Below are 144,179 nucleotides of genomic sequence, written 5' to 3'. Positions count from 1 at the left end.
GTAATGTGTTATTTAGACAGTGACACAATGCTTAGAGCCCTGCATGTATTAATGATAATTGCAACAGCCAGTGTCTGAAATGTTCGAATGACCAAGACGAATAATAAAAACAAAAATGAATTCATGTTAAAAAAAAAGATACAATAGCATAAAAATAATGAAATAAAATGAAAGGATGCATGAATATAAACCCCTCCCCTTCCCCTTCATCCTCCCCTCAATCATTTATGTAACAAGCTGAATGAACACAAGGAATGTAGTCCATTCTCTTCTGCCCTATTTCTCTTTCGCTCTCTCTCTCTCTTTCCTCATCAATAATGCAGAAGGTGCCAAGGCTGCCTAGAGCAGGAAAAAAAACGGAGATGTTATAAGCTTGCCACGATCCTCTTGCTGCACTTTTATATAAGTGACTCAGGCTACTTCCACCATTAGCCACTGTCATCATGCGTCAGGTTAAAAGGATCTGTACTGATGGATAACACAGGACAAGGTTTTTAGTATCACTTCATGGATTTTTTGACAGAAGTTTAGACAATCCCCACCATTAAGACTGTGGGGAGTTTTGGTTTGAAGTTAAATAAATGTGTCACTGACAGGATAACCTGAAAGCAGATAACAGCATGTTTTGGGTTTTGGTGAGTAATGTACTGTATTTTGGGTTTTTTTTTTTGGGGGGGGGGGGGGGTTAATTAAACCAAAAATATGATTTAGTGTAATAAAATGTGAGATTTGACAGAGACGTTAGGGGAGAGAGTGAGAGAGATGATGAGAAAGGTAGGCTTTGCTTTCCCTCCAGCTGAGTGGCTCTGTGATGTATGAATTATTAGAACCTCTTGCTTCTCCTGTGGATTTTCCATTATTATGGGACATGAAATCATTGCCTTTGTTTTATAAATTGGCACTCCGAGTGAATAATGAGAACATTCATTCATTCATTCATTCATTCATTCTCTGTAACCGCTTATCCAGGTCAGGGTCGCGGTGGGTCCAGAGCCTACCTGGAATCATTGGGCGCAAGGCAGGAATACACCCTGGAGGGGGCGCCAGTCCTTCACAGGGCAACACAGACACACACATATTCACTCACATACACACTCACACCTACGGACACTTTTGAGTTGCCAATCCACCAATGTGTGTTTTTGGACTGTGGGAGGAAACCGAAGCACCCGGAGGAATAATGAGAACAAAAATGCTAAAACAGTATACACTTAAACCCCTCGTTCATTTGGTCCTGAATAATCATGCAGTATTATATTGTAGTAAACTCAATAAACATGTATCCCAAATTACAAAAAAATAAAGACTACTATTAGCAAATCCAGCATCTTGCAGTATCATTCAGCATAAACTAGTAAAAATGAAAAATGTAAGAATGCCACATGTCTAAACAAGTTTCTTTAGTGTAGTGCTAAATCTAGATGGTTAACATTACTAACATGTGAATGAAAAATGTGGACCACTGGAAATATATTCTCTGGAGGCAAGGACCTCTATCCAATATATTTGCCATAGCAATGTTCCTTCTCAGAAACTGTTGCTCAAGAAGGAAGGAAAGGTGGAAAAGCAGTCTACAAATAGCTATATATTGCACACATTAAAAATATCTTTGATATACCAGAACAAAGGGACTTGTAACCAAATGTTAGTAGACTGGCAAAGTGCAGTACACTCACTCACTTTCCTACAAAAACATTTATTCATTCATTGTCTGTAACCGCTTATCCAATTCAGGGGGCATGTTTAAACAGCACTGCATTAAAAACCGACATTATTCTGTAATGGGCATTACCATATGGGCTCAGGAACTCTTCAGAAAACCATTGTTAGTGAACACAGTTTTCAGTTCGTTGCTCCATCTAGTTCAAGTTAAAACTATATCATGCAAAGTGAAAGCCATAAATCAACAACAGCCAGAAACGCCGCCAGCTTCTCTGGGTCTGAGCTCATCCGAGATGGATTAACGCAAAGTGGAAAAGTGTCCTGTGGGCTGAGGAAAAGGACTATACAGATTGTTATCAGCGCAATGTTCAAAAGCCAGCATCTTTGATGGTATGCGGGTGTATTAGTGCCCATGGCATGTGTAACTTGCACATCTGTGAAAGCACCATTAATGCTGAAAGGTAGATACAGGTTTTGGTGCAACATTTGCTGCCATCCAAGCAACGTCTTTTTCATGGACGTCCCCGCTTATTTCAGGAAGACAATGCCAAGCCACGTGTTACAACAGTGTGGCTTCGTAGTAAAAGATTGTATGTAATAGACTGTCCTGCCTTCAGTCCAGACCTGTCTCCCACTGAAAATGTGTGGCGCATTATGAAGCATAAAATACAACAACGGAGACCCCGGACTGTTGAGCAACTAAAGTTGTACATTAAGCAAGGAAAGAATTCCACCTACAAAGCTTCTACAATTAGTGTCCTCAGTTCCCAAACGCTTATTGAGTGTTGTTAAAAGGAAAGGTGATGTAACACAGTGGTAAACATGCCCATATCCCAACTTTTTTGGAATGTGTGCAGGCCTCAAATTCAAAATGAGTGAATGTTTTCAAAAAAAAAATAAAGTTTATCCGTTTGAACATTAAATATCTTGTCTTTGTAGTGTATTCAGTTGAATATAGGTTGAAAAGTATTTGCAAATCATCATATTCTCTTTTTATTAATGTTTTACACAAAATCCCAACTTCACTGGAATTTTTGGGTTGTAGGATAAATACACAAGATATATAGTCAAGTCAAATGTATTTGTATAGCATTGTTTACAACCCGATAAAGTCCCCAACAGCTTTTTTAAAGCAGTTAGAATTAAAGCATAAACTAAATGAATAACTCCATGTTAGGAAGCCAGCAGTAGTGGCAAGGAAAGGCTCCCTCAAAGCTGGAGGAAGAAAACCTTGGGAGGAACCAATAGACAAAAGGGGTATCTTGCCACTCTTGGTCAAAGCAGTTAGAAAATTCTAATAAAAAGAACTTTAATTTATAACTTCATAGGTAGAAGCAGTTTGTACAAGCAGTGGAGGCCTTCTGTATCATGTAGGGATATGTAACGAAACCAGAACATGGCAGACGTTTGCAAATGAAAACAGGATTTTATTTGACAAGGGGAAGACTACTCACAAGGCAGAACACAATACACAGGAGAGCTGAGGACAAGAACAAACAGTCACAATAACATAACCCAGAAGACAACGGAAAACACAGTAAGTACAAACACAATAGAAACACTGTGATAGGAGCTCAGTATTTCCGAACGCGACCGAAGGCAATACTTCGCAAAGAGCAAGTAACACTCTGTCCTAATATACACACACTAACTGAGTTAACCAGGTGGAACGGATTAGAACTCAGGGGATGATGAACAGGGAAGCCACTCCTGACTGGCTGAAGTGACAGGAACTTGGGACAGAGTGGAATCATGGGAAGTGAAGTTCACTCTGTCTTGAGGGTTCATAGAGAGGTGGGGAGACTCGATAAGTATGACAGGATAAGACATTTCTTATCTTGGAATATTTAGAAGATGAAGAAAAGCTGTCCTACAAAGGTTATCTATGTTTTTGTCTAATGATCTGAATTTATGGTGATGGAAATAGAAATCTGTATTTATGATATATATTAATAGTTTGCTTCTTACAGCCTTTACACTCAGAAAGAAAATATCTCTTTTGTCAGAGTTGAGAACAAAGAAGTTATGCAAGAGCATTTTACATTTTTTACACAGTCATTTAATTTATTTTCTAGATATGTACATGTTCATATAACTAGTATAACAATATATATAATGCGATGTATTTAATGTGAATAATAATGGTCCTAAATCAGAACCTTGTGGAACTTCATATTATTGAATGTTAGCTTATATTGTTTACAATTACATACTGTTAAGGGCCACAGCAGCCCTGTTGGTTTGGGTTAGGATTTAAATGGCCAGAGACTGCAGGAATGTGGTGTTTGTAGATAGGAAGAGAGTGGGGTGGCCCCTATGTGAAGCTCTAATGGATTGGCATAGGGTATTTTACATCTTATTATTATTACTGGTTAGGTAGGATTTAAGCCAACAATGTTTTCTAATCATTCTGTGAGGATAGACTGGTCTGAAAAACCAAATGCCGCACTTAGGTTAACACTAGAAAAGATACACAGCCTTAACTTAAATTATAACATAAAATTATAAAATAAATTATAAAATAAATGATAAATATCTGTGTTATAATAGGGCCTAAATCCAGATTAGAATTTTTCATTAGTGTGATTTCTGTGTACTTATGAACAGAGGTGTTGGACAATGGCTTTATCTAAGGTCTTAGATATAAACGGCTGGTTAGAATGAGGTCTATAATTTGACTTTAAGTAGGCTTATTTGAGTTTGCAGGTTACAGAATTTGACAAAGAGATCATTTTTCCTGTTCTAATTACAGAACTAGAGAGAATGCTTTTAGCCTGTTTTGAGATATAAAATAATCTCTGCTGTAGACAGCCAATATCTGGGGCTCACTACACACTTGATCCTTTATAAGTTTTGAGATCAAGTTTTTGCTGTTCTCAGATACATTGAGTGCTTTAGTAAGTGCCTTTCTGTTTTCACAAGCACAGCGAAAGGTTTCCAGCTTGCTCAGCTTCATTTCCTTTCAAATTTTTGTACTATTCGTTTTAAGCTACGTGTTTGATCAGACAAACTTTTTTGATTTCATCTATTTACACTTTAGGGGTACTATGTTATCTAATGTGATTGGGAAACCCTTTAAATTACAGCCCGCTAATTACTGGGTAAGTACAGAGTAAGTAACTGTTAAGTAAGCTGGAAGATAAAATAAGTACTGAGTAAGTAATAAAGTGTTTGATAATAGATGTAAGTGGTTCTTAAAACATTTTACATAGACATGTATGTACCTCTTAGCAGTGAAGGGTATGAGAGTAGATATATACTTTTTATCAGATATATAACAAATATTTTTACAAATAAGGCATGTAACTACAATTCTGAATCTATTGACATTCTAAGCATACATATAGTTTAGTACCCTGTACTTTCCTGTTTTTCTGTTCCCTGTAATAGGTTGTAATTTCAAGTGTAGCTTTGTACTCTCTACTTTCTTGTAAGTAGCTGCTAATTATGGTTTAAATAGATTACTACTGTATACTTTCCTGTAACTAACTGCTAAGTAAGGTATAAGTATAGCTTAGTACGCTGTATATTGTATTAGTCTGTGTGGGCTGTAAATTGTGTAGCTTTATGAGGGATACTAAGCATGAGAACTGAGTATATTTACTCAAACTATTTATTAACCTACTACATAGGTAGTAAAAAATAATTTCGTTTTTTCAACTGACATTTTCAGGTATTCACATTTTTGGTTTTTAGACTCAATAAACAACAAAATACATGCAAAATTACCCTTTTTAATTAAAAAATTACACACTTGTAAAGGTAATAGTAATGAAGCCCTAAAACAACGTCTGCCACTCAGTAAGTTAATGTTCTTGCCACTCAGTATAAATCAACTAGGAGACTCAGAATGGAATAGCAGTATATGATTCCTCAATGAATCCGTTTTTCCTAGACTGAGGATCTGCAGTGGTCATGTGACCGAAGACGCGTTCACGAGAGAATCTGATCCTCGGGCAGCCATGATTCAGACAAACAAAGCGAGTAGAGTGCATGTGCAGCACAAGCACAAATGAATGAGTCACTCTGAGCTCAGTATTCTCTGTCTGGTGCCATTTCTGCCACTGGTGAGATATATTTCTTTAAAATATGCAGCTTTAACCTACTGCAGTTCGTTATTATAGTTTGTTATTATCCCTACACCATATAAACTACACATACTAAATCTACATGCAGTGACAAACATTAGACTAAAGAAATGTTTTTGACTGACTAAACATGCTAGTTAACATGCAACATATGTGATATATTTGACAATTTTCATGTTTAGCTGTAGGTTGCAGGTAATGCTAGGCCTGTGTTGCAATTGCCTCCAGGTTTTGAATTTTTGCTTGTGATTTGAGCTCTTTTAATAATATTATAGTAATGTCTAATTGTAGTGGGAGATGACTATGTTTCATTAATTTCTAAAAAGAAATTTGACTTTTTGGGATTTTACTTTAATACTCAGACTTTCAACTGGTCTCTTAGAGACATCTGAGACACCACCCAGAGAGTGCTGAAAACCCCAGTAAAGGCTAATACAGGCCCTGTTTATGACCCATGGTCTCAAAAGGTCAAGACAGGAATTTTTGGTGAAGGCAGAGAAACTCCAAAGTTCAACTTATGCTCTTTGTAAAACTGCTTAATCAAGATGTTTTCAAACCATGGAAATAAACCTTAATTCTCATTGGTTTAAACAGTTTGAAGTTGCATATGGGATACAACTGTGTAAAATTAATTTCAGTTAGGCAAGCAAAACTGGAATTAATGTACGTGTTTAAATTTACCTTTTTTTACAAGGTCATCTTGTTATTTGGTTAAGAATTATGTAAAACATGGTTTTGTCTGAATGACGCGTTTTGTTACATATTTTTGAGGTCACACTTTTATGTTTGAGACTGAAACATGCAGCTCTCTCAGACGGAGCGAGAGGCAGATTCTCCATTTCTCCTAAACAGAGGACACACTTTTCATTGGTTGTCACCTTTATTTAGCCAATCAGCAGCCAGAGTTATCTGTCAATTATTCAGTGCTTCAGCCAATGGAGTCACAGTCCCTCCTACAGCAGTTTGAGGCAGTACGGCAGTGCTGAGGGGAGCAAGTCTGAGCTGAAACACTGGGAAGGACAGCTCTGCTTTAGATAGAATTAATGTTATATTAGCTTCCTGTGGCTTTGCTTAATCTGTATTTTGTCAAAGACATTGAGGCTTTGTCAAAGCCTATGAGGTTTAATCCACCTTTTTATTGAATACCATTTCTGCCACAGATTTTCGTTTCTTTAGTTGGTTATCAGTGCATACCGTCGTCTTTTTCTCTGCCATTTTCCAGCACTCAGTGGCACTAGTATGTATGTATGCGCATGTATGTGAAGTTGATTGTCAGTTAAGCCATTCAATCATTTTCTTCGGTCTGAAAGAAATGATTGGATTAAATATTACAGTTTTTGCTATTTTTTGGCTTATATACACAACAAATCTCTTTCTTTATGGCATCAGATCTTAAAACCTATTGGCTATGAGGATGTTAAGAGTATATTGAGAAATATAACTACAAATTAAAAACCTACCAAATCACCCACTCTAGCTTTCACCTACTCTAGCTTTAAGGGTAAGTTACAGGAAAGTACCAGGTTACATTATAATTTATAGCCCACACTTCCTGTATTACAGGGTAGTTAAGGTTAAGTTATAGGAAAGTACTGGGTATTAAGCTACACATTAATTTACAGCACTTCCTATATTGCAGGGTACTTAGGGGTAAGTTACAGGAGAGTATCAGGTACTAAGCTGTACTAACATAACAACTAAGGGTAAGTCTACAGAGTGCACATTTAATTTATTGTCTGGGTTGTTCAAAAAATGTTGAATATATAAAAGGAATGATATATGCCAAGGGCCTCTTATGTAAAGACAATGACCAAAAGGTATGTGGAAGACAACACTAATGCATATTCCCTGCCATACCCACCTGAGCAGAAGAGAAACACCAGTTTCATCATTAGTCAACTATTAATGCCTCAGAAAAAGGGCTTAGAAATAGCATGGACGTGTACCCACCAATATCCAGCGAAATATTATTTGTCCCCCCAATAATTTGAAACACAATCTGTAAATGTCTCATTAACCTACTGGTGCTGAAAGGGTTAAATCATGTTCTATACTCGAGTCCTACATCCCTGTAACACATATAGCGAGTGTGATTGGCTGTGCCTTTCCCTGCTGTCACGTGAGACTCTGTAGCTACGTTTGGTTGTTAACAGCACCAAAACCGGAAGGAAAACATTCTAGTCATATGCAAGGCTTACTGTGCAAGACTGGGTGACACGTAGTGTCAAAAGCGAGTGAGGATGACAGCAAAAAGTAGAAGGTGCAGGGCTAGGCTTTGGCACACAGCATACAGCATGCTAAAATCGTCTGTAGCTAACATGGTTTGGAAAATTTTGTCAGTCATTAGTTTAACATTAATTTAACACTATATAATACATTAATTAAATTATGAATTCAGAATAGTTTAAAAGCACATCGAATTGCATATTTAGTTTATCAGTCCTTTATCATTTTATCACACAGCAAAGAGAAAACAAAAAAACAAAAATAAATGTGGGGGTTGTAGATTCAAAGGTCCCCACCAATGTCAAGAAGAAATCTGCTCTTACCTCAACACAAGGGCTAAACAGTGTAAAATATCTCAGAAGTATGTGACAATGATTATTGTGGTAAATCATATGTCCTGAACCTAATTAGTACAAAGTACCATTAAACTCTGCTAGTGCCTGTTATGAAAGTAGCTTCCAATGTCCTTCCCTGTATGTGCACTGTAAAAAATTTTAAAGGATCTATAATTACATTCAGAAATACAGTGAATTCAAAATAGTAGCTGCATTGCTTATTTATAAAAATTACAGTAATAGTTATTTGCATAAACTGTCATAATTTTAATACAATTTTGTAATCTATAATTATGCTTAGAAGTACAATGTATTTGGAACATAGTTACGTGCTTTATTTGTGAAGTGTTTGTAAGATACCCAGTAATTACCACATATTTCTACTATCATACCCTTTACTTACTCTGTATTAATATTTTCTTACAGCTTACATAACAGGTACTTACTCTGAACCTACCCAGAATTTAGCAGGCTGTAATTTAAAGTGTTAACTAAACACTCTATCCAGTTCTACTGTGTCTGATGGGGTACAAAATATAGTTTATATATCTGGAAGATTTCAATACAATTTAACACTGTATATGGCATTATGGAACATTTCATGCAGTAGTAAGAGCATGTATTTTTTACAAAGGTAAAAGGTAGGTGTGCACATATATATATATATATATATATATATATATATATATATATTAGGGGTGTGTATCTCTCCAATAAATGATGACCTGATGAGTATCTTGATACATGTGGTACGATACGATTCAGAAAAGATATATTTTAAATTAGATAGATACGGTTGGATTTGATTGAGTAGGATTTTAATATATTTTTAATTTCAGTTCACTATAATAGGGTGTGAAAAAATATGATAGTTTCTTGTTTAAAGGAGATGATCATTTTATATTATGTTTCATAAGTTATTCACATACATTAATGCAAAAAATGTGTTTTTGCTTGCAATCAAATAGATTAATGAAATACTAAAGAGCAAGTACAGTTGTTGTATTTGACATGTGAATTCAGAAATAGCCTAAAGAGCCTAAAACTTTCAGAGGTCTGTGTAGCATCAGATCAAAGAACAATGAGCTACTGAGGTAGAACATAAAATCTCACAAGACATTTTTAGGAAAATTGAAAACGGAACATAAAGAGGCAAATTGTAAATATTCATATGCAACGCTCACCAAGGGAGTGTTGAGGCTGTTGGTACTACCAGTGTATTTAAATGTGACTTTGCATTCTTTGCATTCTTCATGTGAAAACCGCACTTCTTCCTAACTTTAGATTTGAAACTCAGCAGAGCATTGTGGATAGCATCTGACAATCTTGTTTTTCAGACATGACTGATGAGTACTGTGAGAGTTAATCAGAGAGAGAGAGGGAGACTGACAAGGAGCAGCCAGAGAAGCACATCAACAACACCAAACCGATTGACAACTTTTTAATAGGGCCATCGGCTGGTTCATGCTACAAATAGACCGATTCAGGGGTCCGTGTGCCGATGTATTCGCATCGTTTAAGTCAAAACCGGATTGTCACGCCTACATCCCAGGACTCCAATTCCCAGAATGCACCCGTCAGTCACATGACTACCCACCGGTCTCCCTCGCCTGAATTCTAATCACACACACCTCTTTGTTTCCCTATTTATACCCCTATCATGGAATTGTTCTCTGCCGAGTATTGCAGTGGTTTATCCCAGCTTACAACGCATTCTCTTGTTATCAGTCTGACGATTTCTTGTTGCATACATCTTGCCTGTTATTCCGTTTTACGTCTCCTGCCTTGTCCCTTTTGGTACTTTCTGTATTCTTCAGTTTTTGAACTCTGCCTGATTTTCAATTACGATTTTGCTTATCATCTGAGGTACTGTTTGCTCCCTGTTTTTGAACCTTGCTTGCCTTTTGATTACTCTTTTGGATAACGTCATTAAAAACTGTTTACTGTGTTCCGCGATTGTCAGCTCTCTGTCCTGTCCTGACACGGATATCCGATTCAGATCAGTTATTTTGTACACCACTAATATATATATATATATATATATATATATATATATATATATATATATATATATATGCTAACATTCCGTATAAACGTGCAAACTAAATCAATACAAAGATTTTAAAAGCCCAAATATACAGTGCATTTTTATATTCCACGCAGAGTTCCCTTCTAGCCATGTAGTGGAGCAGCCTGTATCATCAAAATTCTATTGGTAGACGACATCCAAGCATTATTTGAATCACATTGACATGTTAGTTTGGTTAAGGACATGATATTATTTACTGTGAACTAAATAAAAATAAAGTAAATAAAAATTCACCATGGGCTGAAATATATATTCACCCATTTAAAAAGTCAGTGCCACAGAGGAATAGTGTTCCCTGGCATCTATGTTTAAATGGCTGTATGTCACCTTAGCTCTTTTATACTACATTAAACCCTTAGGGAGACTTTTACTTTGCAAGGTTATGAGGTCATCAGCGGTCATACATGGGACAATGAGGGAAATTAAGTTATAATAGGGATGCAATTTCCCCTAATCTATGCTAACCTAATTAAGTTAATTAATTGAGCAATTCTAATGTAATATATTTTGAGTGTATAATTAGGCCTGGGAACATGAGAACATAGGAAAATACAATTTCAGTGGGTTTTGTTGTGCTGTTTGTACAACCTTAAAAAAGGATATAGATAGAGTTTGAGGGCCATACATTTAAAAACATCACATATGATATTATGTTTTTGGCCATGGTGGATTTGCCTGGGAGCTGAGTGCAACACCCAGTATTCCTTGCAGCTCCCATGGATGATGTAGGGGTTATAAACTGTTGTGTGTTATTTAGTTGGGCATTTCCTTGTATTTGTGTGTTTGTTTATTGGTTTAGGCTTGGTGTATGTTGAGATATGTTTTTTGAGGCGTTCAGCAAGAAATGTGTCTGCTAGCATGTGGTGCCCCTGGGTTTTGTTGCTTTTGTTCCTTTTGCTGCCTAGGCACTTTTAAGGACATAGGACACTTGATTGCTGAACTGAAAATTACCCATCTTTGGTCAAAATACTAATCTTCATTTATTAATTCATTGAGGGGCAGCACAGTGGTGCAGCAGGTAGTGTCGCAGTCACATAGCTCCATCGTCCTGGGTCCTGGGGTTGTGGGTTCAAGCCCCGCTCCGGGTGACTGTCTGTGGGGAGTTCTGTCTGTGACATGTTCTCCCAGTGTCCGCATGGGTTTCCTTCAGGTGGTCCGGTTTCCTCCCACAGTCTGAAAAAACATGTTGGTAGGTGGGTTGGCGATTCAAATATGTCCATAGGTGTGAATGTGTGAGTGTGTGTCACCCTGTGAAGGACTGGCACCCACTCCAGTGTGTGTTCCTGCCTTGCGCCCAGTGATTCCAGGTAGGCTCTGGACCCATCACAACCCTGAACTGGATAAGCGGTTACAGACAATGTATGAATGAATAAATGAATAATTCAGTGACTGATTGTAACTGCTTATCCAGTTCAGGGTTGTGGTGGGTCTGGAGCCTACCTGGAATCACTGGGCGCAGAGCAGGAACACACCCTGTAGGGGGCACTAGTCCTTAACCAGGCAACACAAACTCAAAATTAATTTCCCTCAAAGCCTGTGTGTTCTCTGGTGGCCTCACAACTTGCACCATACCCATGGAAACCCTTTTTTTAAAGTCTACTCAAAGATTGATGTTGTATATTTGGAGTTAAATAGATCCTGGGAACAGACCTGGGTTTCCAAAAAAGAACCAGAGAAAAATTGCTGCACATTTTGTTCCACCCTTTATCTTTGACTTTTAGACACTCTTTCATATGTCACTGCATTACATATAATTTTCATGTAGAAATCTAATGCTTTAACACAAAAATAACTCAAAGAACAACTTACAGTGAGTGAAATGCACTATTACAAAAATTACTACATTTTTCAGTTTACCATTTATTTATTTAGTTAGATAGTTAGCTAGATCGTGCATGAAGCACCCAAACAAACTGTCTCTATATTAGTCCACAACAGAAAATTTTAAGTTAACATTTCACTGACTGTTAATTTGGAATGGGCTTTGTCATTTCATGTTTGTGTTGTGTGGTACAATTCACTCCATCCTGGTCTATTATGACATAGCTGGACGTTTTTTTATGTATCCTGTGTATTATATGGACAATAAATGTAGACACTCACTTACAGAGTTATTTCAAATTATTATTAGGGTCCTAGCACGTAGTGTGGGGACCCTATAGCGATTGTCGGGTTTTTGTTCTGATTTTAATTTGTTATTAGGGGTCCAAGCACTGCAAGTGCTGGAGCCCTATTGTTTTTGTTCCGTTTTTTCCGCTTTTTAGGGGTCCAAGCACTGCAAGTGCTGGAGCCCTATTGTTTTTGTTCTGATTTTTAGGGGTCCAAGCACTGCAAGTGCTGGAGCCCTATTGTTTTTGCTCTGTTTCCTCTTCTTCTTCTTCTTCTTCTTCTTTTTCTCCGATGAAACGCGATGGGCAGCCCAAACCGTAGGTCCTACAGACTTGTCGTTTGGTCAACTGGTAGTAAACCCTCCCGCTACTCAGGCGCAAAGAATCAGCCCGATCAGCCTGATGGTGGCGCTATAGCGACACGGAACGCGTCGCTGCCTATATCTCCTGCCCCGTGTAGCGTAGAGACGAAATTCTTTTTTTCCCTGATTCCTCAGGTCAGACCCTACAAAAAAGCCTCAAGAACCCATAAGCTCCGCCTACTTAGATTTTGAGCTAATTTGCATAATATGCAAAATTGCACACATTTTTGAGCGCAAACTAGTCTCTGGAAATGTACCCAATATGGACATATGTGGTATCAGCAGAATCCTAAGAACCTGAACTTTAATAATTATTCAAAAAAAGTTGGAATTTCATCACTGGTCGGCTTCCAGACTCCGCCCAAATACAGGGGTGGAGCTCGAGTTCCAAAAATCACACAAATACAGCTATAACTCACAAACGCTTTCTCCGAATGTTACGATACTTCACATGCTTGATCCCTATAAGGGATGGAAGCCATAAGTACTTGGCTGTGCAACTGCAAGCCTAGGGGGCGCTGTAAAAGCAAAAAAATTGTTACGCTTCACAGGATTGTCCGATTGACATGCCGATTGGTATGCGTGTAGTGGGTGATGAGCTGACTATGATTCTATGACGATGATGTCATATTCGAAAAAACATGGCCGCCATCGACCAATCAAATTTCAGCAGCTGTTTCATGACCTTAACAAGGTCCTATCATCATGACACTTGCATGGTATGTCCATGGCAGCACTTCCTAAGCACATAACAATTTTCATTACGATAGCCACTAGGGGGCGCATTTCAAATTTTCTACATGAAAATATGGAATATCTCAGCGAAATATAAACATATTGACAAGCAGTTTGCTTTATTGCATACTCTGCATAGTGTCTTACAACTTTGCAATTCTAACTATTGTCAAAAAATGCATAGTTTATCCACAATAGTCAGGTATGTGAAAATGGAGCTTTTCGTACTCCTCCCTGGAAATTTGTCTTATCAATAAACAACTGGTATTTTTGCAGTCTGTATAGACTGTAGGTCAATAATTATTCACAAAAGTTTGAACTTTTGACATTCTGTTGCGGCAGTAATTTAACAAATGTGCATGGGCGGGGCTCCATGCACTCTTTGAGCTATAACTACAACAAACTTCACCCAAATCAAACACAACTTGGTGCACATATGTACGTCATTACTCTGAAGCAGTCTGCTAAATATGCCCGCATTGCACAGAAAGGGGGCGCTACAATTAGACAACAACTGGTTGCATAGGTTCATAATTGATTACACTGCCACCTAGAGATGCAGTACCAGCAAGATGAGACAGTTATATTCTGATGACCATGAGAAAGGAGCTTGTGCGTTTTCATATCATTTGGCTAAAGCATTTTTCAGTTTCAGCTGTTAGTTATGTGAAGTGTGTTGATAATTATTAAAGTTCAGGTTCTTATGAATCTCATGATAACACATATGTCCATATTGGCTTTTGATCCAAGCACTAGTTCATGCTCAAATACATGTCTGTTCCCACTCACCTGCCTGGAGTCTTCTCTTTTTTGCTGAATACCCCCTCAGCCCCTCCTTCTCCTTCTCACACACAGACTGTCACCTCTCCCCCTCCCCTCCCCCCTGCCAGTCAGAGAGGGCCAGAGGACACAGACAATTGAAAGCAGTTTTAAACAAATCAACAGTAACATAATGACCACCTCCTTATTTTAGTTTCAGTATCCATGTTTTCAGCTCCACTGTCCAAAGTAGCACTTTGTAGATCTAACATTACAGGGAGGGGTGCACCTCTTGCTCTGCATACTTTCATTGCTCCCTTTCACATGTTCTTCAATGGTCAGGACACATACAGAGCAGATATGCTGAAAATGTATGACCTACTGTCTCTGCCTTTTTTATCTATAATGTGGACCAACAGAGTATGTGTGTGTAACAGTGTAGACAGTGAGTGGACACAGGTTTTAAAATTATCCAGCAGCACTGTTCTGTCTGATCCGCTCATAAGAGCACAATTCACACTGACATAGCACCACAATGTCAGTGTCACTGCAGTGCTGAGAATTATCCACCACCCATATTAAATATACTTTGTGGATGTCCTGAACATTGGGTCAGAATCCAGGGTGAAATTCCAGAGTCAGTTCTGTGCTCTGTGCTGTCTCTGTAACCCAAGCCCCATGTTCACCTGCCTGCAGAACAGAAATTCACCCACTCATCTACTACCCCTTCTTCTTACAATCCAGAGCACCAAGGATCACATTTTAAAGCACTACAAATTCTATCTTAGTGTGGCTCCTGTATCAGGAACTGTCATATGCTACGCTCCTGCTCTGCAAAGACTGCTCGCTTTCAACCTGCTCTTCAATGGTCTGGACACCCATACCTCCATACAGCAGGCATGACTCAGGTGTTGGCATTTTAAATCCCTCAGCAACACTGCTGGACAGAGAATAGTCCACAACCAAACACTGCCAGCAGAGAGTGTCTTCTGTCAACTGATGACTGACTCGAGTACAAGCTACTCCACATCATATCTGCTGTTTGGGGGTCCTGAACATTAGGGTGAGAAACCAGAGTGCAACTCCAGAGTGACTTCTGTGCTCTATGCTGTCTCTGTCATCCACTACTCCTCCATCTCATGCTACACCTCCAAAGAGATGCCAGAACAGCATGGAACACTTTATAAACACTACACAAACTTCCCCAAAAGCCCCTATTATCCCAGGACAGCTAATATGCATAGAACACCTTACAAACACTACACAAACTTCCCCAAAAGCCCCTATTGTCTCAGGACAGCTCATATGCATAGAACACCTTACAAACACTACACAAACCTCCCCAAAAGCCCCTACTATCTCAGGACAGCTCATATGCATAGAACACCTTACAAACACTACACAAACTTCCACAAAAGCCCCTACTATCTCAGGACAGCTCATATGCATAGAACACCTTACAAACACTACACAAACTTCCCCAAAAGCCCCTATTATCTCAGGACAGCTCATATGCATAGAACACCTTACAAACACTACACAAACCTCCCCAAAAGCCCCTACTATCTCAGGACAGCTCATATGCATAGAACACTTTACAAACACTACACAAACTTCCCCAAAAGCCCCTACTATCTCAGGACAGCTCATATGCATAGAACACCTTACAAACACTACACAAACTTCCCCAAAAGCCCCTACTATCTCAGGACAGCTCATATGCGTAGAACACCTTACAAACACTACACAAACTTCTCCAAAAGCCCCTACTATCTCAGGACAGCTCATATGCATAGAACACCTTACAAACACTACACAAACTTCCCCAAAAGCCCCTACTATCTCAGGACAGCTCATATGAATAAAACACCTTACAAACACTACACAAACTTCCCCAAAAGCCCCTACTATATCAGGACAGCTCATATGAATAAAACACCTTACAAACACTACACAAACTTCCCCAAAAGCCCCTACTATCTCAGGACAGCTCATATGAATAAAACACCTTACAAACACTACACAAACTTCCCCAAAAGCCCCTACTGTCTCAGGACAGCTCATATGAATAAAACACCTTACAAATACTACACAAACTTCCCCAAAAGCCCCTACTATCTCAGGACAGCTCATATGAATAGAACACCTTACAAACACTACACAAACTTCCCCAAAAGCCCCTACTATCTCAGGACAGCTCATATGAATAAAACACCTTACAAACACTACACAAACTTCCCCAAAAGCCCCTACTGTCTCAGGACAGCTCATATGAATAAAACACCTTACAAATACTACACAAACTTCCCCAAAAGCCCCTACTATCTCAGGACAGCTCATATGCTAGCACATTGTTCTCCTACCAGCGAATACCAGCTTGGACCCCGGGAATTGTCGCTTGTGGCTATATTTATTATTCTTCCTAATAAAATTCTGCCTTAAAACGGATCGCACAGCCCAAACCGTAAGGCCTACAGACTTCATATTTGGTCAAAAATTAGTAAACCCTCCCGCTACTCAGGCGCAAAATATCAGCTTGATTGGCCTCAAGGGGGCGCCTCAGCGAAAGAAAACGCTTTCATTAAAGGATTTTCCACGCCGTGTGGCGTAGAGACGAAATTTTTGTTTCTTCATGATCCTTGGGTCCCGATGAATCAAAAAGGTCGATACAACCACTAAGCTCCGCCTACTTAGATTTTTTGCTAATTAGCATAATTCGCAAAATCTATTTTCGTGAACTAGTCCCTGGATTTTTGTCTGATCCCCATGACCTTGGTGTCAAAACGTTCACAGCAGTGAGCTGGTCAATAATTATCAAAAACATCCAGACATTTCGAAACAAGATGGCCGACATATGCGAATGAATGTGTACCGTGAATTGCAAATTTTACTCAAACATCTGTAACTCCTTCATGCTTAACTCAAATCTGATGACCTTTCACACGTTGCTTGTAGACATGTTTCTGAGGTAGCATGCATTTGCTGTTGCATGAAATATTATAGGGGGCGCTGTTATAGCTAACAATGTCTTTTGGCTAATATCTCAGGATCTACAAGGCCAATTAAGTTGACATTTGGCATGCTGGTTCTGTCAGCAAGCCTACATATGGGAAATTAAGGACGACTCAATACAGGCACGTTTAACGATGTCAACAGCCAATCAAATTTCAGTTTTATTTCATCATTTTTTGACAGGCTTAACAATGCCCCATCATCATGGCATTTGCATGGTATGTTCATGGACACACTTTGTATTTGCAGAAAAAATTTCGTGTTGATAGCCACAAAGGGGCGCAACTTATTTTTTAACATGAAATATGGAATATCTCAGTGAAAATTTAACCTATCAACATGTTAATAGTTTCATAATATACTGTACATAGTGTCTAACAATATTGCAATTGCAACTATTTAAAAAAAATTTATAGATTTTCTTCAATTGTCAGGTATGTGATTATGGAATTTATTGTACTAGTCCGTGAGTTTTGATCCTATCAACACACAATTGGTCTCATTGCAAAGTGTATTGCCTGTAGGTAAATAATTATTAAAAAAATGTTTAGATTTGGACACGCTGTTGCTGCAATACGTCAACAAACACAAGTGGGCGGAGCCCGATGCACTCTTTTAGCTATAACTCATTCAAACTTCACCCAAATCAAACCAAAATCAGTACACATGTGCAAAATATTATTCTGAAGAAGTGTATCAATTATGATCAAAATGCACATACAGGGGGCACTACAATTGGAAAAAATGCTTAAAAACAAGTTTTTAATTTGTTATAGCGCCACCTATGGATGCAGTACCAACAAAATATATTGATCTGTTCTGAAGCACATATGAAAGAAGCTTGTGTTTTTTCATAACATTTGGCAAAAGCATTTTTGACTTACAGCTGTTTATGTGTCATGTTTAGAATGCAAGTTACACACCAGTGCTAAGAAGAGCCTGGATGCCACACAGTAATGAAATTTCAACTTTTTTTTAATAATTATTAAAGTTCAGGTTCTTGTGATTCTGCTGATACCACATATGTCCATATTAAGTCATTAAGCACAGACTAGTACGCGGTCAAACATATGTGAGTTATTCTCAGCAATGTATTCAAAGGCATTATTGAAGAGTCCCCCTTCCCCCCTTCTCCTTCTGACATGCTCTCTGCCTCTTATCTCTCTCTCTCTCTCTCTCTCTCTCTCTCTCTCTCTCTCTCTCTCAGATTCAAATAGCTTTACTAAGAGACAACAGTAGTAAATAATAAAAATAATAATTAAATAATATATTTTTCCAACATTTACAAATTGATGTAACATATGAATATATATATATACATACACACAAGCTGTATATGTGTACCTGTATAGCATATACATACATACTTATTGGGCATATGTTGTAAGTAGTGATGCATGGGTTATACTGAAGTCGGTGCTACCCACTGTCTCTCAGGCAGTGACAGACTGATACACACTGTGCCGTGAAGAGGGCTGAGAGCCCATCATCCAAGGATTATCTTGTCTTATCTTATTATTAACAAAATGTAATGATTTATTTTGGAGCACATATGAAAGAAGCCTGTGACGTTTCATAACATTTGACAAACTCATTTTTGAGTTACAGCTGTTCATGTATGATATTTTTAAGGCAAGTCACAGAACTCTTTTAGTAGCATCTGGATGCCATGCAGTAATGGAATTCCACATTTTTGTTAATAATCCTTAAGGTTCAGGTTCGTGTGATTCTGCTGATACCAAATATGTGCATATCAGGTCATAATTCAGATTGTAGTTCATGTTCAAATATATGTGGGTAAAGCTCCAACAGCACTGCTTGGTTTGATCCACAAGGTCTAGTACAACACACCACCACTAGATGGCAGTGTTGCACTGTGAATAATCCACCACCCATCTCATAATGCTTAGCAATGGTGCTTGAGGCTCACAGACAGATCAAAATCAGAAATTTTGGATCTCTTAAGCCAGCAGAGAGTATGCAATGTTGTGTATGATCTCAAAGTGGCAAAAGTAAGCAAATGTATTGCCTACAAAGCGAGGAAGCCGTAAATCGCCGCTTGCGGCTATATTTATTCTTTTTCTTTTTCTGCCATAAAACGAATCGCACAGCCCAAACCGTAAGGCCTAGAGACTTGAGACTTGGTCAATAGGTAGTAGTCGGTCTCGCTACTCAGGCGCAAAATATCAGCCCAATTGGCCTCAAAGGGGCGCTACAGCGAAGGAAAACGCTTTCATTAAAAGATCTTCCACCCCGTGTGGCGTAGAGACAAAATCTTTTTTTTCCTTGATTCCTTGGGTCCTGCCAAATCAAAAAGGTACATACAACCACTAAGCTCCGCCTACTTAGATTTTTTGCTATTTTGCATAATTTGCAAAACCTACTTTTGTGTACTCCTCCGTGGATTTTTGTCCAATTTTTTTGAGCTTGGTGTCAAAATGTTCGCCGGAGCCTGTAGCTTAATAATTATCAAAAAAACTTTGAAATTTCGATTCAAGATGGCCGCCATATGCAAATGAACCTTTTCGGCTTATTTTATGATTTACTTAAAAATCTATAACAAATTCATGCTTTACTCAAGTGTGTTTACATTTCATATTCAACTTCCAGAAATGATTCTGAGGTAGCACGTCAAAGGAGAAGCCAATATTCATATAGGGGGCGCTGTAAATGCTTCAAGTTTATATCTCAGCATCCGTAAGGTGGATCGGACCGCCGCTTGGCATGCTGCTTCTATGGGCAAGGCTGTAGAGGGAAAATTAAGGACAACTCGATTCGAGCAAAATTGTGATTGTCATCGACTAATCAGCTGTCATCAGCTGTTTGACAACCTTAACAAGGTTCAATCATCATGGGATTTGACTGGTATGTCCCTGGTAGGCCTTCCTAAGAGCAGAAAAATTGTCATAACGATAGTCACTAGGGGGCGCTATATCAAGAAAATATTATATATCTCTGTGAAAATTAAGCATATTGACACGCAGTTTGCTTCTTTTTATACTCTGCAGAGGGCCTAACAACTTTGTAATTGCAAGTGTTGTCAAAAAATGCTTTGCTTTTTCTCAGTTTCCAAATGTTCAAAATTGAACCTTTTCGAACTAGTCCGAGGAATTTTGCGATATTCCCAAATAGTTGACCTTGTTGGAATCTGCAGAGTCTGAAGGTAAATAATTATCAAAAAAAGTTCAACATTTGGACAAACTTTTGTTGTAATAAAACAATTAATTGAATTGTGTGGAGCTTTAAACATTCTTTTAGCTATAACTCAAACAAATTAAGTCCAATCAAGACCAAACGTGACAGACCTATGTTTGGTCTTGTCCTGAAGACGTATGTAAAATATGATCAAAATTTACCAAAAGGGTGCGCTACAATTGGACAAAAACTGATTAAATTGGCTTTTTATGTTATAGCGCCATCTAGGATTGCAGTGGAACACCATTTTAATTATGACATCTGCTCTTCAGTCTGATCAAGTATGTGATGTTTTAACATTTTTGGGGAAAGCATTTTTGAGTTATAGGTATATATTAGTGTACACATATAGCTTATATTTGACTTGAGGAATACATGCTAGATCTCTGTTATTGGGAGTGGCCTGTAAGCTATATAGTAATAAAAGTGCAACACTTTTTGATAAGTATTAAAGTTCAGACACTTAGGATTCAGCTTATACCATACATGTCCATGTTAGGTAAATATCCACATAGGAGTACATGCTTAAATCTTTCTGTATGTGCTTTCATGGCTGATCTAAAAATATGGGAAAGTAGTCATTTGTCACCAGCAGATGGCAGTCTAAGACTATACATTGTGCTGTTGAACTACAGTGGCTCTGAGACATTATGCAAAATGCAATGTGGAGCAAAGACCATAAGGCCCAGAAACACCTCCCTTGGCAGCAAGGTCCCGCAGGTGTAAAATGACTCAGCCAAGGAAAATGACATTCTTTGGTGGCGCTATAGCAAAGGGAAAAGCATTGAGGTCTATATCTCCTACACCGTAAGGCCTAGAGATGAAATCTTTTTGTCCCTTATTCCTTGGCTTAAGACAAACTAATTTGCTGTTGGATCATAAGGCCCACTTAGATTTCGAGCTAATTTGCATAATTTGCAAAACATATTTTTGTCAATAAGTCTGTGAATTTTTGACCAACTCCCTTGAGCTTGGTGCCAATACGTTCACATGAGTCTGACCCTAGGTAATTATAGAATGAATTGACATTTTGATTCATGATGGCCGCCACATGCAAATGAACCTCTTCAGCTTATCACAGGTTTTACTTGAACATCTCTAACTCCTTCATACTTTGCTCAAATGGGTTCAAATTTCAGATTCTACTTATAGAAATGCTTTTAAAGGTAGCATGTCAGCGATGTAGGCGTATTGCTTCCAAACAGGCCTGTTAAGCGAGAACCCCGTTAATTGCCGCTTGCGGCTATATTTATTATTATTATTATTATTATTATTATTTTGGAAACTGGACAATCTGTGTGTGCAAAGTTGTCTTTGTGTCCAATAGGTAAATCTTTAATCAGTATTCAGTAATTCAGTAATCAGTAATCTTTAATTCATAAAGGAGTTTTTAAAAATGTTTTGACATACAGTGTATATTTTGAAATAGTTCACATTTTACAAAACAAATAAAAAAATGGAAAATGTATTATTTTTAACATAGTTAGAGCATATAACCTGCATGACTATAAGTGCTATCCAAATGAATCTATAAAAAGCTGATGTAAAAATGATTTCAGTAACTATTTGTTTGTTAACTATACAAATCTCTAACTATGAACAAATCATCTTCGCTAATAGACTACTTCTGGGGTAACAGAATCTTTGTTATGGCTAAAACATTATTAAATGTGTCATCCTACACCTAAATATCTTCCAACATGCATAAACACCTGTCAGATCAATCATTATACTCTTCTGCTTCATCTCCATTTTGGAGTCTGAAGGGCATTTATTCTAATATATTAGAACTTTCTCTGTGCCATTCATCATTTATGCCCCTGATTGCCGTAGAGGCAAAATTTAGGAGCATTATTGATAGTCCTTGCTTAGCCAAATGAATGTTAAAGGGCTTGTGTGCATGGGTTTGAATATGAGTATGTTAGATGCACATTAAATAACATGATGGTTCCAGTACAGTGCTTTATGTATTGTAACACAGATCATTACATAAACTGAGATACTAGATTACTGTCACACACAGAGACACACATACATGCTAAGACATATAATATGTTATTTGATATCTCTGATGGATTGCAACGAAAAAAATAAGGATATAAACCAGCACAGACAAATAGATCTAATTTCCATAGATCTGAATACATGCATTGGTAATGACTCAGATCAGTAAATCATTGTGTTCTAAAGCATGGCTCTATATGCACAAAGGTATTGCTGTTATGAATACTCTCCTATGTATAATCTATCAGTGCTGTGCTTAAACTGCAACACGTCTCTGAGGGGGCCAGCAGTGTGTCAGGATGACAAATGCAGACTTTTACTACTCATCAAGTAATGCTAATGCTCTCCAAAAAGAGCTTGGAGACTGCTTCCCATTCTCTGTCTCCCTCTCTCCCTCACTATCCCTCTGCCCCTCATGCTTCTTATTTTATACTTCTCTTGCTCTTTTGTTAATTCTCCAGCACTTAAATCCTACATTCATTATCCTCGCTGTTATATGAAATATAATCAACTATTTTTCAAATCAAACTGAACATCCCAAAGTTTGTGGACACTCCTGCAAATTAGTGAATTCAGCTAATTTGGGATGCACCCATTGCTGAAACCACCATAGAAAAATACTGGCATCAAAATGGCACTCTGGAGTTACTGCAAATTAGTCTAAGGTCATGCCAAATGCCAAGTGTCAGGTAGAGAGGTATTAAGCCCTCCAGCACTGGATTCTGGAGCAGAGGATGTGCGTTGCCTGGAGTGATGGAACAACATACAATACATATGGGATGTATTGGAGTGGCTTTTGTGATCAAGAGCTAAAAATCCAACATAAGTAATTCATCTCACTATGCTCTTGCTGAATCCACACAGAAATAATTTAGTATAAAAAGCCATCACAGATGAACAGAGACTGTGAAAAATCTCTGTATTAATACATTTGATTTAATGTATACATTTTGACCAAATTACACTCATCTTTAAAAAAATAGTTCTGCCAACAAAAAGGAATTAACCGACAAGAATAAAACTTAGTGGTTATGTTTATCAAAATAACACATGCAAATGATTCAAGTTTCACACTCATCTGGGCATTTGATGAAAGAATATATGGACCTTATCACTGTATTTCACTGACTATATATGGTTGTCCTGTTGTGCGTGCTTTAAATTCTTACTTGTGTTGTCGTATTGGGAGCATTCTTTGTAAGCAAGTTATGGCTCGAAAAAGAGTTCAAAAGCAATTTGAGCAGTTGGAAGTGTTCAAGACAATCCAATGGTTCTTTCCTCTCCATGGTTCATATAGATCTCCACCATTGGCAGACAGCTGCACAGTGCAGGACTATATACATGCAGACAGTTGCCATGCATGTTGCCAAAGATTTGCAGTGATGTGGGACTGTCATGAAGCCACTCATAATCACTAGGAGTCATCTTATCTGATTTGTCCTGCTTTTATCTTGATGGAGACAACCAGCGAAACTGTGTGTACTGGAACCATCATGTTATTTAATGTGCATCTAACATACTCATATTCAAACCCATGCACACAAGCCCTTTAACATTCATTTGGCTAAGCAAGGACTATCAATAATGCTCCTAAATTTTGCCTCTACTGCAATCGGGCATAAATGAGCTTCATTTTATACCCCTCCTGTTTGTCTTGCAGAATTGCAAGATGGTCAAGAAAACTTCAGAAAACTTCAAACCCCAATTCCAGTAAAATTGGGACATTGTGTAAAACATAAATAAAAACAGAATATGATGATTCTATATTCAATTGAATACACTAAAAAGACTAGATATTTAATGCTCAAATGGATAAACTTAGTTTTTTTGCAAATATTCACTCATTTTGAAATTGAGTCCTGCAACATGTTCCAAAAAATATGGGACAGTGGCACGTTTACCATTGTGTTACATCACCTTTAATTTTAACAACACTCAATAAACGTTTGGGAACTGAGGACACTAATTGCTGAAGCTTTGTAGGTGGAATTCTTTCCCATTCTTGCTTGCTGTACAACTTCAGTTGCTCAACAGTCATAGGTCTCCATTGTGGTATTTTGCACTTCATAATGTGCCACACATTTTCAATGGGAGACAGGTCTGGACTGCAGGCAGGACATTCTATTACCTGCACTCTTTTACTACGAAGCCAAAACCTGTATGTACATTTCAGCATTAATGGTGCTTTCACAGTTGTGCAAGTTACTCATGCCATTTGCACTGTAGAGTTTTAGGTGGCAATGGCGGATGGTACGGTGGATTGTGTTCACTGACAATGCTTTTTGGAAGTATTCCTGAGCCCATTCTGTTATTTCCTTGACAGTGGCATTCCTGTTTGAGGTGCAGTGACGTTTAAGGGCCCGGAGATCACGAGCATCCAGTAGAGTTTTACGGCCTTGACCCTTACGCACAGCAATTGTTCCAGATTATCTGAATCTTTTGATGATGTTATGCACGGTTGATGATGATAACTTAAAAGTCTTTGCTATTTTACGCTGGGTAACACCGTTCTGGTATTGCTGCACTATCTTTCTGTGCAACAATGGTGGAATTGGTGATCCTCTTACCATCTTGGCTTCAGAGAGACACTGACACTCTGAGAAGCTCTTTTTATACCCAATCATGTTGTCAATTGACCTAATTAGTGTTAATTGGTCTTCCAGCTGTTCATTATATGCTCAATTTGCTTTTTCCAGCCACTTATTGCTACTTGTCCCAACTTTTTTGGGATTTGTTGACAATGTGAAATTTTGAATCAGCATATGTTTCCTTTAAAATGTTACATTTACTTAGATTAAACTTTTGATCTGTCATCTGTGTTCTATTACGAATAAAATATTGACATTTGCCATCTCCACATCATTGCTTTCAGTTTTTATTCACAATTTGTTAAGTGTCCCAACTTTTTTGGAATCCGGTTTGTACATTCAACAACAGTAGGGGTAGTAAAATTGCTGTGCCCCACTAAAATCACAGCCATAAAAAGAACATTTTATTCTGGATGAGCAGAACTAGAAGAAACACCACACCGTTTCACCACAGACACTACATTTCCCACAATGCCAAGTGTCTGTCCTAAAGCTTAATTATGCAATTCAGTCAGTGAAAGTTTACTAAGTCAGAGAAAGTTTACTTAGTTACTAAATCATTCCCGGCCCAAAAAATGATAGTCAAAGAATTTAACCCCACACAAAATATCATCTCATGAAAATGGTAATTTTCAAGGTTGTCATTTATAAATGCTATATTAAATTAGGAACTGCAGAAGGTAAATAACTACACACTTCTCTCACATTTTCTCTTAACACAGTGTGTATATGTCAGGTGAATGTGGATGCAGTTTTGGCAATTTATGCAAAATTGAGAAGATTTATACAGTTAATACAGTATTTGTTCAAGAAATTGCACATAATCAAAATGACATTAATAGAAAATTCTTTAGTGTTAATTGATTATTTGTTTCCTATCCATGGCAGAGAAACACCCATTTTTGTGTAAAATCTCTTAAACTCTCTGTGCCTTTCTAAACTATATGTGTGCACATTACAACTATTAGTATAGAAACGCCCCTGAACAGCAGTCTACATACTGCATTTTTGACATTTTCATTTAAATAACTGGAGTTAATGAAGCATTTACAAATGCTATCTAAGCTACAAGCTCATGTTCTTGTAGTGCATTATGAAGGCTAATAAGGCAAAGTTACTTGTGATGCATAATGTTTGTGTATATCTGTGTTCATATAGTGGCGGCACAATGGCGCAGCTGGTTGTGTCGCAGTCAAACAGCTTCAGGATCCTCCCGGTGACTATCTGTGAGGAGTTTGGTGTGTCTGCGTGGGTTTTCTGGATTGGCTACTCAAGAGTGTCTGTAGGTGTAAGTGTGTGAGTGAACGTGTGAGTGTGTGTGTTGCCCTATGAAGGACTGGTGCCCCCTCCAGGGTGTGTTCCTGCCTTGTACCCAGTGATTCCAGGTAGGCTATGGACCCACTGGGATCCCTAAACTGGACAAACATTTACAGACAGTGAATGAATGAATGTATTCATATAGACATGGCAGATATCATGTTTGTTTGCAATAATATTACTATATTTACAAATGCAGATGCACACAGAGTGCTATGTTGAAATGGTTGCATCTTTTCCACTACTATGGACTATTACGTATCCAGTCTAAAGCCTACTAGTGAGGAGAATAATAGATGGGGGATTTATTTCTGAATCAGGAAAGAGTGATGCAGTATTGACTGTGTATAGTCACCCGCCCCCACTCTCTTACACACACTCTCTGATGTTAGTGTTTAGTGTGGTGCGTGTGTATGTGTGTATTTCTAGTAGAGCAGCACAGAGGAAAACTGGGTCACATCCCGCTTCTGTGCCTTGAGACTAAGACCAGAGCGCTTACGTGCGCATGCATACGCACACCAACACACCCGTGCATACACACACGCAAGTACCTCCTTTATCACACTGATGAGAAAGAAACGCACACAGCACTGATATCTGACATTATCCTCAAAAGAGAGCAGCCATTTCATGGTTTCAAAACAGAGAAAATGAACCATTCCCACTGCAGATTAATGCTGCATAGCGAGGAGAAGGAGCAGTTTTCTCTGCCGTAACTCCCTCCTCCATCTTATCTTTTGCTGCGAGCAAGCTCTTCTTTCTGCTCATAGAGTTAGAGGACCTCCTCAGATTCAGGGGGCTTCACCATTCAATGCCAAGTTGTTTGAAGCATTGTCTCTTTTCGGAGGAGGGAACAAGGCCACATTGTATATATGCTATTTGTAAGTAGGGCACTAGGCAACACCAGTGTACTTTGGATATAATTGCTGTGTCTGACATGAGCGGAATGCTGTCTACTAAGGTAATATTTTGAGAGAGGAAGAAATGACTATTTGAATAAAGGCTGCCTCCTTACTTAGCCAATATCTTTAACATATAATATTAATTATTTTGGCAAGCCTTGTAGATGTACTTGTGTCCTGGTAATGTGTTGAAACATGTCTACGTACCAATATTTCTAGCCTGTCTCTAATACAACTTAGTTACAAACACCTTAGGCTACATTCACACAGCAGGTAAAAGCTGCTGTAACTTAAGAGATTTTACAAGCAGTGAGTTTGTGCTGGATTTGAATGAGCTCTACATTTCCTGGTAATTGTTTCTCTGGCCAATTAGTGCTCTGTAGGGTTTACACATCATTATTTAGTACTTACTCAGCATGGTTGGAACCCAGCGCAAGCAGGGACTGAAAAAGTACCTGGTTCCAGAGAACAAGTACCAGATTTGGCCAGTGGAAAAGTAAAAGAGCTGAGCCATGTCATGTAGATTCCATGCAGTGGAAAAGCGCAATAAGATTTGCTATATTTGCTCAAGGGCTTCCCCTGCAGCTGTAATTCACTTTTACAGCACTGAGTGCATTTACATGCTCTTAATAATCCATTCTTAACTGAATCTCTGCAGTTATCTGATTATTGAAGTGGTCGTGTAAAGTTGGAGAGAGCACCAAAATGATATTCCACAAATCATGAAAGAATTTTCTCACTGCAGATTAGTCAGACCTGACTGGATGTGTCAGAGCCTATATCTTACATTTTTCACACCTGCCCAAACAAACCGCACCAAGGGTGAAAACCAAAACGAGTTTGGTTCAACAGGACCTAAAAGTGCAAGTGTGAAAACACCCTTAGTAATCAGATTTCTCAGCTCCTGCGTTTTCTTTTGGATTTCTCAGTCTGTGCATGACTGGAAACATAACCAGACAAACTGTAGAACTGTCTCTGAAATATATCTTAAGGTTCTCTCGTTGCTCTTTTCACACTTGTCATATTTGATTTGATTAAAACAAACCCTGGTGCAATTGTTAGTGAGGTTTGTTAGTGTGTTCAGATTTGCAGTTCCGTTCCCTTGGTCCAGACCAAACAAGAAAACAATACATTGATACATTTTAGCCTTAGTTTGGTTAGATTTCACACGGACACAGTTACAATTTAAATAAAGTTAGTTTAAAATCAAATAGTGACCTATGAAGCAGGCATGACTTTTATTTGCAAGCCAGTCATCAGTCGCCAGCTGGACAAAGGAACATCTACAATTGTGGGGAAATGCAGTTCTCTCTGGTTGTTTACATTAAGAAGTTCTGCATCTTTCAAGGTGGAATAGTGTGTTTGAGGCTAAAAATTACTGTTGTTTGTACAAGGCTGAAGATTAACTTGCAAGTTTTTATTCATTTCTAACTCAAGTTTAGTTTTGTAGCACTTTCAGTAATGCAGTTAGTCACTTAGTCACTTTATGTGATTCGTAAATTACACAGCAAAAATAAGTCAATATTAACCACCTATGGAACAGGAATCAAAAAATCGAAAGCAAAAGAAAAAAAAGAATTTCAACATTTGGAGTTCTCTCCGGTTGTCTAAAAAAATTCCAGTTGCCATAAGCAGAGAGAGAAAGCCTAGCATACCAGACCAAGACAGTTTTTTAATCATTTACAGACACTGGGGTTTTGTAAACACATTAGACTTATTTTGAGCACGCAAACAGACTGGATAACTATGGGACAAGAGCAAGAAAGTACATACAGGAAGAAGCTCCTGTTGTTGTGGAGTCGTGCATAATGCAAGTGTGAAAATGCCCTTAGTAACACTTGTTCCACCAGTCCATAAATACACATCCAGCAACTCTGCCTGTAATGTAGGGATACACACTGCTTTTAAAAGAACAGATGCTCATTTTAAGAAGTCTCCATCTCAGCAGCAGTAGAGAAAATTGTAAGGAGAGCAGCACTGCCTAATATTATAAATCATAAGGAAATAAGATCCATATCTGCAGGTAAAGTGGGTCCATGTTTGCAAAAAGTAGCAGCCGGAAGTTTGTCACGTCTTTGTGTGATATTATTGGCTGTTGCAAAGCAGAAATCATATTTTTGCCAGACTCATGTAAATTGTTTTCATACCCTCTTCCAAAAATAACAATGCCGTTTCTGCAGTTCTGTGCGTGAAATAACAATGACAGAGGACCTGTTCTCCTTATTACAGGTCAGTGAAGCATTACAAGGATTTTGAACCATTAAGTTTAAGGGATAAATACTACTTAGCATCCCTTTAAGTCAAATGAAAAGGGAGGTCTTGGTGTTAGAATGATACAGATAATGACAAAATCTTAATATCAGTAAAATCCATTTGAAATATATTTCATAAAACGATTGTGCCTTGGTTCTTTGGCATTTTTTGTATCAAAGCTGCTACACTGGTGCACTATGTGGATATACAATACAATACAAATCTGCCAACAGAAGTCTATAATTTTGAGTGAGTAATTCTAGATCACAAATGCCACTCCAGGTCTTCCTCAGTGTATGGTGCTCCATTAGTCCTTAGAACACAGCCCACCTGCTCCACGGTCCAGTGCCAGTTCCTACCCTTGTAGTTATTATAAATATTATATAATAATATTTGTTATTGAGCTTGGTGACCTTAAGCTGTGGCTGCTGCAAAGTGTCCTATTCCATTTAAAGATTTTCTCAAGAGATTATACAAGCATTGTTTACAAATGCATTAAACATGCTATTATAATGGGTATCATAAGGGTTGTTTAGAAACTTGTAGATAAGCCATTTGATTTCATTAGAGTCTGAAATAATATTCTTCAAAAAAATTACCCATAATTATTCATTCATTCATTCATTCATTATCTGTAACCGCTTACCCAATTCAGGGTCGCGGTGGGTCCAGAGCCTACCTGGAATCATTGGGCGCAAGGCGGGAATACACCCTGGAGGGAGCGCCAGTCCTTCACAGGGCAACACAGACACACACACACATTCACTCACACACACAGACACTTTTGGGTCACCAATCCACCTACTAACGTGTGTTTTTGGACTGTGGGAGGAAACCGAAGCACCCGGAGGAAACCCACGCGGACACGGAGAGAACACACCAACTCCTCACAGACAGTCACCCGGAGCGGGAATCGAACCCACAACCTCCAGGTCCCTCCCATAATTATTAATATAAAATTATATGAAAATATATATTCATTCATTATCTGTAACCGCTTATCCAATTCAGGGTCGTGGTGGGTCCAGAGCTTACCTGGAATCATTGGGCGCAAGGCAGGAATACACCCTGGAGGGGGCGCCAGTCCTTCACAGGGCAACTGAAACTATATATTGTCATGTTAATTATGCCCAAGGGGCGGCAGGTTGGTGCAGCAGGTAGTGTTGCAGACACACAGCTCCAGGGACCTGGACTTTGTGGGTTTGATTCCCGCACCGGGTGACTGTCTATGAGGATTTGGTGTGTTCTCCCCGTGTCTGCGTGGGTTTCCTCCGGGTGCTCCGGTTTCCTTCCACAGTCCGAAAACACATGTTGGTAGATGGATTGGCGACTCAAAAGTGTCCGTAGGTGTGAGCGTGTCAGTGTGTGTGTGTTGCCCTGTGAATGACTGGTGCCCTCTCCAGGGTGTATTCCCACCTTGTGCCCAATGATTCCAGGTAGGCTCTGGACCCACCGCAAACCTGAACTGGATAAGTAGTTACAGATAATGAATGAATGAATAATTATGCCCATATTGTTTATCTATATGTGGGTCTGTACTACCACAATGCTATCTGTTCAACCTGCCTGGTATTTTAAACTGAGATATAAAAACACTAGCTTCACCCTTGACTGCTAACACGACAGCATCTTCTATTGCATAACCAAGAACTCCAGCACAGATGGACTCCCCCCCCACCCCCTCCCCCCGTTCGGAGTGACTGAAGCCCACTGAAATGTGCATTTCTTGCATGCCTGCAGTTAGCTGCAGTGCCTTGTGGCTGACACAGAACTGTGCACTTAACCTCAGCTTGTAGCATGCTAATGGCTGCAGGGTGTGGTCACAGGGCGTGGCACAAACATGCATAATTCAGTTTGATAGCTGAGCACATTAAACACTAAATGAAGATTAATGTTCTCTGGAGAGGGGGCGGATCGGAGAGCATTTGTGTGGGGGTATGTAAGCATATGTGTGTGTGTCTCTTTCAGCACCACGGAGCACACCAGTTTCTGCTAATGAACTGTTCCATGTATGGCAACAGGGCAGAAATGCCACACTCTGTAAATAAGCTGTTTATTGATTGTAACATATAATGCAGTATTGATGTAAGGAGACTTCACTCAGAGGCCTGTAATGCAGCAGAAAGGATTGCAGTGGAAAGGCACTAGGAGAATGTACTGCATCTAGGGAAAGTAGGACTCTGCATATTTTATTGAACAACGATGGAGATGCTCGCAAGAGTCTCTGTGGGCCAGAATGAGGAAATAGAGAGAGGAAAGTAACGGAGAGGAGAAAGACAGAAAAAAACGGAAATAAATAAATACAATCTGTCATGACATTATTTCTCTGGCCTATTTGTCTAAATTGGAAGAGAAAAAGTACAAAAATAAACGATGAAAACAGGGGTAAGAAAAACAATTGTCAGTTTTTTATTTCACTCTCAACATTTTGACAGCCGTAATTATTCAGTCCTTTTTTGTTGTCCATATGGTAGAGACTTCTGTCCTCATAACTCAAAACAGAATGACCACTGGCTGGAGTCAGCATATGTATAACTGTGGGCAGGTCATTAACATAATAAACATATGGGGCACAGTGTAATAAGGCCTTATTCAGTGAAGAACTGTACAAAATATCTGCATGTCATTTAAGAGATCCATCACCTAGCATACAAGACATAGATTTGAGGATCATGTGAGATATAGAGAATTCTTGTAAATGATGTATGGGAATAAAGCCTGTTGGCTTCACAGGATCTGTAAAAGGTATGATGTATAAATTATTTATTGAAGAGGGTCAGAAATGTTCTTGGTGTGCGATCCCTAGCTCTGTACTGCCAAATACCGATATGGGGTCACATGCACATAATGGAAATAATTAAATTGAGATGTGTTCATAAAATCACAGCACTCAACCATAACATTATGACCAGCTCCTTGTTTATACTGTCCATTTTCTGAGATCCACTAACCATACAGGAGCACTTTGTAGTTCTACAATTACAGACTATAGTCCATTTGTTACTCTATATACATTATTTTCGGTAACACTTTACAATACGGGTGCACAAATAAGCATATATTAATACATCATGAATCTCCTCATAGTATATTAATACATACCTTAATGTTTAATATATCAGGAACTAACAAAGGATATACATTAATGACCATATTACTCATACATAAATCGCCATTAGCAAGGGTAAATATTAAGTATCAACATCTTGTTAATTCAATCTCTTAATTATCACTATGACTTGCCTTATTAATTACCACCCTTTACATATTGGATCTATTTGGATACTGTGTGTTACATATCTTTGTGCATTGATGTAGGCAAAATTATAGGCAGGAAAGTTGATTTTTTAATTTTATATGAACAGTAGCACTTCTAAAGTCAAGAACCACATGAAAAAGACCTGAAACTGAACTCTTGTCATTGACATGGAACACAACACCAGAATGAACTATACATCAGAATGGTACCAACAAGGTAGGTGTGTAAAATGGTTACCAGATTAAAAATAAGAACCATGAGGGCAAAAGTTTGAGATATTTTTGTTAAACAGAAACAAAAACCTGTGACTAATTTTCCTTATGGTTATTTTTTCTGCCATGTTACTCTGTGTAAGTGGGTTAAGCTAATTATTTATTTAATTAATGTGGCCAATAACAACCCTAATGTCACATCCTGGCACTTTCTTGTTTATTTTCTCCTTCTATGTGGCTCTTTCTGTCTATCATTGTTCCTATCTCCGTCCCCGTCTCTGTTCCGCCTTCTTTACCTTCGTTATCTGTGTCAGGTGTTTCGTGTTAAGTTCGTTTATTTAAGCCCTCTTCCCTCACTTCCTGTTATCGGTCATTTCGTTTTGTTGTTGTTAGGTTTTGTTGTTATTGTCATTGGTATTGTTTGTTTCCTATCCCAGTCGTGCCGTTATTATAGTGTTTGTTTCTTGTTTCTCGTTCCTCGTTCGCTCTCTTACTCCTTTCATGACCCTCTAGTTCGTTTGTGTTTTGTAGTGTTTGTTTCTCTAGCTTGCCCTGTTTCCTGCTCTTTCCTATGTTTATTAGTCATGCTATTTCGTGTTTAACTTCAAGTTCGTTTGTTGTGTTTTCGCTTTATTAAATGCTCTGTGTTGTAGCGAGTGTGTCCGCCTCCCGTAATTCCACTCTTCACACCCCCGTGACACCTAAAGTCAAGTGACTTTATATAAGTAATTACAAAACTCGTAATAAACTCATAATAATCACTTAATCACTGCTTATGTCCCTGCCTATAAATTTGCCTACATCAATGCACAAAGATATGTAACACACAGTATCCAAATAGATCCAATATGTAAAGGGTGTTAATTAATAAGGCAAGTCATAGTGTTAATTAAGAGATTGAATTAACAAGGTGTTGATACTTAATATTTACTCTTGCTAATGGCGATTTATGTATGAGTAATATGGTCATTAATGTATATCCTTTGTTAGTTCCTGATATATTAAGCATTAATGTATGTATTAATATACTATGAGGAGATTCATGACGTATTAATATATGCTTATTTGTGCACCCGTATTGTAAAGTATTACCATTTTCGTCTTTCAACCTGTTCTTCAATGGTCAGGACACCCAGGTGGTGGATCATTCTTAGCATTGCAGTGACAATGATGTGGTAGTGATGTGTTAATGTGTGTTATACTGGTATGAGTGTACCAGACACAGCAATACTGCTGGAGTTTTTAAACACTGCGTCCACTCACTGTCCACTCTATTAGACACACATACCTCATTGGCCCACCCTGTAGATGTAAAGTCAGAAACAGTAGCTGATCTGTTGCTGCAGTTAATGTTGATCGTCTGGTAGATCTTCATCAGTGGACTAAGGATGCTGCTAACTAGATATTTTGGGTAGGCAGTATATTCTCTGTCTGTATACAGAGCAACAAAGCACCAAAAGTAATTGTAGAACTATAAAGTGCCCCTGTGGACAGTGGAGCTGAGAAAATGGACAGTAAGCGTAGAAGCAAGGAGGTGGGCAACTATACTCATATGCACACACATTTAGATGTAAAAGCAATTAATGGACTATATATTCACGTCTCAATAGGCTCTGTTTCACATTGGGAAACACGAGGTTGGTTGTTTCACTTTGATTCTAGCTTGCTCACAAAACAAAACATAATACCAGCCTTATCTGGATGGAGGGAAGGCTTAATGTGTCCTGCAGAAAACGAATGCTTACACTGCATCATGTAGTTATTTCATTCACATGATGAGGTATTTTCAATAGATGTGCTTTTCTCAAACAGCATCACTTTCTTGTTTTTTTTATAATACATTTTTGCATTTATAATCACAGCAGATTTTATTTATATTCCAAGAGCATTATAGAACCTTATATACAAAAGGAATGTTGTATTTTTATCCATCGCAGACTATAAGGACAACAATAATTGTTAACTGAATCAAATTCACAACAAAGCATCTCATTTTCCACTTACAATAACAAATTCTAAATCAGTTTTGAATTCAGAATATGCAAATTTGCAGAGTTTATCCTTTTTTCTCAATGAACTACATATGAGAAATAATTAACATTTAAAATCACACAATGCTTTAACTATAGTTTCACATAATTAATTTGATCATTTATATTGACATAACAGGGCAATAACTGTAGGAACATTTGGCCTCATTCATGAAACCTTCATAAAAAACTGGAAAACTTACTGCCAGATTCATGAACACTATGTAAACACCAGATTTTTTTAGTAGAACGTGTGTATGTTAGGGAATACCAGATGTTTGCAAATTGGGATGACATGCACATTTCTTTTGATTAACATATTATTACCATAATCTCTGCCCATAAATTTAAAATTTAAACTTACAAGGAAGCGCTCGGACTGAGGAGCCGCAGCAAAAAGCCTTAAAAATCTACACATAAAAGCAAAAGAAAACAAAAGTACAATTAAAAGTATAGCGAGGCATTAGACGGATAGTGCTGTCAGAACCACAACCACAACCCTGAACTGAATAAGCACTTACAATGAATGTATGATGATGTTTATTACCACTGATTTTAATGACCTAAAGTCAATGGGCCTTATTCATGAAATCTTCGCAAAAAACATGTGGAAATTGTGCAAAATGTACGAAGAAATTGACATTCTTGGAAACTTTCATCCATTTCCTTCATTAAAGAGTAAACACCAGATTTTTAGTATGTATTTTAATGTGTATGTTAGCGAATACCAAATGTGCACAAATTGGGTGGGCGTGCATGTGGTGTTTTTTTTTTTTTTTTTTTTTTTTTTTGCAATTAACATGGAAATACCATAATCCCTGCCCATGAATTTCAGCTGACTGCCTTATACCGCTTTATAAACATGGGGACTGAGGAGCCACAGCAAAAAGCCTTCAAATCACTACAAAGGAAAACAAATTTTCTAAGTTTTATTGAAGTGCATTCAAATCTGAACTTTTTAGATTCGTTCGTATATTCATTCGTATATTCATTCGTATATTGTTTTAGCTGAGTTACATAGTACTGTGCAAAGATTTTTAGAGAAAATAACATATAAGAATCTATATGACTAGTAAGAAATGATGTGCTCAAATAAAAAAAATTATAATTTTATTACAGTAAGTGTGATATTCTCTGGGTTAACATCCCTCCTTGTATCAGTGCAGTTTTATTTGAGGTTATTATACTTCATTATGCTAAATAAAATGTGCTGGATATAGTTCATGCGATCAAGACAATCATCTGGAAACAAACCTTTTTCTTCACACTGGCTCACAACACATACTTTTAGCAAAGAATGTCCTACTTTGTATTTTATAATAATAATAATAATAATAATATATATATATATATATATATATATATATATATATATATATATATATATATATATATATTGTATACAAACACAACTCTTATTTAGAAGATACATTATTTTAATTAATTATTACCTTAAATTAATTATTATTATTATTGGGCTCTTGACCCATTTGACTGTCTCAGTAGTCTTTCACAGAGGGATAAAACATGGGAGGTGCATGACCATGCACAGAGTAAACACACGAGACACAGACACTGCGATTGTATTATTTGTGCATCAAGTATAACAAAGCTTAAAATTCCGGTGATTATGCTTGGATGAGGGCGAACCCTATGCATATATCTATTAAAGATAAAAATACACAATGAAGATTTATTTAAGCTTTTTAGTTTATATTTGTTAATCTAATACGTTATTATTTGATGTGAAACCAAAAAGAAACCTTGAAAACCTATAAATCAATAATAGGAATATGTTTTTGCTGATGACTCAGTTTTCTGCCCAGAGACAGCGTGAGATGACGTCATTTGAGTCAAAACGAAACTGAAAGTAAACGCCGTCTGCATTTTCCATTGCAGCGTCTTTTATTTTGATAATAGCGAGTATAATTACACCATTTCATGACGAATATGACACACAAATTTTGAAGGAGTACCTTGGTTTTTAGGTGTTTTTTCACAATGGATTACTCCCAGAGGCTTCACAGCACCGCGATGAGAGTGCTATTTTTAGAAACGGTAGGATCTGCGCTTTCTAACGGTATACGGAGCTCACAGACGCATTCAGACATTCAAGACTTACAAAGCTGGTTATATAAGGTGTGTTCTACCCCGCTCATTGCGGGGTTAGAGTTGTTTGGGTTAAACCAGACCGCCCCTGCATAGGTTCGGGAACAGTACGTGGTTCTAAAATGTTGCACAAATACAAAATAATGGACCTGAACTGAGCAGAGGGACCTCACTCAGATAATAAACAATAAACCAGGATTGTCTCTAAAGACGTTAAAAGTACGCAAAGCTGTCAATTAAATCCAGCAACAGCGCAACATCAGCTATTGATACAGGTTACAGACCAAAAACCTGTTTATATTGCAGTGATCCACATTAAGTAACTCTTTGACTACACGAGTAAAAAAATAATTCAGCAAGCAATTGCTTTTTAGCTACTTGAAGTTGCTCTTAATAACAGGCTGTATTAGGAAGAGGACTGTTATGTGTTTTGTTTGATTACTGGTTTATTGTTTATTTATATCGTTTGTGCATTTAATTATTTTTTATACATTTTTAAAGTTCAGGCATGTCAAATTATATTTTCAGCGTCTTTCAGACAAACGCACACTACGCATTTTCAGGAGCAGGTTTAAATTTCATTCGTACCTATGGACATTATGATAAATCCGGATATTTACAAAAAAGTGACTTACAAATGATTTACATGCAAATTCGTTTTGCTTGCGTTTCATGAATGAGGCTCTATATGTGTGCATTTGTGTTCCAATATTACTATAGAAATGATCCCTATGGGAACAGCAGTGGTGAATCAGTAAGCAGCCATTTTCTTACTCTCAGACAGACACTCAGGCAGTGTGGGTAGGATCCCATGCCACCACAGTAGGGTTAAATTACCCATAATCAGGGCATCAGGGTGGATGGGTCCATTGGAACCTAACACTTACACCCCATCATCAGTGCTTCTATGTCAACCAATCCTTTACAGCCACACAAATGGAGCAAATTGCCATCATTTGAGCTCCCACACAGTCTGTATTACAAAGGTGTGTGCATGTATGTGTGTGCGTGTGTGTGTGTGTGTGTGTGGTCATGCACATGCAGCATTGCTGTAATTTTACAAACTAGCATCTAGAGGAATATCCATGCATAGACCTATAAATATACTGTAGACCTTACAAATGTATAAAGAGGTTACAGAAGAAAATGTGAAAAAAGAGCAGAAACAAAACAATCCCTTTAATGATTGTTATAATATTACTGCAAGTATATAATTTCTAGATAGTTTGCATATCTAATTTGGAAATGCACTTGATAGGATTGTGCTGGTGCATATTTTTTGGCAGAAATTTCACTATATGTTCCTGGCATTCCTTGTAAAAGTGCGTTTGTGTGTGCACTACTAAGGATGGGTTAAATGCAGAGGTAATATATCAATTAATTGTTGTACAATGATCATAGAGAATGATTTCACAATTCATATATGATTAAAGGGTTCATATTATCTGGCGATATCTCTATGTGCAAAAGACAGGTCCCAAAACCTATACTTGCTGACTGTGGCCTTTGGGCCCTCAGTTGTCAGTGCATTAAAACATACAAAAAGCTGTAGAGGAAATCACTGCATTGTCTCAAAAATACTTGCAAGATCCACTGCCTGTGAACACAATTTTAGTGCTTTTCCACTGCACTGCATGGTCACTTTTCCACTAACAGCTCCTCCATGAAATGTAACTGGTGTTGTCACAAAACCCTGTTTCTAATAGGAACTGCAGGCTTTGAAAACCATGGTAATGTTAGGCGGTTTTCACTGTTTATTGATGTGATTTTGGGTTTTTTTGGCTGAATACTGCCCCACTCCCCAGTTGTCACTGATTCTGCAGTTTTCACAGCAGAGCTTTCCTTGTTACAGAGTCTGGCTCTTACTGGATTTTTTGTCGGCCACTGATCCAGGGAGCCTTTGAATCTCTTCAAAACACCACAGTCACATTTAGTACCTACTTGGCTCGCTTCATACCAAGCATGAGCAGGGACTAAATAAGTTCCCCGGTCCAGGGACCAGGAACCAGATTTGGCATAAGTGGATAAGCAAATCGAGTAGGTTCCATGTAGTGGAAAAGCACCATTATGTGATAATATATAGGAGTGGTGCATATTTATAATTAGCATATATTATAATAAAATGCTTATAAAAACAGATGATAAAATTGTTAATAAATAAAACATTAAAATTATTTGTATTTAATTTTAAACAACTGCTTTTAGAGTTGTATTCTTCTAAATTATCTAGGCCCAGGGTATACCACCTGGCGTGAAAATACAATTTTGGAAGAATTACAAAAATGAATACAGACTGCTGTATTTGTACAAAGTTCCACCATGGAAGACATAAATCCATGAAATGGTGATGATTCTATTGACACATCTACACTGTAGTTATCATTGGATGGTACAACCCCAATTCCAATGAAGTTGGAACATTGTATAAAAAAATAAATAAAACAGAATATGATGATTTGCAAATCCTTTTCAACCTATATTCGATTGAATATACTACAAAGACAATATATTTAATGTTCAAACTGATAAACATTGTTTTTTTGCAAATATTCACACATTTTTAATTTGAGGCCTGCAACACATTCCAAAAGAGTTGGGACAGGGGCATGTTTACCACACAGCAAATTCTCCTGTGTTAAATCAACACCTGTTTCTCTGCATACTTGTTCTTCAGTGGTCAGGACCCCCACAGGAGTATCACAGAGCAGGTGTTTTCGGTGGTGGATCATTCTCAGTGCTGCAGTGACACTGACATGGTGGTGGTGTTAGACTGTGTTGTGCTGGCATGAGTGAATTAGTCACACTAGTGCTGTTTAAGACATATATTTATCATGTTTACTCACTGTCCACTCAAATACAGCAACTTCATTTGTCCACCTTGTAGATGTAAATTCAGAGACAGTAGCTCATCTGTCCATGCACAGTTTGTGTTGGTCCTTCTCTACTCCTTCATCAGTGGACACAGAATGCTGTTGGCTGGATATTTATGATTGGTGGAATATTTAGTCCAGCAGTGACAGTGGTTTAAAAGTTCTACCGGCCCTGCTGTGTATGATCCACATGTACCAGCAGTGGTGGACAAAGTACACAAACCATGTACTTGAGTTAATATACAGACACTCAAGGTAAAATAATACTCCAGTAAAAGTAAAAGTCCTCTTAGTAGATCTCCACTTGAGTAAAAAAAAAAAAATATATATATATATATATATATATATATATATATATATATATAGATATATATACACTTATGTATCGAAAGTAAAAGTACCATAACTTATTATGCTCTTATTAGGCTCTAATGTCCTATTATCATTTTTGTAACAAGACTCATGCTTAATGCATTGTAGATGAAAAGATTCATTCTTGTTTCCCCAGTCTCTTAATAGAACGTCATTAAATAGTCTGACATGGATGAACACAGTACAAATGGCCAAAGATTAAATACAATGCATGATGTTATATCAACAATTACATACATCCAAGGTGCTGCACCTCCAAACCTGTTGTTGTCTGTCTCCTGACTATTAAGCCCATATTACGCTTCTGTGTCAAACCTATGCCATAGGGCAGTGGGGCCTGATGCGCACCTCTTCAGAAATGCAACAGGCTACACAGACTACAATGACTGGGATTGGTCTGCAGTTGGACGAACATGGTTCAAGTTGTCAGAAGTCAAAATCCAGAAATATTAACTCATCTACACTACACTCCCAAATATTGCACTTTAAAGATTTATAAAACTAATACTACTACACCACTACATTATTGCAGCACTAGTGGTTTGGTGGTGTAATAGCAGATCGATGCAGACACAAACACACATGTAAACTTTCACAATGGCACAGGACACTTGTGCAGACTATGCCATTAATGGGCCTTTATTGTGTTCTCTGCACCAGAACATACTCATTAAGAACACTAGGTAAGATTTTTTATTATGTTCCTGGGGCTCCACTATTGCAATTAACTTGTAATTGTTTAATAAATCTCAAGCTGACTCTCACGCTCGGTGAGTGTTTTGTGACATCTACAGATCTGTAAATAATGTATATGAATGAATTGTAGTTACTGATGAATCAAATACAGCCAAATACTAAAAATGGTACAAATAATTTTTGTTCATTCATAACGGTTCTAAAAAATGAAAGTGATTACTTTCATTACAACAGACGATAAAAAAGTCTGCCTTTGATATTGGTTTTAGGCAGAGAAATATTTTCATTTATTTTAGCGCAGAGACTGTGTTCGTTTGTCTCCTAGCAACGGTGCTGCTGTGTACCGTGCAGAGAGCATGCACATTTGTTCAGACATTACGATTTTATTCACACATAAACCAAACAAAGAACAGCAGATTTTCATAATGTAGTGGAATAAAAAGTAAGATATTTGGAAATACTTCAGTAGCATACAGATACATGAACAAAGTACTCAAGTACAGTAACAAATTCCATTTACATGATTAATGTCCACCACTGTGTACCAGCACACCACACACTAACACATCACCATCACTTCAGTGTCACTGCAGCCCTGAGGATGATCCAATACCCAAATCATACCTGCTCTATGCTGGTCCTGACCATTAAAAATAGCAGGGTGAAACTGGGATAAGAAAATATGCAGAGAAACACGTGGACTACAATGTGTAATTGAATAACTACAAAGTGCTGCTGTATGGTCAGTGGAGCTGAAAAAAAATGGACAGTGAGTGTAGATACAAGGTAGGTGTCACTAATCCATTGATTGTTCAGTGTATAGTTCATGTCATTAATCTGGGCAAAAAGTTGCATTTCATTATAACAGCCTACAAGTGAGCTGTGTGTCACGCAAAAATATGGGAAACATGAGCTCAGAATAAGCCGTCACACTAAGTTGGAAATCGAGAGATTTTTCATTCATGCTAGTGATGAATAAGTAATTGGGTAGGGGGTGTAAAAGAGGGCAGTATGGAATGAGGAGAGGAATCATACATCCCACAGTTAGAAAGATGACAGACATGTACCAGGGTAAAGTAAGATGCTGTATCACACACACAGAGAGAGAGAGAGAGAGAGAGAGTTCCTAACAGATATTAAAGGAATGTTTGAGTGGATTTTGCTCTTCCTGCAGAAATCATTTCCTCAAGAAATCAGCGCCACACAGTGGTGGAAGGCAGAATGAAAACAGTAATTTATCAGAGATAAGGATAGTGTGCCATGTTGACATGCACACTGTTTTTCCCAAGGTTTGTGGACCACTCCTGTAATTAGTGAACTCAGTTATTTAATGTAAACCCATTGTGAATACAGCCTATAAAATGTCCATAAAAAGCATGAAACAAAATTATGTCGCACATGAGCTTAAATGTCCCATAGCTTAATGCTAAGTAGGTGATAAATGGAAAAAAATCTTCCAAGCACTGGGCTGTGGAACAGTGGAGCTATGTTCTCAGGTGTGATGGGGCTACATTTAGTTTCCCCTGAGATGAGTCAGAGATTAAGAACATTAAGAATTCAACATCCGTATCTGATCTTATTATTTTTTGCCTTTGGAGTACTTCGGAAACTGTTGTGACTTAACACACTCTGCTGCTGCACCAAGATGCAAGTGTGCTGCACTTATCTGAGTCTGAAATTATCTTTTAGTAAAAATATTTAGGGACTGTTTCCCAGACAGGAATTAAACCTAGTCCTGGACTACAAAGCATTTTAAATAGTGATTTTCCATTGAAAGGAATATGTAATCTAGGACTAAGCTTTAATCCCTGTCTGGGAAACCAGCCCATAGAGTTTTCTTTGCCAAAAAAAGGGACTATCCAGACTGTTGCCAAGAAAGGTGTAAATGCCTAAATCTGTGATGGTATAAGCGTGCAACAGTACCCACAGTATGGGTGACTTGAAGATACCATCAAAATGGAGTCATATACTGGTATTCTACAGATATATCCTGCCATTAGGGCAATATCTTTTCATGGTTATTTCAGCAAGAAAATATCAGGATTTTTTCGAGTTTGTGCTACATAGGCATGACTTCATAGACACAGAATTTTTGTGCTTGAATGGCCAGACTGAGGTCCAGTATGTCTTCAGCTGCAATGAAAAAGAAAAGTATGGATCATCATTAATAGGAGTCAGACAAAGGCAAATAAAGATTTAAGCAGCTGAATGTTTGTATTAAAAATGGGATTAAAAAAAGCCCTTACAAAAAAATTCCTAAAATGATTAAAGGGTGTGATGGGGAAAATGATGTAACACTGAGGGAGGCACGATGGTGCAGCAGGTAGTGTCACAGTCACACAGCTCCAGGGACCTGGAGGTTGTGGGTTCAAGTCCTGTACCAAGTGACTGTGAGGAGTTGGTGTATTCTCCCCGCGTTTGCATGGGTTTCCTCCCACTGTCCAAAAACACACATTGATAGGATTGGCGACTCAAAAGTGTCCTTATGAGTGTGTAAGTTGCCCTGTGAAGGACTGCTGCCCCCTCCAGGGTGTATTCCTACCTTGTGCCCAATGATTCTGGGTAGGCCCCGGACCCACTGCAACCCTGAACTGGATAAGTGGTTACAGATAATGAAGCAGCCAAGTGCCGCTGATATGCCGTTAAAACAAGCTTTTTCAAGTGAAGGCTGGCTTGACTCCAGTCTTTTAATTGGATAAATTCATGTATATGTTGGTAAGTTAACAAAAAAACACTTCACTTAAACAATATGTTTAATTGAAATTTAAATCAGATAAAGATTTATAAGGTAAAGAACTAAAAATGAAAATGTATTTAAAGTTGTACAGGGGAAATGTGTTATGAGTTAGAAGTCTAATATATTGAATAGGTTATGTTAATTATGTTCAGCTTGGAACTGGATAGTTGTTATTAATGTTGTATAATGAGCTCTACAAAATAAACTACTACGTTGAAATTGTTACGCAAAATCTTTACACTGACAATACAAATTTTTTTTTCCATATTTTTCCTTACCGGCTGCAACTGGGGTCCGTCCTCTGAAAAACAGGTCTGTTTATTTTGCACACTTGGCAGCATCTTCTTTCAACACCTTTTTTTTCCTATATATATATATATTTTCCTATATATATATATATATATATATATATATATATATATATATATTTAAATTAGTGTTAAAGCCATATATATATATATATATATATATATATATATATATATATCACAGTCAGTCACCCGGAGCGGGAAACGAACCTGCAACCTCAAGGTCCCTGGAGCTGTGTGACTGCGACACTACCTGCTGTGCCACCGTGCCGCCCCTCTGCCCAACTTAAGAAAATTTAAATTACCACAAATGGCTTAAAGTGATTTAGAAAGATAAATTATTTATTGTATGTGTCTCACGAAACAAATTTGGAGAGTTGTGCAGTGTCTTTCTGCCCTCTCTATGCCTCTGGCTTCCAGAACATTTCATAATGTCCAAATAAATAAATAAAATTAAAGACATGTTTTATACAAGGAACCAAGGAACTAGGCTATTTAGAGTACATAATTTGGTATGGTTCATATTTCAGCGTTGACAGATGAAATTCAGTTACTATGAGTTGGTCGCAAAAGGCATTTTGGAATATGATTACAAATTCACGATCATTTTGTTTCAGTGTAATCATGCTCTGGGGATCAGTAATTTTGTCCTGTTAAACGGAACATTAAAGGGAAACACAGTTCCCTGGTTTGTTTACTTTCAAATGCTCCATGCCTTTTAAGGAGGAATAGTATGTATGGGGGGGGGGGGTGCCCATTTTTGTACGTGGCTAATTTTGATATTTGTAAGTTTGTGTTCAACTTAGACTTAAGTTTCTGTGGTAATTCAGTGTTTACCTTTATGCAGATAGGGCTCTCCTGAATTTAGAGTCAGTTCCATCTGAAGTAACAATAATTCTATACCACCCACCTATGGAGCAACAATAGAGCAATAACCTCACCTTGGTTCATGCTTTTAAGTTTGGAGGATTTTTCATTGTCTAAAAAAATCCAAAATGTCATTTCCCTGTCATGGACAGAGAGAGAGAAATCCTAGTATACAATACATTATTATTATTTTTACCCATTTGCAGTTTCGTAAACAACATTAGACTGGTTTGACTACACACAAAAAAAGAAAAGTGTCTTTTGATTAAAATTGTTAACATCGTTTTTAATTCTGATTTATAAAATTGTGTATAGCAGAAAACAAGTCTGTACCGGTCTGCATATTCATTGTTGTGGGCAATGCTCTTCTGTAGCAGATCTTGCTGACTAAACAAAGAATGTTCTTTTTTTTTGTTTTGTTTTTTCCCCAGAACAATGGAATGACACCAGAACCTAGACCTCAGTATCACCGTATCTGAGATTTTTTGGATCTGAACTCATGAAGACATTAAATATTACTGTTTATTTATTTTAAAATCAAAAGCCAAATCTTCAGGAAAACAAATGAAACTGTTGCCCTGTGAAGGACTGGGGTATTCAGGGTGTGTTCCTGCCTTGTGCCCAATGATTCCGGGAGGGCTCTGGACCCACCACAACCCTGAACTGGATAAGAGGTTACAGACAACGAATGAATGTAATCATAGTAGCAGCTGGGCACACTAAATATAGAAACAAAATAAAATAAAATGCCGTGTCTGATCCATTCATATCAGCGCAACACACAATAACACCATGTCATTGTCACTGCAGTGCTAAGAAAGATCCACCACGCCATACCTGCTCTGTAGTGGGTCCTGACCAATGAAAAGCAGGGTGCAATGGGGATAAAAGGGGATATAAGTATTTATAACTATTTAAATCAAATATATTTTTATAGTGCAACTGATGCTGTAGCAAAGCAGTTTTACATAAGTTCAGTAGTATTCAATTTATCAATAACATGTTTAAAAAAATACAAACCCAAACCACTGGAGGAACAGATCTTGGGAGGAACCAAATTTGTCCCAAGTGAAAACCATTTATCAAATATGGATACAGAGTCACAGTACCATTACATAAGTTTGTTGTTATGTCCTGGCATACTGATATAAGCATAGTGGTGATGGAAAGAATGATTAAAAATAATAATGTTTAATGGAAAAAAGATGAGGGGCTAAATTATAGTCCATCCAGTTATTAAAAATGATGTTGTTGATGGTGAATGGGGAGCCATTGCCAGGAAGGTAGTAGCAGATCTGCGGTGAATGGTAGCAGACGGTGTTCAGTGTTCCCTCAGCATTGCCTCAGACAGATGTTTAGAAAATGTCTCTGAAAAGAGCAATGGGATGGAGTTCATTTTTGGTTGTGCTGGCACTAAAAATGATGTTAACATTTTCACTGGGTGATAAGTGTGGAGAGCCAGAAGGAACCACCAGTAGCACCAGCATCCTGTGGTCAGTTATCCATCATTGTCAGGTAGGACAGGTGGACAGTTAATTATTCAAAAAGTGTGAAAAACAAGCAAACAATCAAACCCACAATGAGTTAGTTTTGTTTCAGCTGCATGGAGTACATGGAATTTCAGAATGAGACAAGTGTGGAGAACCAGAGGAAAACTAGCATATCCTAGTTTTCTACACTTCCCCATGACAATAAACCCCTCAGTCCACAAACTTGATCAGAATGGGGAAACATTTGCCCTAAGATTCCTTCATCTATCTCTAAGAGCTCAGCTCCTCCTGGCAAGAGGACAGGGATGACTCCAGAAAATGAATCTGCAGAAACAGATTACTGGACAAATTACACACACTGCAACATTTCATGACAAACTACTATACACTCCCTATAACCCTAAATCAGTCAATGTTAAAATGGTATGGAGAATGACATCTTCTGCTCAGGCTGCACAGGCCACCATTGTAAATAAGAACTTGTTTGTAATGACTTGCCTGGTTAAATTAAACATTAAATAAAATAGAAAACAATTTGTAATTAAGTTTTAGCTTGTATTACATTGAAAGCAATACAACACATTTGACGTTAAACACTCAGAAAAACAGTCACTGGTGGTACCCTCAAGGGTACTGTCAGGAATCGCGGAGGGCGGACTGACGGACGCGGACGCACACGCTAAAACACAGTGAACTTTATTTATGAAAGAATAACAAAACAGATTTCGATAACAAGACAACAGAGGGTTAACAGAGACATGGACAAAGGAGCTAAGCGAACTAAACTACCCAGCAGGCACAGGACGTCAATTTGACGTCAGAAAGGCGTTGGTCTCTAACGTTGGACAGACGTTGAGTTTTAGTTGGAAATGAAAATCGGGTTGACGTCTAAACCTAACTTTGCCTTGACAACAATTTTCAACATTGGACAGACGTTGATTTTTAGTTGGAAATGAAAATCTGGTTGACGTCTAAACCCAACATTGATGTGACGTCAAGACTCAACGTTGGTTAGACGTTGAAATATGGTTAGTAATCAAAATCAGATATTACTCAAAAATTAACGTCAGGATGACGTCAAACTCCAATGTTGTGTAGATATTGATTTTTAGTTGGAAATGAAAATCGGGTTGACGTCTAAACCCAACATCGGTGTGACATCAAGATCCAACGTAGGTTAGATGTTGAATTATGGTTAGTAATCAAAGTCAGATATTACTCAAAAATTAACGTTGGGATGACGTCAAGCTCCAATGTTGTGTAATTGGTGATTTTTAGTTGGAAATGAAAATCGGGTTGACATCTTGTCAGGAGCGAGGGGCGGATAGAAGGAAGCGCACTCGCTAAAACACAGTTTTTTAATAAAGGGAGATAACAAAACAAAGAACAAAAACATACAGGGAAACAAGGCAGGCTAAATTAAACAAGGGAAACTAAACAGGGCAAACCGGACTGACAGACTAAAGAGTTCACAAAATAACGATAGGAAAGGAAACTGCGACATGAAACAACGACTAAGAAAACAAACACGGAGAAACTGGAGACAGACGGACAGACCAGGAAACACGACCGACTAGACATAGGATAAATGTGAAATGAGAATGTGAAAGGTAAACCAACGCGACTGAACAAAGGTGAAATGAACGACCAACAGGACACGAGTCAAGAGGGCTTAAATACTAACACAAACGAGACACACCTGGACAGATAACGAGGGGATGGGTTAACAAATGACAGACGAGGCGGCGGAACAGAGGCGGGACGAGGGCGGAGACAAGGATATAAACAAAACATAGCCATGTGCAAATAAAGCACATGGCGGGGACAACAGACTGACAGGACGAAGGCGTGACACATCTAAACCCAACATTGGTGTGACATCAAGATCCAACATTGGTTAGACGTTGAAGTATGGTTAGTAATCAAAGTCAGATATTACTCAAAATCTAACGTCAGGATGATGTCATGCTCCAATGTTGTATAGATGTTGATTTTTAGTTAGAAATGAAAATCGGGTTGACGTCAAATCCCAACATTGGTGTGACATCAAGACTCAATGTAGTTTAGACATTGAATTATGGTTAGTAATCAAAGTCAGATATTACTCAAAAATTAACATTTGGATGACATCAAGCTCCAATGTTGTTAATAATAAATGTTGTTTTAGTTGTAAATGAAAATCGGGTCGACGTCTAAACCCAACACTGGTGTGACATCGAGACTCAACACTACCGTATTTCACATTTACAGCATACTACTGTAATTAAATAATACAATACTTTACTGTAAAAACTGCTTTACAGTAAATAACTGGCAGCTGAGCTCCCAGACAATAACTGTATTTTTACAGGAACATTAAAGTATTTCAACTTTACAAAATACTACTGTAATTGAATAAAACTTTACAGTAAATATTGGGATTTACAGTAAATAGCTGCCAACAGTTTCCAGCCAATTACTGCATTTTTACAGGAACAAGATTGTATTTAAAATTTACAGAATACTACTGTAATTACATAATACAATGTTTTACTCTAAATATTTAAATGTACAGTAATACTTTCAGCAGAATTGCCAGCCATTTACTGCTTTTTCAGAAACAATACCTTTTTACAGAGGAACACTAATTACAAACAGTATTTAAATTACATTCGATTCTTTATGTATACTGAACAATACCAGCACGTAATATTTTTGTATTAAGATTATAGTGTTACTATTAAATAAATCTTCCAATTATATTCCAAATCTACATTTAGAATTATAATCAGTAACACTTTTATTAAAACCGAATTTATGCAAAATGTGGACAAATTTCAAGTACTACATAACATGTTCAAATCATTTATGTTTTTACTTGAACTTTATATTTTTGCCCCTTATATATTTTTTTTTTCTAACCAAAAATACTTCACAATATCCAATTACATTATTGTCTTGATGAATTACAAGAAAGGTGCCCAAATCTTTATAGTAAAACATTACGTTTTATCACATGACTTTTGATCTTACCAGACAACACAAATAGTGACCGTAAAACATCATGAAATATGTAATAAAAAAATATGTAATCTGGATTACTAAAACTTTGTATTTCAAATATCAGTGAACCCAACATGTTACTGACTTAGAGTCAGTTTTGTGTTGAACAGGACCCTTTAAATACAAACCGGATTCCAAAAAAGTTGGGACACTAAACAAATTGTGAATAAAAACTGAATGCAATGTTGTGGAGGTGCCAACATCTAATATTTTATTCAGAATAGAACACAAATCACAGATCAAAAGTTTAAATTGAGATAATGTATCATTTTAAGGGAAAAATATGTTGTTTCAAAATTTCATGGCGTCAACAAATCCCAAAAAAGTTGGGACAAGGCCATATTTTACCACTGTGTGGCATCCCCCCTTCTTCTTACAACACTCAACAGACGTCTGGGGACAGAGGAGACCAGTTTCTCAAGTTTAGAAATAGGAATGCTCTCCCATTCATGTCTAATACAGGCCTCTAACTGTTCAATCGTCTTGGGCCTTCTTTGTCGCACCTTCCTCTTTATGATGCGCCAAATGCTCGCTATAGGTGAAAGATCTGGACTGCAAGCTGGCCATTTCAGTACCCGGATCCTTCTCCTACGTAGCCATGATGATGTGATTGCTGCAGAATGTAGTCTGGCATTATCTTGTTGAAAAATGCAGGGTTTTCCCTGAAAGAGATGACGTCTAGATGGGAGCATATGTTTTTCTAGAACCTGAACATAGTTCTCTGCATTAATGGTGCCTTTCCAGACATGCAAGCTGCCCATGCCACAAGCACTCATGCAACCCCATACCATCAGTGATGCAGGCTTCTGAACGGAGCGTTGATAACAACTTGGGTTATCCTGTCCTCTCTGGTCCGGATGACATGGCGTCCCAGTGGTCCATAAAGAACTTCAAATCGTGACTCATCTGACCACAGAACAGTCATATTGCCACACTCCATTTTAAAAGACCCCTGGCCCAGTGCAAACGTCTGAGCTTGTGGAGCTTGCTTAGAAATGGCTTCCTCTTTGCACTGTAGAGTTTCAGCCGGCAACGGCGGATGGCACGGTGGATTGTGTTCACTGACAATGCTTTCTGAAAGTATTTCTGAGCCCATTCTGTTATTTCCTTGACAGTGGCATTCCTGTTTGAGGTGCAGTGACGTTTAAGGGCCCGGAGATCACAAGCATCCAGTAGAGTTTTACGGCCTTGACCCTTACGCACAGCAATTGTTACAGATTCTCTGAATCTTTTGATGATGTTATGCACGGTTGATGATGATAACTTAAAAATCTTTGCTTTTTTACACTGGGTAACACCATTCTGGTATTGCTGCACTATCTTTCTGCGCAACAATGGTGGAATTGGTGATCCTCTTACCATCTTGGCTTCAGAGAGACACTGACACCCTGAGAAGCTCTTTTTATACCCAATCATGTTGTCAATTGACCTAATTATTGTTAATTGGTCTTCCAGCTGTTCGTTATACGCTCAATTATACGCTCGTTATACGCTCCTTCCAGCCACTTATTGCTATCTTTCCAGCCACTTATTGCTACTTGTCCCAACTTTTTTGGGATTTGTTGACACTGAAATTTTGAATTAACATATATATTTTTTTAAATGTTACATGTACTCAGATTAAATTTTTGATCTATCATCTATGTTCTATTACGAATAAAATATTGACATTGGCCGTCTCCACATCATTGCATTCAGTTTTTATTCACAATTTGTTTAGTGTCCCAACTTTTTTGGAATCCGGTTTGTAAATAAAATTTCATTCAAAGTCCATCAGTTTCTTTACAGAGAGGATACACACGGATGCATGGTTCAGGACTTCTTGGTTGCTCTTTACGTTGACCACCCCTGGGGATTTGTACCAATATAGTACCATCTATAAAAATAAAAATTCCATAGTTAGTAACATAGCATGTGGAAATAAAGGCACAAAAAAGTTGCAATTAAAAATTTTGTACACAAGAGGATACAGTAAGGGGAAGATCAGATGACATCATGGGCAAGACAATTTTAAAAACTAAACATAGCACAAAAATAAGGATATTTTTGTTTGGTAGATTATATCTTTGTTGTAACAATGCTTCTTGGCAATAAATCTTATACTGTTGGAATCATGTTAATTTCCCTTTGAAATGGTGCCACATTTATAAGGAACATGCATTTGTGGGCAGTAGAGATGTGGGTTGTGCCAATGAAACATTAGCCCAATCCTCTCTGCCAATGCCAAAGAGCTTATTCTGCCATTGACTCGTTTGGTGAGTTGTGACTGGCTGACTGAAGTTTGAAGAAACAAGACATATTGGCAATTTAACAATGTGTTCTTTTAACAAATAGGAGCTTCAGTAGCGTGTGGAAGAACCATAAACAGCCAAAACAGCCCAGGACTTTCTCTTCATGATGGTCACCATCCTGGTTACACACTGCTGGTCACACACGTGGTTGTGTTGGTCACTGTGGCATGAACAGCACGCCCAAGCTGATCCCACAAGTGTTCATTGGGGTTGAGGTCAGGAGCTGGCAGGCCATTCTATCATCTCCACTACCAAATTCTGGAGGTAGTCTCTGATAAACACCACTCTGTGGGGGCAAGTGTTGTCATTTTGGAGGATAGAGTTTGGTCCCAGACTGTGGAGATATGGGATTGCCACTGGTTGAAGAATTTCATCTCAATATCTTTTTATGCATTGAGACATCTTGCATTGGTCAAAAATTCCACTGTAATTAATTCAAATGTTTCTTAAACTTTTGTCATTCTGGAGTATCTTGCAATTATAGATACATACCCAGAATAAACATCTGAGGACTCACAAACAGGTTAAGGGTTTCAAAATCAGCAGCTGTGGCACTTGCCTAAATGATGAGAATATAAATTCTTTTAAGTCTTCAACATTTACCATTGTAGTTTTCAATGACATGTCAAATTAAAACCTATATGATATAGCCTAGGTCTAGTTTCAGTTTTGCTGTTTTAATGATACCTGTAAATGTGAGCCTTAAATGCAGCCAACTTCCTGAAAGTCATGGCACGACGAGACTCTCCACATTTAAAACATATAGTACAGAGAAATAAAATGTCATTTCATATGCATTATATAAACCAACACACTACATTTGTGATCACAGAACTGGTAGCCAACATTTAGTATTTAGACACTTTAAATGCAATACTCTTAAACTCTGATAAACAATTAAAATGTACACACACAAACACTTAGCCAAGCTAATTAATTTACTAGTTTTGTATACCTGGCTAGCAAATATGTTCTTCCCTTCAAAATCTGACTATAAACTAAATAACAAAAATGGGAGTCTCAAATCAGATTTGGAATGGTATGGAGCTCCTAAAGGGACTGGGGAAAAATAAAAAAAAGACTATTGATTTTGTGTTCCCTTGCAAACATTATTGCATTCCCTCGCAAATACATTGTGCTTCTTTGCAAATGTTTTATGATACACAATTGTCTTTGTTACGGATCCCCTAAAGGGACTGGGGAAAAAAAGACTTTTGCATTGCTTCGCAAATAGTTTTGCGTTCCTTCGCAAAAACACAATTGCGTTATGTTGTAAAAAACAATTTTATTACTTTGTATTAGTGGACAAATATCCTTAAATGATGATTAGTTAAAATTAGAAAGTATAATTATATATTCATTGTATGAAACCTCTATGCACTCATATGTTGACTCACTGATATACACACCTTTTTAAATTCCTAAACGTTTAACATTGAACAGAGGTGCACTTAGGCCATACCAAGCTCACATAAATTACAAGTGTTAGCCAAAATGGGGAGTTGAACTGTAGGGCATCTCAGTGACCTTAAGTCCATTAGTGACTCCTCTGAATCTTGTTGATGGGAGAGAAGTGTGGGAAGAAAAGGTATATTGTCAAGCCTACCTAAGAATTAAGGTTTTGGGGTCACGGTGCATGTGAAACTTGCACGCGAGAAACCTGAGTACTAACATGTCTTATTATGCATATTAATATATGTTAATCAGCCAGAAACGCCTTGCCAGCAGGGTATACGTCATATGAGGTATAAAACTGTGGAGTCAAATGCGATGAGTCAGAACTTTGCGTGGAAAGGGCACTTTGCGTTTCTTATGTATTAGTTCTCCTGGATCCAGTATTGTAAATAAATACTTTGATTTGCTTTGAACTTCACTCGACTGGTCTTTGTAACGCTTCCGGAACGAGCACGCCTCCCTGAGGAGGAAGGTTGTATTTTGGAACTTTTTGATATTTTCTAAATTTTAATTACTTGGGAACGGTCCAAAAAGGACATTTTTATCTTTAGTTACCTCGCAAATACTTTGTGGGCTCCGTAGTACTGTGCTTGCTGTGCGTGTCAGGTGAACTATGGAGCAGCTCGTTGAATTTTACTTTGGACTTGGACAGGTATCTTGGACTGAAATATAAAGACATAGCATTTCTTCTCAGCAGAAAACATGGATATGTTATTGGGGAGCGCCAACTGAAACGTTTGAGGCTGTGTTGTTAATTGCCTAGCAAAGAGGATGAGAGAATTTAAAGTGCAAGCGCATGGACAAAGGTTACGTGAACAGTATAAAGATACAGACAATGAACACAGTTTCCAATCAGTGGGAGAGAAAGGAGAGTGAACACCTAAATAAATGTGTAGCTATTGGTAGTGTATTGGAGTAATGTGTGTATGTGTGTAAAAGTCAGTCAGAAAAGGGTATCCTGTTTTTACTGCAGCTTTATTATAAAAAAAAAAAACAATTCCCAGATAAAATGAAATGCATGGTGTAGCGACCGGCTCTAGCTCCACAGCTATGTCTGGAGTCAGCGCGCTGAGCCTTGTCGCTGTATCAGTCCGCAGTGTGCCCTGAGATCTCTGTGTTGCGCCTTACACCCTCCATCTTGTTATTGAATGACCGCATTTTTAAGAGTCTTTGCTTGGTAAAGGTTTTTCGTTAAGATTCTTAGCTTGACCCCTACCCCAGTCAATAACAATAAAAAAAAAAAATCACAGCCGTCCACACTTTTTCTTTCTTTCATGAAGCAGCCTGTCTCATACACATGTTACTATGGAAATACCACGTTCTGACTAGCACTTTCAGGATGCTACATAACGTATATAAACCTGTTGTTGACAACTTCTGATGTTAGGCAGTTCCTTACAGATGTATGAACAATTCGCACTGGCAACAAAACTGTGTGTTAGGAGAGATAAATAAATACATATATAATATCTGTTTCAAGTGGCTGGATTTCACTGGACACTGCAGTGCCCTGATGTGTTGACTGAGCCACAAGACAATTGTGTATCATAAAACATTTGCAAAGAACCCCAGTCCCTTTAGGGGCTCCGTAGAATGGAGCTCAAAATTCTGCAGCAAAATACAGTAGCCTATAATTCTCAATACAGCACAAATTAAAATCTATTTCACAGCAAAATCTCCCCCCATCTTGCACCTCATTCACACCTGACACTCCAAATATATATTAGCTAATAATCTGGAATGGAGTTTGTCTGTAGCTAAAATTACATGTTCTACGTGTAGCGTATGTTGGGTTTTTAATCATACGCCGAGAAATATAAATATATTTCTATATCTATATTTATAGTTTGTGTTTATAGCGTTGACCTTATTCAAACTCCTATAATCTCTGATATTTGACCTAATGATATTAATTAAAGTTTATAATTGGCTTAAGCAATTAAAACGTTAATAATTAGTTTGAGAATGAATAATAATTAAGCTAAGTGAGTTCTTCAGGATTTTCAGAAATTCTAATGAACAAAACTGCATACACTGTGATTTCAAATAATGAAAGTTTTATTAACAAGAAGAAAGATATTTACTTAACATAGCATGACCTTGTAATCTCACGGCCTCACCGCAGGGGAAACCGATTTGACCTTAAAGGTGAGCTAGGCACTTCTGGCTTGTGACTAAAGTGTTGCTAACTAAGGTTTAATTAATGATAAATTATAAAGGGACTTAATTAGGCATCAGCTCCTGGAAAAGTGTGAGAATTGAGCTAGCTTACTCATTTGCCGTTTCACCGAGCTGTCGCGTCCTGCTGTTTAGCCTCCGTGTTCTGGGGTTGTTTCTCGTCGTTTCCACGTAGTGAGAGACAGACCCGCTTGTGAAGGAGATTCCCTTCCGGTTGAGTTAGAAGCTCTCGGCTTCAGGCGGAGCAGCGTCGATCGAGATTTCCCCTCTTTGGAGAGTCGCAGGCGTGGCTGGTTTCTCACCGAAGTGGAGTGGCTTTTTCAGAGTGTTAGCTCGTCTCGTTGTTCAGTTTCCCAGGAGTAATGCCCTCAGAAGTCAGCTTATAACGTTAATATATCTGCTATCAACTAATCAAAAAGGTTGATATCTTATTCTGGCCACAAATAAGATTCGCCTACTTTGATCACTTGTGAGATCACTTCGATGGGCGATAAACAAAAACACAATTAAAAGAAAAGAAGATATTCAAATCACTCGACATATTCGTAAATTTCTTTCACACTAGCTAACTCAAGACGTCTCTTGTGAGCTTTGGTGAAGTCTTTTAAGGTTCTTCTTTGTTTCGTTCGTCGGCGTGAAGAAGAAAGCGTCTCGCTTTGGAGAGGTTTGGACTTGAAGCGAGGTTCTCTGCTGGTCTCTTTGTTGTTTCGGAGTTCCTCGGATTTCCTTGAACTGTTGTTGTTCTTTCTTCTCCGTTTTCTGTTTGATTTGAACTGATCTGATCTGAACTGATCTGAACTGTTTTTCAAAGCCAGCGCGGTCACGCCCTCATGGGAGGCGTCCTTTTCCGATTGGATGCGAGTTCAGGCTCACGTGACTCTCACGAGGGGGAGAGAGTAGGGGGAGTTTGAATCAGCGATTCACAGAGACTGAATATAACTTTCGCATATTGAAATTCCTTATACATTTTAGTAACATATAACAATGAGTATACTGGATTATTAATATCAAACATTTACATAAGATTTCATCTTGGGTACGTTGTGTTTACGTCCCAGTTACAATAATACGTTAGAAGTATTGATCCTGGTTTTTAATTGACACCATCTTCTCAAGAAGAAGTTTGGGCACGGGGGAGCCCTCCTGTCCTGATGGAATGACGCTGGCTGGATATGCCATGGATGGATGGGAGAAGTGGCGCGTGGTATGTCTGGCGCCTCTCTCCATTGAGGACATCGAAGATGTATACCTATTTGGATTTATGATCGTGGGATTTCTGCTGATTGGATTAGGTGGTGCCCTGGTTTATCGGAAAATTAGAAGAGTTGAGTCAGTTGTAAACAGCCCAAAGAAACTGACCAACATTATTGATGGGATGGGCAGAGCCGTTGGCGCACAGACTGGGACTGTGAGTAGAAGCTTGGATTCCATCAAGGAGCAACTAACGGCTTTGAACGCCAAGATTGATCGTTTGGAAGACCAGTGAAAAATTGGAACTTTGAATCAGAGGGACTATAGCAAAAAATTCAGCTCACATCTCTGATTCTAACTAGCTGAACTTTATCTGTTTTGGCTGCCCCTGCTATCAGTGGCCTTGGCTGCTGATAGTCTCAACTCCTCCAGAAGGAACGGTCGTCATGGAGATCTGCTGCACCTCCCTTGTCTGAGCTGGGGCTCAAGGACACGTGACCGCTACTACATCTGGACATTTTCACGAACTGAACCTGGTCCCCCCCCTTTCCCCGTTGAACACGCCTCCTACTGCTTTTTGTCTACGTCACTGAAACTACTTGTGTGTATTGCTTTGTGTGCTAAAGGTGTTGTTTTTTTTCAAGATCACACACTGTGCTTCTTAGGCACAGTCTGGGACCTTCATTTTTTTTTACCACCACTTCCCCAATGTTAATCTAGCTGTTTCTTCTAACTATACGATGGCGCGGGTAACCTGCTGCGGTCGCGTCTGTTGCACTCACCTAACCCCTGTTTATGTGAGTGTACAGACGGAAGCTAATTTCGCTGCAATGTTGTACTTGTATAACTTTGTATGTGACAATAAAGATCTATCTATCTATCTATCTATCTAATTCACTTTTCTAATCAGAAACAGAACTTCTTTTCATGGTTGACAACAGCAATATACATCATTTCATTAGAAGGTGGGCATTCATCTGAGGGCACAGAAAGTGACATTAATACATTTGTTTATACACATTTAATCAGAGTTTGATTTCATTTCCGTCATTTGTTTAGGCGACCCCGAGCGAGGCGTAGTTTTGCCAGTGTCCATTTGGGGTGAGTCAAGGGGGTTCAACCGAGGTCACTTTCGTTAACCATTTGCTGATTCTGTAAGCGATAATGAGCGGACACTTAGGCGCCCCTGTCGTAAAAGAGGGCCGTAAAAACTCTCTTCTTTGTTCTGTGTTCCTGTTTCTCACAGGCATCATAAACGGGTTATCTCTCTAGTTCCTGAAGAGAGAAGGGGGTGTTGGGGGCCATGTGTCACTTGAAAGTGTCCTTGATGTTAGATTAGGTGCGTGCGTGTGTGTGAGGGCTGCAGGGCCTTTGCACCCCTGCGGTTCGTGCCTTGGTCGCAGACGAAAGGTCCCCTTCAGACTGGAAAAGTTTTAATTCAAAACTTTTCATTTCTTCAATTTTTTATTTAAATTTTTCATCTGTTATTCGGTCCATACTCCACTACATACGTTTACAATTCTGTTATAATGAACGTAGCTAATTCAACTTGGGACATTAACAGGTAGTGTCACACAAATCTAGGGTGCTGCAGCTGTAGGTTCGAACCCTGCTCCGCATGACTGTCTGTGATTAGTTGGGTGTGTTTTCCCTGTGTTCATGTGGGTTTTCTCTGGGTGCTCCAATTTTCTCCCATGGTCCAAAAACACATGTTGGTAGCTCAATTGGCTACTTAAAATGTGAATGAGTGAATGAGTGTGTGAGTGTGTGTCGCCCTGTGAAGGACAAGTGCCCCACTGATTCCAGGTAGGCTCCGGACCCACTGCAACCCTAAAGTGGATAAGCAGTTACATTTAATGAATGAATGAATGAATATTGCATCTTAAACCAACTAAGTATGTCCAATATTGTTAAAATGTCACATTGAGTTGACATTTAGATTATGATGTTTATCATACACTGGATTTTGATTACCAATACCTAACAAATAAATGTAGGTATTTTACATCAAGATGACGTTAAATTTGAAGTACTAAACCCCACGACCTAAAACCAACAAAATATCATATCTATTGATGTTAGTCTAATGTTTACCAGGCGTTGGGTTTTGGTCACCCTATATTATAACTTAAGGTTGGCATTTTTTTTATATCAATTTGACATCAGGATGTGACGTTTGGAAAATGTTGTACATTACGTCATGACTTAAAATCAACAAATTTTCAACGTCTATTGATGTTAGAATGGCAGGTTGATCTGACATTAGAAGTCTGACGTTTACAAGATGTTGGGTCTTGGTCACCATACCTTACAACTAAATGTTGGTATTTTATGTCAATTTGACATCAGGATGTGATGACTGGAAGATGTTGGATTTTGGTCACATAATGGACAGCATAAAACCAACAAATTATCAACGTCTATTGATGTTAGAACGGCACATTGAGCATAAAACAGATGTTTATCAGACGTTGGGATTTGGTCACCATACCTTCCAACTTAATGTTGGTAATTTAAATCAATTTGACATCAGTATGTGGCGGTTGGAAGATGTTGGATTTTGGTTACATAACATCACTACTTAAAACCAACAAATTTTCATCATCTATTGATGTTAGAAAAGCATGTTGAACTTACGTTAGAAGACTGACGTTTACAAGGTGTTGGGTTTTGGTCACCATACATAAAAACTACTTGTTATTTTACGCCACTTTGACATCTGTATGTGGCATTTGGACGATGTTGGATTTTGGTTACATAACATCATGACTTAAAACCCACAAATTATCAACGTCTATTGATGTTAGGATGGCAAGATTAAGCTGACATCAAATTTCAGACGTTTATCAAACGTTGGGTTTTGGTCACCATACCTTACAATTTAATGTTGGTAATTTACGGCAATTTGACATCAGGATGTGATGGTTGGAAGATGTTGGATTTTGGTTACATAACATCACAAATTAAAACCAACAAAATTTTAACATTTATTGATGTTAGAATGGCAGGTTGAACTGACGTTAAAATTCAGACGTTTATCAAACGTTGAGATTTGGTCACCATACCTTACAGTTTAATGTTGGCAATTTACGTCAATTTGACATCAGGATCTGACGTTTGGAAGATGTTGGACTTGGGTTACATAACATCACTACTTAAAACCAACAAATTATCAACGTCTATTGATGTTAGAATGTCAGGTTGAACTGACGTTCAAATTCAGACGTTTATCAGATGTTGGGATTTGGTCACCATACCTTACAGCTTATTGTTGGTAATTTACCTCAATTTGACATCAGGATGTGACGTTTGGAAGATGTTGGATTTTGGTTACATAACATCACAAATTAAAACCAACAAATTTTCAACGTCTATTGATGTTAGAATGGCAGGTTGATCTGACATTAGAAGTCTGACGTTTACAAGATGTTGGGTCTTGGTCACCATACCTTACAACTAAATGTTGGTATTTTACGTCAATTTGACATCAGGATGTGATGATTGGAAGATGTTGGATTTTGGTCACATAACAGGACAACTTAAAACCAACAAATTATCAACGTGTATTGATGTTAGGATGGCACATTGAGCTGACGTTAAATTTCAGACCTTTATCAGATGTTGGGGTTTGGTTACCATACATTAAAAGTATTTGTTGTTATTTTACGTCAGTTTGACATCAGAATGTGACGTTTGGATGATGTTGGATTTTGTTTACATAACATCACAACTTAAAACCAACAAATTTTCAACGTCTATTGATGTTAGAATGGCATGTTGAACTGATGTCAGAAGACTGACGTTTACAAGATGTTGGGTTTTGGTCACTATTCCTTAAAACTATTTGTTGGTATTTTACGTCAGTTTGACATCAAGATGTGACGTTTGGAGGATGCTGGATTTTGGTTACATAACATCACAACTTAAAACCTACAAATTATTAATGTCTTTTGATGTTAGAATGGCACATTGAGCTGACGTTAAATTTCAGATGTTTATCAGACATTGGGATTTGGTCACCATACCTTACGACTAAATGTTGGTATTTTATGTCAATTTGACATCAGGATGTGACGTTTGGAAGACGTAGGATTTTGGTTACATAATATCACAACTTAAAACCAACAAATTATTGATGTCTATTGATGTTAGAATGACACAATGAGCTCATGTTAAAATTCAGACATTTCTCAGACCTTGGGATTTGGTCACCATATCTTACAACTAAATGTTGGTATTTTATGTCAATTTGACATCAGTATGTGACGTTTGGAAGATGTTGGATTTTGGTTACATAACATCACAACTTAAAACCAACAAATTTTCAACGTCTATTGATGTTAGAATGGCAGGTTGAACTGACGTTAAATTTCAGACCTTTATCAGATGTTGGGGTTTGGTTACCATACATTAAAAGTATTTGTTGTTATTTTACGTCAGTTTGACATCAGAATGTGACGTTTGGATGATGTTGGATTTTGTTTACATAACATCACAACTTAAAACCAACAAATTATCAACGTCTATTGATGTTAGAATGGCAGGTTGAACTGACGTTAAAATTCAGACGTTTATCAGACGTTGGGATTTGGTCACCATAACTTACAGCTTAATGTTGTAATTTACGTCAATTTGACATCAGGATGTGACGTTTGGTAGATGTTGGATTTTGGTTACATAACATCACAAATTAAAACCAACAAATTATCAACGTTTATTGATGTTAGAATGGCAGGTTTAACTGACGTTAAAATTCAGACGTTTATCAAACGTTGGGATTTGGTCACCATAACTTACAACTAAATGTTGGTATTTTACATCTATTTGACATGAGGATATGACGTTTGTTAGACGTTGGATTGTGGTTACATAATATCATGACTTAAAACTAACAAAATATCAGTGTCATATGTCGTCAGTTTCTTACATCAGTTTAACATTGGTATTAGACGTTACCCTGACGTTAAATTTTGGTCATCCGACGTCACGACCAACATTCAACCACATATCAATGTCTTTTGACGTTGGTGGCCAGCTGGGCAGGACACAGAGTTAAACAGACAAAAACCAAACATGGAGTGCTAAACAGACTAAACAAACATGGAGTGCTAAACAGTGCTAAAGGGACAGAGACTAGAGAGCTAACAAACTAACAGGACAGAGAGCTAAACAGACTGAAGAGGAATACAGACAGACAGACTAGAGGGTTAAACAACATGACTAGGAAGTAAAACGACAACATGACACTGATAGAGACAGACAGACCAGACTGAGCGACAATAGAAGCGAAACAAAGCTGGGAATTGGTATGAAACAATACAATGGAAGCAACAAGACTGAATTGGAACGAATGACCGACAAGAGGAAGTGAGACAAGGGGACTTAAATACATAACACAGACAAGACACACTTGGAACACACGAAGAGGGTAATAAGACCCAGATGAAGAGGAACAAAGGCGGGACATGGGCGGAGACATGGACAATAACAAAAAGAGCCATGTGCTAAGAGAGCACATGGCGGGGAAAACAGACACGACAAGACAAGGGCGTGACAGGTACATATTCCGTACATTTACAGGAACATAATTTTACCATAATCTTTAGAATTTAAAGTTGTGTTGAATTCATATGCCCCATTACAAACCCATGACCTAGATTTTGTTGTTTTATTTGACCCAATTGTATAATGAAAGCTTACAAATATTCACCAGAATGTAATGTAACTTTAGTTAAACCAACTAGACATTTAAATGTACATGTAGTGTCAATAATGTGCCTGTACAGTACATTCCCCCACCCCCGTAAGTGTACACGAGAAAAAAAATTATTAACAATAAATGGCAATATTCTTGCAGCAGGTTCCAAAACATTTAGAACAGTAATGAATGTATCGTGTATTGTAGTGCTTGACAAAGGTTTGCCAAAGCAAACCTAAGCCAATGTGTTTAAATTGAGGAATGTCAAAGGAATGATGCAGTGATGAGAAAAAAACATGAAGATATCCATTAATTCATGTAAGAATTTTATTGGATGATGGTTGTCTGAAAATTTCAGCCATCTTAGTTTTCATGCTTAAGTTTCATGTTTACAGAAGAGCCATACATGTCTAGAATGAATTATGAATTACTGATTTAATTTTATTAATGTTTGGGCGTCACAATCAAGTCTATTAGATATTTGGATATATAATTATGCTCCACCATGCACCAATCCACAGATGGGTCTTGAGTGAGCAATATAAGACCAAATATCTGTCGCAGTCTTTTGTGCAGCAGTGACTGAATTGATTATATGGTTTTATTCTGAGATATCTGACTCCCCAAAACTAGCATTACAATAATCACGAGGTATAAAATTTAGAATGTTTGTGTGTGCATGTTTGTTCAGCCCAGTTGGAACACTGCCTCATGCAGGCAGTCTCATGAAAAGATTTTGTGCTCCCCTAGAGAACAGTTACTATTTATTTACAAAAGGTATTGTAAAAAAACACTTTTGCAGTTTTGCGATGCTCATCGGGTACAAAGCTGGGGGCAACGGGGCCCCTGGTGTCATGGAAGGAGCAGTTGCACACGCCGGGCGGGTGTGGGGATACTCACAAGTCCCCAGCTGGCGACTGTACAGATGGATCTTGTCCCAGTAAACAAGAGGGTCTCCTCATCAGTGGCAGAGAGGAAAACTTTGTTGTGTGTGCATATGCACCAAACAGCAGCTCAGAGTATTCTGCCTTCTTGGAGGTAGTGAGTGTTGTTCTAGAGAGGATTCCATGCACTGACTCACTCACCTGATTGGGAGGAACCCTATTGGCATGATCTGAACCCAAGTGGTGTGATGTTATTGGACTTCTGTGATAGTCATGGTTTGTCCATAACAAACACCATGTTTGAACATAAGATAAGTGTACTTGGAACCATAATAAGTGTAAGATAAGTGTACTTGGAACCAGAGCACCCCGGGCCAAAAGTCTATGATCGACTTTGTGGTCATGTGTTCTGATCTAAGGCCATATGTTTTGGACACTCGGGTAAAGAAAGGGGCTGAGCTATCAACCGATCACCATCTGATGGAGAGTTGGATCCGATGGTGGGGATAGCTGCCAGACTGACCTGGTAAGCCCAAACGTATAGTGAGGGTGTGCTGGGAACAGGACACTGTCTGGATGGATTTCAACTCTCACCTCCAACAGAACTTTTCACATGTTCCAAATGAGGTAGGGGGAATGGAGTCTGAATGGACCCTTGTCCAGACTTCCATTATGGAAGTGGCTGCTGAAGTCACTGAGGTGGTGAAAAAGCTTCGCAGTGGCAAAGCCCCAGGAGTGGGTGAGATTCGCCCGAAGTTACCGAAGGCACTCGATACTGTGGGGCTGTCTTGGATGACATGTCTCTATAATATTGCATGGACTTCGGGAGCGGTGCCTTTGGATGGGCAAACAGGGGTGGTGGTTCCTACTTTTAAAAAAGGGGACCGGAGAATGTGTGCAATTTATCGTGGCATCACACTTCTCAGCCTCCCTGGGAAAGTCTATGACAAGGTGCTGGAAAGGAGAATCTGCCCGATAGTCAAACCTAAGATTTAGGTTTACCAGACACGTCCAACTGGAAGGAGGCCCTGGGGTAGACCCAGGACACGCTAGAGGGATTATATCTCCCGACTGGCCCGGGGACACCTGGGGATCCCCCAGGAGGAGCTGGTGGAAGTTGCGGGTAACAGAGACATCTGGGCTTCTTTGCTCGCTCTGTTTCCACTGCGACCCTGAAATGGATAAGCAGAAAAGACTTTTTAAAAATTCACTTTAAAAAATCAAGACCATTTTGTTTAACCCGAAATTGAGGGATAGCATTATTTTTCTGTCCTGAAAATATACAAAAGGCACAAACAAAGCACTTCAATCCTTAAACTACTTATCTAAGACTGTGTAGTACCCAAATCTAACTGCTTGTGGACAAGAACACAGTGTCCTAACTCTTTTATCACCACATGACTCCAGAATTATTTAAGCATTCTTACATAAGCCTGCTAAAAGACAGCTAAATTGACCAGGGAGTACAAAGAGCAAATGATCCCTCTATGCAGAATCAGTGTTTCTTATTGTATAATGTGAGCCACCAATTATAGTCTTGGCATGTGTGTTTATTGGAGTTGAATCTTTAAAATTTATTACTTTATGTAAGGCAAGAAAAAGTGTTTTTTTTTGCCTAATGCCTGTCACATTACTGATTTACCAATGTGTTTCCTAATGCAGATGCTATAATAACATGCCACGCCCCCCACCCCCTTTAAAATAAAATGCTAAATTGCCATACAAAACTGGTTTGATATCTCAAATTTTTACATCTATCTATCTATCTATCTATCTATCTATCTATTTTTCTCAGTCACTGTGTGGTCTGAAACTTTCTCTTCAAACTCCAATTTATCCGTCCTCTGGTTTTCCATCGGGGCGGCACGGTGGCGGCAGGTAGTGTCGCAGTCACACAGCTCCAGGGGCCTGGAGGTTGTGGGTTCGATTCCCGCTCCGGGTGACTGTCTGTGAGGAGTTGGTGTGTTCTCCCGGTGTCCGCGTGGGTTTCCTCCGGGTGCTCCGGTTTCCTCCCACAGTCCAAAAAAACACACGTTGGTAGGTGGATTGGTGACTCGAAAGTGTCCGTGAGTGTGTGAGTGAATGTGTGTGTGTGTCTGTGTTTCCCTGTGAAGGACTGGCGTCCCCTCCAGGGTGTATTCCCGCCTTGCACCCGATGATTCCAGGTAGGCTCTGGACCCCCGCGACCCTAAATTGGATAAGCGGTTACAGATAATGGATGGATGGTTTTCCATCTTTAGCTGCAACAGCAGGAATGTCCAGCAGAGGGAAACATAGAACAAATGAACACAATGTAATTAAAAGTCTCATTCCAGTAAGTGAGCAGGTGTGTGGTGACAGGAGTCTTAGGCTGTTTCCCGATACAATCTTGCTCGAACTGTCGTACTTGGTAGAACAAACTTGGCAAGTTTGTTTTGCGAGTACAAACTCCAGCTGCCAATCAACAAGAACCCTCAAAACGATTAGACAGTTAATGTGTGCCTGCGTTTTTACACATATTAATATATCTGTAATTAAATGCAACAAAATTAGTAAATTTTTAATTAAATAGCCTTTATAGTTAACTGTAATGTTTTATATGATTAATGAAAACAATTTTTTTTCTCAAGTTGGATGGTAAATTTATCATTTATTTTGTTAATGTATAATTTATAACAAAATAAACTTTAAAATATTTAATTGATTATTGTCTGTGAAAAAGAACACAATTTTTATTATAAGATTAAGTAGTTCTTTTAATTTTTATTAACTTTTTATTTATTTTCAATACTGTGGTGTTGTTTACAGTAATTATGGTTGCTAACATTTATCATTAACATTATTCCTGATTACAGTAACACTTAAATTAATGAATCATAATCATTCTGACATACACTCTTGTTAAATACCACGTGCCTCATGTTTCTTCAGTTTCACATATACAGGTGCTGGTCATAAAATTAGAATATCATGAAAAAGTTGATTTATTTCAGTAATTCCATTCAAAAACTTGTATATTATACTCATTCATTACACACAGACTAATATATTTCAGGTATTTTCTTTTCATTTGATGATTATAACTGACAACTAATGAAAACCCCAAATTCAGTATCTCAGAAAATTAGAATATTGTGAAAAGGTTCAATATTGAAGACACCTGGTGCCAAACTCTAATCAGCTAATTAACTCAAAACACCTGCAAAGGCCTTTAAATAGGCTCTCAGTCTAGTTCTGTAGGGTACACAATCATGGGGAAGACGGCAGACTCCTTACACAAGCAGGGCAAGACACAAAAGGTCATTGCTAAAGAGGCTGGCTGTTCACAGAGCTCTTTGTCCAAGCACATTAAGAAAGAGGAGCCCCAACTAAGTATTGAGTGCTGTACGTGCTCATACTTTTCATGTTCATACTTTTCAGTTTCAGTCACTTTTCAGCCAGCATTTCTAAAAATCCTTTTTTTTTAATGTATTGGTCTTAAGTAATAGTCTTCTAATTTTCTGATATACCGGATTTGAGGTTTTCATTAGTTGTCATTTATAATCATCAAATTAAAAAAATAAACACTTGAAATATATCAGTCTGTGTGTAATGAATGAGTATAATATACAAGTTTCACTTTTTGAATGGAATTACTGAAATAAATCAACTTTTTTCATGTAATTTTATGACCAGCACCTGTATAGGCTCTTAAAGGATATAAATGTTAGATTGTCAGGCTCTTAAATGTTAGATTATGATAGGTTCCTATTATCTCTCTCAGGTATCAACATCCAGTGATTTTTAAATGTCTTTTAAATCATTTTGACCATAATATTGAGGACAGTGAATTTGTCTGACACAAAGTGAACATCCATTGATTTTATTAATTTTCACATTGTGTCTCACAAAGTTAAAATTGACTTATTCACTATACAACATTGTTTTAATAACACACAGGCAATCATTTGACATCCGCAAAAGGAATTCTTTATTTATTATTGACTAATATGCTTTACGTTAACTTTATTTTTGGTCGTCAATACCAAAGAAAATGCAGCGGGCCACCTCCGCATTCAAATCAAATGACGTAGGACGCGCGCTCCCGACAGAGGATGCCTCTCGCGGCGGGGGTGTTGAATTCGGCACTGTTCTGGTGTGTGTGTGTGTGTGTTTGAGTTCCGCAGATTCAAAACTTGAAAAAAAAACACTGTTTCACTGTTTATATCGCCCAACATACCAGATGTTTCTATTGTAAACTTGGGCGATCGTCCATATTTATATATTTAAATTCAGATTTAGATACAGAGCTAGATAAAACTCAAATGGCTCCTATAATAAAAGTCCGTACTAGTAGACTGTGTGTTTTAATGTTATAAGTTGGCAGCTACCTCAAGATAGCGGAATGAATGTCACCAAATGTCCATCTCCGCTCTCTCTCTATATATATTATATTAATAATTTAAGAAATATGGAGTGCACTACGTAGGGAGCTGAGAGTCATTTGGGATCTGACGTATCTGTAAATTACGTGGAATCTGCGATTCTGAAACTCTGTCAGAGATTTAAAGGTAGAGATGGGAGACGATTTGGGAGACGAGTGGTGGAGCAAAGGGGAAAATGTGGACCATTCAGGTCAGTTATTCTGCAAATCTATAGATAAATAACTAGGAAACCTGTGTTTATTATAAACGAGTCATACTAGTTTTGTGTTGATGTGTCATACAGCTGGTGAGGAAGCGAGAGCGAGACTCGTACTGATGCACGTGGTTTGAGTTCTCGCTTTTGATTATTACGGTTTAAATTCATTTAATGTTGTTAGTAGCCTTATAGTTGGTAAAAATTCCATATATGAGAACGCTTCGGGTCATTTTTCTGTAGCAGGATAAAGAGGAAATCCACCAATGGGTAAACAAAGTCATTCCGAATCGTTGGATCGTATAGCATATATATCACTATATATTTTCTCACTGTTATTGTAAGGTTAGGGCCACCCACCTAACTGACATATAGATGCATTTGATATACATTCATTCTTTCATTCATTCATTATCTGTAACCGCTTTTCCAATTCAGGGTCGCGGTGGGTCCAGAGCCTACCTGGAATCATTGGGCGCAAGGCGGGAATACACCCTGGAGGGGGCGCCAGTCCTTCACAGGGCAACACACACACACACACACACACACACACACACTATTGAGTCGCCAATCCACCTACCAACGTTTGTTTTTGGACTGTGGGAGGAAACCGGAGCACCCGGAGGAAACCCACGCGGACACGGGAGAACACACCAACTCCTCACAGACAGTCACCCGGAGCGGGAATCGAATCCACAACCTCCAGGTCCCTGGAGCTGTGTGACTGCGACACTTCCTGCTACGCCACCATGCTGCCCCCATTTGAAATACATATATATTTAAATGTTTTAATGTAGAAATAAATAACTGTAAAAATGTGGAAATACAAAATAAAAAAATATGGAACTGCAGAAATCAATTTAAGAAGTTTTATGAATCATGCATGACAAAATATATGCATGTGTTTGTTTGCTTATTTATATTTGTGTTTAGACATTTTTCTTACTTCAGGGTGGCCATGGTTTTGGTTCCCTATCCATACCTAATTTTGTAAAGAAATCTGCTTCTATATTTTTCTCAGAACTGCACCATTTAGCAACACTTGAAATTGCTGTTTACGTCTGAATGACTGAATTATACAGATTTTTTTCTTTTTTAATGTAATGAATTCCTGTTTAACTGAACAAGTTTCTGTTGTCTTAGATGTGGAAGAGGAGTCCCAAGACATACAAGAAGCAGCAGATGAGCCCACTGAGCAAAATGTGAAGATAAGAAAATTTAAATCACAGAAGCCAGATAAAGCAAAGAAAATTAAGACTGTTCAGGTAATGGGATTCTATTTCAGTTAAAAGACAAATTACAATTATATATATTTTATACTTCCTTTGAGCATTTTATGTTATTTGTATGGCTTCAGTAATGTGGAAACAGTAAGCATGAGCTCTTAATAATAAAAATTTGTTCTTATTTTAGAACAACATTGGTCATTTGCATTTTGTGTAAGTGTAAACATGGACCTGTACAAATGCTCAAAAGTAAATTTGACACTTGTAATGCTGTATGCAGAAAGAATGCTTCATTGCCAAAAAGAAGACCGTAGAAGAGGAGGGCAAGAAGCCTAAAAAGAGGCGAAAGGTAAAGAAAATATTCTCCATGTTACTGCGTCATAAATCCTTAACAAATTTCTTTTTTTTTTTTTTTTTTTTTTTAATAGCTTGATTTTGAGGTCTAGCCTTTTTGCTACAGATTGTGACTGATCCAGTTAATCATCATTAATAATTTGACACAAAAACATGCAGATGAACATTTACAAAGTAATTTCAGAGCCATGTACAAATTATATTGAGTTATTGGCGTGAACCTCAAAAGTAGAACAATTAAATACATTTTAAAAAGTATCTGGGAGCAGTTTTTTAAAAACAAAGAATGAAGTAGTCATCACAGCATTAATTTAATGGGGGGCAGCCTTGGTCTAATGGTTATATGACCAGGCTTGGTACTGAAAGGTTGCTGGTTCGATGCACAGGACCGGCAGGAACATTCATGGCTGAAGTGCCCTTAAGCAAGGCACTGAACTCCCAAATGCTCCCCAGGCGCTGGGGGTGGCTGCCTGCTGCTCTGGGTGTGTGTTCACAGCCCCATTGCATTAGTGTGTGTGTTCACTGCCACAGATGGGTTAAATGCGGAAGACACACTCTATGTTGTACAGTAACAAATTATTGCACATTATCTCCTAAAACAAAATGATCCTGGTTTTGATTCTAACACAGCCTTATGTAACAAATTAAAGGCTAGAAGAGTTAACCATGTTCATTATTAAAATAGTTGTTTGTTTATCAAAAAGAGACATATCATTCAGTCATATCATGCCTTATAATGCCATGCATTGCATTAATCTGTGTTTAGAAGAAAACAATAATGGGTGTGTTGGCGAGTTCGAAGCCTCTGCCAGGCACTACAAGTGACCTGAAGAGCCTTCTGCAGAGTCATTATGGTGCGACGCGGTCTGTTATTGAACAAGAGGAGCTCAGTCTGCCAGGTCAGTCAGTCCCTATCAACCTTAGAGATGAAAATACAGCTCAACGCTTACTGGCAACTTTGTTAGACTTACTTTGTACACCTTTGTTGATTTACCATGTAGCAGTATCACTGCTGTTAGCTGGGTGGGCTATTTTCAAACAGTAGTTTTAAGAATCCTAGATATGTTTCTATTCATGACACATTCATACCAAAATGGTATCTACTGGTTCCATTATTTCTCAAATCTCTTGGGTTGTTTGTTTAAATAGAAATATCCTTATGAAGTTTGTCTTAAGTGGGCTTAGGTAAAGGAGAAAATCCAATGGGAGTATGTTAAAGAGGGACTGAACCACAGTATAAGTACTTAAATGTCCATATTGTATGAATGGAATACCTTGTAATACACTGTATACACGTTCATTGTTTTGTGTGTTGTTTTTCTTCCAGAGTCAAGTTTCCTGATGAGTAATGACCTCACGCACAGCTTGTCATCTTACCTCAAAGAAGGTTAGTTCTTGCACAGTTCATGTTTGCAAATATGTAATTTTTCATCATTTCTTAACACATCATTTAAAAAAATTAATTTAATATTGTGTTTGTTTTTTGTTTTACTCCTTATTAAGTTTGTCCTAAGTGGGCTAAAGTACAGAAGCAACACAAGAAGATAAGCTCAGTGATTTTGCTCATCCTCTGTAGCTCTGCTCTACGAACCATCGAACTCATTAAGTTAGTCTGTTTCATGTTTTAAGAATTTTGTTGTGTGATTGTATGTAGAGCTTATGGTTTGTCTTTTTATTTTAAGGCAGTTAACAACATTTAAAGGAGAAGCTAAAGTAGTGAAACTTTTTGCCAAGCACATCAAAATTGAGGATCAAATTAAATTGCTGAAAAAAGGAGCGATTCACATAGGTGTAGGCACTCCAGGCAGAGTGGCTGCACTAATAGACAAAGGTAAGTACACAAACATTTAGGTAGTTTTATTTTAAACAAAAATATTTTATTTTTGGGTGGGAGGGGCTGTAGACAGTTTTCATAGCAACAGTTGTTTTCACTGATGGTCATTTTATTTTTTTATTTATTTGACATCTGTGTGTGTTCCAGAGGGAATGAACCTGCAAGCACTACAGTATCTTGTTCTAGACTGGAACTACAGAGACCAGAAACATAGGAGAATGGTTGACATACTAGAGGTAATGCTCACTCACCTTCGCATATTTTATTATTGTTCAAGAATGATTTATTTTAAAAGTTTGGATATGTAGCATGACATTTGTGTTTGGGTTTGAACTGGACAGCTGTAACTAGGCTGGTTCTATCTGACAGTAGCTAGAACAAAATTCATTGAAGGAATGTACAGGTGAATCTCAGTAAATTAGAATATCATCAGTAAATTAATTTCAAATTAATTCATTCTAGATTAATTACAAACAGGGTGATTTATTTCAAGCGTTTATTTCTTTTAATGTTGATGACCAATGAAACCCCAAAAGTCATTATCTCAGAAAATTAGAATAATCAACACAAAACACCTGCAAAGGTTTCCTAAGCCTTTAAAATGGTCCCTTAGTCTGGTTTAGTAGGCTACACAATCATAGGGAAGACTGCTGACTTGACAGATGTCTAGAAGGCAGTCATTGACACCCTCCTGCTTTATCCAAGAACATTTAATGGAAAGTTGAGTTGAAGGAAAAAATGAGTAAAAAAAATGTGTTAAAAAAAAAAAAGTGCACAAGCAATGGGTATAACCACAGCCATGAAATGATTGTCAAGAAATTTACAAATCAAACATTTGGGGGAGATTCACAAGGAGTGGACTGCTGCTGGAGTCAGTGCTTTAAGAGCCACCACACACACACATATCCAGGACATGGGCTACAGCTGTCGCATTCCTTGTGTCAAGCCTCTCCTGACCCAGAGACAACGCCAGAAGAGTCTTACCTGGGCCAAGGAGAAAAAGGACTGGACTGTAGCTCAGTGGCCCAAAGTTTTGTTTTCAGATGAAAGTACATTTTTTGCATTTCATTTGGAAATCAAGGTCCCAGAGTCTGGAGGAAGAGTGGAGAGGCACACAATCCAAGCTGCTTGAGTCTAGTGTGAAGATTCCACAATCAGTGTTGATTTGGGGAGCCATGTCATCTGCTGGTGTTGGTCCACTGTGTTATATCAAGTTCAAATCAGTGCAGCCATTTACCAGGGTATTTTAGATCACTTCATGCTTCTCTCTGCTGACAAGCTTTATGGAGATGCAGATTTCATTTTCCAGGACTGGAAAATTACCTGTCCTGACTGTCAAAAGTACCAATACCTGGTTTAATAACCACAGTATCATGGTGAGGAATGCAAAAAGCCATTAAAAAAAGCATCTCTTGCTAATCACACTGGCACTTTTTCAGAAGAAATTAAGACAATGCTTAATTTAGCTATACAATGTGTTACGATTTTCTGAAGTACAATAAACATATTTCTGCAATGCATAACCATCTCAAAATTAATCTTTCAGTGTTAACCACTAACACTGGTAGAAGGAGACAAGCCTAAGATTTTTCAGAATGCCCTCCTAGTTTGTAGAATTTATTTGTATTTATTGCACAGTGAAGAGAATGTATTTTAACATGATCTCATTCATGTTTCGTTTGTTCCATGTTTAAGTACACTGTGGGACCCACACACTGTGAGAAAGGTTCATCACAGATGTATTATTTTTAACATGTATATATTTTTGTTTTTTAAAAGCCCATTGTTTGGCAGTTAATTAAAATAAGCTATAATATGTTCTTTGCTGTTTTCACCTTGAAAAGCAAAGAATCAGTTTGCTTTAGCTATTGAAATTTTCAACATTTTTTTTTTGTTACTAAAAATACATTTTGTGCACTCCTTACTTTGTAAATGTTAACAAAAATCATTAACAGAAAAAATTATCGCCCTGTCTGTTTTCTACTAAAAATGCTGTGCAATGGGCGACTTTTCAGTCAGTACTTAATAACACCAACTTTAGCTGAAGTCTCACCCTCCGGACATATCTTGAAGCAAGCTAGGCTCCTTTTTTCTTCTTGGCATATGATTTTATGCCTCTTTTCCTAGCAGAAACACCTTTAGCACAGAAACATTAATGATCTATCTTGTATACACAGCATGTTTTAGGTATATTCTCAGATTTTCACAATATACAGCACCCTCCATAATTATTTGCACCTCGAGTTAAAATGTTTAAAGGCCTTAAAATACATTTTTTTTAATTGCAGAAGCATAATCTCACTCTGAAACAATTTAGAAAAAAGCAACCTGCAACTCAAGTATATATATAAAAAAATAATAATAAACAAATTCTGAGTTGATTTTTTTTCCCCCCACCAAATAAAGCACTTGAATTAAAGCTTAGATTTTTTTACTTATTTTGCATTGTTGTCCTATATTATTAAAAAAAAAAAAAAAAGACTTTATTAGAAGCCAAAGAACATTTCTTAACCAGGGGTGCCAATAATTATGGAGGGCGCTGTACTTGGGACTCATGGGATTGTAAAAACCTGATTCCAAAATGTGTCTGGCTTATCTAGCTGTTGTTGCATTGTGATAAAGCTCACCCCTTCACCATCGCAAAGTGAAATGGTGGGAGGTGTTCTCTATGGGTAGAGTCGGGCGAGAGGCCTGAGATGTTATAAGGTCGACTTGAAATAACACCGAGAGGTTCGATTTTTGGTTCCCTTCCACCTTTATTTACACACCAAACTTTGTATTACTATTTACAATATATATACGCGCGCGCTCCTTGTGAACAAAAAAAATTAACAAAACAAAATTCTCTATTAGCAGAGACAAAAAGGATAAAGACAACTAAATCAGGAGTCTTATTATGCTCTTAGGTTATGCTCCTCTCGCTACGGTCTAGCAGAGTCTCCCCTTCTTTTACTCTTGTGTGGTGTGTATATATATATATAGGTAGCCCCGCCCCTTAGAATATACCATTCCCTGAAGAGGTAAAAGTTATTGTATCTTGGATACACAAGTTTCATACACAATAAAAATTAACAATGAACTAACAACTGTACCAAGATTCAGTTACAGCCATGGCATGTTTAACATTCATTCATAATATCACTATTTATTAGATAATATATTTTCCCTCTTCTAGATGCTAGTTCCCCCTTCCCTCTGTGGAGAATGGATTCAACCAGGTAAGTAAAACTCAGCATCAAGAGATAGTACTCTTTTCCCTCTCACATGACCCGTATGCAGGTGAGTAAGTACAGGTAAGTATACATAATGGATTCTCTTGGTGATGTGTCACAGGTACTGTACATCATCACACACCCCCCTCCTTAAGTTCAACGCCTTCCCAGCGGCGGGACAGGTAGTCAGCTGTTACATTTTGGGTACCTTTTTTATACCTTATAGCAAAACGATAGGGCTGTAATGACAAGTACCATCGTGTGATCCTAGCATTAGAGTCTTTCATTCTTTGGATCCACTGCAAAGCTTTGTGATCTGTCTCTAGAACAAAGTCATGTCCAAGCAAGTAATACTTTAAAGAATCAAGCGCCCACTTGATAGCGAGAGCCTCCTTCTCGATGGTAGAGTAGTTAGTCTCACGTGGAAACAGTTTCCTGCTTATATACAGGATAGGTTTTCTCTCACCGTCCTCCACCTGTAATAAGACAGCACCCAACCCTGTACCTGATGCATCAGTCTGCACAATAAAAGGTTTCGAAAAATCAGGGCTGGCTAAAACTGGCTCCTGGCATAATGCATTTTTGAGGTCTTTAAAAGCATACTCACAGGTCTCTGTCCATTTAACCCTTTGAGGCATGTCCTTCTTGGTTAAATCCGTCAGTGCTGCTGCTTTAGACGAAAAATTAGGGATGAATCTGCGGTACCATCCCACAAGACCTAAAAATGAACGTACCCTCCTCTTTGTATTAGGTTGGGGTGTTGCCCTCACGGCCTCTACTTTGTCCACTTGAGGTCTTATTTGACCCCCGCCCAGGATGTAGCCTAGATATGAGACCTCCTCACGAGCGAGATGACATTTGCTGGGGTTTGCTGTCAGACCTGCATCTGCGATCTTCCTCAGGACAATGCCCAGATGTTTTAGATGTTCTTCCCATGATGAACTGTAGATCACCACATCATCTATGTAAGCTGCCGCGAAGTCCTCCGTACCTCTGAGAACGTCGTCCATTAACTTCTGGAAGGTTGCAGCCGCACCGTGTAATCCAAATGGCATTGTACGGAAATGGTATAGTCCTGATGGTGTTCTAAATGCAGTCAGTTCTTTAGCGGACTGGCTGAGTGGAACTTGCCAGTATCCCTTGCATAAATCCACCGTGAACAGAACTTTAGCCTTCCCTAGCCTCTCTATTAGGTCATCTGCTTTTGGCATGGGATATGGGTCAAAAGCGGACACTGCGTTTAGCTTTGAAAAGTCAATGCAAAACCATAAGCCTCCATCTTTCTTGGGGACCAAGACGACAGGGCTGCACTATTCTCTCTTCGATGGTTCTATTACTCCCATTTTGATCATTGCTTCAACTTCTTTTTTCAACTGTGGGACAAGTCGTGCTGGAACTCTGCAGTTGAACTGTCTAATCGGCTCATCTTTGATGAGTCTGATGTTATGCTGGGTCACGTCTGTTAATCCTGGTTCATCTGAGAAAAGCTTAGGTGGGACCACGTGCAGTAGTTCTTTTTGTTGCTGTGATGTTAAGTGGGGCACCTTTGGAAGAACGAAACCTTCGTTTCTTGTGGGGAAATACTGTTCGGCCACCTCGTCTTCATCATGAACGGCCCTTATCCATAGCTGCTCCGAACTCTTATTCTCAGGCTCCTTCCAGGGTCTCAACATGTTAATGTGGAAGCTCTGAAATTTCCTCCGTCTGTCAGGCAGGTGGAGTTCATATGTAGTTTCTCCAACTTGTCTTTGCACTTTATATGGCCCCTGCCATTTGGCTAAAAGTCCAGTGTCACTGGTGGGTAGTAGAACAAGTACTTTCTGCCCGATTTGCAGAACTCTCTTCCTTGCCACTTTATCATACCAGTGTTTTTGCTGTTCTTGAGCCTTCTCCATGTGTTTATGGACAGTACTTGTCAATTGACTCAACTTGTCTCTGATCTTCAAGACATACGTTAAAATGTTCAGTTTCTGTTCACTCTGCTCACCTTCCCAAGCTTCTTTCAGGACATCCATCGGGCCTCTCACCTGTCTTCCATAAAGGAGTTAAAACGGGGAAAAGCCGGTGGAAACTTGAGGTACTTCACGATACGCGAACAGCACATAGGGTAACCACATGTCCCAGTCTGTACCGTTGTTGTTCGTCACCTTCTGTAAAGCTTGTTTCAGAGTCTTATTGAAACGTTCCGTTAGCCCATCAGTTTGAGGGTGATATGGTGTGGTGTGAATACTTTTAATGCCTAATAAATCGTACACTTGCTTTATTTGTTTTGAAGTGAAGTTTGTGCCCCTGTCTGTCAATATCTCTTTCGGGATCCCTACTCTTGAAATAAGTTGTATCAGAGCATTGACAATTTGACGAGTTTTAATGTTTTTGAGGGCAAAAGCCTCTGGATATTTTGTCGCATAGTCGCATATTACTAAAATGTAACGGTTGGCGTTTTTTGTTCTAGGTAACGGCCCTACTACGTCCATTGCTATGCGAGAGAATGGTATGTCTATTATAGGCATGCTCACCATAGGCACCTTGTCGGACTTTTTTAGAGTTGCAGTGAGTTGACATTCCGGGCAATTATTGCAGTATTTAATCACATCTGCATACTGACCTGGCCAGTAAAATCTGTATGCTATGCGGCTGAATGTTTTAGCTTGCCCGAAGTGGCCTGCCCAGGGATCTGAATGTCCCATTTTAAGCACTTTCTCCCTAAGGCTTACCGGGAGTACTAGTTGCTCACCTTTATCAGTGATTCTATATAGTTTGTTATCTTTAATCGCTAAGTGGCAACCTTTATCGGAGATGTCACTATAGTGTTTGCTTTTTTCAAATAGTGGTTTTAAAGTTTCATCTAAGTTTTGGAGTTGTTCAAAGTTAATGGGTAAACTAATGTTATCTTTATGGGATATGGAGCGTTTTGTACCACGCCTACACGTACCAGGTAGGATTGCCCTTTAGTTGATATATTAACCTCAGTTGTAGGATAAATCTGCTCATCACCATGTATGCATCTGACCTTTAACGTACCTGTAAGGCCATATTGTGAGTTTTCAAGACATGCTTGTGTGACTAAAGTTTGGCTTGCCCCAGTATCTAATAAAGCCCTAAACTGTTTGCCATTCAATTTAACTGTTACTGTGGTTTCATCACTACATTCCTGTGTACTAAAGGGATTTTCTTTTCTAGGGGTGTAGCACAGTTGGTTAGAGCTAGTGGGAGGATATTGACATTCAGAGCTTTTGTGTCCTATTTGGTTACAGCTAAAACATCTTATTTTTGGTTTTTCAGCTGAGCTTTTACTGGACTTATACCACTGCATTTTAAAGGCTGGCTTTGAACGTTCAACACCACTACCATAGTCACGTCTCTCAAACTTACTGGTCTGTTTGGTGAAGGTTGACTTTCCGAGCTGGAACTCTCCCTCGGCTTGTTGTGCCGCGATGAAAGCTTCTGCCATTTCAACCGCTTGCTCCGCAGAAGTCGGGCTGCGTTCCAATATCCAGCTCTTCAATTCTGGATTGATTACGCTCAGGAACTGTTCCAGAACGATGGTTAGTCCGATGTCCTCTTTTGTCTTGTCTTTTGGACGTATCCATCTCTCATAAAGTCCCGTGAGCCGCGTGAATAGTTCCCTCGGCGTCTCGTTCTTTAATACGTGCCCTTTACGGAAACGCTGTCTGTAAGTCTCAGGGTTAATCTCAAACTTCCTGAGAATAGCCTCTTTCACTGCTTCAAAGTCATTTATTTTTTCAACGCTCATGGCGTTGTGATAAAGCTCACCCCTTCACCATCGCAAAGTGAAATGGTGGGAGGTGTTCTCTATGGGTAGAGTCGGGCGAGAGGCCTGAGATGTTATAAGGTCGACTTGAAATAACACCGAGAGGTTCGATTTTTGGTTCCCTTCCACCTTTATTTACACACCAAACTTTGTATTTATACTATTTACAATATATATACACGCGCACTCCTTGTGAACAAAAAAAATTAACAAAACAAAATTCTCTATTAGCAGAGACAAAAAGGATAAAGACAACTAAATCAGGAGTCTTATTATGCCCTTAGGTTATGCTCCTCTCGCTACGATCTAGCAGAGTCTCCCCTTCTTTTACCCTTGTGTGGTATATATATATAGGTAGCCCCGCCCCTTAGAATATACCATTCCCTGAAGAGGTAAAAGTTATTGTATCTTGGATACACAAGTTTCATACACAATAAAAATTAACAATGAACTAACAACTGTACCAAGATTCAGTTACAGCCATGGCATGTTTAACATTCATTCATAATATCACTATTTATTAGATAATATATTTTCCCTCTTCTAGATGCTAGTTCCCCCTTCCCTCTGTGGAGAATGGATTCAACCAGGTAAGTAAAACTCAGCATCAAGAGATAGTACTCTTTTCCCTCTCACATGACCCGTATGCAGGTGAGTAAGTACAGGTAAGTATACATAATGGATTCTCTTGGTGATGTGTCACAGGTACTGTACATCATCACATGCATCATTCAGACGTTGACTTGATTACAGTTAAGATAACCTTCTGATAACCTTTCCATATAAATAGTTTGTCCAACTACTGTGCAGTGGGCCTGTTTTTCACTATTTCCATGCCAGCCAAATCTTTTATAGATACTTGGAAATTATTTTTGGGTTTTGCTTTGTATTCTTGCTCAGTACATGAGCAGGTTTTCTGAGACTTAACATGGTTTTCCAGATCTTCCATTAATTTTCTCTTTAACATTTCATCATTATTAACAGAAAGTGGTGTTAAACTGTCTTCATTTAAGTTATGTTGTCACAAAGCAGATTTACAGAATTTGTATCAGAACAGGTAGCAATGCAAATCAGAAAGCCCCATGCGAACAAGCCAAAGGCAACAGTGGCAAGGATCTGGGGCCACAGTAATAATGCTGGAAACATTGGTCTGAGTGTTGTTAATCCAATTCCATTTCTACATCAGTGTAATTGGTGATGGTGGGTAATGGTGAGTGGTCCAAGGCTGGCAGCAGTACTTGGTGAGCAGCTGGTCTGGTGAGGATCGCAGGAAACGCAGCAGACAATCTTCCATCAGTGGGCTGTCATTTTCTTGGAAAACAGTAGAGAGAAGGAATTTGTTTAGTTGAGTGGAATAGAAAAGCAAAAGCAAATATTTTCTTTAGTGTAATGACCCCAGCTGATCTGACTGTAACAGATTGACTGGAAGGAGGGAAATCAAAGGGAACAGATGTTAGTTCATCTTGAAACATCGGTATGCATGTTTTACCACCATGAAACCTGAGTGTGAACACAGCATCATTGAGCACAGCATCATAGAGCACACCATCTGAGTTTAACATTATTCCTTATGTCCATGAGTTCCTGAAACAACAATTTTAATCTAGAGAAAGAGGTTGCTTACCAAGAGCTAAACTCAACAACTGCATTTTGAGCATAGATGCTTCACATCTTCCAGTCCTACAATTTCTTTAGTGTTGGGTTGTCATCTGGTTTGGCTGATATGTATACCTGTGTATCATCAGCGTAACTGGAAGGTAGTGCCATGCCTGCATATAATTCTGCCCAGTGTTATCATGTATTATATGATTAATAAAGGTCCTAAAATGGAGCTTTGGGGAATTTCATATGTGATTTTTGTGGTTAGAAAAGACATTATTTACTTTGATGAGCTCATAACGATCTGTAAGGTAAGACTTAAACCACGATAGAGATGTTCCTGTGATTCCTACCATGTCCTTTAGTCTTTCTAGCAGGATAGTATGGTCAGTTGTATCAAAAGCTGCACTCAGGTTAAGTAGAACTAGCATGGATACAGAGGCTTGATTAGAGGCGAGAAGAAGAAAATTTGTTATATTATCTAGAGCCGTCTCAGTGCTGTGGTGTGGCCTAAAACCAGATTGACATTTACAAATTTTTCTAAGATCTTAGGTTTTAAATGGCAGGTTGGAGATGAGTCTCTGATGGAATAATACATTAGGATCAAGATTTGTTTTCTTAGTTAGAGGTTTAATAACTGCTTTATTGTTATTGTTTTTCTACTATTTTCAATTTTGTTATTAAAACAAGAGCAAAGAGAAACTAGGCATGCCTAGTTTAGCTGGACCGCCATTAGCCATATAGCCATTGTCATAGAGGTTTTATGGCATTTAAAAAATAGGAATGCCCCAAAATACATACCCTTGTCATTGGAAGGTCTGGAGAAGCTTTGGTGCTTCATATCAATGTTTTTGTTTACAAGAATAAAAAATAATTCCAAACTATAACAATAGTTTATCTTGTTATTTGCTGACAGTGTGTGTATGATCATGGAAAGCTTGTTATTTTCTGTTCATACAAAGCTACAAAACTGAAGCACTGTATTGAGATGACATTAAAGCAATTTGTTTACCGGAAAGCAGCAAGATTACTTTAACACTTATGTTTTTGAACATTTCCAAAACCAAGCACCTTAAAATTTGATCAACCAAGTAAACTATACTTGATAAAGGGCATCACTGGGAACTAGATATTTATGTACGGGTTTACATGTCTATAAGGGTCTGACCAATAAAACAGTGCTGTACCAACTTCACTCGCATGCACGTTTTAAAATTAGGTGTCAGTCAGTCAAATGTCAGTCACAAATGCCTCTCCTAGGCTGGCCCGGTAGGTGGTCCGGCAAAAATCCACTGTGGGTCAGTAGCTGCCTGATTGTTTGTAAATTTAAAGACCACAGAGTACTGTAGGATTGTCTATATAATTTTCAGTCAGGGAGGACAGATATGCTCAACATGCATTGACAAGTGCCCTTCTATATTCTATAAGGCACAGTAAAATACTACCAGTGTACTTGAGCGCCATTTCCTCTCTAATTTCCTTACAGTTTGTTTTAAGGTGAGTGTTTCTGCATTATACCATGGAGTGAGTTTTGTCTGTCATAGCCTTTTATGCTTAAGGGTTGCTGCACTATCTAAAGTTGATCAAAGTGTAATATCTAAATAGTCAGTTAGTCTATCTAGCTCCAGTGGTTCTGATGGACCATTGACGGAGACCAATAAATCAGTGATGTTTTTGGTCAATTTAGGGGCTGTAGATGGGGGGGTTAATGTGCGCTTTAGATTGTAATGTGTGTACATATTGTTTAATCTAGATTTGTTTCATTTTAAAATCTTGCCAAAGAAACCTACAAGGATCAACCTTTTCAACTTAAAATGTTCCTGAACCTTTGCATATTAGACAGTATGTCTTGGTTTTTTTCCCAATTTGAACCTGTAATAGAGCTCAGAAGTCTGATTGCAGAAGTAAAAATTCTATTCATAATCACCATAAGGATTTAGATTTGTATCGGCTTACCATAAGCTAGCAGAAAATGTGGTGATATATGCTGTAGGTAAAGCCATGAATCTAATAAGTGTAATTTCAGCTTTGTTTTTGAAAAATCGTGTTTTATTCATTCCTCATAAAGAATTACATTATCCATAGTGCTTAAAGTCAGTTCCACCATTCAGAGATGGCGATGTTACCTTGGATATTTAAACTGCAGTCTGGCAGCAAAGGTGCTAGCAGAACGCTACAATAGCAAAGCTTATGTGTCCAAAAACTATGCATGTACAATTATTAAAATACATAAATGAACAGCTACATACACTAGATAAATATGCAATTGAAAAATAATTGGGAAATGGTGTGAAAGTTATTGGCTGAAACTCTTGCTGTGTTTGTGGGATATGTAGTTCATTCTGACATTACTCAATTTTGTATCTTTTGCCTTTATGTTCAAAATTCAAAACACTTTGGCCCTGATTTCATTTTCATAAAGTCACCATTTATCTGATTGGTTCAGTTGAATGCTTAAAACTCTTTATATAATGGAGATTTCAAAAGGTCTATGGAGAAAATGAATGGGATTTATGCTTCCAGAGCCACTGAAAAAGTGGGCGGTCAATGTTCAGCTCTGTTTCCTTAATGTAACAATATTAGTCCCTCAGTATTAATTATTGTGTTGAGTGGATAATGTCTCAAGCACTTCTCTTTACTGTGTTCTACAGGTGAAAAGGGATTTTCTCAAGCTGCTGGAGAGCGAAATCATTAAGAAGTGTCAAGGAGGATCTGTTAAAATTGGGCTGTTCTGAAGTTGCATTATTATTCATGACTGTCTCCCCACCTTGTGTGTGTGTGTGTGTGTGTACATTAGGAACCCCTCCTTGTTTTTTTACACTCACTGTCTATTCTCTCTGCTGCACTGACCATACAGGAGCACTTTGTAGTTCTACAAATATAGACTGTAGTCAACCTGTTACAGCTTTTTTTTTTTTCTCTTCTCTTTGCTACTTCACCAATATTCTTCAGTGGTCAGCACCAACACATGTTTGATTTGAGTGGTTGATCATTCTCAGTGCTGCAGTGACACTAACAAATTGGTGGTGTGTTAATGTGTGCCGTGTTAGTACCAGTGGGTCAGACAGCAGAGCTGCTGAGTTTTAAAACCCTTCTGTGTCACTATTGGAGTGAGAATATATCATCAACAAGGTAGGTAAATGAAATGGAGTGGTCAGTGAGTGGACACAGCATTTTAAAAACAAATAACGTATGCAGAGCAACAGGTGGATTATATTATGTGATTATAACTACAACGTGGTTATGTGGAGCTCTGAGAATTGACAGTGCGTGCAGAAACAAGGAGTAATAAAATGTCCCTGCATGTCTAAACTCATGTTGGAAAATTTTGCTTGGCATACCTCCAATAAAAGGTCTACATGGGGCATTCCTATCAGATCCCCAACCACTTAAGATGGATCCTTTCAATGCGACAGAGCAGTGGTTCTACATAGATTGACTAGTCACTGCACCCAATCTATGGTTGATCTCACAATCCCTCTTTCCATCACTCATGAATAAGACTTCAGAATAGTCAAAATACTTAGGGGAGGCTTTTTTACCATCTACCAGAAGAGAGCATGCCATTGTTTTCTGAGAGACAACCACGGCCTCAGGCTTGTAGGTGATCATCAGATTATTGCAAGGTCACCCTGTAGCTTGTCCAGTCTGTTGCATTTCCAGTCTGTGGCTGTTGCTAGTCTAGTTTCCAGTCCAGTCTAACCAAATATTTTAAGATGGCCTTACATACATTGGAGAAGTGGGGGAACGGAATGGGAGGAAGGAAGAAAAGTTTGAGGAGGATTAAGGGGCCGATAAATGCAAGAATACAAAAAGAATTGCAGGAGTAGAGAAGGGGGAGGGTTTGTATCACTTTGGGGACGGTAAATAAAAGGGTCTTTTAAATACAAATAAAGAATTGAGCAGACAAGACAAAGGGACAGCTAACACCTCTGTGCCAAAAGGAAATGGGGGAGGGGATGAGAAAAGACACTGAGAAGAAAATACACACAGTTTCTAGTTATGGTGCATTTAGGAACTGCCAGTTTTGGCTAAAACCACCAGCACCTTTCTCTGACTTGAGATGTGAATATTGAGAGTAATGTGCCAGATTGCCAGTTAAACTTGAAATAGGGAGGAGAGGAGAACCACTGTTATGTTGTCATGTTCACCATATTTCATTGCTTCAGACTTGTGAATCTCAAACAGATCACAATACTGGTGAATATTCAATCATGTTTACATATAACTTGCAGTTTGAATACGCTGTTTTTAAATTCTATTTACTACATTTTTAATTAGAAAAGGATTAGAAAGATTTTGTACAAACTAAAAGAAGCTTCTAATGGACACACTACTCTCCTCAAAAGATTAGAAAACATGGTTAGAATCTCTGGAACAGACATATTGTGCTCCAAATAGTACTTAACCAAACTATCCATTCATAATAGTAAATGATGTATCTTCTAATACAAAAATGACAAAAGGAATCCTATAAGGCTCTATCTTAGGGGTTTCATTATTCACCATATACATGTTGCCACTGGGCAGTAGGTATAGGCAAACATTACTTTTCACAATTATGCAGATTCAGGAAATACAAAATTATACATATTATCCAAAACTGGTGAAAAAATTACTTTAAAGGAAAAAGAGAATATTTCCACCTTAAGTGATCCGAAACTATAAAAATAAGTAAATAAAATGCTGTAAATGTAAATGAGTTTTAGATAATTTGTCAGTTATGATGATGTGATGTTTACTTTGGCTAACAGTATATTTTAGCTGTAAAAGTATAACTTGGGTCTGTGTTGCCCTGTGAAGGACTGCCGCCCCCTCCAGGGTGTATTTCCCCGCCTTGCGCCCAATGATTCCAGGTAGGCTCTGGACCCACCGCGACCCTGAATTGGATAAGCGGTTACAGATAATGAATGAATGAATGAGTATGACTTGGTTTTTGAGCATAGCTTGGCTAACAGGGTTAAACTGGCTGCTGGGGTAATGTGGATTTTGGAGTACATAAATATTTATATTGTAATAATGTAATAACACATCGAATTGTAATATAATTTTGCACATAACTCAGTCAAAAATATAGTTAAGCCAAATAATTTATTAAATTGCAACATAATATAAAATAATCTCTTGACTTTAGATGTGATCACATTTTTACTAATTGTGTGATTCCTTCATATTTGCAGTTCATTACATTTACAGTCTGATGTTATGTACATGTTGCATTTATATTTAAATTTTCAACAAGGGATTCACCCTTGTGCATGGAAGAACTTCAACATCACTGCAATTTATATAATTTAAAAGAATACTAGGTACACTTTTTACCTTAAATTTACAGCTGCAAAATTATTGTGATACTCCTGTAAAAGGGAGATCAGAGTCTCTGTAATTGCTACTCCAGACTCGCGACTACAGAAACTACAATTTTGGAGGAGGGTAGGAAACCAGCCCTGCTCCCTTACCGTCCCACTTGATTTCACGAGACACTCACATTATGAATTACACTCTTTAACTATAGGGGGAGCTTTAGAGCAAAAATAACATCTTACCTAGTGTTCCTTAAACTTAATACATGATTCTAAACTTATGAATAGAAGGATTATTACGTAATATAAAAATATAACAGACGTGTATATTTCAGAAATCTGTGTTATTAGGGAGCATGCTAACTTTGCTGCCTCTTTACAATACATGTTGGAATACTTGTGAGATGGTTTGATAGAATGTAGAATATTAGTATGAATGATTATTTCTGGATCAACCACACCACTTCTGCTCACTCCAAATGCATTTTTCTTAATGATCAGTTGCTCCAGAGGACAGTTTCACTGTAACACAGCCTAATGCTAGGGAGAGTTATTACTCTCTAGCATACATCTATCTTTGAGCATGATGAATTATAGCTCACGTGCAGCTGCCTGAGTGTCTCATTTGATTTCTGTGAATATCTGTATCCACAGAGAAGGCACCTAATAAAAAGCTGAATTCAGTTATTATAAAGGGATATCTGCAAATGTTTGGACATATAATATACACCTGTGTGTGTTTGTGTGGAGTTAATAAGTAACAAAACGTTACAAGGTTCATACACTCGCATTGCCTGATGGGAAACTTTGAGGAAGTAATTAAGTGACAGAAGACAGAAAGAGGGCTGTTCAAGTCACTGCTTCTTTTCTAATCTTGTTTTACAGTATTTATCAGCACTTTGAGTGTTTTTGCGTTTTTGTTCATGGGTAAGTGGAATGCAGAATCAAGGCCCTTTGCTCGGAGGCCTGATAACTCAGCGTTTAAACAGCAGAGGCTCCCAGCCTGGTCTCCTTCTCTCACTCCTCACACAGTGCTCCCCGTCTTCTACTGCTTGGCTCTTGTTTGTTTGCTGCTGGGCATCTGGCTGCTCATCACTGTTCAGAACACACACCAGCTGAAGGTGAGCTCACTACCTGTCTGACTATATGTTATATATATGTAAAGGACTAAATAAAACTACCAGTCATGTATGAGGTAGATTGTTTGTTCCACCAGGAAGTAGGATTGGGTGATAAAAGTAATATATATAAAACATACTATTAATTTTGTATAGGCCAATCTTTGTTTATAGTTCGCTATGGTACATTCAGCTAATGAAAATAATCTGTGAATTAAAATGCAGATGTTTCTTCACTTAAGAGGGTGTGTACTAATAATTTAGAAATAACAAAACATTTTATCATACAACTATGCTGTGAATAGATAATATGATACTACTGATTTTTGATTAATGTAGTTGGAAGATGCATTCTGTGATAAATTCCACTAAAATATGATTTACTTCCCAGTACTGTGGCTATGGTCACTACTACTCAAACATACTACTAGACAACTACATGTTTAGTTAAAAAAAGGACAGATAGAATACCATTAGTTCAAAAAACATGTTTGTAGGTGGATTGGTGAATCAAAATTGTCCATAGGTGTGTGTGTGTGTGTGTGTGTGTCACCCTGTGAAGGACTGGCGCCCTCTCCAGGGTGTATTCCTGCCTTGTGCTTAATGATCCCGGGTAGGCTCCGGACACACGGTGACCCTGAAATGGATAAGCGGTTACAGAATATGAATCAATAAATAAATACCATTTGTGGTCTTGCAATCATAGTTACTGATTAAATATTTTATTCATTACAATTTATTTAATTTTCTGATAGTTGCAGTATTATTATATATGAATTAAATACATAAATACATAATACAAGTTACTTTCTGCAGCTTGGAAATATGTCACATATTTCTCATAACTAGAAATCATCTTATAATTATGATTTGATTTATTATATTATTTATTATGAGAAGGTTTCTCATAGTTTGATTAAACATTTCATGATAAGAAGAATATTTCTCAGTTATGACTCAAATAATTATGTATTAATTGGTCATAATAATGGAACAATTTTCAAAATTATGACATAAGTACTCATGACATGACATTAAATTATAATTATGATATACTTCCTCATTATGACATATTATTAGACCTGTTTTCCCTTACAAATCTAGCATAGAGATTTCACTCTTTGCTATAGTCAATACAAACAAATGTCAGTTTGTCATCATCATTAAAAAAAATTAAACACTACAACATAGGGATTTGTAAAATTTTGCATATTTTGCTTTCTCTAATGCAGATAAATGCGTGTCATTTTTTTAACATCTGAAGGTAGCACACTACAGGGTGTATTCCTGCCTTGCGCCCAATGATTCCAAGTAGGCTCTGGAGCCACCGTGACCCTGAACTGGATAAGCGGTTACAGATAATGAATGAATGAATGAATGAACTGCTGTATGAGTGGTAATATAAATAGATACATGGCTTGTTATTTTTGTTTACTAGATTGACTACACACATGCTGGATTATGTCCCAGGTGCTCGGAGATACGTGAGGATCCCACCAAAGCAGAGATGAGCTGCGACTGTGTTGTCAACTTCAATGTCCCAAAGGCCTTTCCGGTGTGTGTGTGTGTGTGTGCACGAGAGAGTGAGTGTGTGTAATGGCTAAAGCGATAAGATACAGTGCATTTTCTGTAATGTATTTATAAAATAAGATCCACTATGGCGCAGCAGATAGTGTCGCAGTCACACAGCTCCAGGGGCCTGGAGGTTGTGGGTTTGAGTCTTGCTCCGGGTGACTGTCTGTGAAGAGTTTAGTGTGTTCTCCCTGTGTCCGTGTGGGTTTCCTCCAGGTGCTTCGGTTTCCACCCATGGTCCAAAAACTCATGTTGCTAGGTGGATTGGCGACTCAAAAGTTTCTGTAGGTGTGAGTGACTGTGTGTGTGTTGCCCTGTGAAGGACTGGTGCCCCCTCCATGGTGTATTCCTGCCTTGCACCCAATGATTCCAGGTAGGCTCTGGACCCACCGCGACCCTGAACTGGATAACTCATAACATTAGAACCTATTTTGACGCCATAGATTCTGTTCAATCTGACCTCAAATCCAATTCCAATTGTTGGTGTTTTCTGCTCTTTCTTTGTGACCAAGAAACCAAGCTTATATATAAAATTGTACATCATTCCAAACAAGCTACTTCTGTAACAGATCAATATGCTTACATTTTCAAACACAGTGTATGAAGTGTTTTATCATTTTACTCACTTTATACATATGCAACAATTCAACCTCAAACACCAATGTTTTATGACTGTCAGTATAGACATTCTGGAAATAATTCAGCTCTAGTCAGTAGCACATTCTTTGGATTTGACAGGACAATTCTTTAGACTTGACAGAAGCAACACACCTGCAGACCCTTCTTTCAGCCTCAGGCAGATCAACTGTCAGAGTTCTGTTCACATCCTTTATTGAGTGCAGCAAGCAGAAAAGTGTCCATGTGTAGATTTTCCCCAAAAATGTGTCCTCTAAATGTCTATACTGTGCTTTCGGATTTGTTAGTCATTGCACACTAGAAATAATTAAATTACAAATGAAATTGTGCGACCTGTGACTTGATCAAGACAGGGTAAGTCTTACGCAGGGTAAGACTGTAGACTTTCATAATGTGTATTGTACAGGGGCAGACAGGGACAAAAAATCAGGCATTGTATTTTGGACCAGACCGGCCAGATCATCAAACAAATTAAAATATTAGACAACACAAGTAAATCTCATTCCACCATGTTTGAAAAGGCATGACAGATGGCGGGATGGGTGTGGCTAGGTCCCAGAGGCAGTTTCAGAGCACTTATCACTGACCAATGGAGATTCAAGGTGAATACCTTCCTATAAGACCCTCCCACACGTAAAATTTGTCTCAGAACTCAGAAGCGAAATAAAACAAAGCAGAAGCAAATAGAGAAGAATACTGCGACAGGGTTTTAGGGCCACTGTGTGTAAAAAAAAAATAAATAAAAATTCTGAGAAAAAATCTTGGAATAATTCAAAGAAAAAATCTCTGAATTCCGCCTAAATACTTCTTTATCTAACTTTATAGCTGTTTTAAAAGCTTATTTTGCTCACATATAACTACAGTATATCAAATTGCTTAGTTATTTTTAAAGGCTTATTCTGTCCAAATATGACTTTGTCTGGAATGCAGTGTTTTTGCTAAGAGTTGCAGCATATTGTGCAATTGTGTAAAATAAAAGCAGATGTTTGACACAAAAAAAGTTTGGGGCCATAATATATATATTTTATATGTCAACAATGATAACCATCAAATTCAACAAAATGTAATTGTGGCCTGCAATTTAACCCACACCTGTGAATTTTACAAACTTTGTTTGCAAACTTAGTTTTTGTGAAACGAAGCAGAGCAGCAGGCAGTGAAAATCGTTGTAGCATGTTGGACACCGTTTTAATTCTGGTTGGGATCTGGTTGAATCATTATCTTGAAAAAAAAAGGCTAAAAGGTCACACTGAACATTTTTACATAACCACTATTTAAAATTAGTCTGACAACACCTTTTGGGGGTAAAAAGACAGTTTGAATAGACTACTTAAACTTGCTTAAAATGGTAGAACAGTCTAAAGATGTATTTACACTAAAGACAACTGGCTATGCTGATTAATGCACTAGACATTTACGGTTTTGTCATCTTTAGAATTGGAGCTACAAATTATTATCATAACTACTAAGTAATGTAATAATATGATACCTTGTTGGGCTTGGCCAAATCATGCTCTGGTTTTTAAACAATAAGCTAAGCCTTTAGGAAAATATAAGCTTTTAATAAATAAATAAGCTTTTAGGATAAAATTTCCTTTTGAAGCATGATGTCATAAGTGAACAGAAAACAACATGTAGTGTCTTAGCAACGTCAAGCTATAACACTTTATTTAGTTATATTTGCTGTTTAATTCAAACCCAGATTGTTTATAACATTAAATATACACAAATCTATTCAAATTGTATACTTACACTCCAAGTGTTATCCATGGTATTCATCTGTAATAAATGTGGTCCTAAAACTGCAGCCAGACCCTATTCAGGACGTTTGGCATGTGCCCATAAAACCCATGGGATAATCCGGGCCTGGATATATGGATCGGTAAGATAAAAAATGTCTGGATTGTCGGCCCAAATAGCACATTGGCCCACCAGCAAAATGCAAGGTATGCCAAATGGCCAGTCCGTCCCTGGTATTGTAACTAATATATTGATATTGATAAATTAAAAATTTTTCGATGCCAGTTTAGACATGTTATTTTTGGGAAACCAGATGATTGAGCCAAAATTAAGTGCATTAATTTTTCTTTTACCCCAAATGCATTGAAATCACCCACAACATGTTTAAAAACTCAAGATATGTGCAAAAATTTACTTAATTACTTTTGTAGTGCATTAAAAAAGAACAACTTAATAAATAATAAAGGCCTAGCGCTAAATATCATTGGTCAAACTGTATGGATAATATCACCCACTTACCTCCAAATCTGCCAAGGTATTAAGTAATCTCGAACAGATTTGTTTATGTAATTTCTGATAGTTTCTATGTAGTTTTTTTTTACTACTACTTTAAAGGCAATGTATTTTGATTTGTTGGTGATAATTCACTATTATCCTCTACTTGTTTTGTTGAAAAATTATCAGGGAAAAACAAATTTCTGATGTTGTGCTGTGTCTCAGGGCGATGTATTCTTCTACTATGGCCTGATAAATTTCCACCAGAATCTGCGTAGGTACATGGACTCCCGCGATGACGCTCAGCTGGTTGGGAGGAAGAACAGCCTGAAGGTAGCTCTTTCACTCTCCCACTGTTTCTTTCTCCTGCTGCCTTTACCTGTCCCTATCTATTTTTTTACTTATGTCAAGTACAAATATCCTTGGATTTTGAGTTATTTATTACTTCTTTTCTTAGGTGGCTCCCTGAGTCTAAAATGTAATGCAACCACTTCAGTTCATCTCACATTTCTCATCAGTGTCTCATCACTCTCATTTCTCTTAATTTTAAGAGAAACAACTGTATTTAAATTCCTGCAGTAAAATCAACCATGCCTATGCAGATTTTTGTAAGGACTATAAAAGTGCATTTCTAAAAAACTGTAACCTCCTTAAAGTATCAATATGTTGCTATCATCAGACAAGTGGTTTGCAGTATTATCATTTTTATTGTTATTTTGGTCAGCTGTCACATTTGTCTCAGTATTTTTTGTGGGGTATGAGTTTGATATTGTTTGTTTGCAAATTATTATTTTCAAAAAGATTAAAAAAGTCTATTTATCTGGATTTAATGAATACAAAAATAATTGTCTTTAGAGGTTTTGATCTATTTATTTTTTGTCTATGTCTTTCAGCTAAGAAAAATAATATCATAATGCATAATGTGTGTAGTGACAAATGACTAGCATGGAGTTATATTTATCCCAACCATTTCTGTCTTATACAGTCCCCTAGTTCGTACTGTGAGCCATTCGCTTATGATGAAAACTCAGTGCCAATTGCTCCCTGCGGTGCTGTGGCTAATAGCATGTTCAATGGTAAGAATCATTTATAAGTATCCTGCATTATGCATAATTTTTTATGGTTAGGTCACTTTATATGTATTTTTGTTTGGGATTTAGATTCTTTCACTTTAATGTATCACCCACCTGCTGGTGCTGCTGTCACCGTTCCACTGTATAGGAAGGGAATCACCTGGTACACAGACAAAAATGTGAAGTTCCGCAACCCCTTGACAAACTCAACACTCCAGCAGGCCTTCCAAGGTGTGTAAACATAAATACTCATACCAAACACACACACACACACATAATATATATATACTTCCTACACTTCCAACCAAACAAGGGCCAAGCCCAAAATGGCAAAACATTAAGCTTTTCAATTTTGGAAAGCAAGCAATTGTGCAATATTCTACTGAATATTTGTTGTTAATACCTTTAAAATGAATGTCTGCGCTTGTGGGAAAGTGCAATTTTCTTTGGTTTGTTTAAGTTCAGAAGGTCTGCGAATTTTTAAATGTGGAACGCAGCTAGCAGTCTCCAAAATTTAGTGGGTTCCTACCCAAATAATTTGAAACAGCAAATATAAGTCAATATTACCCACCTATGGGGCAGGAATAAAGCAATATCCTAATTTCTTTTTATGATTTTCAACATTTGGAGGGCTCTTTGCTCTTTTGCTTTTTGCCACTTTGATTTTACTCATACTGACACAGGGGATTCGCAAACACTTTTGACAGGTTTCCAGTACACAAACAGACTGGAAAATGCAGCAACTTGTGAGGAAACATCTGAGATTTATAAAAAGTGTTTTTAATACAATCATGAACATTGCCTTCAAAAAGTACACTAGGTGATATTTGGATTTTTTGTTCCTGGGGCTCCCCCTAGCATAATTAAATTTTAAAGCATTTTACTAAAATAAATGAGTAGGGAGAGGGCATGGGGGTGCTTTCCTACCCTCCTCCAAAAGTCACATAGAGACAAAAGTTCAATCCTATTTTAGGATTAGCCTGTTATTATTCCACATGAGTACACACTTACAACAGAGCACCAGGTAATAGTTTGTATTGGTATAATGTATAAAGTACTGTGAAAACGTTTTAGGCACCAGAGGTGATGAGATTTAAAAAGCTAAAATTTATCTGAGCAGTATCTGTTTATTTGCTAAAAACAAACAAAGAAGCAATAAATAACATCCAACATTAGAATAAAACCAAATAACATTATTCCAGTAAATGTGATATTCTGTGTGGGAATGTGTTGGTTGAACTTTTTCCAAATCTGTCCTTGTGGCAGTCTGTATTATTTGAACTTATCATCCAATACCTAGTTTGATTGGTTAATAAATACTGATTTTAAATATTGTGACCTTTTGATTGAACAAATTCATACAATCAAAGGGAATCTGAACAAAACATTGTTGTTCAAATTCACTCACACCTACTACTTTATAGAAAATGTTGTTTTTTATTATTATTTTTTATTTTCTGTGATTATATATAACTTTATACAAGCACCACCCTCACTGAGAAGGCATTAGTTTAAATATATTAAATTAGGTGCCTAAGACTTCTGCACAGTACTGTATATTTTTATAACTTCTGAAATTTTGATCTAAAGATTTTCCCTAAATATTCCTTATAAAACTGCTTGAGAGAATGTATGAATATTTATCAAGTGAAAAATGTGGAGGAGCCTTGTTTTTATTGTTTATATAAAATTATGTTTTAACACTTGATGCCTCTACATCATTGTATATGTGATATCTATTATTATTAAAATGTAGATAATGATGAAGCAAAAATGAAAATGTTTCTTAATTTATCACCAGCCCTGTTCTTTTCATATAAACCCTATGTTTAATGTTTTAGGTACTGCACAGCCATTGTACTGGCAGAAGCATGTATATGAACTGGATATTGCTGACCCCAACAACAATGGTTTCATAAATGATGATCTGATTGTGTGGATGAGAGAAGCAGCGTTTCCTAACTTCAAAAAGCTCTATGGCATTTTGAACCGTTCTCCCACTCTTTTCACAAATGGCTTGCCTGCTGGAAATTACAGTGTCAACATTAGATACAGTATCCTTATTATCTTTTCAACAAGTCACTTACAGAGGGAAGGCAATTATTATAGGCTGAGAGTATTATTATAAATAATAGCTTGCCAGAAAAACGTATTTTATATATTTTATTTTCCACCTCACTTAAATTAAGCAATAATACACCAGAGGCAGTGCTATATCGTGAGATATTAGCTAGGATGTACTGCAGTGACAAAGATCAGTACACCAGTGTCAATATCTCATATTATAGCATGAACCTGTATTGTGATTATTCCACAGCTCCATAATTGCCTTTAACTGTTAGGGGGAAAAAACAATGTGTTTATCAACATTCGGCAAGGTAAAATAGTTACTTTCTACCATAGTTCAAGATTCATAAACCTTGGTGCGATTGAATAAACTGGCCTGTGTTTGCACCTGTTTTGATGGGAACAAGTGGGTGTCACTTTTATAACAGAGCTGCTGTCTGTTTTACAGCTCCAGATCCACTGATAAATGGACAGAGTCAGGCAAAGGTCATGGTTTATCCACTTTACAGTAGGTTATGATTGTAGTGAATGTGCCTTGCTTTGCACTGACCACAGCCCCAGAAAATAAATCAGATAGATCCATCCATCCATTATACACTGCTTATCCGGATCCGGGTTGTGGGGGAAGCAGTCAGAGTAAAGAAACCCAGACCTCCCTCTCCCTAGCCACTTCTTCTACCTCTTCTGGGGGGATTCCCAGGCCAGTCGAGACATGTAGTCTCTCCAGCATGTTTTGGGTCTTCCCTGGGGATCTCCTCCTGTTGGACATGCAGGGAACACTTCACCAGGAAGGCATCCGGGAGGCATCCGTACCAGATGCCCAAACCACCTCAACTGGATCCTCTCAATGTGGAGGAATAGTGGCCCCACTCCGAGTCTCTCCCGGATGTCTGAGCTCCTAACCCTGTCTCTAAGGTAGAGTCCAGACACCCTGCGGAGAAAACTCATTTCAGCCGCTTGTACCCGCGATCTTGTTCTTTCGGTCACTACCCAAAGCTCGTGACCATAGGTGAGGGTTGGGACGTAGATTGAACGGTAAATCGAGAACTTTGCTTTTCTGCTCAGTTCTCTCTTCACCACAACAGACCGGTACCGAGCCCGCATTACTGCTGACGCTGCACCAATCTGCCTGTCAATCTCACGCTCCATCTTTCCCTCACTCGTGAACAAGACCCCGAGGTATTTAAACTCCTCCACTTGAGGCAGGAGCTCACTTCCAACCTGGAGAGAGCACTCCACCCTTTTCCGACCGAGTACCATGGACTCAGATTTGGAGGTGCTGATTCTCATCCCTACCATTTCACACGCAGTTGCAAACTGGTCCAACAAAAGCTGGAGGTCCTGGCTTGTTGAAGCCAACAAGACCACATCATCCTGAGATGATCCCGAGACTACCGAACCGGACACCTTCCGCCACTTGGCCACGCTGAGAAATTCTGTCCATAAAGATTATGAACAGAATCAGTGACAACGGGCAGCCCAGATAACTTTCCCATTTTTATGTCCTTGCAAGATTCTTCTTCTGTTTTCAAATCAGAAAGGGTCAGTAGTGCTTTCACTCTTCAATCTCTGTGGTACTTTAGCTTGACAACCCTACAGACGTTGTCATGCTTAAGCTCTGCTCTGGCCCCCAAAACAGTGCAGTTTCAAGGTTACCTGTGTATGTGGTGAAGTAATACTTGAAGAGCTTTGGTCAGAATTCCATTATTGTGCAATATCTCTCAGCCAATCACATTGCAGGGTCAGAATTACCTGTGCTATAATTTCACGTAATCCAAATCAGCAGAAAATCAACAAAGAGCTTTTTTTTCTTTAGTTTTTGAAGTAGAGCTAAACTACATGGTCAACTACAAATCAAGGATATCGATATGGAGTTTGCTGTAGTAACAAACCCTGCTCTTCTAGGAAGATTTTACACTAGGTGTTTGACCATTGTTATAACGATTTGATTGCATAAACATTAATAAGACACTGATTTTAAGGACTGGCATTGTTTTTGGATTGGCATTGTATTTTAAGTTTGACATTGGACATGGTAACATTAGGCTCATGATACTCTGCACCACCTTAAAAGAGCAACAATCACTCATTAGAACAGGTGGCTATAAACTACTGGACATAGAGGGGTAGTTTCCCAGACAGAGAATAAGCCATGTCCTGGACTACACAGCATTTTAAATGGAGAACTTCAATTGAAAAGAGGACATAGTCCAGGAGTAGGCATAATCCCTGTCTGGGAAAACACCCAATAGTGTACACGGTAAACTAAATTGGAAAAACAGCTTGGAAATTATTTATATTATACATACACACACATACACACACACATTATGAAACTCATCGCTGTCAACATGTATCTCTGTTTTTGTTGATTTGTAGTTTACTACATCATTTGAGCCCAACAGCTGGAGAAATAGAAATGCAGAATTAAGAATTAAATCCTTTTACAATGATTTCTACTGAATACTTATCCTTCTCATATAAAGTCATTATTTTGGAGGTACATGTTTTTCAATAGACATATCATCAGCTTTGCTGCTTGATACTTGCGCCCCCTCCAGGGTGTGTTCCCACCTTGCCTTACACCCAGTGATTCCATGTAGGCTCCAGACCCACTGGGACCCTGAAACTGAGAAATCATGTTTTGTGTAATAGCCTGTTTTGCAACATAGTCTGAGACCCTGTTCCAATTTATGTTCTAACCATCAGCTCATGCTTGCTTTAACATTGTTTAGATAATTTCCTCTCTACTGATCTTTACCAATACTTTCAAAAGTGAAAAAAATGTTGCACACAAAAAGAGGTGATGGACAGTATAAAGGATAGTCCTTAACTCTAGACTGAAGTTATAACATGTCGTCGCTGATGATATTCATTGTTTGTAACTGCTTATCAAATTCAGGGTTGCGGCGGGTCCATAGCCTACCCAGAATCACTGGGCGCAAGGCGGGAACACACCCTTGAAGGGGTGCAAGTCCTTCACAGGGCAACACTGATATGTCTATTGAAAAACATGTACCTCCAAAATAATGACTTAACAGGAGAAGGAAAAAACATAGCTTTCAGTGGGAGTCATTGTAAATTCAGCTGCTGGGCTCAAATTATGTAGTAAATGTAAAATCAACAAAAACAGAGATAGGTATTTTTCTTTGGACAGCGATGAGATCCATAAAATCTCCATTGTAAAATCTGGTTCATGATCCTTTGATTGATCCTTGATGTCGAACCTCAGATTTCCCAGTCCAGTATTTTCAGGGCAGGAAAGAACTGGTGCTGTCCACTGTGAGTTGGTTTGGTGGTCAGAACAACTTCTTGCCCATTGTGTACTTGGTCAGTGGATGCCTGATCTTCATAACAGCCATCATTCTCACCGTGGTCTACATGAAGGTGGGCCGTAATGGAAAGAACATGGCAGCATAAGAAAAATGCCATCAAGAAACTGATTAAAGGACTGTTTATAATTGTTATCTCCGGTTGGTTGTGGTTTGTTAGAGTAAGTTTGAATGCCTCCTTTCTAACGCTGGTATGTTCAAAACAAGTGGACTGAGACCGCCTGAGCAGAGGGGCCTCAGTTTGTCTCAAATATGACCACTTGTACAAATCAAAGGCATGTAAACAAACAAAACACAGGACTTGAAGTCCTTGAAGATGTGACATTAAATGTACTGGTTGTTTTTAAACGTCTGCAATTCTTCTTTGGTTGTGAAGTGGAGGAATTTCTTGGACTGCTTTGACCCTTTTTTCAGGAACTCAATTTTTTTCAATTTTTTTATTAATTGGTCTTGTAAATGGCATGGTGGCTATGACTTTTGAATCTATACACTTCATATTATTAGTTATTAAATAAATACTAGATATGCACTTCCTGAATAAATACCAGTGTTTGCAAAGCAAAAATAAAAAAAATTGAAAAAAAAAGAAAAAAACTTTTTTAGAAAGAAATATAGATAAATAAATATAAATGGTAGACAATTTTTCCCCCTGGGAAATTATATATGGGCATTGGCAGGTTGTTGATTGATACTGCAACTGATGAAAAAAAAAGAAAGATTCACTAAAATTTCCTTCAGGAAATTCTTATCTATTTTTTTCTTTGACTTAAATTGGTTCAATTGTAAATTTGTCAATGTGAATGCTAAGCAAACCAGAGCTAAATTGTACCAATATTATGTGATTTGTTTTTGTCAATTTTTGTCCAGACCCAAACTTTGACATTGGCTAACTTTGTTAAAGGGGAGTTTAATAATTTTTTTATTTTTTGCATTATTCAATTGGTTTATATCAAGAAAGTCATAAGAGGCATTCAGAGTGATGTGATATATACAATGATTCTTTGTAGAAAACCTCACTGACAAATTTCTTTACAGTGGTGATAATAAGAACCAAGAATCTATCGACAGGAATGATATAGCCATATTATGAACTATTCAGAATAACTGGTCAGTACACTGATCAGTCATAACATTATGACCACCACCTACTTTCTACACTTACTGTCCATTCTCTCAGCTCCACTGACTTACAGACTGTAGTCCATCTGTTGCTCTTCATTCTTATTTTCCCCCTTTTACACTGTCCTTCACTGATTAGGAACTCTACATGACTACCACAAATCAGATATTATTCGGCTGGTGCTTCATTCATTTGCAGCAGTCACAGTAACACGTAATGATTGCTGGTAGTATTGGATCAGACACAGCAATGCTGTTGGAGTTTTTAAACCCTCAGTTTCACTGCTGGACTGAGAATAGTCTAACCAGCAGAAATACAGTCAACAGAAAACAGAAGAAGTTTTAACCACGAAGAACAAGGTTAACGAGGGCAAACAAAATATGCAGAGCTACAGATGAACTAAAGTCTGTAATTGTAGAATTACAAAGTGAACCTGTATGTTCTGCGAAGCTGAGAGAATAGCCAGTGTGTAAACTAATAATGTTAAGTTTCCTGATTTTTACAAATTTAATTACAAAGCTGTTTTGTACATATGTCTTCATCAGGAATTGTTTTTGAACTGTTTCCAAGACAAAAGCTTATCAAATAAAAATGTTTCAAGCTATTAGAACCATGTCACATAACTGTGTGAGATAACTTGCTTGTAGAAGTGTTTTCTTCAGACATCTGGATTCCTATCTCCACCATTTTGAATAACTTATATTGGCAAGTTTATTTATAATAGTGAATTTCATATTCTACTCTGCATGTCTCTGATGTTTACATCTTAACAGCGTTTGCAGGTGTTTAGAGACATTGCCGGAATTCTCATGTAAGCGGCTTGTTTTTGTGTAAAGTTAAAGAAAAGTTAAAAAAAAAAATGGTGAGATGTCCATATACACATTCATGTGGTTATAAGTACAGATGAAATGATTTGTTTTGTAAAATACAGAGCAGAAACAACTCCGCACACAAAGAGATTATGATAAATTACCTTTTACACATTTTAGTTCGAGACTCTAGTATTGCTCGCGGCGGTGGACCTACAGTGCTGGAGCGGTGTGAGTGGGTTCCAATTCAGCTCTCAACTTTGACCTCAGCTGCAACCCATGCATAAACCACACCATGCCCTGCCTTTGGCCTAATATATTGTACATAATGTCTGGGAAGCTGTGATTTGTAATGATATTTTATTAAAATTTCAATTTGGCATTTTAAATTCATTTGTTCTATACATTCTACAGTACCAACCATATTTCAGGGGAAAAAAAACAAAACACAAAAAAACACATTTGCAGTGAATTGCAGACAGAAAAACAATGCATACACCCCCACACAAACATTTATGTACAGTGCACAGGAACATACAACATACAGACACGGTGACACAGTTTGGACTTTACACCCACATCAGCCCTTGTGGACATCAGAACGCAGTAAAAAACACCAAGAAAACCCATTCAGAAACTCAATGAGAGATTCTGCTCATGTTCATATTCTGTACGAAATGGTCTTAGTACCATATACACATAGATTAAGCCCCATTTTGACTGCAGGCTTACCATGTCAAATGAAGATATGATTATTGTAACATTTAGTGTTCTCCCAGCTGTTTTTGCAACGTTTAAAGAAGTAAAGCACTCCTTTTCATTGTAATGTAGCCTAGGCTCAAGGCAACATGTGGTCTAACATGACAATATTACATTGCTAGTAGATCAGATTGGATCCATTCATCACTGATGCATCAGAGACCAAAGCAAACAAAAATAAACTGTAGTCATCTGCAAATCCAATCTGGCAAGCAAACTGGCATTCTCATTTCGTACTATTTAAAGTTGGCACGAAAGTGTCACATTTGTCAATGTACAGCAACAGTGTATCTATAACAGTGCATTCATAAATGTTGGACAGCTTAGGCTTCTTTATGGGTTGCTAGTGGTTTGGGCATTCTGCATTACCATCATACCTTCAGCAGGAAACTAAAAAAATAAAAAAATAAATATAAAACTGAAATAAATACGAAAAACCATTTGCTCTGAAATGGGACAATTCTTCCTTCAGATGCATTGACAAGTGAATGCTTATCAGAATGTTTCCTTAAAAGAGCTACAGAACTACTATTAATCTGCTAAAGAGGGATTTGTGGGTTTTATCAGATCAGTAATTACTGAGCCTTTACACATATAGCCAACTAGCTTTAAAGAAGTGAAATTTGATGGTTCCTTGCAAATTTTCATTTGTAAAATGTAAAACATTCTATAGGAAAATTCTGTATAAAACCTATGGAGTATGACTGATGCAGCATGGGCAGTGAAGAACCACAGAACTTTTTTTCAGTTGTCCACACAGGATCGAAAACAACCAGTATCTAGTTGGGTATGTAGTTGCTTATATTTCAGGACTTCATTAGTATGAGTATAGGATAGACTCCTCAGCTTTGAAAACAATAATACTAATAACACATAGACTCACAGTTTAAGGCCATGGGACAGTCACAATGTACTGCACCAATGTTACAGACCAACCTTTGTTTACGTAATTTGAAGCCAAAACAACCATTTAGTAAACTGTATTTATTTTGTCTTCTATTTAATCTCTTTAGATTAATCTCTGAAGAGATTAGATAGATGATAGTCGACTTAAGGAAGAGGAATGTCAAAGAAAAGCTTCAGATCTACAGCATTCAAGTGTTTCTTTCCTCTTTGGAGACTCAACAAAATATGTCTGAAAGGATGTAAATATTGGGGAAAAAATTCAAATTGACAAAAGAATAAATTGTACATAATGGCAGATTTGACTAGAAATTAAAAACAATATTAGATTTCCACAGTGATGTAAATATATCTATACACAAACACAAGACACCGACTTACACATAGAGGCACCTTAAAACAGTAGTGTAACAGTCTCCCTGCCTAACTGTCACTCTCACTCACTCAGACATTCTTGTGTGTTATTTCAGTGATAGGACTGGTCTGGAACATTGTTTGAGAAGACGAAACATTTGACTTTTGCACATAACACTTATAAACATTAACATGCACTCACATGTACACACTTGTCTGAATTATCTGTGAGAAAGTAACCCTTCACTGGTATCTAAGTTTATCCCAGATTTGGGTACTGTGCATTCATATTGTCCGTCTGATTCTTGGCACGGTGTGTTGTTTGAAATCTGAGGCACCTGGTATAACTGTCCTTCTGATGTTTCTACTTGGTCAGATGTGCTCTTGGGTGTGTCATACATGGACCTCCCTGATTGGTTGCTGTCTGTTCGAGCTACTACGCCATGTCCCTGGAAAGCCAAAGCAACTCCTGATACATGATTAGCTCTGTCAATGGTGATGGGAATGGCATACTCAGCTCCAGAAGCAGGCAATGGTTCAGCATAGGCGTGGTATTGTTCAGGGGTCAAAGGTGCATCATACTCAGGGTCCACTCCCTCTTCAGGCTTAAAGGTTGACCTCTGACCCAGAGAAGCCATGGTACCACTTACAAGTGGCTGAGCATATTCTAAGATGATAGATTAGTAACAAATATTATGGACAGAGAGAAAAAAATTGTCAAAAGTTTGCAAAATACAAAAGAATGTCTTTATTTTGGGTACCTGCAGGCTCCACTCGAGGTCTCTGGTGTTCACCTAGGGCAGAAGAACTGTAGCGGACACACTCTTCCCCATCCAGCTTAGAAGGCAACAGTTGCTTCATGCTCTTCCACCACACTGAAACACATATGTAAGCAAAAGTTAAACAGAGACCCAAAATATATATACACATACAACGTATACACCGATCAGTCATAATATTAATGATCTACTACTTGTTTCTACACTTGCTGTCTAGTCTCTCAACTCCACTGACCACACTGAAGTACGTTTTTCTGAAGCAGTTTTACAGTTTCAGACTATAGTCCATCTGTGTAAACTCACTAGGTGTAGTCTAGTAATCAAAAATATCCAGCCTAGAGCATCCTGTGGATGTCGTCCTGTGTCCACTGATGAAGGACTAGAGGACGATCAACATAAACTACTCAGAAACAAATGAGCTACAGTCTCTGATTTACCTTTATAAGGTTGGCCAACAAGATACATCTGTCTAACAGAGTGAACAGTGTTGTTTACTCCAGCCACATTGCTGTGTTTGATCTACTCATACAAACAAAACACAAAATAACACACCATAAGCACCACCACCATGTCAGTGTCACTGCAGCACTGAGAATGATACACTACCCTGAATCATACATACTATGTGATGTCTTCTTTGGGTTCTGACCTTTGCAGAACAGGCTGAAAGGGGGCAAACTATGTATGAAGTATATGAAGAGCAACAGATGGACTACAGTTTGTAATAGTAGAACTACAAATGCTCCTGTGTTGTCAGTGGAGCAGAGAGAATGGAAATTGAGTCTAGAATCAAAGAGGTAATTATAAATGTGGTGGTTTTTAAGAGTATATGCTTAGTGATTCCTACGGCATCTATACTAAAATATATTTCAGCGTGTACTATACCTGTCCGATCCCAGTGTGGAAGGTCATAGGTCACATCAGGGCTTTTCCTACGACAGAAAATAAACAGTGAAATTTTTTTTTTCTTTTTATAAAACATATTCAGTGTGGATGATGCATACTATGATAAACAAAAGGCATTATCTGAGACAGACAGATAAAATTATAAAATGTTTAAAAGACATCCTTTATGACAAGCAAATACATCCAATTAAAAGCACATCCAATGTCGACAGATATTCAATTTTGCACAGCTTGTATAATCTTAATAAAAAAGCATAATATGGAAGTGGAGTTAGCTGCACATAATCAATGACCAGTTGTCAGCTACAGGAGTAAAAATCCCCAAGCTTTATGATATGGAGCAAAGATTTACTATCAGTACCTGACATCACTAATGTTTTAGTGGGTAAATGCTATCAAATCTTCACATAACAATGTTAAAGACTTAGCAGAAAATCAGAGTATGTAACTGCAGCAAGAGGGTCCATCAATCTATTAATATCCTTAATATTAGATTGTTGAATAAGAAGAGGTCCACAAACCTTTTGCTATACAGCAATTAATTTGAGCACAGCTTATCTACAGTCTCATCCAACATAAGCTTTCATCTACATGGAGATGAAAGAAAATGAGGATGGAGGTATGAAGTATGAAGAAGGTGCATGGATTACTACTGACCTGTTCTTCCACAGCCATGCACATATTATGACCAGTAATGGAGCCGTGAGAACCACCACCAACACAGGGACCAGCACTGCCACCAGGGCCACCTCTGAAAGAGAAACGCAAAAAGACTTAAACAGACAAAGACAGCATTTGATCTTTGTCCTTGTCAGCAAACAAACAATAACAGAAAACTACCTCACAATAAGCTACAACTGAAACAAGATAAATCATAATTCTTAGACTGCATCCAGACAGAATATGGAATAATAATGCCCAAATAACACATTTAATGAAGAAGATGAGTAATCTCAATCTAATATTGGCACCATGAGAGGTTACCATCTTTTTATTTGTACCAAACGATGGGGATATTTATGTTGCTTTATGTAGAACAAAAAAAAAAAAAAAAACAATAAAAAAAAAGCCTTACTTGTGCTTAAACTAACATAACATTTCTAAACATATTGCTCATTGCATTTCAGTTCTTAAAGAGTTCTTATGAAATATGAGCATGTCAGCCTTTTCTGTTAAAATACTAGCCCTCTTGTGACTGACAGTGTCAGCTGCGGTTGAGAAAATCCTGTAGGATGATGTAGAAGATGACTGTACACCCATTTGCATGCAAGGTCTGTCAACATTGGCAGCATTTCCTTCTCCCATCACCAGCCTCCCGATCACTGGAAGTCAGCAGGGGCGGTATGTCTCTGTAATTCTGTGCCTCCTTTTTTAATACTCTCGTCATTCTCACGCAAATGTTTTTTCATTCCCTTGGAAATATTTCCCTCAAAAAAGATGCCCATATGTACATGCAAACAGATGCTGGCATATACAGAGCAAAGGCTTGTGCGCACACTCACACAAACCATTTTGTTTCCTAATATATTGATCATTATATAGATAAAATATAATTATCAGTATGTGAAAGGGTTAAGAAAGCCCCATTCCCAGAAAGGTTGGGACACTATGCAATATATATAACTAAAAACAGAATGCAATGATGGGCAAATCATTTAATCCCTATATTTAATTGAAAATAGAACAAAGACAAAATTGCAAATATTTTTTCAAATATTTTTTGAAAAAGAAATTGCTCATTTAGAATTTGATGCCAGCAACACATCCCAAAAATGTTGGGATAGGCAAAAAAAGGCTGGTAAAATTATGTAATGCTCCAAAAATAAATAAGGTTAATTGGCAATAGGTCAATGACATGATTTGGTTTAAAAGGAATGCCTCAGAGAGCCTGACTTAGACAGAAACAAAGATGAGGAGGAAATACCCACTCTGTGCAAGCTGCATGAGCAAACAATGAAATGATTCAAGGATAAGCTTCTCAACTTAAAATAGTAATGAACTGGTGGATTTCATCATGTAGAGCACCTCATTTCTTTTTAGAATTTTAGAAGGATGCTGTTTTTTTTTATTTTTTTATTTTTTATTTTTTTTTTTTATATAAAAACTCCAGTATAATCTCACACCTGCTCTTTGGAGGTCTTTTGGGGTTCCTGACCAGGGTGAAATGGGATACAAGAAAGTATGCTGAGAGGTGTGTAATTGTAGAACCACATATTGCTCCTGTATGGACCGGGAAGCTGATATAATGGACAATGGGTGTAGAAACAAGGTAAGTGTTCCTAATCCAGTGATCATTCAGTGTATATTACATAATTCTCCTTTAAACACAGAATATCTCATCTCTCAATCCTAAGAGTTTTCTTACCATTAGGAGGATGCTGGGGCATGGTGGAGTTTCGAATGTTGGGGGTGTGTGTTGTCTGTCCCTGAAGTGGAGGTACAGTGCTTCTTTTCGGAGAAGGGTGTCCAGGGTAGAATATTCGTGGCCTCACTGACCAATGAACACAGACAAAGGTATTCTTTATAAAGTGCAAAATGTATAATTTGGTGCCACTTTCATTGCTAACCTGCATTCAGTGCAATTAATCCTACCTGAATGTTCCTCACAGCCAAGCAGCTCCATTTTGAGGGCAATCTGCTGGTGCCACTGGGAGGGCATTATTCTGATAAAGCGGGCTCCAAGTGGTGGAATGAAGTTGTTCCGCACCTCCTGATGGTAGTTGGTATTTCCCTGAAAAACCTAATTGACACCGTGGCCTTTGTTCAGACTGAGCAACAATATGTAGGTTCTTTAGAGTGTGCTCTTACAACACAGACCATTCAAAAAGAATTTCAGACTGCTTAAACATTTTCAGTAACAGATGTAATCAGGAATAGGCTACACACAATCAAATCAATCAATCAATCAATCAATCAATCAATCAATAAATAAGGAGGGAGAAAAATCATGTCACCTGAGACATTATGCTTGCTGCAATAAACCATTAAAATATACTGATAAGTAAACTAAACCATTAAGACTAAAGTTGACTATTCACTATACCCTTCATGTTCACAGGGCACTTTTGGGACACACCACATGAAGCAGATACTGATGTGCATGCTCGCCGCTAGATGCAGCTTGAATTTAAAGTTGGGGCAGATTATAAACAGACTGGGTATTTCACACTACACGACATGTTTTTGTCAATTTTTACTGGAAAATGTCACAAACACTAGGGATAAAACACTACACGACCCCAAACTCCCCAGCCAAACACACAACTCACATTTCCTTAAAGACACCAATAAATATGGACGTACAACTTTCTGTGGTTAATGTTTGCGTGGCTATTTGTGTAGATTCACAAAGCAAAAATCATGTAAAATCTTTGGGTCGTGGATGGGAAAGCAGTCAGCTACTAGTCTCTACACACTGCAATGCAAGCTGTAGATCGGTAGAATATCACATAGTTGTAGCTACATTACACTTTAACCGGTTCAGAAACAGTGGTAGCCGTATCATGCACCACAGTGTTGTGTTACTTAAGGTGGAATAGAAAATTAGAATACATTTGGAAACATAGCCGCAAGCGGTGATTACAGGGGGCCAAGCACAACTTGGCATAACTTATCACCTTGGGGTTCATTGCAACTCTTCAATTCAGCACATCAATCAGCTGATGGATTTGAACCCAAGACCATTCAGCTACAAAGCCAACTGCTATCAGGTAGCACCATTACATCAGCGCTATTAGTGCATTCATTACACTATTCAAAATTTGGGATCAATAAGTAGCCACGCATGAAATAATTCATCATAGAGTTGCAATAATTAAAGTAATCCAGGCAAATTGTACTTCATTCTATGTTAAATTTACAAAATAACCTTAAATGAGGACATTTTTGATGTTACTCTTCACCCCTTAAACATCTGTGGGATTCAAACCTAAGCTGTCTAGTTCCAAGGTCCATCACTAACAGGTTGCTCCACTTGTGGAACATGGTTGGTGACTAATTTATTGCACTCTTTTAAAGTTGGGATAAATAAGGAATCAAGCATGAAACACACCAAATCAAACAGGATTCAAACCCCTGACTATCTGTATTCAAGTCAAGCACTAAAATCTTGCACCACTTATTGCACAGCCTTTCTCAAGCAACCATTACACTGTTTTGCAATTACCATTACCATTAAATTCCTTTTCATTTTAATACCTTCCTGTAACATTCTCTACATAAAATATTCCCACAGCAACCGTGACCACATTTTTCAGTCACTGTGGCCCAGCTCAGGATTAGAATTCTGAACCTATGGGTCAGGAGGCAGTTGCTTTCTTGTTAAGCCACAAGTGACTTCTACACAGCCACATTTTGATCCTCTTGAAAGGGTGGAATAATATGGAATCTAGCACAATTTTTGCAAGTATTCCAGATACTTTGAATTATCACCATTATAACAAAATACTCATTAACATTCTGTTTCAGGTTGACATAGGGGAAATGGATTTTAAATTTAAATCACAATTTGAAAATGCTTTTAAAACTAAAATGAAATCTTGCATGATGCATCTATTGGTGGCCACATTTCTCAATTGATCGAGTTGCCCTTAAAGGACTTGTCAACAGGTAACTCATAGATGCATCATGCAAGATTTCATTTTAGTAGGACCATTGATGTGGTGGCCATATTGTTGACAAATATCACTTTTTAAATATTTTATTTAAATAAATTCTTAATCAATTGACTCCACTGAACATTTTGATACTATTTTTTATATATGTATCAAAATATATATTCCTATAATATTTAAAAAAAAAATTCTAGGACTAGTAAAAAAAATGATTGTTTTGTAATTTATGGCAAATATGGCAGTGGTGGATGTGGAAGGAGCTAAACACACCCCATGAGTCAAAAATGCACAAAACTTGACTGAACAAGAGGTAAGAATTTTCAGCCTAGGTGCCATCGTAAAAGAGATATGGGTCAAAATGCAAAATGTTGCTCTATAGTGCCACCATCAAGCTGATTGTGGTCATTTTACTTGCCTGAGTAGTGAGTAACCAACAGGGCCTACTCTCCAAATTTGGGGTCTGGATGACTTACGATTTGGGCTCCACAAACCGTTTTAGCAATGTCCTCCCTCAAGTGTAAATTCAAGCTCCCTATTAATATCTGATTGTCTACAAAAATACATGTACGCAGAGTATGTTATACCTTCACTTGATTTGAGGCTCCTTCCTGATAAGCTGTCCAGTTCTGTCCATCACTGCTGTAGTGCACATAATAAGTAGAAACATAAAACTGGTATTCAGGAAGGGTGGAGCCAGTGGTGATTATTCCTAAATAAGAGAGCAGACTGACTGTTAGCACTGAAGACCATCTCTCTATACCTCTTTCTCTCTCCGAGTCTCTCTGTACCTGTAACTTTTTTCTTTCTCTTCAGATCCACTTGTATCCACTGTTTCTTATCGCTGTTTGCAGCTGCCCATGGAAGCCCTGACCTTTTCAGTCGAGATCCTGAGGGTCCCCAGATGGATGGCTTGTCGGTATGAGGACCCCACTCCCACACGGAAGATGTGGTGATCTGAGAGTCACTGATCACACCTGATTCAAAACCCAGTGTGCCATAGCAGCCTGCAGGAGCGGTACAAAGAGACAAAGCTATCTAAGAAAATTTACAGAGCTAAAACTTACACTGCAGAGTTCTGTAATGCAATTTGAGTCTGATAGAGCCTATCAAAATAGGTGTTTTGATCTAGGCTTTAGATCAATAATTTTACACAGTTGGTCTCAGGACGATTGCATTACAATAAGTATGGACATTATGGGATACTGCATTAGATTATCTAGTAGTTTTAAAAGAGTTTATTCACCCCATTCTACAGAAGAAACAGCAACAATGGGAGCTCCATAACCTCATTTAAGATCTGAGATATAATGAGCTGTGATTCGAAGGCATTTCCTGCTTCTCTGCTTCTGCATGTTGTTCAACTCATTAAAAAGGTTTACATTTTCTTTAATCTCCAGATTTTACACTCAGTGTGCTGCATGCTTTATAAGCTGGTTGGTCAGCCTGATATTAACACACTCATACAATGCAAAACAATACAAAAGAAAAACATATTTAAAAAAAAATTATGCAGCGTCACAGTTTTGGTGTGACACCAATAATATAGGTGTTGTGGTATTTTATATTTATTTATATATTTTTAATCTGTAAAAATCTGTCTTTGTATGACTAGGCCTTACATTGTACTCTAATGCAGGTGTGGGTAATTGCTGGACCATTGGGCAGTCTTCCTTTCAACTGTATATGCAGTGCCAGATACAGCCAAAATTTTTAATTGGCTACGTTCAGGGTTTCTGTTGTTATGCAAATAAAATGAGTACTGTTCAATCAATCCAGTTGGCTGAAAAATAACGACTGCAATTTCATCCAATAGCTGTGCCTCTAATGTTAATAAGGTATAGTTTCCAAGAATGTTTAAATGAAGGAAAGTTGATTACGAGTATTTTGCATTTCGAGACAAATACGCTGTGTGTTACTGTTGAAAAGAAAGGCAGGGGGCTTCATGTGTGAAGATGCCCTTGCTGCTTACAATAAAGCAGCACAGAAGGAAGGGAAGATCCTCAAGAATACAAACCGGATTCCAAAAAAGTTGGGACACTAAACTAATTGTGAATAAAAACTGAATGCAATGATGTGGAGATGGCAAATGTCAATATTTTAATTGTAATAGAACATAGATGACAGATCAAAAGTTTAATCTGAGTAAAAAGTATATTTTAAAGGAAAAATATGTTGATTCAAAATTTCACAGCGTCAACAAATCCCAAAAAAGTTGGGACATGTAGCAATAAGTGGCTGGAAAAAGGAAATTGAGCATATAACGAACAGCTGGAAGACCAATTAACACTAATTTAGTCAATTGACAACATGATTGGGTATAAAAAGAGCTTCCCAGAGTGTCAGTGTCTCTCTGAAGCCAAGAGGGTAAGAGGATCACCAATTCCACCATTGCTGCACAGAAAGATCAGAATGGTGTTACCCAGTGTAAAATAGCAAAGACTTTTAAGTTATCATCATCAACCATGCGTAACATCATCAAAAGATTCAAAGAATCTGGAACAATTGCTGTGCGTAAGGGTCAAGGCCGTAAAACTCTACTGGATGCTTGTGATCTCCGCACCTCAAACAGGAATGCCACTGTCAAGGAAATAACAAAATGGGCTCAGGAATGCTTCCAGAAAGCATTGTCAGTGAACACAATCCACCGTGCCATCCGCCGTTGCCAGCTGAAACTATACAGTGCAAAGAGGAAGCTATTTCTAAGCAAGCTCCACAAGCTCAGACATTTGCACTGAGCCAGGGGTCTTTTAAAATAGAGTGTGGCAAAATGGAAAACTGTTCTGTGGTCAGATGAGTCACGATTTGAAGTTCTTTATGGACCACTGGGACGCCATGTCATCCGGACCAGAGAAGACAAGGATAACCCAAGTTGTTATCAATGCTCCGTTCAGAAGCCTGCATCACTGATGGCATGGGGTTGCATGAGTGCTTGTGGCATGGGCAGCTTGCATGTCTGGAAAGGCACCATTAATGCAGAGAACTATGTTCAGGTTCTAGAACAACATATGCTCCCATCTAGATGTCATCTATTTCAGGGAAGACCCTGCATTTTTCAACAAGATAATGCCAGACCACATTCTGCAGCAATCACAACATCATGGCTACGTAGGAGAAGGATCCGGGTACTGAAATGGCCAGCCTGCAGTCCAGATCTTTCACCTATAGAGAACATTTGGCACATCATAAAGAGGAAGGTGCAACAAAGAAGTCCCAAGACGATTGAACAGTTAGAGGCCTGTATTAGACATGAATGAGAGAGCATTCCTATTTCTAAACTTGAGAAACATCCTCTGTCCCTCTGTCCTCCTCTGTCCCTAGACGTCTGAGTGTTGTAAGAAGAAGGGGGGATGCCACACAGTGGTAAAAATGGCCTTGTCCCAACTTTTTTGGGATTTGTTGACGCCATGAAATTTTGAAACAACATATTTTTCCCTTAAAATGATACATTCTCTCAGTTTAAACTTTTGATCTGTGATTTTTTTTTTTGTTTTCTATTCTGAATGAAATATTAGATGTTGACACCTCCACATCATTGCATTCAGTTTTTATTCACAATTTTAGTGTCCCAACTTTTTTGGAATCCGGTTTGTAAATGTGGCCACACAGCTTGCTTCTTCCAGCAAACTAATTGAAGCTAGAAAGCAACAGGAGCAAGTGTGTGAGGAGTGAATGCTTTGCTAAGTCAAAGGCATGTTTGTGAAGGAGGACTATACAGATGGTGCTGTACAACAAGCTGCAGCCTGTGGCCAGTGACCAGATCTGTAAATATTAATGCAATTCACCCTGCTCTAATGCAAATATAAATATATTTCATCTATAACATCATTGAGACATCACTCTTCCTTTGAAAACTCAGGTGAACTTACCACTTGTTTTAAAGGTGAAGAGACTAGGGGAAAGGTTCCCTCTGAAAAGAGATGAAGATGGAGAAGATGGATTGATTTGTCTCCAAACCACAAATGTCCAGGATAAAAACAGAAAGCAAACAATACACTAAGAACACAATTTTCTGAGGGTTACAGTTTTTTCCAAGCAAAGTGGCCACAGCACAGCTGCAATTACTCACGCTACAGAAGTGACATTGTTGGCCTGTGTGCTGTCATAGTGTGGGATGCCTTTGCTGCTGACCACACTGATTGCACCTCCCAGTGTGTTCGACACCACACCGGCATGGATACCCGCCAAACACAGTGGAGAGGACTGAGAAGAGAGAATGAAAGAGAATAAACATATTATATTAATGTAGTTAAAACTAAAATACTTCCAGATCAAGACAGAAGCTCAAATAAAGTCCAGCATTAAAAAATCAAAAGAGAGAGAGAGAGAGAGAGAGAGAGAGAGAGAGAGAGAGAGAGACAGAAAGAGAGACACTGCCAGAGACAGAAGAATAGCAAAAGAGCACAAGTGGTGCCGTTTCAGTGTTTTCTAATAGTCTGTGGCTCTTGATATTTATTTCCAGTTCCACTTTAATTCTGTCGCTAGCAAGATTGGTAATTATACATTTATTTGCAAGAAATACAAGTGACTTTCTATTCTGATAGTCTGGCGGTGTGAAGCTTAAGTTGCCCCAAGGATACTGTTTTGTGTCAAGCAAGTATTTTATATTTATAGCCTTGTGATATTAGGAACACAATGATACCACTTTTTCCCCTTCCGATAAAATATTGATAACTCATGCTCAAGTATCTGCCGATAGTGAGTACCAACACCAACTCCATCTATCTTAACTGCTAGATAGGTGGCAACACACACAGCCTTGAGACAGAAAAGCTGTGTTTTTTTCAGCTTTTACTTTTGACTGAGGTTGAATTTTAATGGAGTTTTTATGTTTGTAATCAAGTTACCAACCCATTTATAGATACGCAACACAATAGCTCACACAGGGAGAATTGGAATTGGGCAACCATACATGTATAAACCTACTGATGACGATTCATTCAGAGAGTCTCGGAATGACTGGGAACTCTGGAGTCAGCATGGGCAGTAAAACAAGTGCTGATTTTACTCAATGTGACCTTGTGTGAGCAGTTAGTTTTACTCAAACACAATTGACCCATTTTAGGACAACACATTTTATATCACAAAGAGAGAAATACTTGTGAAATACAGCAGATGTTTATTAGACATTTGGAAGATGTTAGAAATAGTCTATATTATTTTCATTGTGGGCACTGAGGTGCCAGATTAATGTAATAAAAAGAAAAAAAAACAACAACAACAAATTGCCTAATTTGAGGGCAAGCCTGGGCTTTTGAAGTGGAATTCTATATACCCCACATGGGAGGGTGCTGCTCACATTTCCATGCTGAGCTGGCAGAGAAGGGTGGATAGCTAAACCAACCATCTGCTAGCTGCCATGATACACCATTTAAGGTCCAGTCTATTGAGACTTGGTCTGTTCCCCAAATTATGCAAAATGCTAGAAAGCCTCAGAATTAATATCAAACCAATTTTGCTCTAGTGCCCGGTTAATGTAGGACCAGATATCTTCTGAAGTGTCATCACAAATTATTACTGATTAAGATTTTGATGTAATATACCTCACAGAAACATGGATTAGACCAGTTGAATGTATAACTCTAATGATGCTATACCAACAGGACAAAATTATTTATAAAGCCCTTGTCTCAATGGAAGAAAATCTTTTATATTTATAGCCTTGCGATAATTAGGGATGCACCAATACCAATTTTTTCATTTGAATACCGATATCAATACCAACTCTATCTTAACTACTAGATAGCCACCTATAAATCCAGATATTTCTACTGCTATACTTACAGATTTTATTTTGTTAAAGCAGTGTTCTGTATTACTAATAAGATGAAATATGCTTCAATTAACAACATTTTCTTCTTTATTAACTGCACATTAAAAAAATATAATGTTTCAGAGCCATGAAAACAAATATTTCTAAAAAGCAGTAACAAGTACAAGTACAAAGACATAGACTAGTCTGACACTAATGGGTAGATGTAGTTCAGTATATTTAGACCTGGAATATCTTTATGATCAAAAGTATTTATAAAACATTATTTACATTAAATAATACAGAAAATAAATCCATGACTATAAAAAATGCATTGTCTGGCAACTTTCTGGGAGGTTGTGACTACTTTGTCACAACCAAGACGACAATGTTGTGGAAACCAAAAGAATAGGTTGTCACAACGTAACCGTGTTTGTTGGGTACACCAATAGTAGCACAAACAATAACCCCAGCAAGTTGTACGTCCGTATTTATGTGTCTCCAAAGAAACGTTTTTGGTTGGGGAGTTTGGGGTTGAATAGTGTGTGTTATCCAGGGCCGTCGCTAGAGATTAATGATTAGGCGGGCTAAGATTTAACCAGGGGGCTCTGAGGTTATCGCCTCATAGCAGCAGATTTCTTTGACGAGGTACAGATTAAGCAAAGCCAAGATAACATTAGCTCTATCTAACACAGAGCAGTTGTTCCCAGTAGGCTGTTTTCAGATAAACTATGACGTTTCAGCTGGTTTACACACACTGTGCTTGTGACTCTGCGTGTGCCGGAGATCCGAATTGATGCTATGACCACAGGCTTTTAATGGACTCCCCCACTCTCCTTCCTATGATGGAGTTTTTTTAGGGCTACAGCATTGGAAGGAATAAATGAATAAATAAATAAATAGATTCTGAAAATAAAGTCAGAATTCTGAGAAAAATAGAATATTTAGAGAAACATATCTCCTCCTTGGATCACCACCTTAACGTGGTGGAGGGGTTTGCGTGCCTGCGTGAGCCTAGGAGCTATGTTGTCGGGGGCAATAGCCCCTGGTAGGGTCTCCCAAGGCAAATTGGTCCTAGGTGATGGGCCAGACAAAGAGTGATCCATAAAGACACAGATGAAAAAGACAACGAGGACACAGCCTCCCTTGCCCGGAGCAGGGTTACTGGGGCCTCACCCTGGAGCCAGGCCTGGGGGAGGGGCTCCTTGGCGAGCGCCTGGTGGCCGGACTTTCACCTATGGAGTCCGGCCGGGCTTAGCCCGAAGGGGATACATGGGTCCACTCTCCCATGGGCCCACCACCTGTGGGAGAGGTAGTAATCCGGGTCTGGTGCATTGTGGATCGGGTGGTGGTCAGGGTCGGGGGCCCTGGCGTTCCGATCCTCGGTTACTGAAACTGGCTTTTGGAACATGGAACGTAACCTCTCTGGTGGGAAAAGAGCCTGAGCTGGTGCGCGAGGTTGAGAGGTACCGACTAGATATAGTTGGGCTCACCTCGACACACAGTATGGGCTCTGGAACCAATCTCCTCGAGAGGGGCTGGATGCTCTTTCACTCTGGAGTTGCCCAGGGTGAGAGGCGTAAGGCAGGTGTGGGCTTACTCATAGCCCCCCGGCTTAGCGCCTGTACGTTGGGGTTTACCCCAGTGGACGAGAGGGTAATTTCCCTGCGCCTTCGGGTTGGGGAAAGGGCTCTGACTGTTGTTTGTGCTTATGCACCGAACAGCAGTTCAGAGTACCATGCCTTCTTGGGGACCCTAGAGGGAGTGCTGGAGAACACTCATTCTGGGGACTCCATTGTTCTGCTGGGGGACTTCAATGCTCACGTGGGTAATGACAGTGAGACCTGGAGGGGCGTGATTGGGAGGAACGGCCCCGCTGATCTGAACCCGAGTGGTGTTCAGTTATTGGATTTCTGTGCTCGTCACAGTTTGTCCATTACGAACACCATGTTCGAACATAAGGGTGTCCACAAGTACACCTGGCATCAGGACACCCTAGGCCGCATTTCGATGATCGATTTTATAGTCGTATCATCTGACCTGCGGCCATATGTTCTGGACACTCGGGTGAAGAGAGGCGCTGAGCTGTCAACTGATCACTACCTTGTGGTGTGTTGGATCAGATGGCGGGGGAGGATGCCGGACAGACCTGGCAGGCCCAAACGTGTGTTGAGGGTTTGCTGGGAACGTTTGGCAGAGGAACCTGTCAGAAAGATCTTCAACTCCCACATCCGGCAGAGCTTCGACTGCATCCCGGGGGAGGCTGGTAACATTGAGTCCGAGTGGGCCATGTTCCGGACCTCCATTGTTGAGGCGGCTGAACGGAGCTGTGGCTGCAAGGTTGTCGGTTCCTGTCGGGGTGGCAATCCCCGCACTCGGTGGTGGACACCCCGGGTGAGGGGGGCTGTCAAGCTGAAGAAAGAGTCCTATCGAGCCTGGTTGGCTCAGGGGACTCCGGAGGCAGCCGACAGATACCGAGGAGCCAAGCGGCTCGCAGCCTCGGCAGTCGCTGAGGCAAAAACTCGGGTGTGGGAGGAGTTCGGTGAGAACATGGAAAACGACTTTCGGTCGGCTCCCAGAAGTTTCTGGCAAACCGTCAGGCGACTCAGGAGGGGAAAGCAGTTTTCCACCAACACTGTATATGGTGGGGGTGGGGAACTGTTGACCTTGACTGGGGACGTCACCAGACGGTGGAAGGAATACTTCGAGGATCTTCTCAATCCCACCGGCACGTCTTCCGCAGAGGAAGCAGAGCTTGGGGACCCCGGGGGGGGCTCGTCTATCACTGGGGCTGAAGTGGCCAAGGTGGTAGGGAAACTCCTTGGCGGTAGGGCCCCGGGGGTGGATGAGGTTCACCCCGGGTTCCTCAAGGCTCTGGATGTTGTGGGGCTGTCCTGGTTGACACGTCTTTGCAACATCGCGTGGACATCGGGGGCAGTGCCTCTGGACTGGCAGACTGGGGTGGTGGTTCCCCTTTTTAAAAAGGGGGATCGGAGGGTGTGTTCCAACTATAGGGGGATCACACTCCTCAGCCTCCCCGGTAAGGTCTATGCGGGGGTACTGGAGAAGAGAGTCCGACCGATAGTTGAACCTCGGATCCAGGAGGAACAATGCGGATTCCGCCCCGGTCGTGGAACACAGGACCAGCTCTTTACCCTCGCTAGGATCCTGGAGGGTGCATGGGAGTTTGCTCAACCAGTCTACATGTGTTTTGTGGATCTGGAGAAGGCATTCGACCGTGTCCCTTGGGGTATTCTGTGGGGGGTGCTCAGGGAGTATGGGGTACTGGGCTCTTTGTTACGAGCTATCCATTCCCTGTACAAACAGAGCAGGAGTCTGGTTCGTATGGCTGGCAGTAAGTCCGACTGGTTTCCAGTCGGAGTTGGACTCCGTCAGGGCTGCCCGTTGTCACCGGTTCTGTTCACAATTTTTATGGACAGAATTTCTCGGCATAGCCAAGTGGCGGAGGGTGTCTGGTTTGGTGGTCTCAGGATCCCATGTCTGCTTTTTGCAGATGATGTGGTCTTGTTGGCTTCATCGAGCCGGGACCTCCAGCTCTTGCTGGACCAGTTTGCAGCCGAGTGTGAAGCGGTAGGGATGAGGATCAGTACCTCCAAGTCCGAGTCCATGGTACTCAGTCGGAAAAGGGTGGAGTGCTCTCTCCAGGTTGGAAGTGAGATCCTGCCTCAAGTGGAGGAGTTTAAATACCTCGGGGTCTTGTTCACGAGTGAGGGAAAGATGGAGCGTGAGATTGACAGGCGGATCGGTGCAGCGTCAGCAGTAATGCGGGCTCTGTACCGGTCCGTTGTGGTGAAGAAAGAGCTGAGCAGAAAAGCAAAGCTCTCGATTTACCGGTCAATCTACGTCCCAACCCTCACCTATGGTCACGAGCTTTGGGTAGTGACCGAAAGAACGAGATCGCGGGTACAAGCGGCTGAAATGAGTTTTCTCCGCAGGATGTCTGGACTCTCCCTTAGAGACAGGGTTAGGAGCTCGGACATCCGGGAGAGACTCAGAGTGGAGCCGCTGCTCCTCCACGTCAAGAGGAGCCAGTTGAGATGGTTCGGGCATCTGGTTCGGATGCCTCCTGGACGCCTTCCTGGAGAGGTGTTCCGGGCATGTCCAACGGGGAGGAGGCCCCGGGGCAGACCAAGAACACGCTGGAGAGACTATATGTCTCGACTGGCCTGGGAACGCCTCGGTATACCCCCGGAGGAGCTGGCGTCGGTGGCTGGGGAGAGGGAGGTCTGGGTTTCTTTGCTCCGACTGCTTCCCCCGCGACCCGGACCCGGATAAGCGGTGGATAATGGATGGATGGATGGATGGAGAAACACATTGGGTTATTATTTATTATATGTAGACAGACTATGCAGATAGAAAGACAGACAGAGTCTGCTCCATAGAGTGAATTGTGCAAGAAGCAGTCAGTGAACAGAATTATTGATTAAATGCATCCACATGATATTTCAACTAAACCCCGTCAGTGCAGCCCCTGACTGTGATGCATACTCACTTTAGTTTATTGTACAAGTCCATGAACTGTAACATGATGGAGCCCCGTGGGGCCTGACACAGGCGCCCCAAAAAAATAAATTAAGCATTTTGATTTAAAGTGAGTTTATTATATAAATGACCCATTTATAATCTGCCCCAACTTTAGATGCAACTTAGAGCTGCATCTATCGGTGCGCATGGGCATCAGTACCTGCTTCATGGCGTGTGTCCTGAAAAGTGCCCTGTGTGCTACATGTAGGGAATAGTAAGTAGTGTGCCATTTCCAACATACCTATGGTATCGGTGATCTCTTTCAGTTCCAGTATCTGTGCTGATACTGATATGGTATTGGTGCAACACTAGCGATAATCAAGAAACCAGGATACTTCTCATTTTCTGAAATTCATTTTTCGTAGTAAACTGACCAAATACAAACCAGAATAATTTCTTACCAATAACAATGTATTAGCATTCTTCTGGTTCTTGCAGAAATTTGCTGCACAGTACAGATTCAGCACTAGTGAAGATATTAATCAAATGCTCAACCTTTTAAGAATATGTATCTTTGTTGGTTATACTAGATCTTAGCTCAGCTCTTGATGCCACGATCATACAACCCATCATGTAACATTTGATGATACGGGAATAGATTTTCTGGACTAGATTTTCTTGCCCCTTGAAAATTAGTCTTTTGAAATTGAAAATTACACTTGATTGTTTTATAATCAAACCCAGAGCCTGATTCATTGTCAGCACCCCAAAAATGTAGTTATATTTAGAGCATTGTATGCATTTAAACGTTTGCAAAAATCCTATATTATCACCCAATCTCTGTGGTATGGAACTGAATTCAGCAGCTTTCTGTTCAGTTCCACCTTAAAAAGTTGCAGTAGCAACAGGTGTTAGAATTCATCATTTAAGGTAGAACTGGAAATTTAGTAGTCAACTACAGAGACAACACAATACTACTAGAGATATTTCATGCCAGACTGCCATTGTAAATATCAATCTGTTCTTTAAGATTTGCCTGGTTAAATTAAAGGGTATAAAAAAATAAAAATGAATTAAAAGTGACAAGATGTGCTGAATCTAAATTAGGATAATACAATAGTAGAAATGGAGAAAATACTGACATTTGTGGTTTTTTTTGGTTGCGAATGTGGCCATCTTGTCGGTGGATAACAAGGCATTCATAGCCATTTGTTTGAATAGTGCCTCTAAAAAAAAACAATTTGAAGGGGCTTTATAGCAACAACTCTTTGTGCTACCCCTCTTCCCTTGGCAAAATGGAGGGGTAATGCTAAGTGGTGAAATGGGATTCACCCTTGGTTAATCTCATGGTTTCTTCTTCCTGTTCTAAGGGAGTTTGTCCCTCAGCTTGGATTTCTGTAAAGCTGCTTTGTGTGTGTGAGTGTGAGAGAGAAAGAAAGAGTGAGTGAGTGAGTGAGTGAGAGAGAGAGAAAAATGCCAATTCAATGAGCCATAAGCCACAAGAGGGAGAGATGATTTAACTGATGATATCATGTCCTGGAAATGAAGCCACAGTGGCACTATTGTGTCTGATATGGTTTACTGTAGCGGGTTTAAAGTGAGTGTCATCAAAGAGCCACTCCTCAAGACCCTTTCACAGAGTTCAGCTTTACTTACAAATGCGCACACGCACACACCAACGTAAAAACACACGTTCCAATAGACATTGATATAACTAGTGCTGGAATTAAAAGATCTGCTTGTTGAAACCTGAAAGATTTCTTCTCTCATTCCTTTGTATTTTCTCACTTTGATGGTGCCAGGGTAAGCGAGAGTGCAAAGCTGCCCAGCACAGCTAACTGTGGCTCAGACATAGCATTATGGCAGGGGTGTCAAACCAAATCCACGGAGGGCCGTGTGGGTGCAGGTGTTCTTTTCAACCACGCAAAAGCCCCACACTACTGAAAGTCAAGATCTATTGATTATATCCAATGATTAAAAACAGGTGGAATGAGGTGTGGCTTCTGCATGGTTGGAAAGAAAACCTGCACCCACACGGCCCTCTGTGGATTTGGTTTGACACCCCTGCATTATGGTAACTGAAGTAGCCATGTTTTTCTTTCCCCCCAATCTTAACAGAGTAGAAGCACTCTCAGTTGCTTGTTGTTGGCTTCTCTGATTCCAGAGACGGCGCTCCGGGAGACACTGCTCATTCGTCTGCATGGCAGCTCACACAGATCACAATGACCTGCGACTGTTCAAAAACAGTGCTGCCCTTTGCTTCCTTTTATGTTGATTTTATTCCTGAACTGAGATCACACAATTGATCTGAGGCATTCAGCTTTATTCAAACAGTAAACACATCTTATGAATGTATGACACGGAGCCGAAGGCCGAAGGACCCAGAAATTGCTAAACGTCACATGTAGCAAGCACTTAACAACCAGCACTAACAACAACACTTAACAACCAAGGCTGATCACCCTCATCTTGTAGAGAACGTACATTACTTTTCCTGATGTTTTAGGTATCATTGTATCGTTTCAGTATTGGGACCAAGATTTTTATGCAGTTATCATATTGAAAGTCAGAATTTTGTTATACCATGACCCAGAACTGGATTAGCTGTTACAGACAATGAATGAATGAATAAAGAAATTATTTTGTTATTGTGACAACACTAATGCCAGCAGTGGCACTAGACCTGTGCTGGCTTCACTCTTTTTAGAGACATATTTTGTAAAGTGTTGGTTTCTCTCTCTCTCTCTCTCACTCACTCACTCAACTAAGACCAAAACAAATACATTTGAAATATGTCAATACTCATTTTACACTTGCATATGTATATTTTCAATTACACAGAAAAAGAGATTTCACATTGCATGCACCTCCTTGAGTACAGTCAACCACGTCTGTGATGAGGTCATCAGAATGGGACCATTAATGATCCAACATGCAGCCAAGGCAGCATGAGATCATCACTCAAAGGCAGTGAGAAAGAAAGGAGCAGATATAATTAAAGAGCTTTTGTCACAATGTGAGCTGTGTGTGTGTGTGTGTGTGTGTGTGTGTGTGTGTGTATACACACTTACATCTCTGTAGCCATGTGGAATTGTTCCAGACACCTCACCAAAGTCAGTCAGACACCCCGCTGGACAGAACTTACTGAAGCGTGAAAATGAAAAATGAGAAAAACATACACACTCAAGAATGAATGCACACAATTATTTTATTTTATTTATTTATTTATTTATTTTAAAACAGACCATACCTGAACTCTGCGTCAGTGAAGTCTTCTCCTTTCTCCAAACAGGTAATAAGATCTAGACAAAGAATAAGAGGGATGGGGGAAAAAAAACAATAACTGTTTTGTCTTTTATAGAGTTTTTGCATATTTTTTTTTCTTTTTCCACAACCTTGTATTATTTTGCCACCCTGGACTGATTTGCAACAACATACAAAATGCCAGGTTTGTTCTCCATATATCTAAAAATTTTTAGTATTTTTGAATTTACAAAAATAAGTGTATTCTTTCAACACTTGTTTCCACAGGTTCGTTGATTATTTCTATAAGCAACACACAGCCATCATTGGTCCTGAAAGACTTAAAATATATCTTATTACAGCCTGCTGGCACAAAACTGAGGGGAAAAAAAATTAATTATAAACAAACAAACAAACTAAATAACTACTACTCTACACTTGTAATCTACAGTCTGTACAAGGAGAACCAGAGCCAGCTCTACTTCCTGAAAAGGCAGAGGTCCTTTGGTGTTAAATGTCATCTTATATGTTGTTATGTGCTGGAGCAGTACTATCACAAAAAAAGAAACCACAGACTCATTAAGATCACTGGACACAGTGGAGATGGTGGTAGGATGCTGGCAAAGGTGTCAGCAGTCACACAGACCCTATCCCAAAGCCTCCATGGAACACTGCAAAGTCAGAGGAGCAAACTGCATCAATCATACTATACATATCTGGACTGTAATTTATATTTTTATAATTATATATTATATTTGTTGAGGTGGGTCTGGAGCCTAGGGGTGGGCAATAACATATCGTTCACAATAATAATGGTATATTCTTAATTCGATAAGACTTTTGCCATATTGTGACATTGAAACGTAAGCGTGAACTTCTAACGCAGGCGTGTGAATGTGACTTGACCTCAAGCTAAATCTGTGGGATACATGGTATTTTTTTTTTAAACAATTTTGAAAATAACCATATTCATTATATCGAGTATGCTGAGGATATGCAGGTTTCTATCTGAGTACATTTAAAACTGCACAAATGTCCTATTCAGCTCTCTGTTCTTCTCTCTCACACGCACCTACCTACGCATGCATGTGCACGAATGCTCACACACAGAAACAGACATACACACCATGCTTGTTTCTTTTTTCTTTAAGAAATGTTCATAATTATAAATCAAAAAACAAAATTCAGAGGATTCACCATTTGCTAGCACTCCAGTCTGTTGTGTGGACAATTGAAAAAGCATTCCTAAGTCAAAGGGTAATACCGACTTATTTTTGTTTTTTCAGCTTATTTAAGGAGGAACTAACCCTAAACTAAGGTGGTCGCTAACTGCATAAAAGTAAACAGACGTTACAAATGAGTTTCTATGGTAATTCAGACAGTAAATAAAAACATACAGATGAGTTCAACATGCAGCGGTGTACAAACAACAATTATTCAATTCTGTTAATATATCCCCACTGTTTGTTCATTTTCTAGGCCCAAAAAACACACATTCTACCAAGCATGTAGTCACATAATACTTCCCCATTCAATCTGCCATACCAAGGCGAACTGAGCAACTCAAGCAGCTTGTAACAAAGAAAAATGCTGTGTCTGTCATCTGTACATGTTTTGACTTAAGTGAAGATGACACTGAACATCATCTTCATCTTTTCTGCTTATCCATTTCAGGAATGCTACACTGAACATAAAGAAGTCACATGTAAACAATGACATAAAAATAGTTTTAGCAACCAAAGTTAATACCACCAGCTTGTTTCAACAATTGAAGCACAATCACATCAAATATGAAGAGTTCATGACACTAAACAATAGCAAAGAGAAACTAGGCAAGCCTAATTTAGCCAGACCGGCATTAGCCATATAGTCATTTTCACAGAGCTGTTTCTGGCATTTCAAAAACTGGAACGCCCAAAACACATACCCTTGCTATTGGAAGGTCTGAAGAAGCTTTGGTGATTCATATCAATGTCTTTGTTTACATGTGGCTTTTATTATGTGATTGTGTTGTACAGAAAATATGGAGGGCACGACTAATAAATTCAGAAATGAAAAAAGGCGCACAAAGCACCGACATCAGTGTCTTTCTTGTTCATTTTATTTAAAAAGGAATAGTAGATGATCTACCACCAAAGAATAAAGATCAAAGACATTATTGATTTTAAGAATAACAGTTACTTATTTACTCAATGTAACAGGTTAAAGCACATGAAGTTTAAGGAGGCTGTGTGCAGCTATAGGGAGTTTTATTAAAACACTAACACCGCAAAATGTCTCCCCACCACTTCTGTTTACAACATTTCAGGCAAAGACACACACTCACATGAAATAAGACAAATTCAGCAGTCCTCCTCTCACACACAACGGAATATGTTCCTGTGTTATTTCCCATTATTCAGCCACAGTTCCCGCTGAAGAACCTACTGTTCTTTGGTTCCAGCAGGAAACTAATTTGTCTGGTTCATCAACATTAGGAGTCAGTCAGTCAGTAAGCAAAAATGCCTCTTCTAGGCTGGCCCAGTAGGCGAACCGACAAAAAGAGACTGATATGCTCCCAGCAAAATCAGAGAAAAAATCCCAGCTTTAATACTTGAGCATATTTAGAGTACAAGCCTTGTCTGTGAACAATGAATGCAAAAACAAAACAATCATAACTAGGGTAAAAAGATCAATCAATCATATTGATTTGAGGTCATATCACACAGTAATACTATCAACACAGAGACAGAGAGAGATGTAATATGCATCTGTTAGTAATGTGTGGTATCATACTGTCCATTACTCAAAGCCACAGCTTGACCATGTGTACTTCTCTCCTACTTATTCATCACATACTGGACCTCCCCTTATTTGCGGGGGATGGGGGCAGGCAGGCACGCAGGCACACACGCACACACACACGCGCAGAATCATTACTTGCACACACAGTTTGTCTCCCATGTTCAGACACACACCTAAGCATTTCATCACCCCCAGCAGAGCTGCTGGAATTCCTGGGATGTGGAAGCTTAGAATACCATGCAGTACAGAGCACCTTATCAGACCTGTGTGTGTGTTCGTGTGTGTCTGTCTGTCTAATTAAAAACAAGCATTTTCCAAACTAGTAACATTTTTACTGTAAAGTGTGGATTTATCAGATTTGACAGAAACCTGTAAAATGACCACAGTCATCTTCTCAAACAAAGCAAATCCAAAACATACATAGATAGCACTAAAACAGTCCAATAAATCCTGCAAGAGCTGAGACTTACAAGAGCAAATTCTGTAAATGGCAGAATGTACACTCAAGGCACAATAACCTATTCACTCATGTTTTAGTGTTTAGACAAAACATTTAAAAATATCTGAAACACTGGCACAGCAGATATTGCAAATAGGAAAGCCCTGAAAAAAAATCTGAATCTGTACTGGAAAACAGATTTGAAAATGTATTGACACTGGGAAGATATAGTACCAGTATATCAGGAGTGTTAGCAAAAGGGCTTTAGTTGCCAAACATGATCTGCCTCTTGGCTGGTGAAAAAACATGCCTAGGAAGAAGCAATAACTCCAAAACCCAAGAGGCAGAGATCAGAGCCAAGCTTTGAGCTGCGCAAACTTAGCCAGGGCTGCAGCCACATGATTTTCCTCAACTGGCTTGGCCCTGATTACCTGTCAGTGTACTCTCAATGAGAAACATTTGTCAGGGATGAGCTGGCAGGCAATCTACCAGAGTGTGCTAAGGAAGACAGATTTTTTTTTTGGACAATTTTTCTTACTGTTATGCCGAAACACTGTTCTTTTGAGTTAATTTATATATGTTGTGATTAAAAAAAGGGCCTTAGGGAAACCTGCTTCTGCCTCCAGTGTTCTCCGTTCTGGGGTTGCAAGGTCACTGCCACAATGTAGTATTTCATGTACTTGGAGGCAAGAAAGTCTGGGTGCTACTGGTCTCCTGTACAGAAATGTGTCTGAATCCTCTGCATTTCCTTCATTACTGTCAATGTAACCGGCAACAAATTTAGTAATGACAACCCAATCAGATATTTTCGGGGTTCTGCCCAAGCCTGAGGACATGAGATAAAACAATTTGTTCTGATTTTGTGTTGTCTTACATAATGCTACTCACAGCTTCATCAGGGACCAAAAAAGTAATATAGTTGAATCTGTGGCATTCTCATTCACTCTCTTTTTCCCCTCTCCCTTAATCAGTTTCACATGAGGCCCCTCCCTTCATCTGTATAAACACACAAAGCAGTTGTCGTGGCAACTCCTACGCCTCAGGAGAGGTACAGTTTCAAGCTGATGCAAACACACTTAAAACACTCAAACACACACACACTTTACTGCAAACTATACTATACTGAAAATAAGGTGGAAAATTTGAATAAATCACATCACAGAAAGAAAATCCATTGTATTTTTTTATGACTGCTGGCAATCTTTATGAGTTACATGTCTTTCCAAATACATAAGGACACCTAGCCTTTCTGTACTTTTAAAATAAATCAGTGTGGTTTTTTTTTTCAGGTTTGCAAATATTTGTGCAAGGGCCTTTGGAGTCTATGACAGGGGGACTGTACCACTTGTTATTATTATTATTATTATTATTATTATTATTATAAGATGCATGTCTAGCTCTGAATAGAGTGTCATTCTATACCTTTGTGCTGGCTGCTGGCATAAGAAAGGAAGAATCCATGGCCAGGGCTGTGTGGCCCACTCATGAACTGCACCGTAACCTGATGACCAGCTGACTCCACCACCTTTGACCCACTCACATCTCCATGACACAGCTTAACTACAGAGAGAGAGAAATGAAAAAGATTATGAAGAAATGGTTCATAGACCAGTGCAGCATATATAGTAGTTATGTAGGGTCATGTAGTGCTTATTTACAGCCTCTTATATGTCATATGGATCTTTTCCACTAGTGCTAAACAACAACAAAAAATATTTAGTCCTGTGCTTAAAAGAAAAATTACTTATCGCCATCTGTGATTTTGGATTAATGGAAATCTGTGTGTGTTTCATAGACTTTTTATATAAATAAATGTTTGGAGATATTTGGTCTTCCTTCTTTTTTGAAAATTGTATATACCCTGCCGATTGACAAAACCCAAAATTTACTGGTATACTGCAGACTCAAACACCAAATATTAAAACACATAAACTTTAGCAAATCCATCAGTAAATAAATACAATAAACAATCCAAAAATGTAGTATAGCTAAATGGCCAAACATTATATTTGCAACCAGAACACACTATATAGGTTTAATTCAATTCCAAACAGTCAACTCTGAAAGATTATAATTAAAATAGACACCTATGTGAAAGATACTATTGGCTTTTTTTCCTTTAAAATATATTTCCCAGAGCACTCAATGATTTAATTAAAAATGTATTACAATTTGTGTAATGAACTGAACAGGAAGAAACAGAAATGCAGTTTCTAAGATTAAACATGTATACAAAACAACAACAACAACAACTTGAAGCTGGTCCTGAAAAATGGATAATTATTATTATTATTATTAATAAAAACATTTGACAAAAAAAAAAAAAAAATAAAAAAAAAAAAAATAATAATAATAATAATAATAATAATATATATATGCCGCTCTCATCAGCTCTATAGCGCCATCTACATTTTCATTGCACATTGGAATCCTCTGGAATGCCAGAAAACAATGCCAGAAATATTTTGATGTAGATGGCTCCATAGCACCCATTATAATTGCCTATAGATATATATATATATATATCAATGTTGCTTTAATAAAAAATTTATTCTATTTTTAAAGGACAGTGTTTAGACATTTAGAAAAAACATTATTACAATAACCACAGATAGCAATATTATTAAGAGAGTTTTAATATGTTAATGCTTGTTTCTCTACTTCCAAAACTTCCTTGGCGCAGCCCTGTATTGTGTGCGGTTATCATACAAAACATAGATATAGCTTGTCTATTTCTACCTACACAGTACAATTGCGTTTATATTGTATAACAATTTCAATAATAACTGTAGATATCTATGAGTTAACACCTTCCAAAGTGGGTATGTGCTTAAATGTCCAGTGTCTGTACACTCCCACTTAAGACATATTCATGTTTTTGCTACATTAACAGCTTCCTCTGTTCTGGGAAAGCTTTACACTTGATGTTGGAACACTTTATATGAAGATGTAATTGCATGTTTTGTTTTTTTTTTTGCATTCCCACAAGTATATTAGTGTGGTTTGAAAGCAGATACTATTGCTATACGATTAGGAGTTGAGCACCACAACTGCGCAGAAGTGCAATGCCCTGTTGTGTGTGGTGGATTTCTTTAGTAATTAATTAATATATATTAAAAGAAAAAAAACACCCATTTCTAAAATACTTCCAATGCCCAATAACTCATGAAATAACAATAACATGGGTTCAGGGGTTCCATAGAACACCCAATTGCACACAAATGGTCAGGATGAAGCTGGTCCAATATGCACCAAATTTGGTTTGGTCATTGATCTCTCTGACTCCGCCCTTTGCTTTCTCTGACTGAAAGGTATGGCTTTCTAATATTCATGTGGTGTTTACAGGGGCTTACATTATTCAAAAACTCATAAAAAACTTCATAGGACTACTTGTGTTAGGATGTATTTTGTCTATATTACCTAATATTAACAATTAACAATAACTGTGTTATTAATAATAACACAGGATATGCCGCTCTCATCAGCTCTATAGCGCCATCTACATTTTCACTGCACATTGGAATCCTCTGGAATGCCAGAAAACAATGCCAGAAATATTTTGATGTAGATGGCTCCATAGCACCCATTATAATTTCCTAAATAAGTTTTTGTTTGTATTTTTGTTTAAAACAGTGGTTCTCAAACTTTTTCTATCATTCCCCACCTCAGATGAAGGGGAAATAAATCAGCTAAAATCAATAATTAATTAGTCATTTTGAATATTCATTCATTCATTCATTATCTGTAACCGCTTATCCAGTTTAGGGTCTCGGTGGGTCCAGAGCCTACCTGGAATCATTGGGAACAAGGCGGGATTACACCCTGGAGGGGGCGCCAGTCCTTCACAGGGCAACACAGACACACACACATTCACTCATACCTATGGACACTTTTGAGTCGCCAATCCACCTACCTACGTGTGTTTTTGGACTGTGGGAAGAAACCGGAGCACCCGGAGGAAACCCACACGGACACGGGGAGAACACACCAACTCCTCACAGACAGTCACCCGAAGCGGGAATCGAACCCACAACCTCCAGGCCCCTGGAGCTGTGTGACTGCGACACTACCTGCTGTGACACCGTGCCGCCCCATTTTGAATATACCGTGCATAAATCCTCCCGTGTGCGTGCGTGCACACACACAACAGCAAACAGGTTCGCTCACCGATTTCCATCCTGCCTGCTCCAATGCCATTGAAGAGTCGCAGGTAGGACACCTGGCAGTTTTGTGTGTGGATGTCGAGGTCAGCAATTTGCAGAAGGACTGTATGTCCTGCACCTACACTTATCTCCCATTCACAGACCGAGTGTGTGGGGTAAGAGAAAGGATAACCCAAAGATGCCAGGCTGCCACTGCCTGTTCCAAGCACAGTGTGCCCACAGCCATCACCTATAACACATATACAAACATGAGGAGCAGAAACAACAAACAGTTTTTCACAGAGGAATAATATTATACAGTGCATATGAAATTTTTATGTTAGAAATATTTAAAAAAAAAGTAAATCATTTTAAGGGTGGCACAGTGGTGCAACAGGCAGCATCACTGTCACATAGTTCCAGGGTCTTGGGGCTGTGGGTATGAGCCCCTTCTGATGTGACTGCCTGTGAGGAGTTTGGTATGTTCTCCCCATGTCTTTGTAGGTTTTCACTGGGTGCTCAGGTTTTCTTCCACAGCCCCAAAACATACACACTGGTAGGTGGACTTGCCATGCTAGAGTCTATAGCTGTGAGTATGAATTCATGTGTGAGTGCATGATGCTCTGTATTGAACAGGTGCCTTGTATAGTGTGTGTTCCTCTCTTGCTCCATACCCACTGTGACCTTGAACTGTATAAACTGTTACAGAGAAGGAATGAAATAAATCATTTAATGGAATGCCTATTAGAACCAACAAGTGCTAGATGTTGTTAGTATATGTTAATATAATAATAATAATAATAATAATAATAATAATAATAATAATAATGTCAACCAATTAAATAGTACTTCTTCAATTAATGACTGATCCAAAGAAAAAAAAAAACACACTTTGTTAACACCTAGTGAGCAACATCAACAGATTTATTTATAAGCGGACATATTATACCTTTTTTTAAACAAGTTAGAATAGGTCTATGGGCTATACAAGACATATTCATGTAGTTCTTTGCACAAAAACACTCACAAAGAAATAACACCAGCTGTATTCTTGCCAGTTTCAGTCCCTTTCAGAATGAGGTGTTTAAGGGCTCTTTCACTTTTACGCAAATAAGCTGTTGCTGACCATGCCCCACCTTCACAAATGCCAGGGTGGAGCTATGCAAATTTCCCTAGTGTGACATTTTAATGAGGGAGCCATCCAAATGTCTTGTAGAAGCATATGATTCCTGACAACTCTTTCAACTGGCTCACAGAAAAAAGATGGATGTTTTTTCGCACTTAAGTGTTTATAGGAGCAGTAGATATCCAAGCGGTAATACAAAAGCATTCAAAAAGTGAGTTTTGCATAATAGTTTTGCTCAATATAGCTTGTGCTTAGTTGCAACAATTCTCCTGTTGAATACTATGACTTCAATAACATTCACGTGAGGTAGGAAATTGTTAATATTGTGTTTTAATTGTGCTCTAATATCACTAATACATGCATCTGTTTTGTAAGGTTTGATTACAGCTAAACTTTTGTGTACCTACAGAGCTTCCTATGTAGGAAAAACAGTACAAAGAAGCTAAACAGGTGTCAGGACACACCCGATGTGTAACTGCAACAACAAAAGCAAAAAGTACTAAACAATACTGTTAGATGAAGATTAAAACTCCATAAGTAAAAGCACTTTCTTAATGTTTTCAACAATCAAATAATAATAACAGGAGATATATAACTTTTATGAATTCTTGGTCTGACCAAAAGACTATTTCGTCAGAATTCAGTACTAATGTAGTCAAGTAGTGCTACACAGACCTAAGTCAGAACTTAACCACAGTTGCCAAATCAGGTTCCTTGATTTTTTTTAGCTAATTTGTGATAAAGCCACAAATTGGGTAGAAGACCATAAAAAAAATTAAAATACATACAGGGTCCTGAAGTACAAAACTACTTAAAGAACAGCATAGAAAAAAAGAGAAAAGACACAGACTAAATAACACCTTTTAAAAAAAAGAAACAAAATAAATAAATAAAAGTGAAGAAACTTTACAAAGACTAATCACTTGCTAAAGCTAGCAAGCGATTAGTCTTTATATTTATATTAGTCTTTGATTTTGTAAAGTAAACAAATATGTCTGCCATGAGAACTCTCCCAATTATGATATTTACTTCTCTTCACATCTTTCCATTTCTAGCTATCTTTCGGTATTTTCATAATATAAAAATCAACATAAACCTAACAATGGTAAGCTTACCAGAATTAAAATGAAGAGGGGCCTGGTTGCAGTAGGAGCTCCACAGTGCATGTGTGAGGTAAATTCAACCCCAAGCCCCAGAAATGCACTCATAAGCCATTTGCTGCCTGTTCCATGGCAGCAGAAGTTCTGCAATAATGAACTGCCACAGAAGAGAAGCAACAGATTTTGTCCCCCTTCATATTTTATTTTGTTAATATGTGTGATGCAGATGTGACATGCAGATGTTAGAATAACAGCCAAAATCTTTACATTTTCTACGATGTTTTGAATTTTAAAATAAAATGCAAATAATGTGTTGACAGCAGGGATGGGCAGTATCCCCCTTTTTCCACAGCTTCATACCATCTCAAAATATTAACACTGTATATGGTATTACCATGGGGTGGGGGGGGGGGAGCACTGTTGAACAGTTCCCTTCAAATTTCACAGTTTCACTCCCAATGGTTTGGAATCTTGCCCAGTATGTCTAAATATGTTCAGTTCACAAGGAACTACTGGGTGACTGGAATGCACCAAATTTGTTTCTGGAAGAAACAGTCCCCATCTGTGTACCAAGTCTGCAGTCTTTATTTATCAAGTCTAGTGTTGCACCGATACTGTATCGGTATTGGCACCGATACTGGCACTTAAACACAGTATCGGTATCGGCTACAGAGAGCACCAATACCATTGATGTGTTTGAAATGGCCCACTACTCACTATTCCCTATATGTGAAATTATGTAATAACATTGGACCATGCCCGGACTCCTCCTCTCAGCCCTATATATACACCCTGCAAATTCATGTCATTTCTGTGTCCAACAAACTCGCCTCATTTAGTTTAGGAGATGGATCTCGACTCGACTGCTTCACGATGTCAGCTCGCTCCTCCGCGCTGGGTCATTCCTGCTGATCCCCATATTTGGAGCCGTGTTCGGCCTTTATCAAGCCCACTGAGCCTCCTGTTTTAAACTCGCTCCGGCTAAACAGCTATAGGACTGCCCGGTATCTGAAGTTACGTACGGCCGTTGTCGCGCCTGCAACCAATTCAACTGTTCTATACTCTGCTGTCTTACCTGCTCCGGATCGGTGCTCTGTTCTCCTGCTTCTCCTCCCGCTGCATTCGGCCTCCCGAGTAACCCCCCGCATCTGCCCCCCGACGCTGGCGCAAGGCTTCGAGCCTCCCCTTATCTTCATCTCTTGCTACGCTGCTACGGGACTGCCTCGTGTTTTGGGGAATGCGAATCTACTGTCGTCTCGGCTGCTGCTCCACAGCTACGAGCTCTACAGCGCCTCCTCCTCTCTGGCAGAACAGCCTCGGCGTTCCAGCAATGTGCTCCGAAACAATGGCGTCCCCTTCGCTCACTCAGCTAAAGAGAGAAACCCGTCTGCCGGTGTAATGACCCACTGCGCAATGCGATGACGTCACAACCTTCTATCTCAGACTCAACGCCCCCTGCTGGAGCATTCTTCGTCTTCCCGTTACCCTTTCTGATTGTGTCTAAGCTGGAGACATTAGCCTCAATGTCTTATAGTCTTTGCTGTCTCACAGGTCGGTGCCTTAGAGGGCTGTTTTGATAATAATATAATTATCTGAATTGGATAATGGCTTAGAATCTGCAATATTTATGCACATCTCCAGGGCAGTAGTTTACCTACAATGCTTACAAAGATGGTCCTATCTGAAATGTTGGAAAAGAAAGCAGGCAGCATGTTTAAGCCTCCATTCCAAATCGGCTCCTCTTTTCATCTGAACACTGCCTTGATTGACAGCATTGCACCCATTTAGACTCTCTAGACCCTCTCTACGCATCATCCCACCCCTCCCTTTATCATCCCACCCCGCCCTTTATCATTCCACCCCGCCCTTTCTCTTCCTCTACATCTGTCTCTACGCATCATCCCACCCCTCCCTTTATCATCCCGCCCCTCCCTTTCTCTTCCTCTACATCTGTCTCTACGCATCATCCCACCTCTCCCTTTCTCTTCCTCTACATCTGTCTCTACGCATCATCCCACCCCTCCCTTTATCATCCCACCTCTTCCTTTCTCTTCCTCTACATCTGTTTCTACGCATCATCCCACCCCTCCCTTTCTCTTCCTCTACATCTGTCTCTACGCATCATCCCACCCCTCCCTTTATCATCCCACCCCTCCCTCTCTCTCTACATCTGTCTCTGCGTATCATCCCACCCCTCCCCTTTTCATCCCACCCCTCCCTTCATCATCCCACCTCTTCCCCCGTTGCAGCCACAGCTGCATGCCTCAGACCTTCTAGCTCGCACCCCTCTATATGTGCTGCGTCAGGCGTCAGACGCAGTCTACTCTATGTAGGTGTACTCTACACATCATCCCACCCCTCCCTTCATCATCCCACCCCTCCCTACATCATCCCACTTCTTCTCCCATTGCAGCCGCAGCTGCATGCCTCAGACCTTCCAGCCCGCACCCCTCTATAGGTACTGCAGTGGGCCTGTCTCCTGTCCAGCGCTCTGGGCACTCGATGTGGTCTTCTCACCGCATAGCTTCCTCATTGCTGATTCATTTTCTTTCCACCCTCTACCCCTGCTGATGCTCTATGCCTCATACTTTCCAGCTCGCACGCCCTCTACAGGTTGCTGTTGCGGGCCTGCCTTCTGGGCATTCTATGCAGTCTCTTTGCTGCACAGCTTCCTCACCCTAGATTTGCTCTCATCCGATCGTCTCATTCTCCCAGCCTCTACATCAGCAGCTTGCATACTTCATGGACACTCATCCCAACTTCTTCAATTTGCGGCTGCGCCATACTTTGCCTCTAACCTTACAATTCTCATTTTTCTATTTAGGTGCTGCTGCAGACCCTCATCCTGACTCCTCTGCTGATATGCTTATCCCACCCTCCAGCTTCCAGTTTATACTCTCTTTTCAGATGCTGCTGTGGACTATCGTACCGGATCCTCCTCTGTGCTGCTTTGCTGCTCACACTCTACAGCTTCTAACTCCTGCTCTGTTTTCAGGTGCTTCGGTGGACCTTCATCCCCCATTTCTTGCTGCTGCACTACTCAGAGTCTCTGATTTTCCAGCTCATCGTCTTCCCGGGTGCCGTTACAGGCCATGTCCTAATCCTCTCCTTTGCGGCTGTCCCGCACCCCGCCACTTCCTTTACAGCACTCCCTCTCTCCTGATGTGGACCTTCATCCTAATCCCCTTGTGGTTTCACTGCATCCTGCCTCTTCCTTTACAGCCCTCCTCTCTCATGCCACAGAACACAGTCCCAACCCCATAGCTTTGCGGTCGCACCGCCCACCTCCAACTTCTCAGCTTGCACTCTCTCCTCAGAAACTGCTGTGGATGCTCATCCCTATGCCTTCCCCTCACAAACAAACGGCGCCCTGCGTCCACTGTACAGCTTGCACTCTCTCCTGCTGGATCTTACCTTCTGCTTCTGCTTGCAGCTAAGCTTCTCCTAGCGACTGCACTTCGCACTTTCTCTTATGGTACTGTTTGTACTAATTCTTCCAGCAGCTGCGAGCTTTCAACCTGACCTCTCCTCTTTGCGATCATGCTGCTCCTAGCCCCTAAGTTCCAGCTTATGCTCTCTCCCCAGGTTACCTTGGACCACACCACCTCTGGCACCTGTTTTTCCTCACCCTTGTGATGGAAATTTGTTTATATAAATGATTCATAATCCATCCATCCATTATCTGTAACCGCTTATCAAATTTAGGGTCGCGGGGGGTCCAGAGCCTACCTGGAATCATCGGGCGCAAGGCGGGAATACACACCCTGGAGGGGACGCCAGTCCTTCACAGGGCAACACAGACACACACACACATTCACTTACACACTCACACCTACGGACACTTTCGAGTCGCCAATCCACCTGCAACGTGTGTTTTTGGACTGTGGGAGGAAACCGGAGCACCCGGAGGAAACCCACGCGGACACGGGGAGAACACACCAACTCCTCACAGACAGTCACCCGGAGCGGGAATCGAACCCACAACCTCCAGGTTCCTGGAGCTGTGTGACTGCGACACTACCTGCTGCGCCACCGTGCCGCCCTGATTCATAATCAATAGAGATATTTAATCAGCAATGGCCACGCATGCTTGTGTAAACTGAAATTGTTTTATTCCTAATTCTCTGTGTGAGACCGCAGACTTATGTGTGTGTGTGTGTGTGTGTGTGTGTGTGTGTGTGTGTGTGTTTGTGTTTCAAATAACATAGACACCTCCCTTTGTCTCCAGACCAAGGAGGTAGAGGAGGCACAGGCCACGTCTGGAAAGGTGTTAGAAATACAGGAGATAGGGGAAAACAAATGGTGTGAAACTCTGAGTTTTGGGAACAGGATACAGCGAAAGATGACTGAAATGTAAAAGAGCGAACAGATGGTGTACTTCAAAGGGTTTTCCATGTATAAAAAGACGCTGATCAAAAATGGTCAGCGGAGAGGTGAAAAACAGCGTTGCGTGCACGTCCACCACACCCTCTAGGCATCTTCGTTATCTTGTAGTCAACTTTCTACCTTGCCTCCTTGCTTGAGGTCCTCAGCACCTTTTGGATTTTTCTCTTTCAGAGTTTTCTCCCGTGTGACAAACTGCCTTCTCTCTCTCGCCTTTCCTGCGGTGCTGACCTTTTTGGGCTTCTTAACTGGCCTCATCTGTCATCCTTCTAGATCATCATTCCGTTCTCAATTCCCTCTATGCCATTGGAAAGGCACCACCAGCGCACACCTGCCAACGAAGTACATCTCGCTTTATTAACGCTGCCCCTCTGTAGTACTTGACTTCAAGGCTGCTACTAATCCACTTTCCACCTATTGCTGCCAGCCTCAGACCCCTCACTATTACCCAATCACCATCAATTACACTGAAGTAGCAACACTCAGTCCAGTGCATCAAGCCTGATGCACTATCATGGTGGCCCCAGATAAATGTCACTATTATTGTTACACCGTAGCTTAATGACATTTAGCTGGTGATACTTTAAAATTCTATTATTAGTTGATCAATTAGATTTCTGCCCACACGATGATCTTGTCCATCTTAAGACCAACTCTGACTCTATCACATTTCACAATCATCACCCCTTTACTGCTGCGGCATCTGAATACTCAAATTACCAGTCACGCTAGAATTTCCGTTATCATAATCAATAAAGGACATTCAACTTACTCATGCTATAACTCTACCGTCTCACATGATACTCAGTCATACACCAGTTTATTAAAGGGAGTTCATTCAAAGACTCACTAACCCCTTCATTCACCTAAACACAATTAGGACACCAATCAAACCCTTGACCAGAGTACCTGAACCTATCCATTCTGTAGCACTTAATGGCCAGCATTCCTGTAAATGTTTGGGTGTCTGGCTTCATACACATTCATAAGCTGCCCTGAACTCTTCCCCAAAAGACTTCTGAGTTCACCTCCCCGTTTCAGCCTCTACGGGCGTGGTCCATACTAGCAAAGTGAAGTTATGTAATAACCTCCTCCTCTCAGCCCTATATATACCCTGCAAATTCATGTAATTTCCGCATCCGACAAACTCGCCTCAGTTTAGTTCAGGAGATGGATCTCGACTCGACTGCTTCACGACGTCAGCTCGCTCCTCTGCACTGGGTCATTCCTGCTGATCCCCATATTTGGAGCCGTGTTCGGCCTTTATCAAACCCACTGAGCCTCCTTTTTTAAACTCGCTCCCGCCTCCACCACGTCTCCACCCTTTTCTCATATTATTTTATCCAACAGGGGGGTCTGGCTTCATAAGCCGCCCTGAACTCTTCCCCAAAAGACTTCTGAGTTCACCTCCCCGTTTCAGCCTCTATGGGCGTGGTCCGTACTAGCAAAATAGTACATGGGGCACTTTTTGAGACACACCCTATGAAGCAGATACTGACGTGCATGTATGCCACTAGATGCAGCTCGAATGTGTTTTGTGGCTCACTATGTTCTTCTATAGGTAATACTCATTATTTGGGGATATGTCCATCCAGCACTATGTAATATATTGTAGTTTTTCATAGATTTACCGTTTAATCAGTCCTCCACTGTAGAGCTCCACTACACAGCCTTGAGTTGGTGGGGAGTTTGCACTACGAGACTAAGTCAGGTTTAAAAAAAAAAAAAAAAATTTTAATGATATGCTGCAACTGGTCTGAAATGCAATTAGAGGCATACATATTTAGAATCTGGCTAAAAATCGTGTAGTGTAACCCCAGTTTAAGTCATGACAAAGAACACAGACTTAATTCAAACAACAACAAAGAAGCATGCTAATAAAGGTCAGCAGCTGTACTTAAAGTGTATTTCACAGTCGTGACAAATATTCTGATGTAAAAAGCTGTTCAGTCAGGCTAGACTATGTCTTCCTATTTGTACTTGCTCTGCATTGTGGAAATATTTATTTTTTCATGACTCTGAAACTTTAAAATTTTTTATGTGCAGTTAATAAAAAGTACATTTTGTTCATTCAAGCTTATTATAACTTATTAGCAATACAGAACACTGCTTTAAGAAAATAAAATCTGTAAGTACAGTGGAACCTCGGTTAGCGAATGCCTAGGTTAGTGAACAAATCGTGTTACGACCAAAAATTTTAATAAAAATTTGTACCGGTTAGCAAACAAAATTTCGGGTTGCGTACAGATGGCGTCAGCCCCACGTGTCTGTTCATCTCAAACCAAGCATCATTCACGCTCGAGACACATTTACGTTCGGTTCGTTATCGTTCTGCTTCATTCTGTTTTACTTCGTTTGTGATTTCAAGTGCTTTATTAGCCCTCAATCATGGCTCCAAAGAAGGTTAAGGGTGATACTAGTAGCAGGGTACCTGTAGTAAAAAGGCAGCGACAAACAATTGAATTGAAAAAGGAAATTATTTCCAAGTTTGAACGGGGCATGCGTGTATCGGATATTGCGGCTGTTTATTTAAATCTTTAGGAACTGTATTATAACTGTTCTCATTTAAAAAAAAAAAAAAAAAAAACAACATACCTATGTACCTTTAACACTTATAAATTAGCAAGTCAACAGGGGCTGGGAACCAATTACTTCTATTTCCTTTAATTTTTATGGGGACAATAATTTTGGATAGCCAACATTTCGGATTACAACCAACTTTCTGGAACGGATTGTGGTCGTTAACCGAGGTTCCACTGTATAGCAATATAAATATCTGGATTTATAGGCACCTATCTAGTAATTAAGACTGGTATCTGTACTCAGTATCGGCAGATATTTGAACATGAAATATCGGTATCGGTGCATCCCTAATCAGGTCATTTAATCTTTTTACAGTACTATTTTGTCTATTTTTTTTTTTATATGAGGTTTTGCCCTTCACGGCCACCACACGGGCAAAATTCCATCTGATCGCACAGCATGTCATGCGTTTACACACTTAATGAATCTCCCCTCACGAACTAAATCTGTTGTTACATAATCAGCAATGGACAATATCCAGACCTCCAAAGAAAAAACATCTTAACGTACGCTTCCAAGTTCAACACACACGTACACACCTCCTGTCCACAACACTTCTGTTTCAGGACATCTCTATAAACAGGGTGGTTAAAATACCGCTGAGGATTCGGACACTGCAACAACAGCAAAACCTGAAGCTCCTTTCACTCGTGCTCCACTTGTCTATTGCAGTGTTTACGATTACTGCCTCAGTCAGGCCCTTCCCCCTCGCTCTCTCTCCACTCGAACAAACGAAAACCAACCCCCTTTAACTGATTCCTTTATGAATTATATTTCTCATATATCTCAGGAGGAGCAGGCGATTTTACAGAATATCACGTTCTATTCGTTATTTAACATACATTTAACACTGTGCTCTTTAAATTAATGTACGAGAGAGAGAGAGAATCTGATTAGAGAGCGAGTAAATGTGAGAGAACCTTTGTAAATCATTAATTTATGTGTTCTGTGCCTCCAATCCTTTGGTGTGCTGGGCTGTGAATGCCTTTTAGAGAGAAGAGCAAATGTTGGTAACACTTCGCGTTAAGTATGCGCTGACGAAAGATCCGAATTCTCTTAAATTTCCGTTCCACCTTAAATGGTGCAGGAGATACGTTTTGATGCCGGGCACCAGGACGTATCTCCTGCACCATTTAAGGTGGAACGGCAAATCCAAGCACGAAACTGGCGAAAAACGCAGTTCAACCTCATGAACGCGCCCCAAATCAGTCTTGCTTACCTTTTTGCGCCCGGGATGCTCTAGCTGAGCACAGGAGAATGAAGAAGAGACCGGTTCCTCTGCTCAGCATCAGCGCTGCGTCCATCGCGGCCAGTTCGCCTGCATACTGCGCGCTATGGACAGCAGCTCCGCGCTCCAATCCGCCTCCGTGTGCGGCGGCCTGCTGTGGAGGCTCTCCGGCCACAAACCTGGGACAAACGACCAAACTTCCGCCTCAAATAGCGGCCTCCACTGGGGGGACACTCTACTGCAATTTGGAAAGCAGAGAATATTACAGAGGCGATGCCAGAACTATTTACAAGTCCTAAATGGCTGAATGACTACGCCTTGTGGTGTATTATGTATACAACATGCGGTTTTTGAGACATCCAGAGGGATAAAACAGAGAGGGGAGAAGTTTTTGGGGTAATGATGCATGCAGCTAAACAAGGTTGTGAATATTATATTTTGAATATTGAAATACAGTATATAAGACTTAAAGAGCCAGATACACTACACATACTGTTGCACTATATGCATTAATTAAAATAATTGATAATGCAATATAGCACAGAAGCTAATACAACAGGAAACCCTTTTGATGCTACCTCACAAAATCAATACTATACTTTTAAGTTGTGATACAGGCTAAGTAACTCCTGATAGAGGCTACACATCACTGAAGAAAATAGTGTAATTGTGTCATTAAATACAGTACAGTAAAGACAGTATTTATACTAAATACAGTAAATGTCAGTCTATGTTAATAGCATAGCAATTAACTTGGCTGCATATCTCTTTTTTATATAATAACTTAGCGGAAAAGTAAGGAAATTTGTGTTTGGTAGATTCTTTGTTGTAACAATTCTTCTTGGCAATCTTATACCGTTGGAAAGCCTGTTAATTTCCCTTTTAAATGGTGCCACATTTGTAAGGAGCATGCATTTGTGGGATGGGACTGGATGATTGAAGTTTGAAGACACGATTTAATGCCAGTTTGAAGACTGGCAATTTAACAATTTATGTTAATTATGTTAATGCCACAACTTGGTTTTGCGGAACACCAGCTTAAAGTTGCCCTATCGTACAGGCCATATCCAGATCAATCAAACGTGGCATGCCGATTTTTGTAGCGGACACCTACTGACCACTGTAGCAAGGCTCATGATTAGCAGCACCTGGGGATACCAGAAGCTTAAAACATGTGTCAATAGCAACAGCAAAATAAGATGTTTCGCAATGGCAGAGAAGATTTGACAATTTTTTCATGGGCACAACCCACATACTCAGCTCTACTGCTTATCCCACTGCTTACAAATGTGGCACAATTTAAAAGGGAAATTAACAGGCTTTTCAATGATATAAGATTTATTGCCAAGAAGCATTGTTACAACAAAAAAACAAAGAAATAATCTACCCAACATAAACACAAAGTTCCTTACTTTTTGTGCTACATATATATAATACATTATGAATAATTTGTGGCTTATTTGGTAGTATGTTATTGTGTAACTGCCTGTTTTTTCTTGTTTTAGTACTCTTGGAAGAGTGCTATTTGACACAGATTCATCTGATTCATTCAACTGCTCCCCTCTACACAGGGCTTCCAGTGTACAGACAGGACTTCACATCCCCCTCTCCTCTAGTGCTTGTCAAAATCAAGGGGCAAAGTGAACCCAGGTGCTGTTATAACGCAAACTAAACACATGGTGGAACTGACAGGAAAACAGACAACGTTGAAGCCACATGACTCATGAGAACAACATGATGACAGAGCGGCCACTTCAAAAGAGGTAAGTGAGCTACATTCATTTAATAACTTGATGCGCAGAGCAAATATCACTTGGGTTTTTTTCTCCATCATTGCATGCAGCCCCCTGAACAATGCCGCTCTGGGCAGCTGCCGATGTGGCCCATGCCTAAATCCGTCACTGATTTGAATAGACACTCTTTTGCAGAGCTCAGAACCCAAGCAGTAAGCAGGCAAGTGGATATTTATAGCCTGTGAACAACCTTAATTACTCATCATTTTCCTTTCAAACTGCATCTGCTCTTCTTATTAGAACTCCCCATTCCACCTTTCCATTAGGGTGCAGTGATCATTTGCACCTACCAAACTGAGGCCCTGATTGACTGACTGAGGTGAAAGACTGAAAATTGAGCATTTTCACAAGCATTTTGCCACAGAATGAGCATGTGGGGGATAATGAAAATGATTCCCCTTTACCATTTGAATTTTGCCATCTTATAGCATGGTGGAAAGTTTAAGGATTAGGTTTCAAACTCATTATCACTGAGTGAAAATGCATATTGGTGAATAACATTTTAATTAGCATTTTGACATGAGCAGGTGGATTGGCGACTCGAAAGTGTCCGTAGGTGTGAGTGTGTGAGTGAATGTGTGTGTGTGTCTGTGTTGCCCTGTGAAGGACTGGCGTCCCCTCCAGGGTGTATTCCCGCCTTGCGCCCGATGATTCCAGGTAGGCTCTGGACCCCCCGCGACCCTAAATTGGATAAGCGGTTACAGATAATGGATGGATGGATTTTGACATGAATGAGCATTTTGACATGAATAATTCAAACTGGGAAAAGCATTTTCATTTAAATATATTCTCAACCCATTCTCATCTCATTGTCAATTATATATCAGTAGAAGGCTACCAAATATAAATGTAATTATTGAATTTTACTTTTGAGCTCAAACATATGGGAAATTTAAACTCAAATGTAGGATTACATTGCCATATTGCATACTGCATTTTCATTTTAATTTTGCTGCTGAAATGCTTCCATATCCAGCAGTATAAGGTACATTTAAAATCTTTAAAGTTGTCTTATTGTTCTTGCTAATATATTTGTATGTAAAGTAATGATTCATACCTTCATCTGTACAAATCAGTGCGGCAAGATCTGATCATTTTGCTAACTTTTAGTGTGCTGATTTCTTTTTAATATAATTTATAAATGACTAATTTTCTCAGAGATATGATGTCTTACAGTTTGTTTTAAATTATACTGGCATGGTTGTTGAAACTGGCAATAAGGCACAAAATCCCCACATATGTATTTCACCAGCTGCCACTATGTATAACAGAGATACAAACTGTTGGAGAGATTAAATTTTATATCAGGCAAGAATGGGAAACATTTCCATTTCAAAACTACAGCAAATGGTTTCCTCAGTTCCTAAAACATTTAAAGAGTTTTGTTTAAAAAAGTGATGCAACACGTGCTAAAAATGCCTGTCTCACAAATTTGTTTCAATATTTTAAATGTTTAATTAAACATTAATACATAAATTAATACTAATTTCAATTAAATGATTGCATGTCATTGAAATTTTAATTCCTTTCTTTGTAACACTTTAATAACGTAGTTAAGTAAGGTGTAAGAAAACATTAAGATGAATCAGTAAAGGGTATGGTAGTAAGTATAGGCAATTATTACTGGGCAGTTAAATACATTTTCCAAATAAGGCATGTAACATAAAGAGAAAATACATGTTAAGTAAGGCGTAGGATAAAATAGGTAAAGAGTAAGTAAATGGTGTGATAGTACATGCATGTGGTTCTTACAGGGTATCTTACAAACATTTTATTTTCCCCAATCCACTTCCTATCTTTACTTTTGTCTGAGATCCATTTTAACATTCATTTTAAGAGAGTCACTTTTGCACTTAACATGGCCAAGAACTGCCTACTGCTGCACAAAAAGAAATTTCTATTTCTGGTAAGCACAGTCAGCTGAACGATATCAGGCGCATGTACGCATGCTACTACAGTAAATGTACAGGTGTATAGGATTTATTCAAGTGCTTATGAGTATTTATTAAATATATATTAAAGAGGTCACAGTCTTTAAACCCTAGTAGTATTTAAACCCTGAATCAGTGCAAGAATCAGTTTATTCAGAAGAGGGTAAGTAGTTTCACAAGATACAATCACGAAAATGATGGATCCAGAGTGAGTGGAACTCCTGGGTGCCCACGGGCCTCACGTTAAGGTTCATGGACTCACAATAAATTAAAGCCATATGCATCGCAGTCAGGGGCTGCACTGACGGGGTTATCACGTCGTGTGGATGCATTTAATAAATAATTCTGTTCATTTCACTGACTGCTTCTTTCACAACTCACTCATGGTGCACAGACTGTGAGTCTGTCTGTGTACATATTATAATAAATAATAACCCAAAACAGTGTTTCTCTAAATATTCTGACTATGTTCTCAAAATGATACCGACTTTTTTTTACTCAATTGTTCCAAGATTTTTCTCAGTATTTTTCCGAGATTATTCTCAGAATTCTGATTTGCCATAAAACTCTGTCGTAGCTGTTCACTCTGTGTTTTGGAGGGTATGTTGTCTGATATGTTGCCGGTATTTATAAATGCTAAAATTAGATTAGGAAATTCAACATCTCCAATCTGCTGCTATGTACTACTGCCATTAACACACTCTGTAAATTTTCATATTTTCTACTTTACAAACACCAAACAGTTCAAAATTAATTCCATCCCTTTACATCTTTCCAAGTAAACGACTGCCCACCTGTCTGTCTGGACACTGATGGATGACTGTCGAGATCCTCCTCCACGCTTCAGATCAGCTGCCCATGCTCCAGCAACCACCAAGTGCCTTGAAGCTGCCCCTACACTGAAGTTCTCACAGACTAACTATTATTACCAGTAGATTGACCAGAGGAGCATGGGTTACCCCTTGTGAGCCTTGGTTCCTCCCTAGGTTTCTTCCTGAGCTGGGGGAGTTTTTCCTTGCCACTGTCGCCCCTGGCTTGCTCACTTGAGGGTTTTACATTTTGTTTTTTTGCATTTAATGTCAATTAATCTTTGTCTTACTGGAATTCTGTGAAGCTGCTTTGTGACAACATCAGTTGTGAAAAGCGCTATAAAAATAAATTTGTTTGATTTGATTTTGATATCTGTGTTTGATCCTTCTATGGTCTTTCTGATGTCAGGTATAATACTGTAAATCAATGTTAATCTTCATCATCTTTGCAGTCATATGCCTCTCTTGTCTTTCTCAAAGGATCTGAGTGGCATTCCGATTCCATGGCCAGTGTAGCAGCAAGGTAGCAGAGAGGTAAAAGCAGCTGATCAGGGTAGTCTACTTTATAAAATAAATATTTTTCTATAATCATTAACTACACTTTGAGGTATGAGTATGTTACAAATGAAAAATGTGTAAAATTAGAATATCATGAGAAAGTTGATTTATTTCAGTAATTCCATTCAAAAAGTGAAACTTGCATATTAAACTCATTCATTACAAACAGACTGATATATTTCAAGTGTTTATTCCTTTAAATTTGATGATTAAGTCACTCCTAGATAAACTGCACTGAAATAGTTTAAGTTTTATTAAGTTTTACTTAATATTCAGCATGCACTCTGCGGATAAGTTGAAACATTTAAGAGGAGTTGCTGTTATGATATT

The 144,179-nt window shown here is 38.8% G+C and overlaps 3 protein-coding genes across 4 annotated transcripts; 2 read left to right on the top strand and 1 right to left on the bottom strand.

Annotated features, from left to right (window-relative positions):
- Positions 1 to 67,786: 67,786 nt before the first annotated feature.
- On the top strand, positions 67,787 to 83,643 carry cmss1 (cms1 ribosomal small subunit homolog). Its single transcript, XM_066686019.1, has 9 exons — positions 67,787 to 67,917; positions 69,064 to 69,185; positions 69,427 to 69,495; positions 70,267 to 70,399; positions 70,828 to 70,887; positions 71,004 to 71,106; positions 71,183 to 71,331; positions 71,482 to 71,570; positions 82,569 to 83,643. Exons 1-9 carry the CDS (start codon positions 67,860 to 67,862, stop codon positions 82,650 to 82,652), a joined length of 867 nt encoding a protein of 288 aa, XP_066542116.1. The 5' UTR covers positions 67,787 to 67,859; the 3' UTR covers positions 82,653 to 83,643.
- A 2,326-nt stretch (positions 83,644 to 85,969) lies between these two features.
- On the top strand, positions 85,970 to 99,546 carry tmem30c (transmembrane protein 30C). The gene is made up of 7 exons (XM_066686018.1): positions 85,970 to 86,341; positions 87,777 to 87,893; positions 91,007 to 91,114; positions 91,767 to 91,857; positions 91,942 to 92,085; positions 93,696 to 93,908; positions 97,154 to 99,546. The coding sequence occupies exons 1-7, from the start codon at positions 86,144 to 86,146 to the stop codon at positions 97,339 to 97,341; spliced, it is 1,059 nt and encodes a 352-aa protein (XP_066542115.1). The 5' UTR covers positions 85,970 to 86,143; the 3' UTR covers positions 97,342 to 99,546.
- Positions 99,541 to 138,924, bottom strand: dcbld2 (discoidin, CUB and LCCL domain containing 2). 2 transcript variants are annotated; one of them, XM_066686016.1, is made up of 15 exons: positions 138,750 to 138,924; positions 128,364 to 128,588; positions 125,619 to 125,756; positions 120,981 to 121,032; positions 120,802 to 120,874; positions 111,563 to 111,696; positions 111,363 to 111,403; positions 108,285 to 108,500; positions 108,081 to 108,205; positions 105,476 to 105,623; positions 105,249 to 105,374; positions 103,541 to 103,634; positions 102,863 to 102,909; positions 101,960 to 102,073; positions 99,541 to 101,865 (listed from the first exon to the last, which is right to left on the bottom strand). In XM_066686016.1, the coding sequence occupies exons 1-15, from the start codon at positions 138,832 to 138,834 to the stop codon at positions 101,420 to 101,422; spliced, it is 2,064 nt and encodes a 687-aa protein (XP_066542113.1). In that variant the 5' UTR covers positions 138,835 to 138,924; the 3' UTR covers positions 99,541 to 101,419. The 2 variants fall into 2 exon arrangements, with proteins under 2 accessions (XP_066542113.1, XP_066542114.1); XM_066686017.1 differs by lacking the exon at positions 128,364 to 128,588.
- Positions 138,925 to 144,179: the final 5,255 nt, after the last annotated feature.

This window comes from Hoplias malabaricus, chromosome 12 (genome assembly GCF_029633855.1).
Source record: "Hoplias malabaricus isolate fHopMal1 chromosome 12, fHopMal1.hap1, whole genome shotgun sequence".
NCBI classification, from domain to species: Eukaryota; Metazoa; Chordata; class Actinopteri; order Characiformes; family Erythrinidae; genus Hoplias; species Hoplias malabaricus.
This window is presented reverse-complemented; position numbering and strand designations above follow the sequence as displayed.

Excerpts from the sequence above, each read along its gene's own strand:
- cmss1 (XM_066686019.1), top strand. The coding sequence starts at position 67,860 with ATGGGAGACGATTTGGGAGACGAGTGGTGGAGCAAAGGGGAAAATGTG. Across the intron at positions 69,186-69,426 it reads AGAAAATTAAGACTGTTCAG|AAAGAATGCTTCATTGCCAA; the intron begins GTAATGGGATTC and ends TGCTGTATGCAG. Across the intron at positions 71,332-71,481 it reads GGCTGCACTAATAGACAAAG|AGGGAATGAACCTGCAAGCA; the intron begins GTAAGTACACAA and ends TGTGTGTTCCAG.
- tmem30c (XM_066686018.1), top strand. The coding sequence starts at position 86,144 with ATGGGTAAGTGGAATGCAGAATCAAGGCCCTTTGCTCGGAGGCCTGAT. Across the intron at positions 91,115-91,766 it reads GGAGGAAGAACAGCCTGAAG|TCCCCTAGTTCGTACTGTGA; the intron begins GTAGCTCTTTCA and ends TGTCTTATACAG. Across the intron at positions 91,858-91,941 it reads GGCTAATAGCATGTTCAATG|ATTCTTTCACTTTAATGTAT; the intron begins GTAAGAATCATT and ends TTTGGGATTTAG.
- dcbld2 (XM_066686016.1), bottom strand. The coding sequence starts at position 138,834 with ATGGACGCAGCGCTGATGCTGAGCAGAGGAACCGGTCTCTTCTTCATT. Across the intron at positions 108,206-108,284 it reads GAGAAAGAAAAAAGTTACAG|GAATAATCACCACTGGCTCC; the intron begins GTACAGAGAGAC and ends TCTCTTATTTAG. Across the intron at positions 103,635-105,248 it reads GCCCCAGCATCCTCCTAATG|AGGTGGCCCTGGTGGCAGTG; the intron begins GTAAGAAAACTC and ends TTTCTCTTTCAG.